This window comes from Diplotaxodon limnothrissa, linkage group LG6, assembly GCF_057381915.1.
Source record: "Diplotaxodon limnothrissa isolate DT_005_m linkage group LG6, D_limnothrissa_male_GT1.1, whole genome shotgun sequence".
In the NCBI taxonomy this organism is placed as follows: domain Eukaryota; kingdom Metazoa; phylum Chordata; class Actinopteri; order Cichliformes; family Cichlidae; genus Diplotaxodon; species Diplotaxodon limnothrissa.
The window spans coordinates 32,408,694-32,552,872 of record NC_140601.1 but is presented as its reverse complement, the minus strand read 5'-3'; the positions used below and the strand labels follow the sequence as shown (position 1 = coordinate 32,552,872).

Below are 144,179 nucleotides of genomic sequence, written 5' to 3'. Positions count from 1 at the left end.
AGATGGGATTATGTAGGCTTGTATAGGCTCAGAGAAGTATTTACAGTTCTTCATTGCCTGACGGAGCTGCCTGAGCAGCTCTCCAGTTATCTTTGGAGACATAGCCTTTTCTGAATGGCAAAGGAGATATGTTTGAAAGAAGTCAAGAAAAACATTAAAATAAAATAAAAATAAAAAATCTAAACATACATAGTTTAAAAAAAAGCAATCTCAAAATGCATCATAAGATAGGCTCTAGTTTCTTGTCAAAGCACAGATCAGTGTCCAAAAACACTGATACACCAGTACTCAATAGGTAATCAGATAGTCTGGTACAATTCCAAAACACAGATGTGGTTCTTTAGAGATTACCTGACTTTTCGGATGGCATGTTGAATTCAGATGACTGAAACTGAACAGACTGACGACAACCTACCAAACTATTCACGTGGAGCTCAAAGTCACAGGCCACACCTGGACCTTTATTCTGCTGCAGTATGCTGAATAAGCAACTGTTACTGAAGTCAGAGTTAAATATTAAAAGAATAAGCTGACTGGGTTGAGGTGGCATTTGTGTGACCCTTTGTACCACAATAATCACCTACAGCAGTGGATTCCCCCATCACTCTCCACAGTGAGTGTGAGGCTGTGGAAAAAGAATCCACAAACCGACCAATCAGGTAGCAGTATTGTACATCGATGAGGTCTCCTATTGGCTAGAAGCTCAGCGTGCGGTTGTTGTTTACAAGTTGACATGAAATGAATCAGCTGCATTCAGTATCTGAACCACTAGCTAGTTAATTTTCTCAATAAAATCCAATTATTGTATCTGAGTGTGTTTTTAAAAAGTAATAAAACAGACAAACGCAGAGTCTGTAGCCGACTTTTGTTTCCATTAAGGCATCACTTTTTTTCCTTGAAAAGGCCAAACAGAACACACAAATAACTAATTCATTCCGAGTATCGGCGATGGATTTACATGTGGGTGTGGTAACACACCGGTGGAATATTAGGAAAGTTGCTAGCTAATTATCCAGCTTTACAGCTGAAAGGAAGCGCTTTTCTCGCAGCTTTCGTGACAGACAATACTACAGGCGTGGGCGGACTGGTCGTTTTCCTCGTTTTGAAAACAGTCCACAGCCTTCTGTACTCGCGCTGAGTCGCCTTGAAACAAAACGCTAGCATTTCAATCCGCAGCTAGCGACCATAAAACGGTAAAGTAGCCCCCCGCATGCAGCCAGTGAAGTGCTGAATACACACCCGGTGGTTTCGCCTTGAAAATGCGACACTCAGATTTAAAATCGAAGCGCTCTTTTAACCAGCTCGGACCTTGTGTTAATTTACAAAACAGGAGGCTGCCATTTCGTTGTTGACGTTTGTGGTCACGTGACTGTAGCTTCTTCCAGTAGACGTAGCGGGATCCAGACTCGCCTCTTCCTCTGTGAATAATTCATGCGCTCTCTACTGCAAACACATAAACGAAATACCATTTCATTAATATTTAAGACTGTGTCCACGCAGTAGATCTCTGAGAGTGCGAAAAGAATCAAAGTGTGTAAAGTAAGTGAAAGGCTACATGTGAGAGAACTGAATCAAGCACACAAATATACACGATGATCAGCCTGCATCTAATATATCATTAGTTCAATTCCTTTGGTTTTAAGTCAAGTCAAGTCAAGTTTATTTATAGAGCACATTTAAAAACAACCAAGGCTGACCAAAGTGCTGTACAGTAAATACAGATAAAAATACAATAGAACACAATTTCGTAAAACACCTCGCTGATCAAATAAACAAATAAATTAAACCTTTCTAAAAGCCAATGAAAAGAGGTGAGTTTTAAGAGCAGTTTTAAAAGTTTCTAGGCTTTTGGAGAATCTGACGTGAGGAGGTAAACTGTTCTACAGTCTGGGTGCAGCCACAGCAAACGCCCTCTCTCCCTTTGTCTTTAATTTATACCTGGGAACATCTAAAAGCATCAGATCGGCTGACCTCAAAGATCTCCTGGGGCGATAAGTACTAAGGAGTTCTGACAGGTAAGAAGGTGCAGTGCCATTTAAGTTGTGGCTTCTAATAATTTGTATTTGTTTATTATTAGTTTTAAAGATTTCTATTTCTTTTATGGATTTAAATGATCGATCTTTATCATTTTTTATATCTTTGTACAAGAAAGTTGAAGAATGGAGTGTGCACAGGGTGGAGTGTTTGGAGATGAATCTCAGGGTGATTTGTGACAGAGAAGCAAGAGTGATGGTAGTGTTTTACAAGGACAGGACTAGAAATGAGTATATCCGAGGGACAGCTCAGGTTGAGTGGTTTGGAGACAAAGTTGTAATTATTTGGGTATGCTAAGGATGGATAGTGGACATACTGGACGAAGGATATTGAATATGGAGCTGACATGCAGGAGGAAAAGAGAGACCTCTGAGAAGATTCATGGATGTAGTGACAGAGAACAGAGATCCTAGGGATAGCGTGAGGTACTGTCACTAAGTAAGACAGATGCCGATGATCAGCTGCGGTGAGCCCTAAAAGAAGTAGCCAATACAAGAAAAAGAAGAAAAATAATTTTTACAGTCTTGTTTGTTACATTTTCTGTTGTCTTTTCACATGGAATAAAATTTTATTTATAAAATTTTGTTTGCTTAGATGTGGCTGGTTGTCTGATACATACTCCTGAATAGATTACTGATGGGTACAGAACCCTGAAAAAACATAAATAAAGAGTGGGTAAAACTCTCCCCTGAGATGTGTGCAAACCTGCTGACCAACTACAACATATGTTTTATTGTAAATGGACTGGTTCTTATATAGCGCTTTTCTACTCTGAGCACTCAAAGCGCTTTACATAACTTCACATTCACCCATTTAAACAAGCACTTTTTGCTTTGTTTTTCTATGTACCGTAAGTGCTTTCTAACTGTCACACAATATTGCTCTGCATCAGAGAGCAACATGCAGACTAGAGCAACCAACCTGACTAGGAGATGACCTCCTGAGCTACAGCCACCCCACAGCTACTGCTGTGCTTTTTCACAGAGTAATGTTTTGCTTGGGGATCAAATGTTTATTACACTCCATGACAAACCAATTTAAACTTTTGCGTATTGTGTTTTTTTTTCTGGATTATTTGATCATTTTACCTCTCTCCCGTAACACTTTAAAACCTAGTGTATCATATTTGATTTGCTCTCCTGATATTTAGACTGTAGTATTGATATTTTAACCTTTGCCTTTTGGGGAGTTTTTTTTGAAACTTTTGAAAAACTTAAATGATACAATTTTAAGAATGATTGAAATACTGTATATTATTTTGGTGCAATCTTTTCAACTTTTTACCCACATAGATGGAAACTTGAGGTTGATTGCACAGCCTTTAAACTTATAAAAAAAATATATTTTTAAAGAGTTAAGTGTCAGTTTCTGCTCTTTGTGATCATCATCTTTTAGTTTTAGCAGGAATTCATGTGGTTTTTGAGCCAGACAGTTTGCGTGATGCTCACGTGTTGAAACTAAAACTAATCAAAATGTGGGAAACTGTCTGAATGTGTGGAAGAGTGAGGGAATGGGTGGAAAAGTGATATGCACTTTACCTGGACACCATGTTAATGAAAGGAATAACACTGCAGTCTATTTAATCTAATCATTAGACATTTTGCAGCTATTTGGAGGTTTGTTTTGCTGGAATGAATTGAAAAAGTTAAAAAAATCTTATTTTGCAAATCTTAACAGAATTACTGTCCAGCTAAAAACTGCATCTGCAATTTAAACACATTTACTCTGGAAACTGACAAGGCATCCAAACATTATTGTACTTTATTCACAAATTTCAAGATATACACAAAATTTCACATGGATATTTGGAGAGTGCATACATGAAAAACAAAGTTAGGAGGTCAGAAGATACAATAAAACCACCCACCCATTAAAGAAACCAAATGACATAAATAGAAAAAAAATCTAGTTTGCAGAAATTTCTAAACATTAAACTCTTACCTGTTACCTAAGCCTTGTTACCTACCATTATTATTTTGATATTTATATTTTAGATTTTTATAAAAGTAATGAAAAAAGGGAAATTCTTCATTGATTGAAATTTGTTTTTCAATGTAACAGATTGTGTTCATTCGCTTGATGATCACTGTTGCATTTGACAGACATTCTATTCACAATCTTTTTAAGGTCATGTAACCCCACTGACGGTGAAGGTGTGGCTGAGTCTCCGGGCTATAAATAAGTTGCTGAAGGCAGCAGACAGGCAAAGGCGAACATCAAGCCAAGAAGAAAAGTCCATGGCGTGAGGGCTGGACTTGGACTTGGACTTGGACTCGGACTTGGACCTCCTAATAAGAAATTAGAAAGGCATTCACATGTTATTTGAATGACTAACAATGATCACTGAAAACACGAACTGCGACTGCAAATATTAGATTTTTACAGCTGACAGCACAGAGCAAAGATGAAAACTCAATTCAATTTTATTTATGTAGTGCCAAATCACAACAACAGTCCCCTCAAGGCACTTTATATTGTAAGGTAACTAGCACAAAGAGACTTGAACAGGCAGAAACTGTTGTCAGTCATGCCTGACTGCTCATCACTGTTTTTGTTACCTGTTAAAGTTCAGGTTTTCAGGTTATTTGCTGGGCTGGGGTCAGCTTTAGCATCACTCTGGTTCTTGGCTAGCTTAGCATTAGCATGCTAGCAAAGCGCCATGCTATTTTCCTTTTTTAAAAATAAATGTAATGTCCATATCCACACTGTTGACTGGACCACTGTTTTTGGCGAACTGAAATCAGCCGATTGATTGTAAGTGGAAACGTTAAGTGATATCAGACTTATGATTTCCAAGGAACTGAACCACTGGGAACTGATTCTCTACAAGGTTTGGTTCTCAGTTCCAGTCCCTATTAATAGCTCATATGGCTTCCAAGTTTTTCAAGTGTTATGCATTATTTTATTGTTTGGATTGTAAAAAAGGACTTCAAAGTGTCCTTCTATATGTTGTCTAAATACATTGTTAATTTCATTTTACCAAAAGGCATTTAAAGCATAGTCAAAGCTTTAAGAGCAGTATAAAATGCACTTACTTGTACATATGTCAGACTCTCTGAAGACGCCCATTTTGTCACTGGTTTTGACAGAGCTCAGCAGGCCAGTGCTCACATTCCCTTTAGCATACAGACAAAGTAACAGTGCTTACTTACACATATACCAGTGTACTTAGCATACTTAGAGTTTCACTGTTTTGTTATACTTCACAGAAACTGCTAGTTCAATGGGTTATTATGAAATGTGAATCTTTGTTGTACTGAAAGTTATGTTTCCCTTGATGTCACTTGGCTGACAAAAGAAATGCCCTTTCAATATTTTGGCTTGAATCAGAAAATAATGCCATGAGAGCAATTTCCGTAAGCCAGTTAAAGAACTTAATCGTTTTATTCTAATAAAAATGATCCAGTGGTGGCCTTGTGTGGAATTATTGGAATAGTAAACTCTTCACCTTTTAGGAGACCTGGGATAGTATAAATGCCTGTCATGTGATATAGTGTGTGAAAGCTGTGAAATTCTCCTCAGTTACCCCCTGGGACAAAGGAAGGGACAGAAAATGAGACTCCCAGTCTCAAATTACTTTTCATTATTCCAGGTTTGCGGAAGATTTTCAATACCCATTATTGTTCATTGTATCGATGTCCTGACAAAAAGCTTGGCCAGTCTAAAGCAGCTGAACCATTTACTGACATAGATGCTGTAACATTCACGCAAGACTAACATTAATATTGATAATACGAACAAGGGAACACTCGGGGACAAAGGCATATGACTCACACTGCCCCCTCATATAAATAATATATACATATATTATAAAATCATAACATAAATCAAATAATATTCGATTAAAAGTATGAAATAATAAACAAGAATGGAAAAAGTCTAATGTAACAGCCAGGCAACGGGAAATGAATTATATCAAAGGCATTGTTTTAAGTACTTGGTACCTGGGTGGTGCAGTAGTTCTAGATCAGTTCTAGGTGAGGAGTTCTTTGAGGCTATAGTGTGTGCAAATGTTTTGGACTGAATGGTGAAGAAATTGTATTATGTCTCTTAATCAAACAATAACTCAGGTTTGATATGTCAGATATTTACAATAAAATATGATTAAAAATTTACATTTGCAGTCTGAAGTTTGACTGTTTGAAGCACCCAATGTTATTTGGGCCAAAATATCTTCATTAAATTGTCAAAACAATAAACATGACCCGATAATTAGCTGGCCTGTTTGATAGTTGTCCATCAGCTAAATGTCTCTGTGGTCATAATAAAGCAGGGGAAAATGCTTTGGCTTTTCATTCTAAATCATCTCATGAAGCAGAAGATGCATGTGAGTTCCCAGAGTGTGGCTTAGCTTTCCAGGGGAACTCCTTCAAAACGTGATTGCAGGCAGTTCATAACAACCAGGAAATTTTCTGTTGCATTTGCATAAACTGTCATGTTCCGGCTAAGGATCGAGTAACTGCTGGTGTGACACCGAATTCCTTCACGATACACAAGTCGGGTATAAATCAAAAATAAATGCTAGAAGCACATTAGTCCACGACTGACATTTTCAATCTTGGAGAGTCTAACACACATTGACCCAAAGTATTTGAATTCAATTTTCAAAATAATAAAAATCCTCTGGTAGATCACACTTATAGCCTGTTTGAAAACATCAGCTAAAGTTCTCTGTTCATAATAAAATAATCATTATTGCAGTGGGAAAAAGTTTCAGCTTGTCTTTATTTCAAATCATCTGATGAAGCATGTTGAATTCCTAACATACCTTGCCAAAGACACCTGTAAAAGACAACTGTCTGACATTATAGCCTACCAGAGGCTGTAGTGTACTTTGTATTTCTTCAACAAACTTTAAATTGTTAACAATATTCACTCTACCTACTGATAGCTCAGTAGGTAGAGTGGTGGCCCCATGATCGGAAGGTCGGGGGTTCAACTCTACTGAACGGCTACCCTGAGGTACCCCTGAGCAAGGTACCGTCCCTACACACTGCTCCCCGGGCGCTGCATTGGTGGCTGCCCACTGCTTCACTGGGTGAATGGGTTAAATGCAGAGGAACTATTTCCCTATGGGGACTAACACATACACATTATTATTATTGAAATACTTGTATTAATACTGACATTATGACACCTTCTCACATCATCGTGTTGTTCCTTTTTTTGGTTGCCAAATATGGAAGTTTGATTACATTTTTTCTGCCTTACCAGATATCATGAAGTTGACTTGCTGACATGTTCCCCCAGATACAGACTGAGGAGATGTGGGCAAGATAGTAACTCTTGCCAGGTTCATTTGCAGTACGTCAGCGACCCTGTTTCGGAAGTCATACCTGGACATAAAGACACCAACATCCACTTTAACGTCATACAAACACTTGAGCTCTACAACAACAACTATTTAATACAGCACTGATAAAAGGGTTATACAGTGCACTATGTACAGAACAGTTTTATAGAACGTCTACGCAAATGGCCTCCAGCAAGCAATTAAAGTGTCTTGAGTGATTTAGGATTACATGAAAAGTATTCATCATGCAGTATGTTGTAATTACACTCACCGGCTGAATGTAGTCACATTGGGAAACGTCTGCGCTGCTGATGGGGATTCAGGGAGGATGTCGGCACAGGCTGTGATGTTTTCTCCATTCTTCAGCACTAAAGATCTGAAGACCACTAATAACACACACAAAACATAACGAACAATTAGACTTAACAAAGTAAACTCACCTCTTTGGAGATTTTGAAGTTTTGTATTTGCTGTTATCACTGATCACATATGGTGACTCATTTCACCTGTGCTGTCTCCAGAGAGGCGAATAATGCTGTCAGTATAGAACTGTCTCTGTGTCAGGCTAACCATGCCATGTCTTACAGATATCTCCCCCACCACGCAGCTCAGTGGGTTTTCTAAAGAACAGGTGGGTCTCTGCAAGTGGAAGCGAAAGAAAGAAGTGATTTGCACAAGTTAGAGGAAGAGGAAGTGAGAAGTTAGCAATATTCTCCGGTTATTGACCAATTGCATCACTGGTCCCATTAAGTAAAAGAAATGTTCATATTATGTCTTATACATATATTATATGCTTACATGTAAACATTTGAAGAAAAACATGTAGAGATTATTAGATGAGCACATGTCAATCATGTTAGCATTACAATTATTTAGGCAGGTTTAAGTTGATCATGATCCTTTGCAAAATCTTTTTCATATAAAGCCAATAATTTGGTCGTTGAGATTATTTACTTTTGATAATTAGTGCAGTTTTTAGCATCTTTATACTATTATATACATTCATATACCCTTACAAGCATAAAAATGTACTATTATATTTACACTTTAAACTGATCATCTTCAGGGCAGCCTTTGAATCTTAAATTCAGTGAAATTCCGAATTTTCAAACTGAGGAACTAAAGAAACTTGTAATTAGACTCAGACTGGCCCCTTATTACAATATGTGTCCCCAAACCGCCAGGAAACAGCAACCCTTCTGGACTTCCTTCAAGTAACTTATGGTCAAACTACCTGGCCAAACTCTTTTTTTCTTCCACTTTTTTTGCTTTCAATTTCTCATTTCTTAAGCGTGTTGTTTCTGTTTTATTTCGTTTTTGCGTCCTTTTTACGTAGATAAGATTAGGATCTCACCATCGATGTCATGTTGAAGGGATTGAATGTGTCTCCCACACTGTTGCACCCGGTGTCACTGGAGCCAACCCGATTAGTTGTGATGAACAAGGAAGCTGTTGATTTCTTCAGTTTGGGATAAAATACAGGTGTGAGAATGATGTCTTTTAACACATCTATCCCATTAAAGGCTTAAAGAGAGTTTCACACTGATGGGTGGCAGATGAACACTGAGTTTTGTGATGGTGGCCAATATAATTTTTTTGCATGCATGTAGATTATATAAAGCTGTACTTACATTATCCCCCGCAGATGACTTAAGGTTCACCTCCAGAGTAACATCGCTGCTACTCCCATCGAGGAACACCTGCTGTTGCTGGGATGAGGAAAACAAAGTGCTTACATTACAAAGAAGGAATCTCATAGTTCAATCGCAACTAAACACTTGCTTTGCTGAAGCATGAATGCCGTTAAAATGAACCGAGTATAGATTTGTGGATACTGCTGTCCACCTTTAAGTGTAAAGGTATTTCACTATGACATTTCATTTCACTTTTCTTTTGATTCTCAGTCTGTCTGAGTGAAACCACTCTATTTTGTTGCAGAACAACATTGATTACTCAAACTGCCTACTTCTCTTTAATCATATAGGCTGTTTAGAGATACTGCAATCTCTTCTCTCCATTAGTGTAGTGCAGAGCTCAGTATGGGGCCTCTGGAGGGCAGCTGCCAGAGACAGCTGTTCCCTTGGTGAGCTTTTAGTTTGGTGAAACCGCACGTACCATTAGCCAGCGGATAGATGCTAAGCTAATGCTCTCGTCCCCCTCTTCCTTTTGCTTCCTGTTGCAAGCTATCGTAGGCATAATGAATTCTGTCCAGTGCAGCAGAAATACACTGTCATGTTTTTGTGGCAGCTTGGCTCCAAATAAGTTAGCAATGATAAAGAAACAATTGTTCTGCTCTTAGGCTATCAGATATATTATACTACGACTCATTCACTCATCTCATTCAATTATAACTTCTTTTGTTTCTCTGTCAAACTGGTCTCAATACAGTATTTTACACACTGCTAGTAAGATTAGCAACCTTTTACAAGTGGGTAGCAGTTAAATACACCGCTTTAGATGTGGTGTATAAGATAAGAAAAGCTGCTGTCTTTCTAAAAGAAAGAACTCCACATGTTTTTACATTTCAGCCTTCTTTGTTTTTACAGAGAAACTGGCGAAAAAAGTTGAATCCTCTGTGGGAAATCATGCCTGTGATGTTAGCATCAGTGTGAGCTAAATATTAGAAATGTAAAACCTTTTGTTAAAATGTAAAATCCAAAAGAAGGGAGCTCATGAGATTAAAATAGCATATGCCTCACCTGATCTTGAAGCCATTAGTAATGCAAAGGAATGCAGTGTTAAATGAATGTAGTACACACTCCCTAACTTGTCTGATTAGATGGCAATCAAACTGGTTTTTTTTACATTTGTTGCAAGAGATAATTGCATGGCTTTGTTGTTGTTTTTTCCACTTCAGATATGTTCACTTGTTAAACACTTATTCATATACAGTAAGTCATTATCTTTTAAATAGAACCTTTTGTGTTAAGTTGGGGTCGGCTTCATCCTCTGTGGCCCCTCTGCTTTGGGGTGTTCCACAGGGATCTATTCTTGGGCCGTTATTGTTTTCATTGTACCTCTTGCCGCTTGGCGCGATTTTCCGAAAGCATAAAGTGCCATTCCATCTATACGCAGATGACTGCCAGCTCTACTTACCTTTTAGTCATTCTGATAGTCTCCCAACTGGACCTCTGCTTGACTGCCTTACTGATGTCAAAGCATGGATGGCAAACAACTTTTTAAATTTTAATGATCGGAAGACAGAAGCAATTTTATTTGGCCCAAATCGTTCTTCTCATACTCTGGATGTTGATCTTGCAGCTTTGACTTCCCAACTAAAGAGTTCGATCACAAATCTCGGAGTTAAAATTGATTCTGCACTCACCTTTGATGACCATGTAAACGGGGTGGTAAAATCAGCATTTTATCACCTCAGACGTTTATCAAAGGTTAAGCCCTTTCTTTCCAAGCGTGACTTGGAAAGCGTTATTCATGCCTTTATTACCTCACGTTTAGATTATTGTAATTCTCTTTTAACAGGGGTTGGGCAGGGCACTTTGTCACGCTTGCAATTAGTGCAAAATGCTGCGGCACGATTTTTAACTGGTAGAAGAAAATTTGATCACATCACTCTGATTTTGGCCTCTTTACACTGGCTTCCAATTGAATTCAGGCTCCGTTTTAAAGTCCTTTTATTGGCTTTTAAATCTCTAAATGGTCTGGCACCTGTTTATTTGTCTGATTTGTTGAAGCCCCACGTCCCCACTCGTTCCCTTCGGTCAGCTGAGCAGTTGCTGCTTTCGGTCCCAAAGTCACGGCTGAAACTTAGAGGAGACCGAGCGTTCTCTGTTGCCGCGCCGATGCTTTGGAATAACCTTCCTCTCCACATTAGACAGGCTGCATCAGTGCCCGTTTTTAAGTCTTTATTAAAAACCTATTTTTATTCCCTGGCTTTTAACTCTGTGGGTAACTGACATTTTTATTTTATTTTATTTTTTTTATTTTTATTTTTATTTTTTTATTTTTATTTTTTTATTGTTTTTTAACTTTATTGCTATGTCTGGTTTTATTACTATGTGCATATTAGTATTGTACAGCACTTTGGTCTACCAGGTGTGTTTTTAAAGTGCTATATAAATAAATAAATGATGATGATGATGATGATGATGATGATGATGATGATGATGATTATTGTTTTGTGAGGAACCATTTAGTCACAGAAAAATAGAAATTATTGAAATTAATAGACCAAACGAAAGAAAGAAAGTAGATGAGAAACATGAGATGAGCACCAAACACTTTATCTGTAATGATTCTTACCAGTCTAACTGTCCCAGTCACTGTACCATTAAAGACAGCCTTGGCAATAACCCATTCACCATCTGTGAGTCTATCAGCCAAGATGTTGGCACACCTAATTCTGTAAAAAAACAAAAAACAAAACACATAAACTAAGAGAAACACAATTAAGATAAGAAAATCGTATCATGTTCTGACATCTAGGAGGATCTTCAACAAAGTATTTTGCTGAGTAATTCTTTGTCATGGCACAAAACACCAGGAAGTTATGTCCGCAACTGACATTTTACACTGGTGTCCTCGAAAGACTGACACGTTTTTGTTTCTGTGCCAGAAGTCGGTCTCTCAACTTACATATCTGGTTATTCTGCATAAGGACTTGCAACTAACCAGACCTTTCACTTGTTGGAGTTGTCCCAAATGATAAATACTTCCTCTTTTTTGCAACAGATACCAAGTATTTAAAAATAAAAGATTAGCTAACAATTTTATTTCTAAAAAAAAAGACGATGTGGTAACCTGTGTATGACATTGCTTTCTTTTCTTCCCTTTTAATTTTGTGCTGCGTTATGTTCTTTCTTTCTCTCTGCTAAGAACACAAATAGTAAAGTACACATTCTCACCTTGCTCCACTGACATTGTGAACCACCAGCGACCTTCCCACTATGCTGTAGGGTCCAGTCATCGACATGTCAGGGTCCATGTATACAGCTTCAAAGTTGTTTTGATCATTAAGTGTGCCGAACTTCCCGCTGATGTCTCCCATCTCATACTGGTCCACAGTGCCAACTCCAGGAGGGGGGGATTGTGATACGTTCCAGGCTAGTGGGTTGAAGTGGCCCTGGATGTTTGCATTTGAACAGGGCTCTGCACTGCCTGGGTTGAGGGGCAACACGTGGACATGATAACCACTAGCTATGGAGTTCAGGCTCATTAAGGAAACATTTATAGTTGTGGGACCTTGTGGCACAGCCCGGGAGAAACCCACTTGTCCATCAGAAACTCCAGGGCCAAACCATGTACCTAAGCTAGCTTTGGGAACTTGCACCAATGTGACATTGGCACAGGCTATTCTTGGCCCGCCTCTTTCTGCTTGATGGATGACCACAGAGCGGCCAATAATGCCGGGCATGGGCACCCAGGAGGTGACATCAGTGAAGAAGTATTTTGCTGCCACTACCTCTAACGTGGTTCCAAGATCAAGGGTACTGTGTTTGCCGGCGAGGTCTCCAACCTCACAGGATAGGGGACCAGATGGGTTACAGTGGAGGGAATAGCTGGCATCAATGGTGATGTTGAAGGGGTTCCAGTGACCTCCAGTTGTGGTACAGCGGCCTTGATCATCATCCCTCTCTGAGCTGATTGGGTAGACGTGAACATGCCAGTTGTGGTTTTTGGTTGGTGTTGTAGGATTTCCGTATGCCAAATTCAGAAATATGGATACATCAGAGAGGGGGTTGTTCACCAGCTGTGTGAACCAGACCTCACCAACCACAGGGCTTGAAAATATGGCTCTGCCTACAATAACCTCGCCTGGATAGCTGATACTCATGCAAGCAAACCTCGAACCATTTGGTTGGTGAATGACGACTGAGCGACCTACAATGCTGTTCTTTCCAAACAGAGGGAGATTGAAGTCTGTGAATGTCATGTCCACCATATTTTTGCCTGCTATGCTCCCGTGCTTGGCACTGAGGTCACCCACCTCATACATGTCATGTGTTGACCCTGGGACTCTTGGGTAAGTTGGGCTACTTCTGTTCAAACTAAATGGATTCCAGTGGTCACCTATACTATCATTTGAACACCGGTTTGTTAATGACCTAACAGGAAACTCGTGGACATGGTAAAAGGCAACATTGCTCTGTAAATTGGTCAGATTGACACTCAACTCTGTGAGATCAAAAGGGGAAGCCTGACGAAAACTGAAGTATCCTTTGATCCCATTCATGTTCACATCAGCTCTAACCTGTTTCACTGGCACATTATAGATCTGAGCACAACTGAAACTTGACCCCACCCTAAGGAAAAGAAACCCATTTGTGGTTTGGAAGCTACTGAGGTCCAGACGGGATTTCTGGAGCTGCAAAGGGGTCCCGACCTTTACGGAACCCAGAGGAGTCAAAGATGCATTATTTAAGCTTTTAAGTAGAATATCACAGTTTGCAACAGTACTTGTAGCTCTATAGAGCGTGACATTAGTTTGCGAGGCATTAACTTGACCGATCGTCACAAGATCTGCAAGAACCCTGGAGCTGGCGTTATCCATGTTATAACGGATATAAACGTTACCCGCGATGGGCCCATAGAACCTGGCCTGACTAGTTACGAGGGTCTGACCTTGACTTACAACTGTGCATACTTTAGTTCCGTTACACGTTTGCAACGACAGTGAGAAGTCATCAAGGTTTTTTCTTTGCGCAAAGAGTTCGGACACATTGATGTTAGAATTTGAGGCAAGATCAGCAGTAAAAGTGAAGACGCTGGAGCCGATATTTTGTTCAGAACAGGGCTGAGCAAAGTGGCCATACATGACGGGAAACTCGCTGAGGGAAATGTTTACTGAACGACAGGATCCAGCCCCAGACACGTTGACAGTGGCCATCTGAGACATTGAGTTAAACTGCACCAGCCCAATGACTCCTCCCATGTTCAAAGGTGCCAGAAACTGAACACAGGAAATGGAATCTGAAAAAGAAGACAAGGAAAAGCTAATTGCCGCGGCATTACTACAGCTGTCAATGCACAAGCACTGAACAAAAAAACCCCAGCACAAACATCCTTAAAAGCTTAAAAAAGGATTAAAAAAGAAATCCCCTCAAGACATATTACAACCTTGACATGACCAAGAAGTTGAATATTTAATATACTAAGAAGTCAAGTTTCTAATCGGTCTTTTCTGAACTGTACACTGGGCCTCATCTGATTTCCAAAGTAGCAGAAGATTTTTCATCCACGTCTTACAGTAAAAAACCTTGAATAAAAACGAACACAAAATCAGCTGTTGACCATAAACATGTACCTGACCTTTACACCCCCACATTTTGTAATAATATAAAAACACCACACTTTATGTGCATTAGACAGAAATGATGAATATTCCACTTAAGGCCAGATTGTCTGACGAAGGTATGAAAAAACACAGATAACAATTGCTTAGTTGTGTGTGACCAGTCTATTTAAGAAAATATGAGCGCCACACAGGTGGCAGCACAGTAGTTTCTGAGAAAGTCAAAAAAATAGTTACATAATATGATAATGTGTTTATTAAAAAATATGGGTAGATAATTTTGTTGGGAATATAACATTTGTCTCATATGTAGAACAAATTTTATATTCCATTTGTAGAAACACTTTTAAAACATTTTTACCATATAGTAGAGAACTACTTGATAAGTTTGTATGCATAAGGTAGAAACACTGGTTCACATTTGAGTTTCTGTTCCCAATTATCTGTTACCACCAGCTTTCATTTCTTTATGTTATTCAGAGACTAAAATGGGGAAATTCTACTTTTACAATGTGTTGCCCTGGTATAAATACCTTCTAGTAGCCCTATTTTGATTTCCATTTCCATTCTAATTTAAAATGACACTATATTGATTCACAACAAAAGAAAATCACCCTCTTTATTTTCAAAGCTTCTATAGTCAAGTGAGTAGAAAATCTCCCATTATTTAGAGTGAAGTGGTAAAATCTAACATAACTGTCCTATAACTAGTTAGTTTTAAGGTGTAAGTGTTGACATACCAGAGCAACAACAGATTGGGGTCTTTTTGCAAACCCAAAACTAAATATTCATTAAATACCTTACACCATAAGTAGGTACTATTTTTCTCTGGATCACCATCCTGCTCTGACAATCATCTTGTAATAAGCCTGATTTTCTTTTGAAAATAAAGCAAGTGACAGATGGGAATATGGTTGACAAATCAAAAGGCAGCATGTTCAATGCAGTGTATGTAGACCTCTAATGGCAAATTTCTTAACTAGTTTCAAGCGGTCAGAGTTCAACTTTAACATCCCCTGTAAGAGATGCAGCATACTAAGCTTTGATCTTGAGCAGCTCAGATATCTACTGGATGACTGACTTCAAAATACATTAATCATTACAAACAGTTGCTGTTAAATGATAACTATTTGGCAACATGCTTCTAACACCTTTCTTTGAAAAACATTCATAAGAAGAAAATGAGCACATGTGAGTTAAAATAAACTAGGTTGCTCAATACATAAATCATTCATAATGTCCATTTGGCCTAACTGGATAAGAAGATTAAAAATTACTCACCAAGCAAAAGAAACAGCAGAGTAGCACTGAGAAGGGACATGTTGTCAGATGTGTCTAAAACACAGAATAAACAGAAAATATTGAAAGTGCAGGTTTGGGGGGGAAAAGTCACAGCAGAAAAAGTTCAGTTATGGCAAATTAATGGACAGACTCTTGGTATGTGTCTCTCTGCTTTCTAAGAGTCTTTCATGTGTGACTCAAAAGCATGCAGCCTTCCTTGCACTTCTGTTTATAAGCTGCAGTCTGTGCTCTCCCAGCCTCTGATTGGTCCTCATGTGGGGAACAGTGTCTCATTCACGTGGGTAGGGGAGGGATGTCTGGCAGGATGGTTAGAGGCGGCTCACTTGATGACGTTCATTTTACGGAAATGTACAGGCATTGAAAAGAACTTAATGGCCTTACTAATGTATTTTAAAATACAATAGTAAGCTCAAGAACATTTTTGAGACTTAAAATAATAATCTTTCATTGTGGACTGAGTTGAAAGTTTCTTAGTCACAGGATCTATTACACGTTGCTCTTTGTAGCATGCACCATAACATTTTTTAATGTCTCTACCTAAAATCATAAAAAATAAATGCAGCATGAAAGAAAACAAAAAAATGCAGCAGATTAAGCAGTTTTGATTTATTTTTTTAACTGTTTTTTTTTTTCATTGTGATCTGAATAACTTGAGCAACAACAAAGGAAGTTTAAAGTTCCCAATGTTAAACTCACAGAGGAACTTTGAAGTCTACTCTTACACAAGAGCCACAGCTCTTTGAACACGCTAATGCTTCTACATTTCTACTTTAAAATTCCCCTTTTGCACCCTATTTCTACCTCTTCCCTTTTTTCTACTTAAAAAGTATACGAAAACCAAAACTGCTACTCTGACAAAGTTCAAGGGAAAAACTGAATAGCAGAAAATAGCAACTTTATTTAAAAATAGCAGCTTAATGGCCCATCACCGTATACTGTTATACTACGTAACTCTTTAAATATGTATTTAAGGTCCTTTGAAGTGGTTTTGGTCAGTCACTTGGCTTGTTTAAATCACTGATTGCATTGGTTGTGTTCCTCTCTCTGCTCACACTGTACACACAGGCTAGTCATTTGCACATGGATTCGCATGCATACAGAGAGTAGGCAATCGTAGCTCAATATAGGCAACTGGAAGGGAAGCAGATACATTAAAGTCATGGTATTGTTAGTTGCAGTATACGCAGAGTAAGGTGAACTTCCCCACAGAAGTGTGGAAGAAGAAGGATAGTGGAATAACATATTAGAAGAACTTGAATGAATTAAAAAAAAAAAAAAAGAAATCTGTGTCTTTCCTCTCAGTTAGCTCCATTTACTTCTGTGTGAAGAAGTTGTCTTAACTGCAAAAGACCATGATGGACATGATTAAAACATATGCCACAAATAACTCCCCAGTTATGTGTAAAAGACAAGACGATCATTTTGAAGCAAGCAGAATCATAGTGTCATGGTTTGGTTTAGGTTTCCCACTCAAAACACTTCACATTCTTAAGACGTGCTACAAAACATGGATAAAGCTTAAAGAGCAAATAGGCTCACTTCTGTCACCGACTGATAGAAATAATCTTTTTAAAAAAAGACTTTTTGCTTCTAACAACTACTTTACATGAACGTTGCCTAATTTAATCTGTTCTAAACACCTTGTATTTGTACGCACACAGAGACGTTAATTTCCAAAGTAAACACACAGAAGATAACACTTCCAAGAAGAACTCAGATACCTCTAAAAACATGTTTTGTCACATAGATTTACAGGATCTGGCACTAATGTGAAAATGACTTTGCAATTACTCTGAGAGTTCATTGTTATGCTGCATATGACGGCATGAGGAAAAATGTCAACGACACAAAGCATGTCAAGCCTGTTCAGATGTTTTTAAAGCTATCATTGATTAAGCCAACAGTTAAGCAACTGCGCCTACATTATTCACACCTCATTCATAAATTACTCTAGGTGGATGATGATGGTTAACATGAATTTACTGTCACATATCAAACAATGCTTTATATTCGGCCACAGTGTTCATCCACGTCACGTGTTTTCTTGCATCAGATGTTGGAAAAAATCTTTTTCTAAGTCTGATCCGGTGTCCTAATGAATCAAAGTCACTTCAGATCATTTAGCTGGTGGTCATGAAATTACTGGAAGTAGCCATGAAAGTTAGAACCAGGGTACTTTGGTACAGTATTTTTCAAATTGTAAATTGAAACTGCAAAGTTCATAAGAAGTTTGCGCACGCAAAAAAGGAAGCACGGATTATATGTAGGAATGTTGTAAATTAAAATTTATAGGTTCTCCACATATAAAATCTCCAACTTGTACCATATATAGTTTTTAAAAAGCCTGTTATTGTAACAATAAACAATTTCAGCTAGAACTATAATTTTAAGCAGGCAAAAACATACAGGTCGAAAGACATTTATGTTGTGTTACATTCACACTTTGTCAGTTTATGGAAGGATGAGGTGCGCAGCAAAGCCTGTATGGTACCCTGATGTGAGAGCCCATGAGCTGTTTCGTGTACTGGAGGGCCTTTGAAGAGGTTCAGGTGTCTCTGGCTTGCTTTGGTCACTGATTGCAGCAAAGACTTGAATGACGACATGGCTGTGTATACACAGGTTTGTCACACTCACACACACATGAGTAAAATAAATAATGACTACTAAATATAGGGAAAACGGAAAGAGGGCAGTCATAGCAGTTACAGTAATAGCAGCACAGGATGGATGAGAGCGCGGTAAAGTTAGAAAAGCCAGAATAAAGAAGGATTTTCAATATCTCTCCTCTCACTTGACTGCAACAACTGTAGTTTTTTGTTGTTGTTTTAAATTATAAAGAACTTTTGAAGAGGATATGAAAAGCTCTGTTCTAGGATGCCCTCTGGACCCAGTGGAGGTGGTGAGCAGTGTTGGTCAAGTTACTTGAAAAAAGTAATCAGTAACTAATTACCAATTACTTCCCCAAAAAGTAATCCCGTTACTTTACTGATTACTTATTTTCAAAAGTAATTAATTACTTAGTTACTTTTTAAAAACACGATTTACAACCTGAAGAGGTGATAAAGCGATAGATCTTTCAGCCCAATTCTACTTTTTCTGCATAATCCATCATACAAAATGTAATCAAATGGAAAAGTCTCTTTTTTAAACTTGTTTTATTAGTTTTAACCTTTTAACTTTATGCATCAAGCAAAAATTTAATTATATGCAACATTCTCTGACTAGAAGAAATTAGTTTAACATTTAAACTTATTTTCTGCACATTCCAGCATATAATTTTTTTTTGTGTGTGTTTACACTCAGTCTTTCAAATAGATGCAAGTAAAACACAGCAGAAAATAAATAACATCAAAGACTAGCGGTCCTGTTGCTCTATTTTCACCTGTAAAGCAGGAGTAGGGTAGGCGGAGGTTTACCCTGGTGCAGGTGTGCCGCAGCGGTCAGTGGAAGAATCCACGAGATTCTCTGTGAATTTCCCATTACGTCGTAGCGCACTCGGTGCTTGCTTGGAAGTTTAGGGGTTTTTTCGCTGTAAAAAGAAGTTTTCTTCCCACGCACAATGGACGCTAATGTTTTTGTCACTTTTTATGGAATCAAACCCAAAATAAGGCCAGTACTTCCACGCTTTAAACGCTGCACGCTCACACTCTCTCCCGCACTCGATATATGATCCATTGTTGATCTGCACACAGCTGTTGTCACCAACGTCGCACTCACTTATGTCACTGTCATGAGACATTCTCGCAAAAAAAATAAAAAAAATCACGGTTTTAGTAATGCAGCGTTCCTACTGGAAAGTAACGGTAATCTAATTACCGTTTTTGCAACAGTAATCCCTTACTTTACTCGTTACCTGAAAAAAGTAATCAGATGTAACGCGTTACTGCCCATCTCTGGTGGTGAGTGACAGGAATGGTGGCTAAGCTGTCATCCCTGTTGGACAACATCTCCCACCCCATGCAGGAGACTGTGACAGCACTGAGCAGCTCCTTCAGTGGTTGCAGCACCCACGATGTGGGACGGAGAGATTTCGCAGGTCTTTCCTCCCCACTGCTGTCAGACTCCACAACAAAGACTTCAACTGATCAAACACACACATCCACACATGTGCAATAACACTAAGTGCAATACTCTTTTCTGGTATCGTTGTATTTTTACTCAGTTGTATGCAGCATTTGTATTCTATTTTTATCCTATTGTATATTTTATTCTATTTTATTCTACTGTATATAGTATTTTATTTTATTCTGTACAGTTGTGTACTGTATTTATTCTTATTATATTCTAATTTTGGTTTCATAACTTTTGCACTGTCCACTTCCTGCTGTGACAAAACAAATTCCCCACGTGTGGGACTAATAAAGGTTATCTTATCTTATGAAGATTTTTTAGTCCAGAAACAGTCCTTTGACTCTGCGTTAAAGATAAGATACTCACTGACATTTTGTTGTAAGGAATATTAATATTAAAACATCATTCCCCACTCAAAAACGCTCAAATTCTGACACAAAGAGAAATTAATAAAATGGATTATGCTGTTGGGGGAAATTAGATATTTTCTCTCGAGCCTTTTTGTGTCTAACCTGAATTTTCTGAAAACATGAACATTGCCCAGTTGTGTCCATCACATGCCAAAATAAATAAATCAACAAAAACTACTTTAACACCTTAGCAGGTGTTCAAATTACATCAATTCAACTTCAGATGAACTACAAAATATTACATTTATTTATATTAAATAAATATATATAATAATCATAAAATCAGATGTAGCATGTGAAAAAACTCCCCCCTGACACAGTAGCTTGTAGAACTACTTTAGAGAGCAACACGTTTAAGTAACATCCATGTTTTCTAATTGTTTCTTGCATGATTGTGGAGGAATTGTGGCTTCACGTGTCCCTTCTTCACCCTTCTATGCAACAACACTTGCTTCTCCAAGGCCATTCACACTTGAATGCTCCCAACCAGAAAAACCAAAAGTTCTGATTTCATAGATGTGGTCACATTTGCTGATCCTCAGTTAAACTGCTAAATAATAACACAGCGTAATAGGTAAAGTTTTCTAGTTCATTGGTGATGTATTTAACTAATTTTAAGACCTGCCAAAGACCTGATTATTTTTTAAATTATGTCCTGACAAATAAAATATTAGAAGACAAAGAGGCTGTAAATTATTTTTACGATGTCTGTAATGCAAGCTGAAAAACGTTTTGATATGCATAAGGATATTTTTTAGAGCACTACGGTCCCTCTAAAAACAAGCAGTCTAACCAGGGCTCATGTGAAGTGATGCAAATTTTAAAACATTCCCTTTACAATTAACAAAACGATTCTCTTATAATGGAGCCCATTGTTAACATGTTGGTAAGATGCCATCATATTCCAAACAATCTTCCAACTTCCCGTACGACGGGTACTCAAAGTCACTTTCAGTATCACTGTGGTTCTATGATGATTGATTGGTGTGCAGCACTGTATGACAATGACTGGCAACGAATGCCTTTAGATGAGTTAACAGATTTTTTTGGGGGTTATACAGTGTGCAGCCTCACATGACACTCAATGGCAAAGAACTGGATCATACTACGGGGTGGGGTACACTAGTCTATGGTAGGGCTGACAGCAGGGGTCCTGCAGGTTTTAGATATGTCCTTGATCCAACACCACTGATTTAAATGGCTAAATGACAAGGGACTCTCCACCATTTGACCTTAGAACTGAAGAAGCTTCTCGGATGAGAGGTGAAACGTCTTCAAGCAACTTAAAGAAGTCCAGATGCTTTTCTTTACAAGCTCCTTTGACTACGATGACCTGGATGACTGAGAACCTTCACAGACAAGATTAATTGAAAGCTTTTTATTTGTATCATTAATCCAGGGATTCTGAATGATTTAATAACAGTTACAGTAATCCACATTCTTATGCCATAACAAGAATTATAACTGAAATGTACTTTCTTAAAGCTTTTCTCCAAATATTTAAAAACTGAGCTAGTATTCAAATATCCAAAATGCATTTCCGCAAATCAAAGTAATCTGGAACTGATATTCCAAATTACTAACATTTGTACCCCCAAAACGTTGCATTTTTTCACCATGTCTTTTGAGAAACATTTTTGTCATGAGGTCCATTCTGTACTCTGAATGATGGCATGAAAGAGTGAAACTATATCATATGACTTATTGCTGTATGCACAAGAAAAATGTTTCTGCATTTGAGGAATTGAGAGTAATCTTTAAAGCTTAGATCATTTAAGGTGGAAATAAATATGGAAGTTTCTGAGCAGCAAACAGGTCTGACTGGAGGAGGATGATAGAATACGACATCTTAGTAGAGGTAGTCCATCGTAGAGGAAATAAAGGCTGGATCGTGCATCAGTTTTGCATGTTGCAGCAGCTTGCATGCTTAAAATTTGCTTAGATGCAGCAGATAATGTAAAATTAAATTCTGACATTTGGAAAATGCAGTTTTTGAACATACAAATTGGCACTTAGAACGTTATACTTAGCTCATAAGACTTTACACCAGCGAAACTACGCATGATTCTGATATTTTTTTCCTCTGTTAGTGCTGTTAAGATTTGATTTTTAATTATTTTTCCTCTTTGGGCTTTTTTAAACCTTTATTCTGTAGCAGTGAACAGTAGAAAGAGAAGAGAGACAGCATGAAAAGACATGCAGCGAAGGACAAGTCAGACTGGAACCTGTGCCTCATGCCAAAAGTTAATTGAAAAAAATCTTTTATTCATTCTAGTTATAAATTGCTGTCGTCCACAATTTCCACAATTTCATTCTACTATGTAAAATGACAAAAAAGATCTTTAATCCATTTAATCCTTTTTGCTTTTTGTCTAAAAAGAAATGGAGAGTGGCCTTTGTTGTTTGTATGTGCGTGTATGTGTGTGCATCTGTGCGTGTAGAATTGGGAGCAGTTGTTTTACATTGATTTTACCAGTAGATGGAGTCAGCGTAGCGTGAGTTATGCGTTTTTCTTTCTGCTGAGGTTACTGTTTGCTGAATAAGTTTTCATCCCATGCATCTATCCATCTATTAATCTATCTACTACGGGGTGGGGTACACTAGTCTATGGTAGGGCTGACAGCAGGGGTCCTGCAGGTTTTAGATATGTCCTTGATCCAACACCACTGATTTAAATGGCTAAATGACCAACTCCATGTCGAAGTTGAAGTTCTCCAGAGGCCTTGCAACGAACTAATCATTTGATTCCGGTGTGTTAACCCAGGGTGATGTCTAAAACCTGCAGGACACCGGCCCTCGAGGCCTGGAGTTTGTGACCCGTGGCTTACACAGAGAGACACACGTACAGCTAATTTAGAATCACCAGTTAAACTAACTCCAAGCATATCTTTGGACTTTGGGAGGAAGAAAACATGCGAACTCCGGCTGGCGGATACAAACTTAGGATAAACCCAAGTACACATCATCATCAACTATCATGATAATTTAAACAGCTCCACGCAGAGTGCCAAAGGCAAGCTTAACATTACAGAACAGTGCCGTTCAAGTATATCGTACAATAAAGAGCAAATAAGTTAACGCCCACATGTAACAGTATTCCCAAGAGACATATTTAATTTGTTAATGTAGTGTGCATGCAGCATGCGAATAATCTACAGACACTCACAGCATATTTAAAACGTCCAAAATCTATTTTAAAACTAATGTTTATGTGATTAAACCGTGAACCGTGAAACAGAGCTTTTATATTCACCTTCTGGTTGAATCAGGTCAAAATATAAATAATACACGTCAACAACAGCACGCCTGGATCACGTGCGCTCAGTCTCCTGCGAGGGATTTGCAAAAAAAATGCACCGCCTACTTCAGCACATTTCACTTCCTGCTATATTGTGAGCTGATGTCGTGTTTCCGCTTCAGCCGGCATATGATCTCCACAGCATGCGTGCTGCCTGCTCTACCCGCTGGGAGCGGGTCAACACCACCTTACTGCCTGAACGTCAGTGAAAGTTACCGGACATCTGCTCGTTTGAGCTGAAGCTGAACGAGTCGGAGACAGAGAAGGTCGGGGACAAGTGCACGCCTGCAGATCTACTGGCTGCTTCTAACGCGAGACCTCCTCATTGCAGGTATTCACATGTTTGGTGTATAATACATGTACCGTGGGTCTACACAGCTTTTCATTTATTCATTCGAACAGTGGAAAACATTCTAGCTTGGGAGCCCTTTTATTGACCTTTTATAATAGGGATTTATAACATTTTCATTTTCAGTGAGTTTTTAAAGTTGAAGGTCAAGTATACTATAGTAGTACCTTCTGCACCTGCACTCAGTGTCCTTTATCAGCTTTACTATTAGTGTTGCACCAGTGTAAAAACAGTGTTTAAATTACAACAACTAACTTATTCATTTATTAATAATTTATTGTTTGTATTCTTTTTAATGTTTGTTTTCTCCCCTTTTATTTATGCCTTTTATCACTTCATCATCCAACATCCAGCCAGCTTGCAGGTGATGCGACATAAAAGCTTTATAAACAAAGAAAGAAGCCATTGTCATCAGTTAATCCAGTCATGATCAGCTAATTTCGGTCAACAGAGCCAATGTCTGCCATATGTGGAGCATCCCCAATTTCAACATACAGTATGTGTTTTCAGAGATGGCTAATGCCTGTCTACACATGTCTAGCATTTAGCCGGTTTCTAATACTTAAAAAGTGTACAACAAAATCCTTGTAATCAGGATGTTTTCTTTTCATCTACAGAAAGTTTCAAATTGAGTCTGACATCTCCAAATCCAGAATGTGTAAGAACATTAAAAATGGCCTGTTGTGATGTTTGCTACATCCTTTTTTCTTTTTTAAATTTATAGCTTAAATCACATGAGTTATTAGCAAATTTTCATCAATCAAGACTTGTGGTTCAGAAGCAAATAAACCCTTTTTTTTTTTTTTTTTTTTTGCAAAACTGTTGAACTTTTGCTCTCTGGATGTAAGTGGAAACGACAAGCTTCAGTTTTATCTGGGAGTACCACTTTGCCCACAATAAAGCCTTTTTTGAAGTCTAACTGGGCAGCTCTTTCTCCTGCAGAAGCACCTCTGGTTAGTAAAAATCTTTTCATATCTGGTTTCTTTAAATAAACAGTGAATATCACTCACTGTAGGGGCAGTTCAAAATACCTACCCACAGCCAATAACACCCTATGTCACAATAACTGTGATATGGCAAGGCTTGTTTCGTGAAGGGCAGTTAAATGGTCAGCAGCTGACTTTATAGTCATTCCTCCTTTGTATTTCATTGCTTGCTGTCATTTCCCTAAATTTCCCCCATATTTCCCCCCCCCCCCCCCCCCCCTTTTTTTTTTTTTTTTTGGTTATGCTCAGAAGCCTGGAAGAAAGCTTCCTCCATCCCTCTCTCGCTTTCTTTGTGCCTTTATGTCACCCCATCTCATCAGCACCTCTGTGTATGAGATATTTCACAACCTGTAAAGGCTCTGTAAGGATATCCATTTCCATGCCAAAGTCTGGTTGTCCGAACCTAAAACGAACCCAGACAAATATGATAATTGACTCCAAAATGCCTGGACCCTGACATGCTTGATGTTGGGTTTTTGTTTTTTTTGTTTCTGTTTCTTCCCCTCTTTTATTTTGCTCAGCAGAGCTCTTTGAAAAGCTGTGAATGTTTGCCATATGGACGTGAAATCTAAAACGGTATTCCCCCCTTTCTCTGATTTACTCAGATCGAAGGGGCCCTACTTCAAAATCCTTCAGGGACTTTCTATAACTGAGCTATTTAACCCAGACCAGTGACTGCACGGGGGGAGCATATTCCATATTTATTTTTACTCCACCTCTGCACATCCTCTCTGATGCAAACTCAATTTTCTCTTGTGTTTTTTACTCCAAGTGTTTCGTAAGGTCCCCATGAATATTGCAGTTGCTGGAGACTCAAGGGAGGCGAGATGGTGAGGTTTCTGTCTCTTGGTTCTAATGTTAGTTGACTGAAGAAGAGGAATATTGCAGATTATTGGGCTTTGACAGAGTGGAGGGGGAAAATGACTAACATTTATCAGTTTATCCAGCTTTTGTTGCAGATAATTTATGATAAAGCTTTGCTTTCACACAACTCGGTCATGCTTTCCTGATATGGTTTTGAAGATTTCTGTTTTTCCTCCCAAATTTCCATCTACCAGCACATCTACCTTTATTATCACTATACTGTATGCCCTTCCTTGTACGGTGTCATTGGTGCAACATGCAGGTGATCTAACTGGATTTCCCCACCAATATGACTTTCAGTACTTTATGACTCACCCTCTGTCAAATGATTATTGGTAAAGTGATGTAAACCAGCTCGTGCTAGATAGTGGTGGAAAGCAAATTGGAGCTTGTTAACTAAACTTACATTGCATCTTAATTAAATTCCTATGATGTTTACCTGTATTCTGCACACACAGTTACATTTGCGTAGAACCTTTACGAGCCAAGCAGAAGGGAGTCTTTGGGTTCAACACAACTGCCGTCTTTCTGTCTGAGCTGATCTCTTGTTTGTCTCTTATGAATAGTTTTATAATAGCACAAGACATGACTGAGTTAATCTTCAGATGAATGCTCAGGCACAGGAAGTACAATGTCCATTGTGGTGGGGGACTGGACTGACAGCCTCATAGATTAAGTGACTTAATAACAGAGTGGCTGTGACTGGTTGAGTGGGTGCAGTCTGTAGGGACCGTTAATGAGGCGTGTCTATAGTAAGTCTGGATTGCTTGGTAATGTTTTGTGGAAACGGGAATAGAAAAACAAGGAGGCAGATATTAAGACTGAAGGTAATTGATGAATGTTTTTTTTTTTTGTTTTGTTTTTTTGTTTTTTTTTTATGTTAGGAGCTGCTTTAGTGACCACATGTTAGTGCACCTTTATTATTTCCTGGCCTTAATACGTCCTGCACACCTCAATGTTTTATGCAGTCTTTTTATTGCGCAGAACTGCACAAGAAAAACGTATACGTGTTTGTGAGCCCAAAGCTATTTAAAATGCGTACAGCCCAGTGAATTTGAACCTGTCCAGAGGACAGAGATGACTTCATCATTACCTCACCCTGCTCTGCTAGAGGACTTATCAAAAACATGTGGCTCCACTCTCCCTTCTCACTGCAAATTGATTGAGTCTTGGACTCGAGTGTTTTCCTTTTGTTGGGGAATGTGTGCGTTTGTGCACATGCTGGCTTAATTTTATCATCTTAGATTTACTTTTCTCTCTCTGTCATTCATTTGGCATGTTTCGGCAAGTTGCTCTGGGTTTGGTCAGACAGGATGGAGGCCCACAAGGTTGGAGAGGATGAAACGCCATGCTGTTTAAGCATGTGTATGTGTGTCTATTACACCCAATGAGACAAGATGGCAAATGTATTGCGGTGGCATTTTAATTTGGCTGTATTATTACCCAGGTGAACAATATAGCTTTGTAGACTTTAAATCTGAAATTTAAGGCTCATTGTTTGTTTTACAGAAAGCAATGCAAACCACCTAAAATATTTTAAGTTTTTATTATTGTTATCATTTGAGCTACAATGTTATCTGAATGGAAAATTGTTTTGAGTAGGACTGAGTGATATGATCAACCAGCCTCTCAGTCCAAAATCCAGGGATATTTAAAATCCAGTGATATTTAAAATAGATTTGTAATACAAATCTATTTTAATACAAAGAAGCAGCCGACCGGAACGATACCCGAACCTTATATCGCATTGTAAGAGATCTAACTGGGGCTCGTGGTGGCCGCTGTGTCCCAATCCGAGACAAAAATGGATGCGTCCTCCTTACTGCAGCTGAAAAGAGACCAACGCTGTGCCAAACACTTCTGCGATACTCTGAACCAACCCGAGCCACTCCACCTGTTCAAGGCCAAAAACCTTCCATGGGCCTTCTTCCTGTTGATATCGGACAAATCTGCGCCGCCGAAGTCAAGACATTGATTCTACTCCTCAAGAGTGGAAAGGCCGCTGGCCTGCACGAGATCCTCCCCGAAATGCTGAAGCATGGTGGACCCCAGTTGGAAGCTGCCCTTACAAGACTCCTAAACGCCTGCTGGTCAACATCGCATGTTGGACAAAAGGTGTCATCATCAAACTTCCAAAGAAAGGTGATTTGGATGACTGTAACAACTGGTGGGGCATCACGTTGCTGTCGGTACCCGGGAAAGTGCTTTGCCTCGTTCTTTTGAATCAGCTACGACGTGCAGTGGATGAACAATTGTGAGAAGAGCAGGCTGGCTTTCGGAGTGGCCGGTCGTGCGTCGAGCAAATCTTCACCCTCCGCATGATTGTTGAACAAACATGGTAAATGGCCTGCATTTGTATAGCGCTTTTACTCGGTCCCTAAGGACCCCAAAGCGCTTTACACTACATTCAGTCATTCACCCATTCACACACACATTCACACACTGGTGACGGCAAGCTACATTGTAGCCACAGCTGCCCTGGGGCGCACTGACAGAGGCGAGGCTGCCGGACACTGGCGCCACCGGGCCCTCTGACCACCACCAGCACCACCAACATTGGGATACCAAAGGAAGATTTCTATTAATTTCATTGACTTCGAGAAGGTTTTTGATGGCGTCCACCGGCCGACTCTATGGGCTATCCTACGCCACTATAGAGTCCCTCAGCAGTTTGTAGATGCCTTTCATGGTCTCTACTCCAACTCCTGCTGCTGCGTCCGGACGGATGACGGCTGCACAGATTTCTTCAAGATCAATACTGGCGTCCGACAAGGATGCGTGCTATCCCCTTTCCTCTTCCTGTTTGTAACTGACTTCATCATGCAATGATCAGTTGACCAAGCTGGCATCGGTGTCCCCTGGCACGAAGCACGTAATCTCACCGACTTGGACTTCTCGGATGACATTGCTCTGCTGGGCTTCACTCAGGAAGACCTCAAGAGTTGACTGCGCTTCCGCTTTGCCATATTTGACGTCTACCCCGTTATTGTCTGGCCAAGATCACCATTACATGGCTCCCATGCACTGGCAAGAAAAAGCAACCCCGACCAAAGATCAGATGGTGTCGAACGTTTATGAATGATCTGAGAACCGTTGACATTGCCTGGGACGAAGCCAAAGCAGTTGCCGCTGACCGACATCGATGGAGGTCATTAGCTGCCCGATGCGCCGCTCGGCGTAGGAGGAACTAAGTGCTAAGTAAGTGTAGTAGTAGTAGTAGTAGTAGTAGTAATGATAATAATGGATTATATTTATTTTAAATCAATAAGATGAGCTTAGATAACTTTGAAATGATTAGGCCATTAAATACACAACCTTTTAAACCTTTCAACTTGGGATATGTTTGTGTGTTGGGGGGACTTGTGGCTAGCTCAACTAGCGTGGGTAAGCTAGTTTAATTGCAAGGATATTTGTCAGATACAGGAATTTCCACCCTAGTGCTTTGTTCTAGACTATTTGCCATCAGTAATACAGGGCCAAGTTTCCATGGCAGCACATTTACTAGTCATGTAGATGAAAATGTCCCATTGATGTCTGTGTACAAATCTCCACATAGTTTCAATTGCCTGTGGTTCTTTTCAGCAGTTGAAGCTTATACGTTAAACATTTACTGGGTAACCACTTTAGAATACGCACCAATAAAGTAGCAAAGGAAGAAGACTTAATGAAAAAAAAATTACCATTTTTAAAAAAAAAAGAAAGGGGAAAAAAAAAAAAAAAAGGCCAGCTCTATAATGGAGCAAGAGATTAACATTATCCTCTTCCATTCTCGACTATTTGGCCTACTTTCCTTCAAGGGGTAACGTAAGCAAAATAGCTGCTTTTTAGCCAATGACATCAATTTATTATCCAAAAATAATTTGTGTGTAAAAAAAAAAAAAAAAAACAAAAAAAAACCTCGACAAACTACATTGTTGTTGCGCTCAATCTCCTGCCTCAGTCTTCCATATTTTTTTTATACGTCGATTCCCCTGACTCCGAGGTCTCAGACGGAGCCAAACAGTTCCTTGTTTTATGCCTTTGTGCATCCACTGACGTTGCTGTTTGATGAGATATGCATGTGGGCTGGGTGTTTAGATTACACATTTGTTTGGTTGCCAGAGGTCCCAGCGGGGTGGGGTTAGAATAACCTTATTATACACTTGTGGGCGGATGAATTACTGAAAGCATCTGACCCAGCGTGAAGTAGAAATGACTTCTATCCAGCTTTGGGGAGGTGTGTTTATTAATATGTGCATGTGTGTTGATATTTACAGCATTAGTTTCACTGTATAGTTTCTTTTGTGAGCGTGTGTGTGAGGACAGGCCCGACAGAGAGTCAACAATGGGTCTACTCACGCAGTTCGAAGGCGTTTCCATAGATATTAGAGCATAGGAACTATGGCAACGCGGCCAGACAATGACCACTGGTGAAGGAGACTTGGAGCCAAATGAACTTTCGGGGCAGACGATGGCTCCTATGAACCACCCCCTGGTGGTCGCTTTATTAAAAGTCTCTCTACACAGGTCAACAAGTTTCAGATCCCACTGGAAACTGCCAAGAACCAAAATTCAAGATGTTTATTGTCATGTACACCGCAAAACACAAATGGCTCTGCAGAGCAATGACATTCTTACTTTGCAGGTTCCCTTCAAACAACTAAAAAGAAAGTAAAGTAAAGTAAAACAGTGCTTTGTAGCACTTGTAGCTTATGTGTGGGTGTAATCAGAATTTAAAGTGCAAGTAGTTGCAACACTGTCACAGAACCACACTGCTGTTTTCACTGGGTTGAGTGTGTAGGGGGGCATTTTCCCATTACTGTGCATGAATATGGAGATTAGATGAGAAATCTTCCAGGTCACAGAATCTGCTCAATTAACAGAGTGTCATTTCGCATATTTCCTGACAAAGGGAAGAAAATGTCATCTGAATCCATTCCTCACAGCATGTACATGTCAGCCTAATTGGAGCCTAATCCTGTGTGTGCGTGTGTTTCCAGTCATGTGAGTAGCTTCTATGGATGCCTTCATGCCATCATTATGGGTGTTGATCCCCTTGCTGCCGGGGGATCTGGAAAGGATGCACTAGTGCCATTTCTGAGTATGACTAATAGCTGAAATTCTGTTTTCACACACTGTATGGAAATTCTGGGATCCAGCTAATAAACAATGTTTGTGTTTTTCCTGATGCAAAAGGTCCAACAATTATTAACCTAAACAAAAACCTCAGCATTGGCCTGACTGGTACATCCCCATAACTCCTGTTCAAACAGTACAAAAGCACACAGTTCAGGCCTGTATGCAACAATCAGATGATTTATTTATATAGCCAGTATAAATATATGTATACTGTGGCATTTGTTTCCCAGTTACCAGCTTGGTTGTTTCAAAGTCGGTTAGGTAATTTTTTGAAATTCTGGACCCGTTATGAACTTGTCACTTTGGCCACTGTATTTGAATGTGGTATTTTTGTGGGCCATTTGGGTTCTGACAGTTTTTTTTGGTTTTTTTTTATAATTTTTTTGTTTATTCTTGGATATCGTTTAACTTGTGACTTCAGTATTTTTTATAAAAAAGAAGTGAAAGTAAGTGTGTGAGAGAGTGAACTCCGGTTGGCCTTGTTTAGGAAACACACTTTATTGCCTCTGTGACCAAACAGCTACATTTACCACATCATCTGCTAGGCACGCCCTTGGCTTGGTTCCTCCTTGTTGAAACGCACAGGGGCACACCATGGTATTGTCACATCACACACTGTGACAAATCTCAGTAGGTGCGCTGAGCCTCGGCCAGCTGCTGAAACCTGGTGTTGGTGTGGGTATGTACTGTACTGTGCTCCTCTGTCCTATCGCTATGTGGGTCAGCTTGTTTACTCAACTCTTGTGCTCGACTAAAATGCAGCATCAGCACTGTCAAGTGTGACCTTGAGTTTGTTTTGGAAACTATTTGTTATCCTTAGTCATGCTTTAGTTTGCTATATTTGCCTGTGTGCTGTGGTAGGGTGTGACAAGATGCGACATGAATCTCAATGTCTTCTTACAAAACAGTGCTGACGTTTATATGGCACACAGTGAGAGTTGTTATTGTTTTGATTTTAATGACACTGAGAACCCCAGACAGTCAGCCATGTGGTTTTCTTGCACCTGTGCTTCCCAGGGATCACTCAGCAATCATTTGATGTTATTTTAAGCACATGTCACAGCTGGCCTTAATGAAATGTTGTATTTGAAGGTAACCGGTACCAGTAAATGGACTTGGACGGTGAGTGTTGGTGACAGAATCATAATGAAGCAAATCCACGCTGTAATTCTTATGCTGAATTACACATGGCCATGCCACCCTTGTATGCATGCTGCATGAATGTTGTAACGTGAATTCAAAAGAGGCCAAAGAAGGCAGACGGATATTTTAAACTGCAGTAAGTTTTCTGTTTGCTGGATCGATGATCGAGTTATGTAGACTTGTACTCCTGAGATCTGACAGTCATATAACTTGGTAGAGTCAGATGTGCAACAACCTTGATCACATTATAGTGGTATGAACTCCAGATAATGTTTCAAGAATCAAGTCAGAAACCACCCAAAAAACACCCAAATTACCTGTAATAAGATGTGATGCAGCGGTATCAGCAGCATGACACGGAGAGAAGCTAAACGAGGCAAAGGAGCGATGTTAGGAGGGGTTGAGTTACCGATGTTCAGGTTTCCCATTTTCTCCAACTTCTGTGCGTTTGACGCGTAACAGTGGGGCAGCATCGCACTATTGCAGAAGCTGTAGAAAGAGTTTCCTATATTCTAGCTATGCTGCCATGTAGCTACAGCCAAGGTGACTGCCACTTCTAAGGTGTGTAACATAGCAACAGCATTACGACATGTAACCACAACAGTTACATGTGTTATTAGTCACCAACGTGACAATGGGGTGGTCAACATAATTTCCAAAATGTTGCTTAGGATGTCTTTTCTTCTTCCAACTCAACTGCTAGCCAAGCCATATATAGTTGGCTCCGTGACATCAGATCCTTGTTGCTGCTTCCACCTTACTCAAATGTGCAGTTGTGTAATTTTACAACACAGCAATCTCCACAATTTAACTCAAAAGCAGCATCTACCTCCATATATTCCATTGTCTGCTTGGATTTGCGTGAACAATGGTTCCATAATGTAGTCGCTGATGACGTCACTATACCGAGCTCTATACTCAGATTTATTTATAGGGTAGGTTGGGCGTGCAGGAGTGACACCTGCTGCACCTGCTTGTTTGCTGTGAATTCTTTGCACAGTTGCCAGTTCTGTTCTCACATGAGTGCAGCTGAACCTCATACACACTTCTTGTTAGGATGCCGGCAGACTGTTTCCTTTTCTACCCGACTGTGTTGGACATCTGCGTGCTCACAGGTAAAGTGTCAAAAAAGTTCCCATGTGTCCAAAAGTGTCTTTGAAATTCCCTAAATGCAGAATGCATTGGAACAATGTGTACACGTCAGACAGCTATGAAAGGACTCACTGAAATTTAAGCAACAGCAAATTTTTGAGTGTTTAAACCTTGGTAAAGTGTCCGGGTGTAACTTGATGGTGGAAAAGAAGTTGAAGAGGGAAAAAAAACAATTTACATGTACAGAGGCATGTAGCTCATCACCTGCACTCTACCTTAAATCTGACAGTTTCCTGAAAGCGAATACTTGGTCAGCTCAGGCTATCATTAAAACAACTTTTAAGTTTGTCCTCAAGAGCTCCAGTACAAATACAGTATAATATTCCAGAGGGTTTTATGTGCGCTTTGACGTCATTACTAAAGCTGGGACCTTACCTCATTCTGAACTCCCACCTCAGTCTGGTATCGAGGTCAATGTTTCTGCAAGACAAATCGCAGTACTGTATGTGCAGGAGCAGTGCGTTTATTACACTGTGCTGTTGCTCTGCCTTAGCTTTGCTGGAGGGCTGCTGCATGTCATTAGTGATGCATTCTGTTCACTAGCCCCGACAGCACGTTTTTAGGGTAGTTTGTGTGTGCGCATGGCTTGTGTTTGTTTGCACATTACACTCTTTTACATGTTTGTGTATTTGAACAGCACATTGATGTGTATACACCTGGGTTCCCTTTAGATTTCATTGAATTTAAGTAAACTGCACATTTTTATGTTCCTGTTCTTGCTGATGGTGCTTCTTACTTTTTAGATGCTAATTTTACATCTTTCATTTTATAATTTGTCCATGGGTTTCTGAAATTGGTTAATACGAACTGAAAATTAAAAGCGCAAACAAATATATGTATCTGTGTTGCAGCACAGAATCTATCTGTTGTAGGTCTTACTGGCTGTGGGATTGTTTGCCCGTAGTCTCTCAGTCATTATAGAGGGAAACCTGCTGAGACGGAACAGAAATAAACAGGCTGTCGTAAGATAACAGATTGCACTCCATCACATCCAGTGTTTGCTATATCTTATGAGTTTAAGTTACTTAAGAAGCAATATTGCATAATATCCTGTGTATTCTGATTGCAACATTGCACTTTTATAAAGAAAAGATCCACCCTAAAGTCATTAAGCAAAGACTGAGGAAACGCTGCATTTGTATTTCAGTCTGTCAAGTCATGTCGATATGTCAGTTTAGATTTGTGAGTTATCTTGTTCTGTTTTTCTTAGCACAAATTTTATTTCTCATCACTAGCTAAGCCAGAATTATTGTGTTGCACCTTCAGTTTTAAGTATAAGTAAAGAAATTAGGATGACCAGGTACTGTTTAGATTGTATAAATGTCTTTCAGTAATAACATACACAATATTAATTTAAGTTTAATCAATGACACTGGTTCAGAAGATGCATAATGATGTTTTACAGGTGGCTTAATCATTATAAATTATTGTTATTTATTTTATCCATTATTTATCCAACATGAGCTACTTTACTTAATGGCTGCCTTATTATGAAGGGGTTTACACAGCTTGTAGCTCAGTTGGTAGATTTTTATGGCAGATGCCCTTTATTGTGCAACCCCAACGTATTTGTGTCTCCTCCCTGGACACAGGACATAGCTGGGAGAAGACACTATATTGTGTGGTATAGATAGTTGGACATTGTTTTATAGTATAACCTTTTTGTAAAGGGTTTGTTTGTTTTTTAAAGGTAATTTTCAGTTCAGCTTTTTACAGACATAAAGACAGACAGACCACATGAGAGGACGCATTTGGTGACAGTGGGAAAGACAAAGTCTCCTTTGACAGGAAGAAACTCTCACAGCACCAGGCTCAGGGACGGGTTGCTGGGGGGTGAGGGAAGGAAGATGGACTGTTAGAGAGCCAGAGATTAACAATAGCTAATGAATAAATGCAAAGTGGTGTATAAATAAACAGTGAGTGAAGAAGACATGCTCGGTGAGGTAGATCAGGGTGACCTGAACAAGTTTTATCAAAGTTGAGCCTAATCTAATCTGCTTTCCTGAATCCAAACTGGGAGCTGTTTCCATAAAAGGGGGGGCCTGAAAGCTGTAGGCTCTGCTTCCCATTCTACTTTGTTCTTGTGGTTCCTAGGAATATTTTTCAAAGTACTCTGTTGGGATGATGTGGTTTTAAATCCGGTTTAGGTTTAACAGGAAGCCAATAAAGAGAAAACAATATGGGGCAAATAGGCTCTTTTTCTAGTTCCCAGCAGTACTCTGAAGTAGTCCATATTAAACTTTGATTAAATCATAAAAATAATTTGAGTCTGTTTTTCCTTTAAGCGTTTTAAACAGATGACAAACAGTTATCAGTTCTCACTCTCAGACACTGTTTCCACTGAGGATGTATCTGTTGCAGTCTAGAGGAGATACCCTATCAGATGTATGTGGTGTTGTGTCACATGTTTGGACTCTTGTCACAGGATGAGAAGTATGGGAATGTTGTATTTCCTCTACCTCAGCAGAGGAAATCTCTGGCAGGGACCATCTTTTGTTCCGTCCTTTCAGGATGGCTACTGATATGTTTTGGGTGTGAGGTTAAACAAACGCAACACGGTCGTGTGATACCTGCAGACTGTCTCTGAGCCCTTGATGGGCCGGTAACACAGTATGGGTTTTCAAGAACAATTGCTTTTAACTTGCACGAGTGTCATTTGTCTTGTGCTCAAAGCAGTGTTGCTACACTTGTCAGTAGTTTGAATCTCAATCTGTTTTATTGTGCCTGAAAAGTGTGTTTCATGGCCTGTGGAACATCACAGTAAGGGGAAATCATGACAAATCGATCTGTGACACATCTGTGTGGGAGTGAGTTTAACTTTTCAAGTCCAAAACATTTCCATCATGGACATAATGAGAGCACCAATAATACAGTGAATGCCAAATACTTGCTGGAAATGAGTTTCGCAAGAATCTATGGGAGGGGGGGTTTAAAACTCTTTTAATGCAGTTTTAATGTCGTGTGTTTAAAAGGGAAAAACCCATCTCAAACAGTAAACATTTTGCTCAGTTTTTCAGCTGTTCTTTGTTACAATACAAACTTCCATGTTGGCTATTGTGCTTTTAGTGTCTAACTGGGCACTTGAAGTCATAAGCCTTTGAATATTTAGCAAAACAGCTTTATGTTTTATGTATAAATGTGCTTGTAAAATTCCAGATTGTTTGGATATATATGTGGTGACAGGAGAGATCAGTCTTGGTCATTTTAGTGTTGAGTTTTATTGGAAATCTTTTCATTGGCAGAGCTTGAAAATCTTGAAATGAAGTGTGTTAGAGTTAGAAACATCCATCTTACAACCACCTTCAAAATAAAATCAAAAGCACATCTGCACACAGGCTGTAAGTTGAAGCTCAGTTGAACTTATTAGGATAGTTAATGTTATAATGTCTTGGAAAAATGCATCAATCAGCTAACTCGTTCATTGATTTGGGGAGAAATAATCCAATTTTGATGGCGCCAATATGACGCAGATACCTTGACTTTGGGTATCTGCTGATAGAGAGGACTGATCTGGTGCCAGTGTTAAATTGATGAACTATATTCCTCATTCTGACAAAGCGGCTGAAGGTCATTCTTTTATTTTTAAGGGAACATCAGGCTTGAAATTACTTTCCTAACTCTAGAAAATAAATTTGTAACAAATGTATCCAAGAATATAAATTTACCAAAATGGTATTTATTGGCTAAAAATATACTAACAAATATTTGATACCAGTGACAACAGGCCAAAGATGAATTCAGTGGAAAAAATAATGAAAAAATTATTATCGTTATTCACCTCTTGTTAGTGTGAAGCAATTAAGTCTATATCAGATGATATAATGATATTAATTGAATTGACAACAGCACATCATGTCCCATTAAGTGCTTGCTGACGAGGCTTTAAATGGAATATTAGCGAGTGAGAGCGACTAAGAGCCGGCTCTGAAAGCATCATACGGATCGGGTTTTCATTTTGGGTCAGCCAACTTGCAATTTAGCTTAAATAAATAAAAATAAAGGGGAAAAGAATCATTCATACAAAGAAAAGCTGTTGATGTAACAAATATGAAGTATGTCCAAATTGCTGATCCTTTGCAACTTCCTCCATGCTGTCCTAGCTGGTGCACAGCTGCTGATACATGGTGCAGTAAAGACGTAATAGACCCGCCAACTTAAGACTGATATCTGTTCAAAGTGTCAGATCAGTGTTTAACCAGACTGGCGCTCCCATTAAGTACCGCTTAAATGCCCTTGAGCAAGACATCTCTGTGTTTCATTCGATTGCACATCAGCTTCAGCTGATGCACGGCTGAGCCTGACCTCTCGCCTAAACAAAGAGGAGAGTTTATCTTCTGGGATTAACAGTGTATCGCATTTTGGAGTTGTTATTGTTAATAAAATAAACTGTAACAAAAATGAGTGCTTATTGGGGTTGTATCCAGGATGGTGTTTGTCATGTACTTTGCCTGAACCCATCTTTCAACATGACTCTCTTCCTGTTAAAGCAGCTGTCTGATCTGTTCAGATGGGCTTTGTGAGTGTGGCTGACTGCCAACAACGAACACAAGATGAACCTGAGAGAGCAACAGAGGGCTCTGACACTGCATAAGAACAATGGACAATATTTAACAATATTAGTCTTGAAAGTTTATCTTATAAGTTCATGAACATGATAATATCATTGGTCAGTGAGTTTCTTATTGAATAAATGCTGTTGTGGAGTCTTAAAGTGATGAAAAAGATTTTTTTTTTTTTAACACTGCATAAGCCGTTATGGGTTTGTGGTGCTAGTGTTTGGAGCTGTTTTGTAGCCCACACAGGATTCATCTGATGCTTAATTAATGAAAACTGGTTTGCCTTGTGTTGACGGAGAACTGTTCCGTTTGGGTGGGGCGTGTTTATTGATGCGAGCATTCACATTGTTCATTTTGACTAGTCAAATTATAAAAAGCATAGGTGTAGTTTAGTATAATTTCACTCTAATATTTAGTTTTTATGTATATATTTATATTTTTGAGGTCATGAGTTAGGGTTGTATTAAACTGAAAGAAACCAAGGGGCAGCTGTGGCTCAGGAGGAAGAGCTAGTAGTTTACTAATCCTAATATTCCTCTAGTCCTCGTGTTAAAGCTTTCATGGGCAAGATACTGAACCTCTGAAAAACACTTTGGGAAGTTTGTGCCTGTTTGATTAAAAAGTGTATGAAATAAAAAGCAATATAAATGAATGTGGGTTGTATTGAAGAAGTGCTTTCAGTGTTCAGCATGAGTGGAAAGGCATTTTTACCTGTACACTTTCTAAGAGTGGACTAAAATATATCCTCAATCTTTTGACTAATGGAGAACATAATATCCAAAAGGAAATAAAACTCTGTTTTGGCATGTCTGATGTCATATTTAGATATTGCTACTTCTGAAACATTTAAAATGGGCTTAAGTGATTTTGAAATTTTGACTGTGGTCAACAGATTGAGGAAGAGTGGGTATCAAAAACAACTTGTACTCTATCATAGGGATACGCATGAAGTAGAATATACTAGAGGCAAGTTCTGTAGTGGGCTGCGGTAATAGAGTTTGGTGGATCGTAGAAATATTTTAGTAAATTCCTGAACTTCAAACTCATAACTCAGAGTGGGAATCAAGATAACGCCCCACAAATTGTTTGCACATCTGATGCTTACATCAGGTCTGACATTGTTGCAAAAAGAAGGTGGAGAAAACTGTTCAGTTCAGGGGTTGTGGTTGTTGTTGTTGTTGGTGGTGTGGGTTGTTTTTTTGTTTGTTTGTTTGTTTTTGTTTTCAGCTGAACAGATTGGAAATGAATGACTGGATGTGAAAAACGACTTTATTTTCTTCACTTTTAAATGTTAACACAGTAGTAGCACAGCTGTGGAAGAATTTATCCACACACGTCAGTAACGCACCATCTGACAAACTGCTGTTGGAACTCAAGGAGAACAATTAAGAGTGAAAGTTAAGCAAGCTAAATGTAATATGTCTCTTCTAATTTTATTTACCTTGATTTAATTTGAGAATACTAGAGGGTAATTCTGTGTACTGTAATTAAATCAGCTGTAGAAACTGAAGAAAAGGTAAAGGCTTGCGTACTTGTGGTCAGTTAACAAAGCTGCACGAGTTCATGTGTGTTTACTTGCATAAATGGGTTTATGTCTTACATCCGAATAACATTTTTAAAAACTGTCATCTGCTGCTGCATCCTACTGAACGGGCACAGTTCTGACAGCCTGCCTTATCAGCCATCTGTTCTGAAACTGATGGTGAAAATAAACAAATCTTAATGCATGCCAGTATTTCCTTTAGGTTGTCCTCAAAATTTGATAGTTTTTTGCTTTGTTGTGTGCCCTGATTTCTGGCTGTCTACTCCCAATGTGGATAAATCTGGTCGATAGCTGTAGAGGGAACACCTGTCCTCTTCTTCATGAGTCTGAATTTAAAGACTGTCAAAATTCCATTGGGGTTTTCACTCATCTCTCTAAGCCCTTTTGACAAAATCAGAGTAATGAGTTGTTGTGTAACTGCTGCAAAACTAACAAGTCTACAAGCAAAGTTCTCTCTCATCTTGTCTATTTTTATTTATTTTTTAAAAGAGGTCTCTATAGTAGCTGATGACATGGAGGTGCTATCACTCCATTAGAAGCTACCTAAAATTGGTTGAAAACTTCATTAGTAACCTCCCTTAATAAGGTTAAAGCAGCAAATGGTTAAAAAGTTGCACTTAATTTGTCTGGACTTTATGTAATAAGGCTAAAGGGGGTCATGCTGCATGGTTGGACAGTCACATCCTCCCAATCAGTAGGGCCACCACAGTGGTCAGCAAAAACAGTTATGTAACTGTCCCTGCATGTCACCCAAGGAAAAAGTGAGTAATATGTTAAGTGCAGCGCTGGGCATTGCTAATGACTTGAAGCAGTTCTTTCTGCTAGTTCCATTTCTCTAATGCCAATTATTATTTCTGCTGACGGTGTGAAAGTGTGGAAGCACAATAGCCATGGTTTAGCTAAATCATTGGCTTTGCTGTGCTACTAGAGTTGGGGTAGATGAATACCAAGGTCTGAATAAAGAACCCTGGAGTTCTGTCGGATCACTCAGCCAAAGAACTCTGTGGTCTGCGGACTTCTCTGCTTTTGTTTAAAAAGGAAGTTCACCATCGGAGCTGTAAAAGAGTACAGACCCTCTGTCAATGAGATTCATGCTTCTCACACTTCTCATGTCAGTCCACACCTGAGAAGTGGAGGAAAATTCCTTTCTCCACCTGCACTAACACAAAAACATTTCAACCAGGTGATTTCAATTCCTGTTCAGTCAGCCAACCCGGACAGAGGTGTTTCCATAACTACTGTAAAATCTGGTGCTTTTTTACATTTATACAGCCTCATGCAGTGCTCCAATAATGCATATTTCTAGAACCAGCTGACAATTCCAGTCATTGTGTCCACAGTTAGGTAATCTAGACAGCAGGAACTCCTCTTTTTCGTCTGTCTGATGGGTTTTAGCTGAACAGTAACAGAAATAATCCAAGCAGAGATCTCTAAGGACTGCCCTTTACCATTTTGATGTTTCTGGAGCCAAACATGGCCATATTTAGACTAGAGGATAGAGCTGTGTTTCACAACCTTTTGGATGCACAGCACATATATTTCACATTAGAAAAATCGTACGGCACACCAACAAACAAAAATATCACAAAAAGCATATTCATAATTTTTCCCCGTGCACCGGGTATTGTGGAATTGACTCTGTTTGTCCCCAGTATACCTTTTTTTTGCTTTATTCTGACCAGTATTCATGATAGGTTCTTCATCTGGGTTGGAATTTTCCAGGACCCAGATCAGATCGACTACTTTTTCTTTTCAAATATTTATCTTTTGCAATCACGCGTCGTCACGCATGTCTATTGCGTCATTTTTTCTTCGTCTTTTTTACTGGCAGTTGGCAACCCATTTAATGATAGCGGGTAGTTGCACTGCCCTCTAGTGGAAGAGGATGTAATTGTTCTGCCCGTTAAGATAAGATAAGATAAGATAGAACTTTATTAATCCCTCGGGTGGGTTCCTCTGGGAAATTCGACTCACGATGATCACTTGGAGTACTAATCAGGTGGAACCAGATAATCTTCGCACATTTCGATAGAGTACTAAGTTAGCAGTGCTTTATTATAAATATTACTTGTAAACTTAGCTGGCATATAACACGCAAACGTGGGTACCTGTAAAGTATTACAAAGTAACTAGAAAAAAAATGTTAGAATTTCATTCATCAAAGTTGAAGAAAGACTTCTTGGATGGCCTGTACCTCATAGAAGACCATACTATTGGGTAGATAATCCTGTAAAATAAAATATAAATATACTCCAAAACGTCTTGATGCATGATCAATCATCCAGGTATGGAAATTGAGGTATTCCTCAAGTTATTCTCAGGCCTACTTAAGTTACAGTTACTTGTTGATCTAAAAAAGCACCGACCAAGCCTAAATGTTCCCAATGTTTTCGCACTACCTTGTTCCATATTTGTTACACTTTTGTAATGTTTTTGATTCCCAGTAACCAATTGTCATTGGAATGGAATTCAGGCGCAGCACTTAGCAAAAACACATTTAACATGCTGTCAGTCTGCACTCGCGTTCTTCTACAGTGACCCATGCTCCCTGGTGTTGACACAGTTGGTGTTTATGCAGATGACATGGATGTCTATCAAAGGCAAACCGTGTCCCTCAGGCCTCCTGCTGCTTGGTGTAGCCGCTATTACAGTACAGAGGCACAGCCTAGTCTCTATGTTGGAAACTGCTGACCGCTGTGACCTAGAACACACACTGAGACCAGTGCAATTGCTCATACATGCACAATAATGAGTTCTAAATGAGCCACATCCAGTGATGGCCAGGGTACTACTGGGAAATGGTAGTAAAGGGATAATTAAAGTACACTCTTAAACGTTTGTAAAAGAAGAGGGGGGGGAACATTTACAATTTCCTTTGTAAGGAAGCTGGTTAGATACAAGGTCAGGGACGTCTCAGTATAAACCCCTAAAAGCATGGAAAGTAAAACAGTCACCACAGCCAGCCATGATATTTGACAGATAATTCAATTAAAAGTACTCTAAAGTTATCAACAGCACAAAAAACAGTGCAGAGGTCCAATTCAGTGACTTGAATTACTGAAGGTGCGGCCTTCTAGATAGCAATTTACACGTGTCAGGTGAAGCAGTCATGCCCCTAACTTTAAGCATCAACTGGATCCAAATTGGTGAATAATACAGAAAGGCACCTCTTCGTGGACTTGAGTAAATTCACTAGAGACCCAAATCAATTTTTGTAACAGACTATAAAAATATTACATTCATGCATGGAGTTGGGTATTTTAATCGAAAATTCTTTGGGGATCAATTGGTTTTTGAGGGCAGCCTCAAGTGGCCGTTTTCAGCTCCTAAGACTGCGTAATCTAGACTCTAGACTCGTCTTGTTCTTCGACCTAGTTTAACACATTGTGACCATTCCTGATGGAAGTCCATGAGACATTTCAGATTTTAGCTTAATTAAATGTCTTCTTTTTTGTTTGGATTTTTGGGAGTATGTTAAATTACTCAGATGGGATAATGAAAAGGCTTGAGGGGGAAAAGTAGACTTCATTACTTTTGTTGTGAGATGCCTCTCTACCTTTGATTTTAGGTTTGTTTCACTCATTCCTGGCTAATTTGCTGTATTTGTATTTCAGGATTACAGACTTCATAAGCGCACAATGCGTAAATGTTTAAACCAGTGGGTGCATCAGCCTCTGTGTCAGATGTCCTCACCACAGACTCGCAATGTGGCTCAGAGTTTTACTGAACTTGGAGGTAGAAAGTAAAAAAAAAAAAGTTTTTATTTTGTTTTTGTCCTAGTTGGCGAGACGTCATCACCTCGGCCAGTCCCCAGAGAGGTAAGAAATTTGACATCAGCACGCACCATTTAAGCTTCTGCACAAGCTTTCGCAACACCTGTTCACTGCATAAACACCACAGCGCTGCTTTGAGTATTATTTTACAGCAGAACAGAGGATGGTGAGTAAAGTCTTAAATGTAGTGTTGAGTGAAATGGAAAGTTCTTATTTTCTTCGGTCTGTAGTCCAGATGCCTCCACCCTCCTCTATGGTTTTATCAAGGACAAAGGGAGGTACATGGAGTGTAATACTGAAAGGTTTGTGGAGAGCCTTGACTTAGCTTCGGTCAGTGGTAAACTTGTGGCCAGAGTTTTTATGTGCTCAAAGTCATTCTGTAGAGAAAAAAGCACCAGACCTTTCCCTTCTGCAAAGTAGCTCAAATTTTAATCGCCTTTAATGTGTATTTAGGCTGTTAACACATAGTCTGCTTCCACTTTTGGTGACTGATATTTTTAAGCCTATTTGTCACTCTTGTTTTTCTGCTCCAGTGCAATTTTAAGTCAGTACCAGCTTTATAGTGGAGACCTTGTGTTTATTTTACTTCCATTAGGAGTTTTAAAATCTTACAACTAATAAGGATGATTGCATAGACTACAGTGCAAAAGCTTTTGCACTTTTTATGACGTGGCGCGATTTCTTTTAGTTTGTAACCAATATTAATGGATCTTTTATGAATTTTATTTCCCGACAAACACAGTTGGGTTTTTTTTTTTTTTTCTAAACATATACAACTGTCTACATACCTGGACACACAGTAGAAACTTTTCTGGTTTTGTGCAGATTTTCCAGTTCAAAACCTCAAGTATGATTCCTGGTTATAAATAAAGCTCGTGGTTGGTGGTTGCCGTTCTTCTGTTTTCAAATGATAGTCCTAATGTCCTAGAATTTTGTTATCTCGAATAAACTTCCACTGTCCACAGAAGCCCACAGAACCCTTTTCCACTGCAAAATGGGTTTTGGATGTTTGACCATCTTCAGAATTTGAAACTACAAAGCTTTTTTCCAAGTCTTCTGATGGAAGCATCGTGTGCCTGTCCCCTGTAGTTTGAGTTTGTGGGGGCCATATGGCAGTATTGCTTTTAGTTTGAAAGCCAATCCTAGAATTCATTCAATTCTAGGAATTTGACAGTAGTGGATCGGATATCAGTCTGATACTAGCCCAGAAAGCTGGATATTGGTGACATGATCCGATCTATTCATTTGAGTTCTTTATTCTGTATCTGTCATCACCCAAAGCTGACGTAATGTGGAGGAAACTAACAGCAGAGCAGCAGCACTTTGGAGGTATTTCTCCAAATCCTAAAGATATTATTGGATCAGAGCCAGTAAAAGCTGATTCCAGCCATCCATATGTAAGACAAAAATTTTTGTGTTTCTTGTTAATTATATTTAAAACAATTTCTTTTGGCTCAGCACTGCAACACTGTTGATCTGTAGTATGTTTGTGACTCATTGAATTTTAGGGAACTCCCATGAGTTTGATCTCCTAGCCACAGTCTGATTCTTTCCTATCTGATAAATGAAAGGATCTTTTTCTGTGTTTACAGCAGCGGTGTGCTTTGTGCTTTCTGTTTTGGGCCGTTGACGTACGAGCGACACAAGATCTCCCTCCTCTCACTCACTCCTCTTTCACTCTGTATGTCTTTACTTGATCTGTCTCTCGTTATGCACCTCGGTCTTATCTTACCCTGTCGCTCTCCCTCTTTCTCTGTCAGATATTTTTAAAGGATCTCTCTCAGACGTAGTTGCTCAGAGCTTGTAAGGTCAGAAGAAGTCAGCGTAGCTCTGATTGCTGGTGTGTCTCAAAGTGTTACATACCAAGTTGTCTGGTTCTTTAATTCCTGTATGAGAACATTTCAGGTCCCAGCAAATTTAACTGCAGACACAAAAGTACTTTAGAGTCTGTGCTTATCTCTGAGCACTGCTGGAGCACTCCTCTTTGATAATATTATCCACTATTATCCTTCTAATGTACATTTTCTTTTACGTTAGTTTTACCAAACCCATATTCAATCTCCAAGCAACATTTGAGCAGCTAAAATTTTGTTTTGCATTAAAATTTGTTAAAAAAAACAAACCCGAGTTGGGATAGCTCTTTTTTTTCATTCCAATAATTCTCTTGTACCAACTGATTTAGTATTGTTCTTGACAAGGATTCAGCTCCAGTGGGAATCCGTTGCTGACAGCTTTGTGATTTGGACATATTTGCCATTTAAAGTGCAAACTGCAGCTAAGCCATCTGGCTAAGCTTCTAATGCTCCATTTATAAATTATACCACAATAGAAAGTGGATTAACGTCTGTCGATGTAATCCTTTAATGAGTTTCGTAGTGCTTTCTGCGATTTTGTTTATCCTGCAGCAGGAATTCAGAAGTAATATACACTATTGAACTGTATTAAGCATCTTTGTAATTGCATTTTCTTGTAATAACGAATCTGTTAATCAAACAAGGCTGAAGTCCTTGGAATACTGGCATGTTCTAACGAGTAAATATGGCAAACGTGTGGCAAAATTACAAAATGTCACTGTTCTGTATGTTCTTGCTGCTGAGAAGACATAAGCGACAATCAGCTTGCCTTTGACGTATTTATCATCAGAGGTTTTTGGGGCCTCCCAGCTTTGAGGGGAAAAATGCAGCTTTTCCATTCTGCTAAGAGAGCAGTGATGTAATAAGGGATGATGAAGATAATTTAAAAAAAATAATAATTCAGCGATGTTACAGCACACCGCAGACGAGCTATGAGAGACACTAGCATCATTTAAATTCTTGCAAACGTTAATAGAGGCTGTTGTGAAATGGGTGCACAACAATGTGGTAAATAAACTTAAGGAAAATGATTTTAATTAATATTTCTTGTTCTTCATTTGACTTGTGTACAGCAACTTTAATGCCTTTTTTACATCTGTCCTGTCTCTTTGTAAACCAGTATAATATGACTGTTTCTATGAGTGGCTGAAAGTCATAGAAACAGTTGGCATCTCCTAATAGTCGAGGTCTTTGTAACAACAATGACAGAAGTATAAAACCCGAGCTGCCCAATGACAGTGAGAGTGTCAGCACAGAAAGGTTGATAAGCGAAATAGCTCAAAAAATGAAGCACAAGACCCGAGTATTTATAGGAGCAGTAATGCTAAGACTGAAAGTGTGCTGTAAATGGCACTCGTCTCCAGCAACATTTGATCTAAAAACATATTTTTGAAGATTGGCTCCCATTTCTTCCTTTAGATTTCCTTCAGTAAAGTGTGTGCGGTGTTCAGACCTGGCTGTGGTGCCTCACCCTGATCACAACGTGCACAGTGATATGCTAGTCCTAGGTGATGATGACATGCCAGTGCAGTGCTTTGCTTAGTTCTACGTTCTCTTGTTTTGGAAAGCCTTGGTTCACTGTCCAAGGATATTGTTATTACTCACTAAGGTTCAAGAAAGAATATACAGAGATATGGTTTAACAGCCTAACTTAGTTTTTGTATTCCAGTTACTTTGTGAATGAATTTTGTCGTTTTAGTTAATAAAAATTGATCCAAAAACTGGCAAGGCATATACACAGACAATTTTCATTTATATTATTAGAATTTACATTTAAATCCATCTACTTTTAGGGTAGAGTGCTGTAATCATATCTGATATTAAGTCAGCCTAACATTTCTGCAAACTATTGTAGACGTCAATATGAAAATGTATGTATTTTTTTTTTAAAATTTGGAGTAAACAACACTTGCTCTTATTTAAAAACCGTATAGTGATACATTTCCTTAAAGATGGACAAAGTTGACGACACACATCCATCCTACTTCTTCCATTATTTCGGACACTTTCCCAGTCAAAGACAAGTCCAAACACATGCTAAGCTGGGTTCAGTTTAGAGAAAACTCAGTGAATCTTCAGGATAAAGGAGGTTTGAATTATATGATTTTAACAATTCTCACTGCAGAGATGGCCAGCTGTTCTAAACCTGCAAGCATTCAACCCAAGATGGATTTTATAGATGGTGGAAATTAAAAACCCATGCAGTTCTTGAACTTTCAGGGAGAGTCTTTGTTGGAAATCACAAAAGGCTGGGCATATCTGACATGGATAATGATATAATGATGTTCAACCCAGCCCTACAGCATAGCGGGGCAGAGCTTACTACAATCCTCTTCCTTTGGTGGAACTGTGTATTGATTTTTAAGGTGCTTGAATAGGTTTTGAAGTTGAGTGAAAAGACATTGTTGTAGTAGGTAAGAGATGCATTTTTTTTTCCTCCCTGTGGTGGCTGCACTGTCTTTCGGCATGGACAGATTTGTGATGACCATGTTTAACAGTATTAATCAAAGTGGTCTTTCCAAGGACTTGACACGCTGATTTATGGCTCTGAGCTGTTTTAATTATAATCAGAATGGGTGTCTCCCTGATGAATAACAGCTGTCTCTTCTGTGACTCATAAGTCCTGACAGCAGCCAGAGGAGTTGGTTGTTTTACTTTGTGTTTGTGCCTGTGCCTGATTGTGCATGTGCTCTATTTGAATTGTTTCACAGCCAAATTTGATATGATTCGATAACCTCTGTTTCTGTTTTTTCTTTCTTTCTTTTTGGCTAGTTTTGCTCAGATGGAAGAACGGGGGTCTGGCCTGGTCTGGTCTGGCAGCTGTAAATGATCAGATTTATGGATGTCTGTTTGTGTGCCATGGTTTTGTGGTGCAGATCTCTGGTTTAGAGCCACATGATGGGTCTTGTAATCATCAGTCACATCCCAATGAAACGCAGGCTGGGAGTATGCGGCCACATCTTGACCGCATGCACAAATGCACATAGGAAATACAAATTGGCTGCCATCAATTTCTTCATTATTTTGCTCGTATAGATACAAAAGCAGATATTTCGCTAAGCATATAATGCATAGTCACAAACTGACACAAGTTCTGCTTTCAGCACTGGTGGCCTGTGGGGCTTTTGTAGTGCAACAAACAACCGCTTTGTGCTTTGCAAGGATGGGAAAGTAGGAGCGCACTGACGCGCACTTAAAAACACAAACACACATTCGTACACGAGCACGCTCGCACACTGTGGAAGTGTCAAAGGCAGGGTGCAGTTCTGTCGTGCACAATAGGCTGTTTCATTACAGCCCCCTCATGACACTAGAGCAGAAAATGGACTTGCAGTAAAGGGCAGATGAGGAGTCGGGAGTGTTACAGCTCAGCGCTCTGAGGTTGACATGACCTGACAGTGGTCAGGTCCATATCGGATAGATGGCTTCACTGACCTGACAGTCGATTGTAAATGGAAAAATGCATCATAAAATACTTTTTGTGTGTGTGTGTCTTGATTAATAGGTTCGATAAACAGATGCATGAGCACTCCTCTTGACCTTTCTTGACTGGTAGCTTCAATCTTTTGTAAAATCATGTCAATTCCAGTGCTTCTAAATTGGGGGCTCTCAATGTTTTGAAGCCTGTATAGCCACCAGTGTGTTTCAATAGTAAATAGTTTTTTAATCATTAGTTTAGTGGCTGTTGCTTTTCTACTTGTACAGCTGTATTTGTCAGTGTAATTGAGGGTCATTCTGCTGTGATTTCTAGAACAGAAGTAATATAAGAGAATGCTCCCTTGGTCTGCTTCTGTGGTGCTTTTGTGTACCATGAAGCGTGGGTGGATGAAATGTATAGTACTGCATGTGGTCTTTGTTATGCTGCTGGACTTAGAAGATCTAGTACCAGGGGTTTCTATTTCTTTGCCCTAGTTCTGTTTTTGAAGTGGATTTGGTAAACAGTGAGATACTTTACGTCTCTCTCATCTGAAACTTTTTGTTGTATTCTTTGCACTGAACAAAGAGCAAATCACCAAGCTGACTCTTAAATGTTAGAATTTTTTGTTTTTACAGGGTACAAAAGTAGAGAATTACATTACTACAACTGGCCATAAAAGTACATCTTCCAAAGATTGTGTTTTTGTTTGTTTTTTTTACAAGCCGGTCTATCCAATAGGCTCAAATTTAGAGGGTAGTGATAGCCACAATTACATTGTCCACAACAGAGCCATACTCTTAAGTCATCATCAGTGTTGGTCAAGTTACTTGAAAAAAGTAATCAGTAACTAATTACTGATCATACATAAAACATCTGAAAGTGTTCAATCCAGTTTGTTTTTTTGTTTTTTGTTTGTTTGTTTTGTTTTTTTTCCAATAGCTCATCCGAAATTAATTTACAATGTGGGACAGATTTTAAAATAAAATAAAATAAGAGGTTGTTTTTATTGAATATTTTTGTTACTGAATCTGGCAGCTGGCAGTGGAAATGTGCCGTGGAGTGGGTGTTGTAAGTAACAATGTTTGGCAGTGATTTGTGTTTGTCTGAATCTCTCCCTTCGTGTCGCCGTTTAAGTCAGACTTGAAGGCTGGGCCTCTCAGTCCTTTCAGTTATGGCTGAGATCTGCTTCATGTCAAAACTGCTCCCTCTGGACCGCACTGGGAGATGGAATTAAATTGTAATATTTTCCAGCATAATTACATTTTGTGGGTGTTTTTGCTATAGCTCACATTTTTTTGACAACATGTTAAAGTAATTTAACATGTTGCGTAATTTCTTCGCATGGTAGTAGTATGTGTTTAACCGAGCTGGTCTGTTAACAGCATAGCTTTAGTGCTATTCTAAGAAGTCGATTAAACTGAGGGTCACGCTGTGGAGTTCAAGCCCCCGTCAAAATATATCTTTTGACCGTAATATGCACCTCCTGACCTTGTGCCAGACGCGGACTCATTAGTGAGTCACCATGTGTCACATGATGTTGCAGTCAACCCAGGAAACTAAACGGAGCCCCCCTCCCCCACATAGACCAAGAGTCTCCACACCTCATTCAGGGGGAGAAGGTCGTCTCAGGACACGGTTCATCTGAGTCTGTGAACAAACAAGGAAAAAAATACATCTGGGTGATTAATAAAGCCTGGGGCCTATTTGTCAGGTTTAATTACAACCGTTATAAGACAAAAGTAATATTTTACTAATGAATAATTTATTAAAGGGTGCCGACCGTATATGGCTAAATGAGAAGAAACTTCATTGGCTTCTTAGGAGATTATTTTATGTTACGCGATTATGCTGCTGACACTTGTATCAGCCCTTTCTATGCTTCATTTTCTTGCCTGTGAAAACAGTCATAAACACACATTATTTTCCACTGTAGATGGCAGCTTTCTGCATTAATTACCCGAGTCGTTTCACAACACACGCCTCATATTTTGCTACGGCAAACACAATAAATCCCTGTAATAGTCACTGCTTTGCTTTTTCTCAGCCATGCTTTATTTCTAATGTTGGACACAAGCCAGTAGACCACTGCAGACTCTGCAGGTGAATCCTTGCACTTCCTTTGGGTATTTCAAGGGATTTAAGCTTGCGTCAGCACTTGCGTTGCTTTGGTATCCTCTTGGGTTTGCAGGGAGTAGAATGGGTTCATTTACTCAAGTTAAATTCTGGGGAGAGAGGTTCACTTCTTTTTCCTTCTCTCTTTTTCTAGGCGTTTAATCTGATTTATATCCATACTTTGCATTCTTTTCAAATGAGTACATTCTTATTACATTCAAAGAATTTCTTTGTGATGCTTTAGTTATGCCAGTAGTTTGCACAGCCCTTGGCCAAAACTGTGTTGTTTTCGATGAGGAAATGCTGCATGCTAGTCACATGTAGCAGTGGAAAGAACTGCTGATCATATCCAAGAATCATTTATTGTGGCTCAAGATGGAACAAATGGCAAATATGGCATTCCAGTGCAATGTCAGCAGTGTTCTCAAATGCAAAATAGTGGTCCAGATTAGAGAGGATGAAAAATCCTGAGAGTAAAAGCTTAAGAATACTGGCGGTGGACCTTTTTGATTTTGATGTTGGCAGGAAAAAATGGTGCCTATTTACTTCGATACCATCAGCAGGTTTGTGACAAAATTGTTAGTAGGAGGAGAGTACTGTCTGTTTCCTCTTTCTCTGCTTATCAAACAGTTGCTGTTAATGAGCTTCACATGTACTGTGACAAAGTGAGCTATACTTTGTTTCTCCCTTTTCCTTTAAATGTAGATGGAGCCCTTAAAATGTGTCTCATCTATGCTCAGTCAGTGAGGACATTCATGTAAACGCGCATAGCTGTCTGGTGGTCGAGTCTGCAGTTCTGAGCTGAGGAATATTATGTGCTAAATCAAGATTAATGGAGTGATACTGACAGCCAAGCAATGTAGCGTAGGTCAGTTTATATGCACAGATGACAGGTGTGCAAACACAGATACACACCAGCCTAGATTTACACCTTTATTGCCATGTTAGAGCCGTTCATGCTCCCGCTGTGTTGTTTATTTTGGTGCGGGTATGTCCAGTGAGAAGGTTGTGGTGATGGATGTGTGGCTTATTGTGAGAAACATGTAGTTTTAACAAATACATGTATGAGGCGTTCATTGCAGAGAAATGAATGCTGAAGATGTTTCTGCCACATGAACCAGTTTAAACACACTACTCCTTAAAAATAGTTTCCAGTGTGGGGATTCACTGCTTTCAGCCACGAGCGATTGATCCGCTCGTCCGAGGCAGTTTGACAAACGTAAAACCACACTCACCGCACAGACCAGCAGAGCAAGCAGGGAATCCCTGCCACAGAGACTGACAGCTGCATATACAGTAGCTTGCTGGGGCTGTTTCTCCCATAAATCCCATACTCTCTGCTCGAATAATTGATTTCAAATTGATTTATAGGCTCAACTGGCTCATTTGCTTCTTGTGCTGGTATGGACTTGTATTTTTGTTTCCTATAATTATTGCCTCCTTGGTTTGCCAGCAATAAGGCCAATGTTTTACCCTCCAAATGGAAGCATTTTCCACAGAAGCACCAATTAAATATTCATTTGGATTTGTTTGTTTCTCTGACAAACCATAAATTAGACACCCCAACAATTTCCTATACATGATGGAAGTTGGAATGTTACACGAGGCCCATTTTAGCATTGCTGTGCAGTCCTTAGAATACGTCTCATGCATGATGCTTTTCCACATCTTAATAATGAAAATCTTGAAAGGGGACCGATTATGCGTTTCCTGATTTTATGTCATATGATCACTTTTAACCATTTAAGTGCAAATAATCCCCATGACCCCAAAACTCAGGTTTTAGACTGCCTTAAGTGCACTTTATGATGTGACTGAGCAGCTTTCACAAATATGGCCAACGTGGCTCGCCAACCGGCCAGTCAAACTTTCTGAGGAGTAACCATTTAAGAGGAAGTTAAATGGATACTATTATACTTCTATTAACTCATTGCTGTAGGCGCGTGACGTCAAACTCTTCTAAAACCATATCATATCCTAAAGTGCACATCCTTAGAAATGTATCTACACGTTGCAGTCATTGCCACCTGCGCAGGTATTAATGTTTTGCAATGGAATCTTCAACTTGTATAGTCTACTTTGTCGACTCTGTATGGATTAACCATAGAAGTACAACTGAAACAATAAAGTGAGGAGATAAATGTTTTTGATAAAGAACAGTTCAGTGTTTTGAACTGTCAATCATGCAAAGCTAAAATAATTGCGATGAAAAGGAGCATAATGGTTCCGTTTTAAAGATCTGTTGTGTGCAGTACACGGGAATGCAAGTGCTCAGTGCAACAGGTTCTTCACAGTCACGGAAGTCAGGATAGTGTGAAGGTTAAGATGAGTCCTCATTTGCATGGATAACTCTGCCAGGGTGAAGTCAGAACATGAGCGGTGCGGGCGCAGTACTTGTTGTTGTTGTTGTTGTTGTTGTTAACATCTCTCTCTGTCTGTGTTCGTCATCATTAAATATTAAGGCTTTTACTTGCTATCCAACTATTCATTTAAAAGCCAAGGACCGATTTGGCGCACATCATTGTATTTCTAAACTAAAAAGCCATTTCTAAATGGCAGCTCCTCCCTCCTTTCTTTATATGATCAAACGCTCCTCCAAACTCTTTTGTGTCAAAGGAGATTCCTCACATGAGGAGGCAGTTGAGCTGCTATCAAGTGCTGAATGTCATCAGGAGGATTAATGATTAATGAGGAGGGAGGGACTGTGTAGTGCAGGAAGGGGGAAGATTTGGCAACACTGGAAGTATAGGAGAGTCATTTGTGAATTAAAAAATAAATACAAATTGGTGTTTTAATAAGTTTCAAGGAAGTTAAATGGGGACTGGGAGGAGGAAAAATAGAAGGAGCGAGCTTAATTTATTGCACAACCATCTAAAGTATCCGTCTTATGCATTACTCACTTTGTTATCAAGTTCCAGTCTATACAAATGTTTGAAAGAAGGAATGGCTAAAAAAAACACCTTTTGGAGGTCTTGGACCTTTTTCACAAAAGATCTCTGAAGCACCCCTGGGGGCGAATGACCCTGTCATCTCACCCCTCCCCCCCTTCCATATTCAACCCCTCCGTCACTATCAGCCTCCTGCTGAATTCACAGAGCCCCCTTCTTTCTTCATGCTGGCCAGTCCTCTGCAGCTCCTGCAGCAGATGCGTCGTATTTTCTGCCAGATGTACCAGAGTGCGTCCTGCTTAAGTAGGGAAGAAGGAGCAACTCCAGGAAGGGGGGGAAAGATGCTGTAGGAGGAGCGTGAAAGAAAGCGGGCAGACGACGCAAAATTTTACACTGCATTCGGCTTCAATGGGAGAGGCGTGTTAGAGAGAGGGAGAGCAGTAGCGGCAGCATACTCGCTGTAGCGCAGGTGGATCGCAGCTGTCTGAAGAGAAAGATTTGGCGGCAGCAGGTTTGTACTGAAGATTCTCCACAACTGTAGTTTTTTATTCCGTGTTTTGTGCACATCTTTGTATTTTCTGTGACTGAATGGATGCTGTGTTCCCCTTCGTATCACTGCTGTCCCTTCATGTTTCTGCTCTGCAGTTCTGTCATTCCCTAGAGCTGACCGCAGCAAAGGAAAGTGTGCGCATCAGTGGTAAACTCATGTTTTTGTTTCATTTTTTTCTTTTTAAGGCATGCACTGTCCTTCTTGGTATCTTGTTCACAAAAGTTCATTACACATTAGGAAGTTTACGAGGGATTCAGAGACTTGTCTGGCATGCTAAATGAAATAGCAGAGGCCCGATTCCCTCCTTTCAAACTGGGAGTTCTTTTACTGCGGAGAAGAATAGAGCTGGGAGCTTTGAATGCACCCGAGATGGCTTTCTGTGTGCTTAAGAGAGGTGCCGCCCTCTCAAGTGTCAGCATGCTTATGGGAAGGTGGTAGGGGGTAGGTTCATGTGCTTGTAGTTTGTAGAGGGGGCTGGGATTTTTGCATCTGGGCTGTATTGATAAGGCGTGAGTTATTACCTTGGTCTCTTACATAATATGAAATTTTAGTTTAAGGTTAAGGATTAAAAAAGTTGCTTTATTTTCTTGTGGTTCCTTTTTCCCTTGAGGGGAAGGAGTGATACAGTCAAGTGCTCTCGTGAATCTCTTTTCATAGATATCTGTTTACTGTCGACTGAACGGCGATAAGGAGCCATTAGGAGCAGCTTGTTTCTATTTCGGACTGTTTTTCCGGGTATTCCTATGAAAGGCCCCCTTTCATGGTTGGATAAATGACTGACTGACTGGGAAAACCGGTGGTTTTGTTGCGCTTTGCTCACTTTCTTTTTTTGTCTTTTTTTTTTTTTTGTCTTCCCTGAAATTTCTGCTTACATTTGCTTCACTTCATTAGATTTATATAGCTTTAGGCATTTTCCATGATCAAGGCATTGCCTTTTATGCCTCGAGGTTATGGATCATTTCTACTTGTTTTCTCTTTCTTCTCAAGAACTGAATCACAGAAATCTGTACACCATTTCAGATCAACAGTCTCTGATTTCAACACAACAGATTTTTTTTTTAATTTTTTGCTCAAATGCTCTGCAGCTTATCCAAGAGCTCTCACGCTGTTTGTGAAGGAAATTTGGGGCCAAGTTGAGTCATGTTTGTGCTGCAGTTCTTTTTGAGCTATGCTAAGATCTCAAGCTACCCATCAGTGCAACAAAGTGTATGCAAATTTAAACGTAGATGTGCATAGGTTACAAAGCTTAGAACTGACCTGCGTTTTTTCTGACTTGCTGTCACATTTGTCTTTCAGTGCTGAAGTAATAAAGTCTCTGATTCACATCAGGAACACACCTGCCTCTGTAGTGTTACTGCATACAGCCACTGAGCTCACAGACTGTACGTTTCTTCACTAATCTCTTCCTGTTGTCTTCAGTGTGGTGAGCAAATAGTCCTCACAGGTTTGTCTTTGTTGGCTGCCTCACCTTTATCGTCCAGGCTGAACGAAAAAATACTGTAATCCACACTAGGTGCAGTAGTGCGCACTGCACACAACCTCAACAGACTGTTTGTTTTTGAAAATCATACATTTGGGGTTTCAAATGCTCTAATGCTTGATAATGGCCAAGCATGTCAAATCTTGCTTCTGTCTTGGATAAAAAAAAATTTTAAATTATTGAAATTGGTATTCATCCTCTCATTGAGCCTTAAACCAACATCAAAATATTTTCAAACTTTGACTTAAAATCTGGTGAGTTCTTGACGAGGAGGCTGAATGTGCACATACAAAGCACTGCTAGCTGCAGCTTTATATGCTGTTACTGTTGCTTTGTGGAGGTTTAACAGGAGCAGAAAAATGTTCTGCTTTGAGATTCAGTTCTGCTGCAGAGGAGATTATTAGGTGTGTACACATTGTACTTGCTGCCATGGCGATGGCCTTGGTGCTCCAATGAATCCTGAAATGTCCAATCAGATATTTGTGCAGAGTTCGTCTGCAGAAAAAGCAATAAAAAAGGACCCTTGCTGCAGGCTTTGTTTGGTCTCCTCTGAGGTTTCTCATTGTTTCAGAAATGACTTTGTGTGCTGGGCCCTTGAAGAAAATGTTGGTGCTTCAGGCCAAATGATTTGCGGTCCTTCTGGCCTTGATTTCCTCTCCCGAGGCATTTTTTTTTTAAACAAATATATATATATTTTTTTTGTATTCACATGAACTTGACACCACATGCCTGCTCTCAGGTCAAGGTTTTGAGATATAACTTACATCTGACTTATTGTGCTTTGACCATGTAGTTCAACAACGTCCCAGAAAACTATCCAAGAAAATTTATCTCCCAATGCTGAGGCTGAGGGGGTGAACACGTACTGTTAGCGAGTATTTTTCTGGTCTCTCAATCAACCTCAGCGACCTCACTGGCTCTATTCCTTATGCTCTCTGTAGTGTGTGCGTGTGCATGTGCGTGTTAGGTAAATAGCTTGGGTATTATTCCCACAATTATGTCATACAACATGGTTTCCAGCTGTCTATGTCAGCTGAACTTAATTTTGCCTTCAAGAAATTCATCCTCAACCACAGTCCATGTGTTTGTGTTGTTTTTTGTTGGGGGTGATTTTGTGCATGTGTGCCCGGTCTGTGTTTTGTTCATTTTTATTTATTTATTTATTTATTTTTAAATCTTTGCCTTAACTGTTTATATGAAAGTACACACTGAAGGTCTGTGGAGTGTCACCTGTTGGCTTGCTCCATAAAGAAAATCAGATTGTGAGTAATGAAAGCGCTGAAGCTTTTTGGTCTTTTTGGAGATCATGATTAGGGTCTGATTGAATACTGCGTTCCAGCTCTAAATTAAGTGTTTTGGGCTGGGTCCCATAGACGGGCAAACACAGCTGAAAAAATGGCTGCACACATTTCAGCTTGAATGCAGGTGCTCATGTAGTTTTAAAGCAAAATCATCTTTGAACCAGAAAAGTAAATGTGAAATTATTATTTTTTGTTTACAGTGGAGAGCATTTAGGCAGCACTGAGGTCTTTCAAGCATTACATTTACATAAACAAGGCTTCCAAATCCTCAATTTCCCCCCAGGCTTGAATTTTGATCTGTTGGATTTTGTTTTCATGGGACTGACATTTTAGTCATTTCTCTCACATCTTCATTCATGTTGCAAGCTTGTTACTCAATCAGATTGCAATAAACGCTCCCAAAGAGAAAGATTGATGCCGTGTGGTTTGCTGGTTTGCTGCTGCTGTTATTGTTGGAGTCATGCATGAAAGACGTCCACAGCAGAAAACTGCAGCACTCCAGCCTCTGAGTAATCCCTTGGATAATGACGTCAGTTAAGTACCATAAATTGGTTGATCTTTGCCCAGCAGTGGCTGGACCCCACTAACCCAGGCTCCCATTTTACCCTGGCCACAGTGAGCTGAGTCTTGTGGGGTGAAACCAATAACGATTTAGGTTCTCCCAACACTTTTTTTTTTTTTTTTTTTTTTTTTTACAGATTGTGCTAGTGAGGTCAAAGTTCATGGGAAGGGTTTCTGAAATTGTCTTCACCAAGCAGCTGCATCCCTTGGCAGGTTAATATTAGATCTCATAGTTAAGGAGTCATGTGTTACAGGGAACTGGAACTTCTGTAGTTCAGTACTTTATAGTTGAGCCTTTGTTGAATCCTTACGACTTTTAAAAGTTTAATGAGCTACATTATTGTGTTTATATGTTCTGGGTAGTATTTATGTTAGCCAAAGAAATGCGAGGACAGAATGCAAAGCTGTAGCTCTCATGTGCCCGGGTTATACTTTCAGTTCTGAGTCAACCTGTAGAATATCTATTTCACAAACTGACCTATTGAGGACTGGCATCTTATTACAGTACCACACTCAAATTCAGTGAGCTCTTTAGAATGACCCCCTTTTTTCAAATGTTTGTAAAAGCAGACTGCATCCCTGTTGCCACAGGTAAATTTGCTCTTCCTCATTTGACTGAACCTCCCACCTGTTTGTGCTTTGATTTCAACCACATTCACTCTGTGCTTGGTGCCAAAGTACCTCACAGATGTACAAAGCAGAGTGCTCCTTGTGTTTCCCTGCACAGCTTGTGTGGCCTAACACTGTATGTTGTCTTTGTCTTGTGAACCTGATCCCAAGTGCAAGTATTGCAGCACCATCCACAGCCGTCTGGACCCACTTAAGCACTGGACAACACAGAAGTTTAGAGGCTATTGAAAGAACATGGAAGAGCATAAAATACATTAAATACTGGAAGACACTGACCTTTTCATCTTTTGGAGATGCTGTGCATCACAACATTTTTCCTTTTTGTGCTCCGTTACCACTTTTGACGTCAGTTGGCTAATTTTGGCTTGTGTCATTAACCTTAAGATATCCCTACTTTTTAAAAAAAAAAAAAATTTTTATGAACGCTACTACCCTTTTGACCTGACATGCCTGATGATTGGTGTTAGTAATGCTGATCTTTAATAAAACAGGAGGCTACCACTTGGTTTAAAACCAAAGCCTTTTTTTCTTCTTCTTTTTTTCCTGTGGAAAAAGTCAACTGGTTGAAAGGAACTTCATTAACTTTTTATAGTAATGTTTTATGCCTTACTGACTATCACCATAATTGTTTACAAATGCCAGGTAATAAGTACTCATTTTCCAATACAGAATCCCACCCAGAATAAAATCTCTTTACAAATTTGTCTTTGAAGCTCTGAGAACAAAGTGTGAATTTCACAGGAAAGGAAAGAGTGCTTTTTGACAGGTAGTTGGCTTTCTACATGTGGTGTTTGTCCTAGGATTTACAGCTGAGTGTAATGTGATGTGTGGCAGGTTGAGGAATTAGAAAAGATGGAGTGGAGCCCAAGAAGAATGATTTATAGATAAAATGGTAGCAAACAACCAGCACAAATTCATGAATAAATTTGCATCATATCCTAAGGATATGATGCACAGGACCCACTGGACCAATAACTTGGACAGGACTCCAAAGCTCCCCACCATAAAACTGGTGGACTAATTGTTGAATACTGGTTGTTTTTACTCTGAGCATTCAAGGCGCTTTACATAACTTGCCTCATTCACACCCATTCAAACAAGCACTTTTTCTACTTGGGGTTAGTATCTCGCCCAAGGATGCAGACTGAAGCAGCCAGGGATCAAACCGCCAACCTTCCAATTAGCAGATGAACTGCTCTGCCACACACCTCACTAGAGTAGGGGACTGAAGACTTGCACATTAAGTTAATTGGTCATTCTAATGGTGCATACAAAATTAAGCTGGGAGTCAGAATTTGAGTTTCCAGTCGGAATTTTCAAATGAAATGCCTCTTCAACATGGGAAGTCAGAGCAACGTTGATGTGTGTGTGCGTGCATGCGCGTTGTCTGTGTTAGATCTGCAACAGATTGGCAGCCTGTCCAAGGTGTACCCCGTCTCTTGTCACATGACAACTGAGTTAGACTTTAGCCTAGCCACGGCGCTAATTTGGATAGGCAGAAGAAAAATAATGGATGGATGAGTTCTCTGTCCTGGTAGATTGGCTCAGGACTCCCAGGTTCCTTATTAAATCCTTTTTCACTCTTTTCTTTCTGACCCTTTTTCCAACTTCTCTGCTTCTTAACTACAGTCTAGAAGTCATTTATAAAGTCAGGATGGGGTTTCTCCTGTCCAAAAGTGGATATATGAGTAGAGCACAGAGGGTAGAGACTAAAGTTTGATGTCCCACGCCTCCCATCAAGGGGATTGCGTCAGAGTGGAGCTAAAGAGCTCCGTGCTAGAACCAGCTGTGGGTTGATGTTTGGCTATAACCAAACTTGGTACACAGTCTCTGCCTTGGTAACGAACATCTGGTTCCAGCACTTTTTAACAGTGCGTGCACCAAAGTAAAATAAGTGATAGTTCAATGATGTTGGTGTACTGACACTACACTTGTTTCCCGTCCTTAGTGAATCCTGTCAGTCTTACCTCAGCTGTTAGTTTCTTTCCTCTTATTCATTTAGTTTGTTGTAAATTAAGATTGGGAGATTACTGTGTTATACTGTCATTGTGCTTATTCATACTCACTTCACCCAAATTATTAGAGGCTCTGCTTCTACGCTTTGTCAGTTCATGTGGGTTGTGGCCCAGGAGCTAGTGTCTGCTGTCAACCAATTGCAAGGTTAGTGGTTTGGTTTTCTGGGAAGGTGCTAAACCTCAATACATCCATGTGAGTAAGTGAATGTTAGGGTAAAAATCCTTAGGCATATATAATGGCATGTCTTGTAGTAAGAAAGTTGAGTAGAAAAGCACTATGTTTGCCATGTTTTAAAGTTTGCATATGTCGATATTTTTCAAACCAAAAGAAGTCCACTTGTTTCGGGGATATCAGAAAAAGGTTCAAGTGTTTGTGTAGTTATTTGAAACAAATGCAACACTTTTATACATGCTAAACAATAAGGAATCGGCAGTCCTCTTAAAAGTGAAAACATTGAGGCATAAAGGTCCAACATTACAAGCCTGGGGGAGTTTTGTGGGTCCACACCCCAAAGACTACTAGATTTGAAGACTTAAAGTTAGAGAAGTTGGAGAACACATCCCAGATTCCTTGTGCGTGAGAGAGGATGGAGTCCTGAGAGGGAAAGGGGGGAAGAAACCAAATGTGCATGTGTGATTTTCCTGAATTTATGAAAGTATCAATTACATGGGTCAAGGGTTACAAACTTGGAGATGAAACAAGTAGAAGTGCAGATTAAGAAGTGGGGTGGGAAGTTGAACAAGTTAGATGGGCAGGAAAAAAAAGGCCATTTTGGCACGCATAGAGGGAGAAATTAGTGAGTGAGTTGGGAGCGTGGGTAGGTGGGAGGAGATGTTATGAATCTCCCCTTCTATTGTCATTTCCTCTGCAGCTGGTCCCGGGTTGAGAGGGAAAGAAAAATATAACTGAAATCTAAACAGCGGTCCTGCCAGTGGGCTGGGTGTTCCCTGCTGCCGACACATCTGTAATAAAACACATTGTCTGATTTCGTAATGCTGTGTTAATAAAGGTGTAGAACAGGTCTGACAAGCTAAAGATGCACACATGTAACACAAAATCTGAATAATGAATAATCCGTTGTGCAAGGGAGAATAAATCCTTTTTAATAGATTAAAACCTTCCGATTTGAGTTCTTGTGGGAAATGAAATTGATAGTCTAGAGTTTCTTTATTTTGTGGAGTTGTTTCATGTATGTACTCACAATTTTTGTGCTTCTCACTGTTTTAAGTAAGTCTCAAGATTTAGTCTGGGAAGACAATTTGCTCAGATTTATTGCTCAGCCCCAGCCCTTGAAAGAGACCTCCATAGCCCCTTGTCTTCTCTCAGGTCAGGTCTGTGCAGCTCAGCCTGACAGTCTATGGTCGTGGCCCCTTTAAAATATAGCCATTAGGGATTTTATTATCGGTCATTTAGCCTGTGGTGGTCTTTCACAGAAACGGTTCTATACAAATCATAGTTGACTGTCTGTAACAAAGGGATCACAGAGCTGAATGAATGGATCAATTTAAACATGGCATTTGTTGAGAAACGGCTAAATGGCTATGATAACAAATCCTTTCAGTTCTGATTTTATTTGTTTGGTCGAACTTTTTACACATTGCTTGGCCTATTTTTGTTTTTTTGTGCTGGTGTGAAAAATTAAAAACAAGCAGGATTTATATCTCTTCCTCTACAGCTATCCTTTAATTCTTCATACAACAGTTTCTGTCATGTTTTGTGATTACAAGTGTGCTTATCACCATAAAACTTTGAGAAGACACCAACAATAAATGCGTGCCTTTATTTCACTTTGACTTTTTAAAGACTCTCAAAAGAGTCGTCTATTTTGTGCACCAATGTTTGAGGCAGAGGAATGTAGCTGCCAGAAGCTGTTGATCACTGGGAGACACATAGAGGTGCTCTCTGCAATATTCCTGTAAGCCAAATGTTGAGCCAACCATTTTAGCACAGTAACATAATTTCGGGATGCTTATATAAGTAGGACTGCTGCTTGTGCTGCACTAAAAAGTTCTAACACTGAGCAATACACCAGGGCATTTAATATCCCCTTCACCGTTTTGATGCAGTACTTTGTTTATGTTTGTAGGGCATTCGTAAAATGCCACACAAACTCACATTTGCAGCTTTTTTTGTTCGACACTGTATACTTTTAGCTCACGGATTTGTCGTTTACAACATCCCAGACTGGTTTCTTTCAAAGCTTCTTAGTGCTTCAAAGGATACTACTTGGCTCGGCCTCACAAAGCTCGTCATCAGTGCCGCTAAACTAGCTCGTTCAGAGTCCGCCGCTTCCCTCTCACGCTCCATGGAGTTTGGCAGGTAAAATGGCCAGAGTTATGGAAGTCATTAAAATTCCTTGGGAACATGTGGACCCTTGTTTATTTTTCCGTCCAGGCGGGAGGGTGGAGGGCTGCCAAGATGCTGCACTGTCTATCTCTCAACAAGAAAGTGTGTGAGAGAAGAATGACCTGGTGGAAGATGAAGGAGATGAAAGAGGGGTTAAAGAAGAAGAAGAAGAGGAGGAGGAGGAGGACACACAGGTGGTGGGACTGAGGGGAAGGATGGAGAGCAAAAGTTATCTAAAGAGAGAAATGCAGGCGGGACAGTGAGAGAGAGAGAGAGAGAGAGAGAGAGAGAGAGACAGCCTGTACTGGACGCCAAAGAAAAAGTTTAACAAATGAACGCCGAGGTTTCAGTGAGCCGAACAGGATGAGGATTAGAGACGGATGGATTCGCACACAGGCTGCAGGCAGAAAAGCTGAGACAAAGAGGGATGTAGAAATCAAAGTAAAGTTAGAATCTACCAAACAGACACACAGGGGAAAAAATGTGTTTTTCTGTCTCCACTATATATGAATTACGTGTACGACCTTGATAAATCCTTTCATTGAGTGTGTGTGTTATCAGGGTGGGAGGACAACTTGATGAGTAAATATGTACATCAGCACATTATCCACTCTGCTAATTCTTTTACAACCCAAACTAAACTGTTAATGCTCACAAAACTCAGCTCAGTGTAGGAATAACAGGAATAACCAGACGTTGCTCCCTTTTAATGAACCCAAAGTATCATGGGATCAAATGGGAAGCATCATACCTCAAATTACTGTAACTTTTACTATTTGTGTCAATCAAATGTGGTCCAGCTGCGCCCACAAGGCTTTTTTTTTTCATCCATCCATCCATCCATCCATCCATCTTCATCCGCTTTATCCGAGGCCGGGTCGCGGGGGCAGCAGCCTAAGCAAAGATGCCCAGACCTCCCTCTCCCCAGCCACCTGCTCCAGCTTATCTGGGGGAACACAAAGGTGTTCCCAGGCCAGCCGAGAGATATAATCTCTCCAGCGTGTCCTGGGTCTGCCCCGGGGCCTCCTCCCGGTGGGACATGCCCGGAACACCTCACCCAGGAGGCGCCCAGGGGGCATCCTTGTCAGATGCCCGAACCACCTCAGCTGGCTCCTCTCGATGTGGAGGAGCAGCGGCTCTACTCTGAGCCCCTCCCGGATGGCCGAACTTCTCACCCTATCTCTAAGGGAGAGGCCAGCCACCCTTCGGAGGAAATCCATTTCTGCCGCTTGTATCCACGATCTCGTTCTTTCGGTCACTACCCACAGCTCGTGGCCATAGGTGAGGGTAGGGACGTAGATTGACCGGTAAATTGAGAGCTTCGCTTTTACACTCAGCTCCCTCTTCACCACGACGGACCGGTGCAGCGTCTGCATTACTGCAGCCGCAGCACCAATCAGTCTGTCGATCTTCAGCTCCCTTCTCCCATCACTCGTGAACAAGACCCCAAGATACTTGAACTCCTCCACTTGGGGCAGGATCTCGTCCCCGACCCGGAGTGGGGACTCCACCCTTTTCCGGCTGAGAACCATGGCCTCAGATTTGGAGGTGCTGATCCTAATTCCCGCTGCTTCACACTCGGCTGCAAACCGTTCCAGTGCGAGCTGGAGGCCTTCACCCGATGAAGCCAACAGAAACACATCATCCGCGAAAAGCAGAGATGATATTCTGAGGCCACTGAAGTCCTGTCCATAAAAATTATGAACAGAATCGGTGACAAAGGGCAGCCCTAGCGGAGCCCATCACCCACCGGGAACGAGTCCGACTTATTGCCGGCAATGCGAACCAAGCTCCTGCAACGGTTGTACAGGGATCGAATGGCCCGCAGCAATTCCTTCCTTTTTTTTTTTTTTTTTTTTTTTTAAATAAAAGTATTCTTATTTATGTTTTAGCTTACCTTCTGTTGTTTATCTATATGTATGTATCTATACCAGGGGTGGGCAATCTCAGTCCACGAGGGCCGGTGTCCCTGCAGGTTTTAGATCTCACCTTGGGTCAACACACCTGAATCACATGATTAGTTCGTTATCAGGCCTCTGGAGAACTTCAGGACATGTTGAGGAGCTAATTTAGCCATTTAAATCAGCTGTGTTGGTTCGAGGACACATCTAAAACCTACAGGGACACCAGCCCTCGTGGACTGAGATTGCCCACCCCTGATCTATACATATACACAGAAATGGTTATAAAAGCTTGTCGAAAGCAGATGACCAGACCATCAGATCATTTCTCCCTTCAAATCCTAGACTTGTCATTCCACACCATTGTCTTCTGTTAAAGCCATAAAACATTGTGGGTTGTTAATAAGAGACCTCTGATGGTGTCTCCTTTTCTGTGACCGGCGAGTTTCTCTGTGTGCAATACCCGGTCAGACTTATATCGCCCACTTACCAGTCATAAATCTTCTCTGCCTTCATTTTAAATGTGGAAAAATCCTTTCATGCTCGTGTTTAAACACCAGATCCGGGAGGGACCTGCTGTGCTGGTGGGTGTTTTCTGTGATTGGTTAAGCAGAGAGGAAAGATTGAAAGGGATCTTGGTGCAAAGTGTTGCTCAAGGGTAACTGGCATTGCGTTGAGATTAAAAGAGAGACGACCCGTCTGTATGTTCCATCAGACACCTTGTAAATGGAGTCAAGTCACTGCCGCATTAGCAATACTTGTCTTTTTCTGGTCCGGAGGTGCTACTTAGATTACTGTCTGGTGTTACAGTGGTTGATTGTTGGGGATATTCCTGTATCCAGTTGTTAATAAACGGTGATGATGTTTAAGGAGTTTGAGGGACACCACATGGGAAGAAGGGTATCTGCTAGTCTCAGGGGATAAAGAAAAAGAAGGGAGTTGTGGAATTTTTCAGTGCATAGCTGTGGTAATACCCTGTGCAGCTGAAAAATGTATCAGTGATTTTTATCACTGCCAATACTCCCCTGATCACAGGCCAGGAGACTGAGAGTGCAGCAGCAGGCAGTCAGTGAGGTCACTCTCCATCTCCAGTTGTCTTTTTTTCCCCACCTAACGCAGGAAAGAAAGTGTCTACCTTCCTGCATTTGTTCATTTTTAACTGGAACTGACACAGCAATGTGGACCCTGGGGGTGATCCATGCATTTACCTGCCTCACCGACAAATTGGTGGCTAATTAAGTCGTAACATGAGAACCTGTACCCCCTTTTTACTTAAATCTCCTTTTCCAGAAAGCACTGGCCTTTGACATAGATCCAGGTCTGGAATTACATGTCTGTAATGCCAGTTTAAATTATTATGTGGCATGTCTGTAAAGCTGACATCACATCTAGACATTGGTTCAGCTGCACTCCGATATAGTAAAGACATGAATTAGATTAAAGTTGACTCCTTTACAATTTACCGAGGTTGCACTGAGCATGGGGATCATTCAGAAAATGTAAATAAATGTAATGATTTGTGGATAAATAATTATCCATACGTGACGATGCTTTAATCATCAGGTATTTCATGAATTCATTCATGTTGAAGTAATGATCTTAGTTATATTTTAATATTGTTTTTTTTTTTTTTTAAGTCAGTGTCTCTGTGAAGCCTGAGACTTCAAGCTGGGACTTGAACCACTAACCAGTGAGTAACCTTGTCAAGCCATGTCAAGGCTATTCCATTGGGATTTCATTTAGCTATGAAGGGTAGCTATTTGAAACTGGTATTTATGCCTTTCCCAGTGTTTTGAGCTTTTACTATTCTGTAATGCTGTTCACATATGGTTGCTGGTACTTACAGCCTTTCATAAAATTATTTTGTCAAACAAAGTGACTCTTAAAATATTGGTCAGAGTTCTTTCGGGGCAACATCTAATATCTCTTAGGGAAACTGTTAAGTCTAATTGTTGAATGTTGCCATTGTGTTTCTTAAATTTGTACAGTCTTAGTTCAAGCAGTAGGATCAAAGCCAGAAACTGTGGCGCAAATTTCCAAGACAAGTGAGCTGAGCCGACTGAAGTTGATGCTGATGCACAGTGACACCCTGTAGTTCCTGGTAACCATTAGCCCGCAGCAGTTTTTCGTGAATTAATGTCTCAGTAGTCTTTATCCTAGTAGGGAAATAATCAGACATTTAAGTCTCAAGGTTGAAAAGATAATCCCTCATGTTTTACTACCTGAGGAGACTGCGGAGCGCACACATTCCCAGATCTCTGATGTTGAACTTCTACAACTGTGCCATCAGCAGCGTTCTGACGTATGGATTTCTAGTGTGGTTCCCCAGCTGCACCAAGGCCGATCAGCAAGCACTCCAGCGGGTGGTGAAAGAAGCTGGCAGAATTATTGGAACAAGTCTGCCAGAGATCAGTAATAGCTTCCCCACTCGCTGTCTGAGGAGGGTGCACAGTATCCTGCGGGACCAACATCACCCTGCGCGCCACCTTTTCCATCTGCTGCCCTCAGGGAGAAGGTACAGGTCTATACAGGCCAGAACATCCAGACTGGCCAACAGCCTGTATCCACAGGCTGTGAGGCTCCTGAACTCTCTGCCCCCCCTCTCACGGACAATAACCATATCCAACTTCTTAATAGCAATGAACTGGTCTGCATTGGTGCATCATATCTTTATTCTCTTCCCCCTCCTGCCCCCCCCCTCTTTCTTAAATAGATAACTATCATATCTGATATCATATCTCACAGTACAATAATATTGAATGGGTTGCATTGTTGTATTTTGTCATGTTTCTCAGGTCTTTGTCTGAATTTCTACGAACATTATTGCCAAGGATTGTCCTATTGCATTGGAGTCACACTGGGTTAAATATGTACACTTGGGTTTTAAGGGGTATTTATTATTTTCTTCTTCTTTTGGGTTGTATGGAAGCCCCAAACGCAATTTCATTGTTCTTGACAATGACAATAAATAAATAAATACTAAATACTAAATACTTTATGATCCACCATCAGTTGTGTAATCCTTCCACCGCCTGCTTTTCTCTTGTTCTGCCATGCACACATCTACAGCGGCTTTAAGATGGCTGTCATTAGGTCCAATGGAATGCTCCCTATCTTTGTCAAGTTGACACTGACACGTGTGGTAGTGTTGCAGGCATGCTGCGAGTTGACAGCATCTAAAAATCCTTATTTCAAGATGTGAAGCAGCCAAAAAAAAAGAGGGAGAATTAAAAACACACACACACACTCTTACTATACTAGAAGTATTTTGCCTTCTTGTTGAAATTTCCATCAAAGCTTCCAACTACTACAGCATTGAACTAGTAAGAAGGTCTTAAGTTCAGTTCCACCATCAGGCCGGGTTTTTCTGTGTGGAGTTTGCTTGTTCTCCCCGTGTTTGCATGGGTTCTCTCTGGGTACTCTGGCTTCCTCCCACAGTCCACAGTGACCTGTCTATCTGACCTGTCCTCTCGCTCTAAGACAGCTGGGATGGACCCTCAATTGGATAAGTGGAAGAGAATGGTTGGATATCCCTTATTTCACAGACAAATATCTGTAATATCACCCATAAATGGAGATCTTTATCTTATACCAGGCATTGCTGCAACCCTTCAGTTCATCTAGCATCTGAAACAAGCCATTTTTTGATTGCTTGAGCTGCCTTAGAAAGTTTGAACAGTGTGTGTGTGTTGTTCTTCTGTACTCAAACAGACCTGTGCATCTGGGACAGAGAGACAGCTCATTTTACTTGGTGGTGCTCCATATAGCCCACTTTGATCCCGAGTGCAACAGTTTTAAAGTAACCTTTCTGTCAGTGTAAACACATTTAACTAATCGTGTCATCGCTGAGATATTTTGCTGTTGGAAAAAGTGCAATTTTTCAACAGCATGTCTCTTTTTTTTGCATAACAAAGAATCGCTGCTGTTGTATATGAAAGAAGAGTGTTGGTAGGACTCTAAAGTTAAAAATCCAAAATCTATGCCCTCTGTGACATTCATCATGTTAGTCCAGTGGGCCGGATTGGAGTCTCTGCTGGGCCAATTTTAGCCCCCGGGCCTTATGTTTGACACTCCTCATCTAGAATGACCATATTGGGTATATCTGGTTTATCTGTCTATTCTCTTCAACTTATCAGGGTTGTGGGGGGCTGGAGCCTATCCCAACTACCACAGAGCAAAAGGCAGAATAGACGCTGGATGGGTCTTCAGTTTGTCGCAGGGCTCTATATATATCTGTGTAGAGTTCAGAGTAGTCTGAAGCTTACGCTTTATGCTAAAATCTATTACATGTGTGATGGCTTTATTGTGTGAAACTTATGAGCTTCCACCATTATAATACAACGCATTTAATGTTCTGGGCCATTTTAACAGTTCGTGGAACCACAAGGTTTGCATTTGGCAAAGCGGCCACTGCAGTAGAAGCTTAAGTGCTGGGGTTCCTTCAGACCGAACAGTATTTCCCATTACACCCCCTTCACAAAAAAAATCTTCTAAATCAAAAACATTCACCCACCACTATACGTGAAAAGTGAAAGAGAAATTACTTGTGGAAACTGTGAGAGAACTTGTAGGTTTCCCAAATGTACTTGAAATGGTTTGTTTGAAGTGTGTGTGTGTGTGTGCGCGTGGCTCGGGCAAATTGGAGTTTCACAGAAAGTTTATTTCAGCCCTCGCTCTGTTCACGCTTGCTCCAAAGTTTTCCTTCCTGATTGCATCACTAGGTCTCGGTCTCCGTGGTGACTGTGAGTCATGTAGGACACTGGTTGTCCGGAACAATTGGATCCTAAAACAATATAAGGCTTTTCTTTCAGCATCCTTTATGCTCATTCTGACGGGAAAGGATGGTAGCTCGTGTGTGAACTGGTATATAATTGGAAGCGTGAAGGGCGTGTGAGGAAACAGCTGGACCTACTTGTGCAAACACAGAGTAACGCTCATCCACATCCATAAAGCTGAAAATGACTGAGATCGTTACATGTGAGCTCATGTGTTTCTGCAGAAAAAAGTCCCTTGAAATTTCACCAAGTTAAATGAAGAATGTAGCTAAAATTGGATTAATATCCACTTTTTGAAATACAGTTCGTTAACCCTCTCGAGGCAGGCGTTGCCGATTTGCAACAATTAAAAACTAACAACCTGATTACCCCACATACATATTTTATGAGGTTTTTTTACTCAGAAGTACCACTGCAGGACTTGGTTGTGCATTAGCAACAAAAAGTTTAATTTGAGCCTGAGAGGGTTAAGTTACTGCCTTGTTTGCTGTGGTGATGTCTTTCTGCCACATTTTTATGACCTAAAAGTATGTTTGTGCAAATGAAAACATCATATGAAGCTGCTTGGGACATCATGTGATAGTGGGGCTGGAAAGGTTGCAGTGTTCTCTCTATAGCCAGAAACCATCTGCTGCTTGGTTTTAAGCAAAGTCTAATTTCATAGTGCGTATTAATCACAATATTAAAGTCCTTGGTGTGTCATGGAAATCGTCCTCCTCCTTGCTCTTATTTATTTTTTCTAGGAATTACTTTTTCATTAAAAAAAAATAAATAAATAGTTTGGAACGTCACAAGTTGTACACTGTTTGCTGTTTGTGCAGATAAGAACATGAACAACAGCAAGAAATAGAATACACAGTTTGAGATAAGTGAACATTGTTGGAATGATGGTGACTGTGAGGAAGAGAGGGCATCTTTGAGGCCCAAGCTGTGGACTATTTTTCTTCCGCCTTGGTGGTCTAATTATGCGGACTCCCTATAGACCAGTGAAGCCCTTTGCTATGATTGAGTTGCAGGATAGGCGCTGATAATGGTCATTTTCATGTATGTTTGAAGTTGTCTCAGTGAAGCTTGTATGAATGAAGGCTGTGCTACAGTACGAGCCTGAAATCTTTCATTTTGGAGAATTTCCTACGATCAGCGACATAGCTGCAGTGAAACGAAGTATGCTCAGTGGTCAGAGCAATTAAGATGCGCACAATTGCACATGAATGCGTGCACTAGAACGAGACGCCCGCACACACAAACCATGCCACACTTGGTCTCAGCAGAAAGTTATGACTTCTGGCCGTGTGTCGCTGTCCCTCCGCAGGACCCCACATCCTGACAGGAAGTTTGTCCTTCCTTCACACTCATGCACGCACACACAAACTGTATGTGTGATACCAAGACGGGGAAAGAGGGCAACACACTGAATCACTGCAGGCTACTCATATGGGCAACCGGAAAGTGGCAGCGATAAGGGAACGGAGATAAAAGGATGAATAGATTTAATTACACACCACAAAAGTGGGAAATTACAGATTGAGTAAAGATAATGGCTTCTTAGAATTTCAAACCCACATGAACTCAAGTTGATTTTAGCGAAACTGTACAAACCAGAAATACTTTTTTCTATTTTAAACTTGTTTTGTTTGTAATCTGCTTTCACAACTTTTCTTTTTTGACCAAATCCAAGTGGAACTGATATTGTAATATTGTACAGGATAGCTAGCAGGTTATTCCCAAGTCCAGCAAAACAGTCACTGCTGGAATACCATTAAAGATCATGATTTTTTTTTTTTTTAAAAGAAGTGCCCGTTTCTTTAGTTGCTTTTTAGCACACACACACACACATTTTTTCTTGTGACAGCTACTCCAAATGAAAAAACTAAAACCCCTAAAAGACCTTTTAATCCTCTACAAAGATAAACTTGTTTTATCTTCTTCCATGTTTTTGGGCTCCATTGCATTTACTCTCAGTAGATTTTGTTGACAACACTAGGAAAGGATCCCAGGGGCCCGTGCAGCAAGATGCCCGACCGTCTGGATGTCATCAGCACCCTTTGCTCCTGCTTTACTTTTCATGATGGATGCTTTGTATGACTTTGTGTCACAACCCCTGAGGCTCGAGCCTGACAGGCCCGGAAACACTGAGGGACTCATGAACAAATAGACACCCCAGAGGCTCTCTCTTTTTCCTCTGACAACATGTTATTGAATCGTTTGATATGATAAAACGGTTCACAAAACGGTGACAGCGGCTCACACTGAGAAGAGCTGCTTGTTTGCTTTCCTGCAGCTGGTTTCATGTGATACTTTAGTCTCTAGAGTGAGACCTTATCTTTATGTTTATCTTCTATATAGAATACCCTAGGCACGTACAGGTTTGGTGAAATGTCACCCTTAACCTCCTAACCTTTTATCAGAGTCAAATGTTCTGTGATGGCAGGATGGACTTTGCAAAACATGGGAAAATGCCAAAAGTGGTCAAACTTTTTCTTTTGTCTTTTTTTTCTTTTTCTTTTCCAACCAGCAAAACATCTACATGTAAGGATTCTTTTAATCTGCGGATGTGGGTGTTTTCAACCTTGACTGACCTTGGAAGTTGCTAAGCCTCAATAAGTGGCCTTGACTTGAACACAAAGCTGCGTGTCTATTGTTGGTGTGTTCTCTTTCGTTTTTCTGGAGTTAAATGAAAATGCCTTTTGGGAGGCTGGTTGATGTGCGGTCTCTGTGTGCTCTGTCTTCGACCTGTGTGGTAGGATAGCATAAGAGGCTTGTGGGATACTGGTGGGACGAGGCTGTTTCACAATTCCTCAGCCTTTTTGTGAAACTTTCCAAATGACTTAACAAGAGAATCTGGTTTTAGATGTGGAGCTCTTAAGTTCTGAGAGTAGATTTAGCATTATGAGAATATGGTAAATATAATTTAAGAGCTTTTATGTATATATTCGGTGCAGATGCTCCTATGAATGACACTTGGGATCTAGAAAGTAAAGCATATGTGACTGGATGTTTCATCTCACTTTCTATCTTACTTTTACTTCTGTTTTTGCTTCTCAGTCTTGGTTTCTCCCTTTTTCTTTCTGTTGGGGTGGGGTCACCACATGCACCGACTGTTTGTTTGAAGTTGCCATAGAAACCCGTGCGAGTGTGCGCCTGTTTGTGTGCTCATGCTCGACTGCATGTGTGTTTGTGCTGGTGAGATGGGCCTGCAGTTCTGCTCCGTGCATAATGACCTCATCCAGACACAGACTCTGACATATCGAATCTGTCTGCTTCCTTGGATTGTGTAATGGATAGTCCCCCCAGAAATGCGCGCACACACGCACAGCAGCTCTGTGGTCGACGCCCACTCAGTGTTTTGCCCCGTTGCTTGACCACAGAGGAGTCATGTGGCTCTCAGCGACAATGTCGCAACTCCCTTTGACAACAGGAACAGTGCATAATTGCTTGATAATTCAATGCTGCATCAGTACATAATGAGCTTTATTTGAATAGACTTCAGTATCACATCTCTTTAGAAAAGGAGAAAGTTCACGAACTCGCAATGAACTCCCGAACTCTACTTCTTCTGATATATAATTGTACATGCTGAATATTAGTGTTTTAAACTGTTTCTACTCCCACCTTATCACACGGGGTCAAGCTCCTGACGTTCCACAGCTGCTCGTCTCTGACGGTGTGAAAATATGGAACCCAGCCCCAGTGTTGATGTGCATTTATTATAGCTGGGAGTTAAGTCACTGGTAAGAAATCTTTTTCCGTGTGGAAAAGAATGCTCCTCTCTGTGAGCGGAAAAACTCTGCTTCATTTCACAAAGATTTCTGGAAGATGTATTTTCCCCTGAAGCATAAACATACGCGCTTATTAAAGGCCTACTTACCGATTTGCCATGTGACTGTGGCCTTCCATGAAAATCCTGTATTCACTGTTAAAAAGAGCTCATTCAGTAGCACTGCCGGGGTGCATTCTCTATGTCATGGATATTTGCTTTTATGTTGCATGCTTAGTTTTTCATCAATTTTTGACTTTCGCCGTTCCTGTTTCTAATAAAGCACGCAAAAATAAATCAGCCACAGTTTGACACACACGATCACGAGTAAGATTTAAAATGTTCAGCTTTTCATATGGGGGGAAAAATAGCTCGAGTTCTTCTCTGACAAGCCTGTGAAAGATTGCCAGGGAATATACCTCGTATGCATCAACTGTCCATGCAGCACAGAAATCCCCCCCAAACTTGCTTTTTGCTTGGTGGATAAAATCCCTGCTTGTTTCCATATGTTTATTCAAGCAAAGTGTGTTTAGTCACCTGGTGCAGACTAGGGATGGGTATCGTTTAGGTTTTATCCGATACCAGTACCAAACCGGTACTTTTGAAACTGTGCCGGTGCTTAAACGGTGCTCGAACTGGTGCTTAAAGAATGGAGAACACAAAATTGGTCCAAAAACCTCTCATGTTCAGCTGTTTTATTGTAAAAAGATAACAACGTTAGCTTTTTCTGCAGCTATAGGGGATATATGGCATCACTCTTTGGCTGGAAGCAGTGCTTAATCAATGGAAAAAACAAACTTTGTCTAAAAACCTCTCATGTTTAGCTGTTTTATTGTAAAAAGATAACAACGTTAGCTTTTTCTGCAGCTATGGGGCATATATGGCATCACTCTTTGGCTGGAAGCAGTGCTTAATCAATGGAAAAAACAAACTTTGTCTAAAAACCTCTCATGTTCAGCTGTTTTATTGTAAAAAGATAACAACGTTAGCTTTTTCTGCAGCTATGGGGCATATATGGCATCACTCTTTGGCTGGAAGCAGTGCTTAATCAATGGAAAAAACAAACTTTGTCTAAAAACCTCTCATGTTCAGCTGTTTTATTGTAAAAAGATAACAACGTTAGCTTTTTCTGCAGCTATGGGGCATATATGGCATCACTCTTTGGCTGGAAGCAGTGCTTAATCAATGGAAAAAACAAACTTTGTCTAAAAACCTCTCATGTTTAGCTGTTTTCCACTTTTTCTTTGGTCATTTTAGCCTTTTTGGCCAGGGTGAAGGGAGTATCTGCCATCAAACAAAAAGACAGCTGCATGTACAGTAACTACGACAGTGTTTGCTAGTTCACCTTACGTGCATTAATGTAATAACGTGGTTAGCCTACTCAACGTAAATTACACACGAACAACATTAAGCTACTCACGCAGAGAAGAACGGCTGCTGCTGCTGCCATCATCATCCTCATCATTTCTGCTACACTGGCAGGGCTAGGGGCCAGGACTCTCCTCTTCGGGTTCTTGGGGGATGTTGCTAACTCTGGGTCCGATAACAGGCAACCCACGCACAGATGTGCTCGGTGTGAGGTCTCGCAGCAAGCTATCAAATACGGCGCATTTCTCGGCTTTTAAAAACATGCTATTCGTCGCCAGGTGTTTCATCAGATTCGAGGTGTTACCTCCTTTGCACAGTATCGGCTTAAAGCACTTGTTGCAGGCTGCTGAGTTTGCATCTTTTGCTGTGAAGAAAACCCGACTTTGACCGCTTCGCTTTGGGCATTTTTAATCTGTAGCTCTGTTCTAAAAGAACGTACGTACCTGGGCCCACCTACTATCCTCGGAAACGTAAAATGATTGGCTGGAATCCAAAATGTATGACATCTCAGGAAAAAAAAAAAGCACCGAAGTAAAACACCAAAATGTGCGCTGCATTTCGGTCTGGTTACTACCGTTTATGTCAGAACTGGTGCCATAATGGCACCGGATACTGGTACCCATCCAGACAAAGGTTCAGTCTGGTGTGAAGTGATTGACTTAGAAAAGATTTGCATTGAAATGAACTGCTTAATTTAATGGCTAGAGCACATTGGTCCACTTTATTATAAAACACATTCAATTGATTTATCTTTATCATGGTCTTATGTAATGACTGCTGCCACTGTTACTGTGATAGCGAAACATTCCTGCTCAGTGCTCCGCTCTGTTTCCCCTAAGACTGCCACTTCAAAAAAAGCTTCATTATCCGACTGAAATCCAGGACACGAGTATATTCTTGTCTTCTGCAAGGAAATCTATGTAAGCTACTGCAGTGCGGAAAAAAATCTATTCGGCTGCTGTAAATATTAAAGGGGTGAAAGAGGATACAAGATGTTTTTTACATCCAAGTTTTGGTTTTATTGCTGTTTTCCATTTTTAAATAATAGGATATTTTATAGAAAGCATCAGTTTTTTTTTCCATGATACTGAAGCTATTTTCATGCTTTTGACCTAATCCTGCAGGCTTTTATGTGAGAACTTGAATATGTGATGTAGTCGCACTGACCATTAAACACACTGTATCTGCCAGTTCTGTAGAACCAAGTCTGTGTTATAGCAGATTATTGGAATGTGTACGCGACAAGGTGGTGCAAAGGTTAGGGATGTTGCCTCATAGGAAAAAGCCGTGTTGCCTCGTTTATATTATGAGTGTCGTCCCAAATTATTGGGGAAATCTGCAACATAGCATACTACGGATATGTGGAGGAGCCAAACAATGTATCCCCGTATGAGCTTAACCGTGTGCTTCATCAGAGACTGGACAGTCACCCCCTAACCCTGAATTAGATAAGTTCCTCCAACACTGTCTGAACAATTGTATGTCCAAACAGCTTTATGAATAGTATAACTAAGCCTGTTTACAGCTTTGGTTTTAGAACTGTTTGTCAGACCCAAATTTCTGAACCTGAGTTTTTTTGTCTTCCATTACCAATTTTTGTAACCTTACAAAACTAGAAATGCAACATTCACACACATGTAGTAGTTGACTGTGAGCATAACCCAAGTGTAAGGTTACAAAATGGAACGCTTGCTTATAAGGTATATTGGATTTGTCAGCTGTGTTCAGTGAGTTGGGGAAAAAGGGCCACATGAGAAATTTTAACATGTAGTACGAAAAAGCAGCTGCATCCTTGAGTTAATCATTTAAATGAAATGTGAACCCTGTTCATAAGTGGCCATAGTGCGCTGATGGAGCTGAACCTGTGTACCGAGACTCGGTGAGTGCTGTGATTTGAATCCTAAGCAGGGGCCATTTATTTAAAAAAGGAAAAAAACAAAACAAAACAAAAAACTTTCTAAAGTGAATTTTGTTTTGAAGGCAGCAGAATCGGACAGTCCAAACAGTTTTGCCAGTCCCACTCAATCAGGCATTGATGCCAGCGAAAGCTTTGAGAAAATGTCAAGTAATTCACACCAAAACTAATTCAGTGCACAGCTTGTGTTGTGTAGCCATGGAGCAATTCAGAGCGCTCTGCTGTTTAGCCTGTGCCCAACTATAAAGGCAGTGTCTGGCGGTGAGGACATACGGTAACGGTTAGCAGCTGAGACGCCCGGCCTTGGATTGTGATTGTTTGTGTGGGTGAAGCAACAGGGGCCCGTTAAAGTGTGTCTGTAACTCTGTCATTACCAGCTATAATTACAGGGTGATTAGCAGTCGTGTGTGTGTGTGTCTGTGTGTGTCTTGTGTTATGGATTACCTTAATTTGGCATGTGATCTGTTTTTCAGAGGAATCGTACAACAGGATCCAGATTGGGATTCATTTATTTAATGAAATAAACTTTCTTTTACACAGGAACCAGTAAAATTTGTGACTGGTTGCAACACTATTAGGATGATGCTCATCAAATGCATTATGCACCATGCATCTTATTTTTATTGTATTTCTTGTTTTGTAAATATAAGACTGTGTAGATGAAAGAGAAAAATGAAAAGCGGACCAGTGTCCTGAAAGAAGCAGCAGAAATATGATTCAACAGTTCTGATCACAACAAGAAGAATTAATGACGTTAATATAGATGAAAATATTGAAAGTCAAAATAGAAAATGTAGTCATCTCTGAAATGACATTGAAAGCAGGATTGAGTGATTTGTGCTCCGAGTCCTAGCCTTGAATTAATGTGATGGGCTTTGTATCCAGGGAGCTATTTTACTGCTACTTGTATGAGCATAAACTAAGTGAGTGGAGAGAAGAATGAAGCTTGAAGCTTTGAATGTCTTTGTCTACTTCCGTGTGACATGCACCACTGCTTTCTGTGCCAAAGGTAAAAGTAGGTGAGCTTCTTTTACCGTTTTCATTCAGAGGAACTGTCTTGTGGGATGTAATACTACAAAGCACCTTTGTGTCCCTTTAAAAGTTTGTTTAAGGAGCAGGATGTTGACTTCGACGTTTTAGTTCACTGACAGTCTTTGAATAGTCATGCTACTGTGTTTGAAATAAATAAATACAGTAACTGATAAAGTGTCTGCTGAAATTCAGAAAAAAGTACCAGAAACACAACTATTAATCTATGAATTCAATTTCATTTTATTGGTCCCCCAAAAAAGTGGATTGCTCTAAAGTAGGGATTTTAACCTTGTGTTACATGGTGGGCCACATGCAGCCCCCTTTGATCCTGAGTGGGCTAGACCGGTGAAACTCCCCTTTCTGTCAGCATGAAGAGGTTTAACTAAGATCTCTTTAAAATAAGAAAAAGATGAAATTTCAGAAGTATATGTTGGTTTTTCTACATGAAGTTCTGCTGTTACAAATGAAAGAAGTGTGTCAGCATGATTTAAACTAAGAATTTAAAGACGGTTTCTGTTAATTCACAGAAAAACGCTCATTTCTATAGTAGATTGTGGGGAAAAACAGGAATTGTCGTGCTACTTAATTACTGTGCTACAGGTGGGACATCCATGAAGTGGGTAAGCTGTTTATCAGGAGGAAAAGCTGTAAGATTTAAAATAAAATCAAAAGTCCAAAATATATGCCGCCCTCCTAATTTTCCAGGCTGATTATCACCCCACGCCCTTATGTCTAAATAATTCACAGATTTTACATGATACATAGAAGTCAACATCCTACATTGACATAATTTCCCTAGGGATTAATAAAGTATTCTGGTTCTGATTCTGAGTTTGAGTGCGGTACTGCAGTTGGATGCCACTGTTGAAAGATCTCAGTTTGTAGAATTTATTCCAAGAAATTTTACAAGGAAGTGTTATTATTGAAAATTGGAGACCTTGAATTCCGCAACCTGAGGTGACAAAGTGGGGAAATGAATGCTGAGGCAACCGGTGTGTAAAAGTCGCCAACGCTGTGCTGACTCAATCACTGCAGAGTTTCAAACCTACTCTCGCATTAACATCAGCATAAAAACTGTGGGCCGAGAGCCTCATGTCATAAACTTTTATGGCTTAACGGCTCCTGTAATGCGTATGCAGGTCAGTACTTTTATCCATATAGTGTACGTGGAAGCTCATACTACATTCCATCCATTCATTCTCTTCCACTTATTCTTATCAGCGTCATGGGAACCTGGAGCCCATCCTAGCTACCATAGGGCCAGACTACACCCTGGACAAGGAGGTGACTATATTAATATTTTTTTTTTCTCCTGCAGTGTGGATTCGAGGTGTGCATGGCATTTTGTTGTCAACAAGGAAGGGAAGATTTTCATGTGTGTGGATTTGAGGTAATCTGATATTCTGTGACTGTTAAGAGTGACGACAGTACACGGGAATGATTATTACAAGCGTAGAAACCCCAGAAATATTAAAGAGAGATAAAGACTGCATGCAAAGATATTACAATGCAGCTGGGAACTTATCACCTGTGCTTGTCACAGGTGTTACCAACATTGTTAAACACTGTAAATCTCGGCTAAATTCAAACTCAAAAGTAGTTAAAGACTCTTTTAGATTTCAATGCAGATGCCAGAAATGCTGAGACATAGAAATATGATGCGGCGTTGTTTACCAAGGTTAACTGAAGTATTTCCAGTGAAACAAGAGTCACTTTAAATTTAAACATGAGCTTTGGTTAGAAATAAGGACAGCTGAGCATTATAAAGTAAAGGAGGAAATTACCTCCTTGTTCACAGTAGCTAAAGTGGCCATAACAACGTTTTTGTTTTTACGGTCAATTCATTGTGCAAGTCGCTGATATGATCTTTTTCAGTTAAAGTCAAATGTTTTGCAGATGACTCACGCAGTTCATCTTGACTGATCGCCTGTGAGCCGAGATGTTATCTTATCTGTGTGTTTAAATTTCCTCCAAACACTGAAGCTCCTAAGCACTCGTGCTGTTCTGCCGTCGACCTGAAATAGCACATTTGACAGAGGGTGATGCCTGGGCGGTGACTTCCCATTGTTGCTTCTAGGCCACGTTTTATCTCTGTCAATGGAGGAAACAAACTCCTTAAAATACACACACAGGCCCGCTGCTTCCTTGCTCACCCTCTCTGCCTCCACAGAAGTTTATTGTCTCTACCTGAACCTTGAGGGAGAAGCAGGCTTCCCTGTTCACGCTCGAGTAGGTTCATGCATTGGTCTGTGTGCGTGTATTTCTTCTCTGTGCTAAATAACACAGCTGCTCAGACAGGCACAGCTTTGTTACCAGCGAGGGCTCCAGGAAGTGAATCTGAATGTGTCTCTTTATTTTAAACATTAGCTCTGCTCTTAATGCCTATTTACCCTTCAAACAGGGATTAGTGACTACTTATTATGACTCCTATACAAGTGTAAAACTAGACTAGAGTCGCGTAAACATGCGTGTGAGCGATAACTTTATGGGATTGTGTGTGTGTGTTTGGACACTGGTGACATAGTTTTGTCAAAAGTCTGTGATTCCGGTTTTAATTGGTTGTGGTTGCTTTGAATAAGTGAAGACGTGAGATTAATGACCGGAATTTGCAGTTTGTGTCATCCTGCTGTTTGGACTTGTTTGTCAAAATGTTTCCCTTCAAGAGGAGTATCTGATGTTGCATAGGAGCTGGCAACTGTGAAGCAGTTTTGATGTTGTCCTGTGAATTTATACTTCCTTTAAGGAATAAACTTGAACTTCCTGACATGTGGGCAAATGGCATTTGAAGTAAGGTCAGAGGTTTTTCCTTATAACCATTAACTGTCTTATTATGTTAAGAAATCCACATCCATCCTTTTCCCTTTGAGGAGTCTCCACATTAGTCTGTTTCTATTTTATTGTGTGTGCGTGTGGTGTCCTTTTTTTTCCTTTTCCCCTGGTCATGAGTTCAAATGTTTATATATTCCCTGGTAGTTAACATCAGTGAAAGTGCCCTATTGCTCCTCTCCTCTTACTGCTCGCCGTTTGGTGGGAAATGCTGACAGAACGCTGATAGCAGGGCTTTGGCTGTAAATGGATACCAGCAAGCATTCAGCCCAGCAAACTGTCGGGCCCTCTCCTCTGTTGTGCTCCGTTTTTGTCCACGGCTTATCGCAGGATTCAAGGAGTGGATGACTTCAACAAAAAATGTAGGATTACTTGAGTACTGTAGTGTGCAAAGGACTCATTAATCTTTAAAGTTAATAACAGTTGTGTGGAGTGTGTTAGAGCACTAAGCGTTCTTTTAGATGTATAGGATTAGTGCAGCTTTGTTTGTCATGTCTCACATGACTGAACCAGGGGAAATAACAGTAATTTTGGTGTCCACACAGCCATAATTAGCTGTTGTTCAGAGACTAGCCTGCTCTCATCACCCAGTGAGATATGTTGTTGATTGGGCAGCATCTTGAGACGGTCCCACCTGGATGGTGCTCTCATTTGTACTCAGTGAAATGGCAAAACAAAAGCTGTTTTCACACATGCACTGCAGCCCTGAACTTTGTTACCGGGTGGAACTGCATGTAAGAACACAAACGTCCAAACTGTATAAAACTGTCTTTAAGATGCCAGTTCCATGGTACAAAGTCTGTGTGATATCCAGACTCTCCTTTAGAGCATTATCCAGGCAGCACCATGATCTAAATAAGAGATTTCTAAAAGTGAGTCTCCTCCTCACGTGAGCAAAAGCAACTTGAAATTTCCCAACCCGGCTCTCCCAAAAATGTCCAGAGATCCATTCAGACCTTTGACACGCCTTTCTGTAATTTACTGTAAATTCAGAAATCTGGCTAGACTTGGTGCGCAAATCTGAACTGTATGGATACAAATGATTAGATACCCATGCACGCCTGTCTGCTAATGACCAAGAAAGCATCGACAGACTGACTACCCAGCATTCTGTCTGAATGACAGAAAGCTGATAACAGATTGTTGGAGTCAGTAGTCACGTCTGAAAAGTTTATCTTATGGTTTTGTAGTTAATCTTTAATAGTTTTATATTGTGTTAAAACTCTTTCAGATACTCTGTTTTACTATTAAAATAACTTAAACTGCTCAAAACGTAAGCGTGTCTCTATCTGTACTACACTGTTATCTTTATACAGTTAACTGTTTGGGGTTTTGTGTGAAAGTGGCTTTATTCAACAATGTGCACAGAGCTTTTTTTCACAGAGTCAGCTGTCTGCGTGCGTCCGTGTGTGTGGAGTTTGTAAAAGTGCTGAGTGATGCACCGACTTCCAGAAGGAGGGGTTGAGAGGGATCGGTCTCCTTTCTGTGCCAGTCTATACTTGGCATATTTACCGCACTGCAGAAGAGAATGCTGTCTAGACACAGGTCTTGGTAGTGTGAATATAACTAATATTTTACCAACTGGAGCTGTTAGTATAGAGTAACACCATACAGGATAGAGTGCAAGGAAATCAATTGATTGTAGTGTGATCCTTCATAAGTTATTATGATCTTTAGTTGATCTTTAAGTGGTTTCTTCAGATGTGATTTGCGAAAAGCAGGTTTTTTGTCCGTTGCATATTCTTCTAGCGAAAGTGCTGCAGTGTGGCAAAAATCTTGCTTGTATAGAATTATGCATATAACAGATTATAAATGGATAATACACTTGTATTAAAGGATTTACAGCTGTGTACAGAGATGCCCAAGCTGATTTTGCTGCACTATTGTTGCAGTGTTACTTTCTCTTGACTCGGATTGCTATATAGGTGTTTATTACTCTTAAGCACTTTCTTTTAGATGAGCTGTGAAGGATTATCCTCAATCTCAAATAAAAGGTCCCCTCCAGCTGCTGCATACCAATAAAGGTATTTTCTGTAAGCATTCTTCATGTTTTCTCACAGATCAGCATTGCAAAAATGTCCCCAGAGTGCATTGTTGTTCTTCTTTCTGTAGAAGACAGTTTGTTCGGGAAAAGAAATTGTTAGTCGTGTGATGGCTGCTTGTTTGTTGGTGTAGGCCAAAGGAGAGCAGACAGGTAATCCTCGCTGAAAGGTAATCTCTATATGGATTTGTTAAACTTCGTCACTGAGACAATGTTTGTTCACATATGAAGGTAGATTTGAGAGTGAGAATGAGAGAGGAAAAAACAAAAAAATAACCTTTGTAGAGGTGTAGAGTTGGATCACGTTAACAATCCATTAAAATTTGGCTTGCATCCACCAAGATCCAGAGTCATCTTAATCATTTGTTGACCGAAATTTGACAAAAGGCCTTGAGAAAACCCTCTGGTGTGTATTGTTAACAAATGCTAAATGTATAAAGATTTAAAATATAATTTCCCATTTGACCTCTGACCTTTCCTTCAAGGGCACTGGATTGACCTGAAAAGTCAAAGTGATGATAATGCTATATAAAGGTATTTAAAAAAACATGTTAGTCACTGCTATTGTTTGAATTGACAATACAGACATATAAGCCACTTTTCCATAAGTACCAACTCGGATTGATTGGTTTTCTATTATCATCCAGTACTACCTAATGTGTGAAGTTGTTGTTATAGCAACACGTCCAGCGACGTAATTAATATGCGACATGAACGTTATAACAAAGGGTTTTTGTTTTGTTTTTTTCCCCTAGCCATTTCTGTCATTGCCGGGTTTTTAAAAAAAAAAAAAAAAAAAAAAAAGAAAGAAAAAAGAAAGTTGTTTGTTTTCGTTTATGTTGCTAGGCAGTTCCTGTTGCCTAGCCACCGCAACAGTAGCGGCTACAGTTGTGATGTTCGAAGGAAATGCATAAAATCTTAATTTTATGTTTGACTTTTATCTGAGTAAATTGTATTTTTTCATCTGCATGTGATGTATCTGGGACAGCCAACACCACAGCCATGAGCTTAGTCCTTTTAGCCACCAACGATGCTAACTTTAGCTAATAAACAAGCTCGTGTGACTCGTCTCATTTTATTTTGAAGGTACAACTATGACAGAATTTACATTTACATACACTTTATATACTCAGTGGAAGAATTTAACTCTGGTGTCTCAAATATTCCATGTCAGTTAAAATCATATCGTTTGTACCTGTAAGTGTCTCGCAGACAAATAATAATTGATGCGACCACCGTCTGAAAGCTTTAGTTACTGCATATTTAAGCTTTTATGTTTCAGATAAAATGCAAGGCAAACTGATGTAGCAAATATTCTTTAATTGGATGACAAATTGTACAATATAATTTTCTTAAAATGTTAAAAATAACAGATCATTAAAGAGGCTGATCTTTTTGGGTCAAATAGGAAAGGGATGATACAGAAACATGACAGCCTTATAAAATACTTACTCTTTATGAATGTATAACTTGTATTGAATGACAAGAAAAGGATTTGTCTTCTTCTAATGGAAAAGGGGCTGTGGGGAATGAAACATGGGGATTCCTTCATAAAATGTCTTCTCGTTAAAACTGTCCATAAAATTCAACTTTCTTTTGTAAATGTTGTCAATACAAACAAATGATACTGATATATGGGTATTCTAAATATCACAATATAGTTTGCATTCAAATATCATGTCACATTTGACCTCTGACGCTCTCATTCAAGTTGACCCCAAAATGCATTATATCTTTAAAGAAAACTCCTCCTTGCTTTCGCAGTGTTGCTTGCATAACATGTACTTATTAGGATTTTTGTTTAAATCCTATTTTCCCATGGACCTTATGGTCTGGTACAATCAATGCGCCGGATGTTGCTCACAGGCCATACCATGCCCAGGTCTGACCTATCTCATACTCTCCACTGTTGTTGAAAAGATGGAATGAACGATAAGCTGTTGACTCCATTTATGCTTGTGCTGGTGCAATTAGTGTTCATTATTATGTGGTGTTTTCCCACTGTTTTATATGCAGTGCCAGCCAATGGAAACAAAACACTGGGACTTGTTTCCCTCATGGATCCCCACTTTTTTGTGGTCAGGTTCTTTCTTTTTTTTTTTTCTTTCTTTTTTTTTTATTCTTCCTCTTTTTCTTTTTTCTGAAGAAAAAGAAAAAAACTTATTTTTCTACTTCTTTGTTCATTCCTTTGTGACCTAAAGTAGTCGGAAATACGCAGGAAGAATCAAGGGTCCTGAACAGGCCAATCACAATTGTTGCGGGCTACGTCAGCACGGTGTGTACTTGCATTTCTAGGGTGGTGCAAATCAAGTTACGGTGTAGGATTTCAGACAGGTGTGCGACTATGACGTACGTATGATGGTAGATTTCCCGGTAAAGGGTAATTCCCCAGTGAAAATAACAAATAGCACATGTCACCTTTGGTTTTAAATTCAACAATAACTTGAGATGCTTGGAATGTATTACAGTCTTACACACAAGTATTATTAACTTGTATACATTTAGCACATTAAAATTCTTGCCTGGGTTCTTTATTAAGCACATTTATTTGTTGTGCGACCTGAACAAGCATCACATTTTCACCACTTTGTGTTGTAGGCAAAAATTGAGCTTTAAAATGAAGTCGGATGTAAACTCAGGAGGAAATTCTGATGTCACAAAATAATGCAGGGCTTTGATAAAGTTATCTTGTGGCAATTTTCCAGCTGTGAGATATCAAATGGGTGTGGCTTGGCGTCTGTTGCAGCAGTGTTATCACCGTTACTCTTGCAGGAACCTAAACAAAAACTCCATATCATCTAAGCCATCAGGCGATCACAACAAATGTGTACTATAGCCCTTTGTTATCTAGGGCTCTCATGAAGGAAATTTCATGACATTTTGCGTAATGTGTGAGTTTTGTTATGATAGTGACACACTTTTGCAGGACTCAACTGGTACTTGACGTGCCATTACTGTACCTTGCAACTTGTGCTGCTTTGTTGAAAGTTGAATGAAAATGGTTATGATGCTTAACAAATTAATGTTATCATTCGTTTATATTAATTGGCTAACAACATGTTAAGTGTAGTGACTTGTAGATTAAGACTGTCTCAGTGTTTCCACGTGTAATCCCTGAATGATGATGTGAAGATCAGGGCTCTGTGGGGGCCATGCCATCTGTTGCAGGTCTTGTTCTTATCTTGAGGATGTCCTTATGACCCTGTTGTGTGCTTTGGGTCACTGTTGTACTTCTGAATGACAACTTCCTGAAAGTGTTGTTGAAAGATCACAGTCTAAATACCTAAAGTGCCTAGAAATAGTTTCTTTATATTATTCATATTTTAGGATTTTAGCTTCAAATGCATGTCTTCATTTAACTATACCTGATGCTGAGTCTCTCAGCTTATCTGCATCATCACTATGTACATTCTTACAAGGTTAAATCCAGAGTGTGTGTAAAGCATCCATATGTAAATTTGCATTTGATGTGAAGCGTTGATCTTTTAAAAGCAAACATTAGAATGAATGACCTGGCTGACAAGTTGTTGACATCTTGGTTGCCTGGATTGTTTGTTTGTCTTCTGCATGGATGGCTTGTGAATTGGACTGTATTCAACTATTGCAAGGGGAAATGTGTGCCATGTGTTTCTCTGGTGGTTAAGTCATCTGTGGCTTAGCTTATTCCCCACTGGGGGGTTGAGTTTGTGGTCTGTGTTTTGCAGTTGTAGAGACTTAGTCTATTTCCTGCTTTGATTGCTCAACAGGTACAGAGCCGGAAGATGCTCCTTCAGCTGGAGACTGTGCTAATGTTCCCACTGTATAGCCTGTTAACGTGTACCGAAAGGCAACAGTCGCCTGTTTTCTTTTCCCTTTAAGACACTTCTGTTTATCATTCTGCTAATCACTTTTCGTCCAAATGCTTAGCAGTTGTTTTAAGGCCAGATTTTATATTTTGTTCAAGTTCATAATCTGTATTGGTTTGCCATTTTGTTAATTGTACCTTTTGTGGCCAACCATCATATCAGTGTCTTCAATGGACAATACAGGCAACCCTGACAGTCTGATAGCGACCAAACAAATCACAAAAATGTTAGTTTTTTTCAGTTTTAGGGTTTTTTTTGGGTGGACCACCATATACCTCTTTGTGACCAGTTTCATGTAACGACAGCAGTTAACTTTCAGCAACCACCCACCAACTCATTCAGTCTCCAACTGGTCTCTAGGCTTGTGTGATTGGAGTCTGTTAAAGAGTCTGCAAGATGTCTGACAGTGTTAATATGAGAATAATGTAGGGAAGAGTTGATGAATTCGTAAAAAGTGTATGGGTGTATTGTGAACTTCCTTTTGCATTCTTAGTGCACACAGCACCCACTTTTTAAAACTCAAAACACACTATCTGATGTAGTGTACAACCTTTCACAGCGTCCTAACCTGATTTTCGTCACATTGTTTGGAGTTCATGCATGAAAAACAGCTTTGGTGATAAAGAGAGACGGAAAACCAGAGGACACATTTTTCATATTCCTCACCAGCATAGAGTGAAGAAAGAGAAAATGCTTTGAGTGCTTTTGAGCAAGTTTAGGGAGTGTAGAAATACAAGATGTCGTCATGGCTTCAAAAATGGCTTTAGAGATACAATGAACAGCAACAAGTATGAGAAAAATGTATAGGCGAAGTGAGTAGGGCCACAGACTTGCAGAGAGCTGTCATGTGACAGATGTATTGACAGACGGGTGACTGAATTATGGCATTAAATGATACTTTTTAACAATGTTCTTTTGTAAGGCTGTTGGTATTTGATTTTATCAGAGAGCCAGATAGCATTGATTCAATGGGGCAGAAGTGACAGTGAAAGCCGAGCAGTTTCTGCTGCAGCAGGTTGTGCGGCTGCAGTTATGCTGCTTCCAGCCAAACTAATAAACACTGACCTTTAGTACAGTCGCCCAGCGAGGGGGGAAGGACAGCAGTGGGTGTGAATGAGAGACATAAAAAGAAAGCGAGCGAGAGCGGCTAGTGGAATGTGAGGGATGTGAATGGATCAAAGAAAAAAAGAGAGGAAGAAAAAGGCTAGACTAGATGGAGAGAGAGAGAGGGAGAGAGAAGGCAGTGGAGGAGGGGAGGTGTGATTAGTGTGTGAGCCTGAGCTCTGATTGGTCAAAAAGCCTGTATGTATGCCTTTGCCTGATTGTGTGTGTGTGTGTGTGTGTGTGTGTGTGTGTGTGTGTGTGTGTGTGTGTGTTTTAGCCAGTGGGCGGGGGATTAAGCTTGCATCACGTGGTCGCTTTAGCTTCTTTTCCACACAAACACACGCCCCCATTCACTGAGGGCACGCACATACACAGATCCTCTCACATACACACTCACAGCTGTTGATACTTCTCTATCTGATGAACGCTGGAGCAGCCAAGACGGGGAGACTGTAAGAATCTGGGAGAATCTGCTGTCTGCTGGCAGCTTCACCGAGGAGCATTTATATGGAAAATCTGCAGGGACGCGTGGACAGACTGGTTTTCTGATCGCCGCCTGGTTATTCGTATCCCGCTCTTTCTCTCTCGTCTCTCCCGGCTTCTTTCTGGGACTCACTGGTGGAATTTGTGCACGGGCACCAAGCAGCAGTGAAAAACAGAGACATGTGTTTTGCCTCAGCTGCCTACTACTACTCCCCATTCTCTCCCATTCACTGACCACGTAGGAAATAAACACAAGGTTGGTTGTGCTTGCATTATATTTGTGTGTCGGCTGCTTGTGTCAGTACACCTGTTTGCATATTTTGTATGTATTCCCTCTGTTGTATGGACGGATGTTTTTGTTTCATTCATCCGACTTGGGATCTGTTTTCTGCTCCCACTAGAACCCGGGGCATGACTCCAAAGGTTACTATCCAAAAAAACGATTGGCAATTTTAGGGGAATTCCATGTCAGTGTGGCTGCCAGGGCGCTCAGGCATATAGACCTCTGCACTGTAAACACGTCTGGCAATAATAGTGCACTGAGTGTGAGCACCAGAGAAGATTAGCTCTGTGAAGGAAGATAGCAGGGAGTGTTTTAGAATCCTTACAGATGAAGTATAGAGAGAAACATATTAGACTGAATATATTTGCAAGTTAAAATGCATTCACAGTCACTAGTCGTTGCTCTAAATCAAGATTTCATAAGAAACCATCAGCTTAAACTGATAGCCAGGCATTACTAGGGTTGCCAACCGTCCCTTAAAATACGGAATCGTCCCGTATTTCGTCTCGGATGACAGTACACCTAAAGCTGGGCAGACACTGCGATTTTTTTCAGTCACGTTATTCAGCTCCTGCTCAAACTGCACGATTGACTCGCAGGGGTTAGAAGTTGGTAGGTCACGATGCAGGTCTCACACTATACCGCCCGATGCTCTGATGCGACCTGAGTGCTCACACTGTGCCTCCATAACATGAAGGTTATAACAGAAAATCTCTCTCTCTCTGTCTTTCACTCACACAGACACACCACTACCATCAACTTTGCTAAATTGCTAATGAAAAACATTGATCAGGCAGCTGTGATTGAGCAGCAGTGTAAATCCAACTGTTTTCACGGTTGTTGTGGTCGTGATAATTTTGTGATGCCACATCGAAAAGGCTCTGATGAGCTTTCCAAAGTTCTACAAGTTGTGCCTCCATCGCTTGTGTCCAGATCACACGCTGCACAGCCGTGCTGCGCCGTCTTTTTCACCAACGTTTACGTTTGCGCGTGAGCAGTGTGAGCGCCTGTGGTGACACCCTCACGAGCGATTGATGATCGGGAGCTGGTCGTGAGGTGTTAATCACTTCTCGTTACCCCACGTATACTACACGACGCACGATGAAGGCCAAAATCGGTCCGATCACTCAAAAATCGGCTCAAAATGGGCCAAAAATCGCACAGTGTGAGCCCAGCATTAGAGCAGCAATGTTTGTTCCCCTCAGAGAAAGGGAAGAATGGAAAAAGGAAAACACCTGGCTGGAAAACGTTAATATGGGCATGTGCAGTGAATATCAGCGCTATGTGGCCAGAAGTGTGATAATATAATTTATTTTGTGTAATAAACAACTGCAAGGATAGATGATTACAACAAATAGATGACTAATACATAAAAGTAATACATAGATGAATAATGATGATGAGTTATGATGCGTAATCATGGGAACAAGCGGGTTTACAAACAGGAGCAGCTGATTAGCATTAGAAAAGCTGAAATAATACCTCAACTGAAGCCAATTGTACTAAATGCACTAAATGTGCACTGTTACAAGAATATTTTTCTTTCTATTGTTTTCTATTATTTTAAGTTAAGCAGGACAGAGTTCTTTTAAAGAAAGATTTACTTATATTCTCAAAAGTTAAGCATGACAGGCTTCTGTTTAAGAAGGAGACCTGTTTTACTGTGTTAATGTTGTCATTTTGAGCTAAAAATAAATGGCTAAATGATCATTTGTTTCACATGTGTTCATATCACAAAGAATAGAATATGCATCTACTTAAATCAACTTCAAGTCAAATGGTTAAAAAAATAATTTCACACACAAAAAAAGAGCTAGAAAATTCACCACACTGGGAAGGGTGAAGACAACTGGGTCGCCCGGCCCTGGCCACGAGGTGTCCCTTATTTATTTTTCAGGGAGTTGGCAACCCTAGGCATTACCCTGTGTCATGGGTAACGCTTGCTGCTGGCACAGTGATGGATTCAAGAGGAGCTTTCCTCATCTCATAGCAAAGCCGCTGGAGGATCATGTAAGCTGCTGAGCTTTTGGCTCAAACATTGTCCTTCAGTTTCACTGCTAGAGCTCTCACGCAGGCGTGTTTGGACAGGGAACGCACCTACTTGTCTCTGTGTGTTTGGGTGTGTGCATTAGCAAAGTTTACGCTACAGGTCACTGTGTGCGTGTGTGTTCGCGCTGCTTTTTGCAGCACTCGGGGATATAATTAGCGGCGCACAGATTCTTTCCTGGTATTGTTGTTATTAGGGTTGTAACACAGCCCAAAAGGCAGTTTGTCTATTTTTAGAGGTGGCAGAGATGTAGGCAGGCTTGCTTTTGAAGTCCATCTGCCCCAGCACGATAAAGACAGTAGCTGCATGCATGTGTGTGAGTGGAGAGCCCGGGCAGTGTCACTCGGCATTTTAGGGAGTTTTTGTGACTACATATGTTTACTCATGGCTTCTTGCTTTACTCCTGCCTTTCTAGCAAGTTTGCGTATTGTATACGACGAAACATCAGAGTGAGATGGATAAAAGTGAAACAGAGCAGAGTTAAAGGACTGGAGAGAGGTCTGTGTAGGCTTCTAGATTAGCCAGCTGTCATCAGATGAAGATGGAGAGTTATGCCTTGTCTCAGGCACTTGCTCTCCATTTCCAAATGTCAGAAGTATTAGTGTGTAATGGATGAGTCCTCTGTCTTAGAGATAAACATCGAGTTCCACTAATGGAGGCTGTCCACAGAACCAATTCAAATACAAGGAAGTGGTCAGTTGAACTGCAGCGAAAAGTCACAAACATGTACGCATCCTTAATTGTCCTTTTTTCTCGTCTATCTCTTCTCTGCAGCAAATATTTTCATACTACACATAAATAAGATTTTACATTAGGATGTAACGAACTGTACAGAGTTGCTTTGATGTATTTTGGCCGAATAAGATATTTCAAGTCATTCTTTTAGCACTTTAAGTTACTTTCTGTCATTTTATACATGAAATAACTTATTAAATACAGTTGTATTGTACAGTTGGTTTTTATGCCTGACCTCTTATTCTTACCTGATAGTTAAGGCCAAGCTCAATTTTAACTCGCTGCATTTGTTATCTAACTAACTAAAGTCACATTGAGCATTCTGTGGTTCGTAGCAGTGATTCGTGGCACTGTTTTATAAATGGGAACTTTTTCATGGACAGCTTACCCTCAGATGAAAACATGTTGTCTGTTGGTGCTTCTAAACGTGCAGATGGGAGGAAAAGGAGGAAAAAGAGGAAGGGTCACTAAAGGTCTTGAGGTTGTGCTGACCTCGGGTGCTGCAGTCACAGTCTAGTGCACATCAGTAAACACAGCCCACCTCATTTATCAGCCATAGAATTGTGAAGTTTACATCGACTGCAATAATAGCGTTATCACGCAATGCCACACTTTAATGGCCATTGCCTTTGTAAATTCCAGTCTTTCACTGAACAAAGCTCAGTATAAACTGGCATCTTCAGTGGGCTGCATTCAAAAAGTGTAAGCATCTGTCATCGAGCATGAAATTAAGATTATAAATGTTGCTGGTGTAATGTGAGGATCGGGTTTCATTCTTACTCAGATTAATTGTGCATTCTCTCAAATGCGCACACACACACACACACACACACACAACCACCCCCACTGCTCCAAAAACGTCGATTCCTCTGGATCTGAACAGACTGAGATGATTCGAGATGAGGACAATGATCTATTGACAGAGACTGGGGGAGGTGGGGGTGGGGGTGGTGGAAGTTCATGCTGGGGACTGCTGAAGTTGTGACAGAGCAGGGATGGGGTGGTGTATTCAGGCATGTGAGTGTGAGTGGGGGGTTGGGGGAGTCGTTTTATTTTGGTGAAACTACAGCTGTTGCATTCAGCCATGCAGAGATTCCAGTCAGCAAACTTTATGCGTGAGCTTCTACTGTCAATCACACCGTCCTTAAATGCATTTCTTATTTACACATCTGTCAAGTTTCTCCCACATGGTATTCCTCAGAATACCTGCAGTCGAAGATATAGGAAAAGCTGTGGATATAAAGCACGAAACAGGACAGCACAGCAAATGCATCTTTATACAAGTCTTTATATCAAAGTCCTGCTCTCAAAACCTTTTGTCTTGGGCTTTTGTTGATCAGGCCTGTGTAAAGTTGTTCAGCAAGCAAAACAGTGCGGGCAGGAGGATGAATTCAATATCATGTTACATAACTCTGTGCTGCCCAGCTGCCTTCAGTTAAAGAGGATTTTACTTTTTGGGAGGCTTTTATTTGTTTTTATAGTATAAATCAGAGCTATGGCAGGGAGATCAGGCAGACAAAGAGTGGTTTCCTGAGTCCTGGATTCTTAGAGGTAAAGACATATAGGAAATACTGATGTTTAATGGATATTTGAGTAAACACACAAATGGAGTGTTTTTTATTTCAGCCTCGGGGTTCAGGCTTCTTCCTGAAGAGAGAGAGAAAAACCATAAATCAGTCACACGCCAATGTGAGTGATGAGTAAGGAAAATATTGGTTAATTTGACATCCATGTGTGAGGAGTTCGTTAAACTTTGTTTTGTGTGTGACTCTTGTCTAATCTCAACCACAGTTTTAATTGGCGTTTGACCTGAATGAGTGGCTTAGTGGCATGTGTCAATCTAAATCACCGCTCAAACCCTGCTGTTTCTTATAGTGTTAAGCTAAGATGACAACGCTGAATTGAAATACAGGAGGACTCTGTGCTGGCACAGGAACCTATACATTTTAATTCTGGTGCTGTCAGATGACTACTGCATTTAAAAAAAAAAAAAGAAAAAAAAACTTCGGATCTATTTCCTTGAACTTTTTTTTTTGCTGTCATTCCTCTGTTGTCCAAGCCAAGACACCATCTGGTAGCCATCCCATAAGCTCCGCCTCTTCATGATACACCAGCATCTTACTATTTGGCACTGTAACTGCAGCTGCGTATGCTAACAAGGGCTCCTGGAAGATGCAGTGTTTATTTATGTTAAATCTCTGCTTGCATTTTGTTTTTTAATCTTTTGTATTAGTATTTTTGTTTTGACTTTATTGGCTTTTGACTCTTGGCCTGAAAGCAAAGCGCTGAAGTCATTTTCTATTGTTGCATTTACCAATTCCTGCATCCTGCAAAATGCTTGTCATGCCAGTTGACCTGAGAATGAACAGTGGGAGTAAACCACCTCAGCAGTCAAGGTCTTGGATGTCAAAACAAAATTCCTCCCGCCCCCATTTGTATGCTTTGTTAGTTGATCTGTCAGTGTGACCTAACCAAGACCTACATGTAGTCGTGACTCAGCAAGCGAATGACATGAACTGCAGGATAGAACTTTTATTTCCATCAAACCGAAGAGTAGCACCTCTATGGTATAGAGATAACAGGGACTTCCTTTTCCTGTTTATGATACACCTCCGTGTGTTTTCATCTGATAAAAGAGAGGTGGTAGGCATGCCATTTTCTTACTCATCATTGGTCTCGTTTATGCTACGTGCCTTTAGCTAATTTTAAACATGACTGTTTGTTGGCATTCAACTAACTTTCATTGAAAAATATTCATGTTTAAGAGCGACAAAAGTATAAATCCTGTGATCGATACATGGCACATTTCAGCTTTTGCATTTTTCCTTACAGGCTAATCTGACTTAGATCTTGATGCCCTTTTTATTTGCATGCTACACCTTTTCCTGGTATATTACCACCCTTCATTTTACGTGCATAAAAACCACAAACACCCTGAACAAATATTCTTTTAATTTAAATGTTAAACTCTCCTTGCTTGCCTTTTTTTAAAAAAATTGCTTCATATGTGTCATGTAACATGTCAACCTTTCTGCTTTTCAGGTGACAGTCAGAGTGGCAGCTGTAGAGCAAGCAAGTGAGGTGAAACAGGCATGAGTGCGGACAGCCATCAGGGGGTGGTGACCACCCCTCCTCCGCCTGGTGGAGGTACTAAGGAGCGCTACTTCGACCGTGTCGACGTGAATGATCCGGAGTACATCAGGGCCAGGAACATGTCTCCCGACCTCCGACAGGACTTCAACGTTTTGGAGCAGAAGAAACGTGTCACACAGATACTACAGAGCCCCGTAAGTTAAGAGAAAAACACATCATTTTGTTTCTTTTTAAACACGTAAATGTCAATGTTAGTGACCCCTTGGTGCAAATTTAGAGACTGAGCAAACAATTTTTAACACGTTGAGGTTTTAAAGACATCACTAGTGTACATTTGCCTACTGGGGGATACTGCCTAAAGGGGAGCAACCTCTAGATGGATAGACAGAGCTTATTAATCCCACTCCGAGGAAGTGTATATGTTAAAACACAAAAGATATGTCACAGAGTTTTTTTGTATGTACAAAAAGTGCAGTGTGACTAATAATAGATACACTGAATATTTTCTTTTATTAGGTATTTATCTTATATAGGGTATTGTAGTGTGCAGCCTCCACTGTCTCATACAGGTGATAGGTGGTGTTGTCCGTGAAGGTTATTAGCTCGGGTAACATCCTTGTCTCACAAATAACCTCTGTGGAGTCGAGGAAACAGGCCTTATTCACCAGTTTATTGAGTCGTTTCTGGTCCTGCTTCATGTTGCCACCTACTTGGCAGACAACTAGATAAAAGACTGCAGAAGCCATAGCTGTGTCGTAAAGGACCTGCACACCCCAGAAGACCTCAGCCTGCACAGAAGATGGAGCCAACATTGGCCCTTCTTGTACAGAGCTTGAGTGTTTTCCAAGCAGTTCAACTGTATCAACCAACACCTTAAGTGGCTGAATCCTCCTTTTACACAGTGCAGGGCAAATGTGGTAAGCAGCCCATTGACGGATATTTTTGAAACGGATAATACATTTCGGGTTGCTAACTTGCTGATGGGCCTGATTATGGAGCATCATGGTTACAAACAATGTTTGTAGTCGAGGAAGCTTTAAGCTGCAGGATTGGAGAATCTACCGACTGGCAAAAAAGCCTATCTTTGTGGGATTTATATGCCCTGCTCATATCTGCATTGTTCTTTATATTCCACGTTTTCAGATTTCTTGAATGCATTGGCTATTAGTCTCCAACTATAAACATGAAAGTAGATGTCAGCCTATTCATATTTCTGTGCCCCCTGATAAATGAGCTGTCTGTTTTACCTGTTTGGTGCTTGCTGGAACTTCCTCTTGCCTCCCACAACTGTGAACAAGATAAACAGATGTATTAAATGTCTAATACTTTGCCAAAAAAGAGTAATGTTTTTTTTCCTCCAATTTAATGGAGAACTTGTTTAAGCAAAGCAAAGGTTTCACCTCACTGACTAAATGTTTGTGTAATCGGTTCCCTTTTTTCTCCTTTGTGTCAGTTATTATTCCCTAATCAAGGGGTTTCAAAATAAGTTACAGCAGTGAATGCATCACATGTGCTTGTGCGTTCATGCTTCCCTTGGTATTATGACACCGACTAAAGAATCACAGCAGTCAGCAGCTGGCTTTGCTCAAGCTTTAATATAACCACAAGCTGCCACACCCTCTTTCAAACTTACCGTTGAATCTCTTCAAGTGCCCTCCCACTAAGAGCACTCATGTTAGGTCAGGTTTTTTAAAGTAAACAACTCCTTGACAAAAATCTTAGCAAAGACAACTAATGTTATCCGATTTCCTTTCCTTGGAGGTCTGAATTCTTAAGAGTTACTGTTTTATGGTGCAGTTAGATGTTTGAGCCTCCTGGCAATCGCACACTCGATTTTTATTTTTATTTTATTATTTAAAATAATCGTTCATTGTTCTGGAAAGGTAAAGCACCGTGATATCTTATCTGTGCTGCATTTTATTGTTGGCGCCAACTTCAAAATGTAGGGTGAAGATTGTGCAACACAAGGAAACATTCAAAAAGTTCAGAATCACAGAAAGAAGTCGTCTTTTTTTAGCTCTATTTTGCACGCATATATTATTTTGTGGATTTTTGAGCATAAAATTTGTTTGCAAAAATATCCCAACCGTCCTTATTGAGAAAACGCAAGTTCTTGTAAAGACAACACACTGTTGTCCTATCTTGCTATTTGTATTGTGCCCTTTGAACAGCTGCATCACTCTGTGTGGAGATTTTACAACAGGGCCTTTCAGCCTGCACACTGGCGTTATTTACTTTGCGATATTGACTCAAGGCTGGTCTTTAGCTGAAATGTTTCACACTGTTTACGAGGGGACGCAGGTGCAAGGTGTGTACATGTGTCAGTATGCATTTGTACTTGGGATTACTTTAAAGTAACAAATACACTTATTAAAGAGTATGCACAGCAGCAGGCTGTGACAAATCAGCAGGCACAGACAAATGATAAGGCTGGGGACAGGATAAAGTTAGACGTTACACATGCAATGAATGATGCAGATGCAAAACAACCTTCTAGAGAAGGAGAGTGATTGTGTACAATCCAGGAAGTGTCTATGTGCGTGATCAACTCTGGGTAGTAACAGCTTGGTGGTTTGACCCGTACTTTTTCTTTTTTTTTAAACTTTAAATTTGATCTACATTCTGCACATGCTCAGAGTGGTTTTCTTGGCGTGCCGTATTTTGTGCCAGATGTCTGGAAGGGCAGTATCGCTGCTCCTGATCCAGGTTTCCACTTGATCCTCTGCTGGTATCATGTGTGTGTCAGAGAGAGAGCGGGAGTACCGCAAGTAAGCTGTAGGAGAGAAAATGACTGTCTACTTAAAACAGGGCCCTTAAATGCAGACAGTTTGCTGCAGGGCGTTCTTGATCCAGAGCCGAATGGCTCAGGCCTTTTTGTGCTATGTCTCTAACTTCACTGCTGATACAGACGCACTGATTTAGATTACTGAATTAATGGCAGAGGAGGTCGGTGAGAGAGCTGCCTGACATTATAACACCAGTGCAAGCAAAACGAAACTTTCCAAACTAAAGGAATCTACCACGTTGACATGTATTTTCAACATGTCTATAAATGCTTAATTATAATTTTCAGCTATTTTTCTCATGTGGACATTTTTACACCAAATACTTTTTAGTATCAATCTTGAAAAGACATATTTTTTCCACTTGTAATAATTTTTATTATTTAACATCTGAACATCGCAGGTTACCCTTCACTATTATTTGCAACTGCATCTAACTGTGTGTGTATGTACTTGTAGCTTTGCCTGTGTGCTACAGTGGTATGTCTGTATGGTATTCCTGCTTTATGCGGTTTTGAATTTGAGCCAAATAGCTTTCAGTCAGCAGTGACAGGTGGTTCCCTTTGGCTTATATAGTGTTTGCAGCCCGTACACGAAGACAGTTAGTCTCAGTGCTTCTTTATTCATATTCAGCCGTAACAACAATAAGAAGTGTGTGTGTGTGGCACCAGCTGGACACAGGCTTATCTCCATTTCTGTCTTCCTTCTTTCTCAGTTTGCACTTTTTCATTCAACTACAGCAACCAGCTGTATATACTTTTTTTTCTTTCCTCATTTCTCTCTCCATTTTTCTTTCTCTATTTGTTTTCATTCCAGTGTTATGGGTCTAGTGGCGGCTCCAGATTACATGTTTGTATTGCTCCAATGGCAGGTTGTATTTAAAGCTGGACGAATATAGACTAGGCAGGTCTGAATCAACTCAGCTGACTTGATCCACTTGCCTCATTCATTCAGCTGTGTTTACATTTAAAGTCTAAAGTCAAACCTTGAGCTGTTCAACATATCCAGCTATCTACTGTAGAGCTACAACTGTGATTTTTGCTTGTGTGCAACAATGATGGGCATACCAGCAGTGTGACAAAACGGAGATGGCTGAAAAATAATGACTCGTCCTGTTGATGTGATGACGTTATATTTAAAGCACTTAAAGAGAGACACGGCCAGGTTTCGCCAGTAGCCTTAAGATAAACAGTAGAACATGTTTTTCCGCTATAGAACTTCTTGTTATTGTGTGTGTCAATCGTCTGAAGAGGGAATTGAAAAGGAAGATCTTTCTACTTTCTACTGTTTTTTGATGATTTTTGATGAGTGTTTTCTGTGACATGCAATGATTAGAATTTTGTCGAGGTGGCCTTTGAGCCTTGGGGTGGTTTTTCTGTTATGTATGTTTGCAAGGAGGATTTTGGCTGCAAATCCACGCTTCATTTTGTCATGGCAGTAAAGCCTCTGTGTTTCCCTCTAACTGCTGAGAACTAGGTTGACGTGACTTGATTTGCCACTGTTGGTCCAAAAGGTTAAAATGCCATCAGAATGAGATTAAATCAGACCAAATTGAATTGGAGTTGTGCCTTCACACGCTGCTTCCGTTTTCATCGTCATTGCCCGTCTTGTTTTCTCTTGTGTTAATACCCCCCCCCCCCCCCCCCCTTCATCTTCCCCCCACTTCTCCACTTCTCTCCATCTTGTGGCACAGACTGTTCATCACCTGCAGAAATGATTTACTGATGCCAAGCGGTAAATTTACTCAGCCGTATTTGCACTTGTCCTGTGGTTTGCAGAGGAAGTGCAATCCCCCTGCATGCACTTTCCAGAAAACACAAGTGGATAATTTATGGTGCTTTAGGTTCTGCTGAGAACCCCCTCGTGTGAAGCAAATGTCATGCCTGCTCTCATTTACGTTTTTTTTCCCCTTTTCTTGTTGTAGTCCTGAAGGTCTCATTTGATAGAACATTAGTGGCTGAACTCACTCCAGAGACTCTTTTAAAAACCACCGCCTTTCCTCTCAGAGCCAGATCTTGGCGGCTGTGTTTCAGTTTGGCATTTCACAGGATCTTTTAGGTCTTGAACTTCCAGCCGTGAAGCAGCGCCCTCAGGATAACAGAGCAACACGCTGAAGTGTTACATCCACTTTGTGTAACCTCAAAAAGAGAGAAAAAAATCCACTGGGTATAATCAAGTTTCTCCATATGGCAGCTTAAATCAATATATATATTTTTTCATTTAGAATCAGAGATAGAAATGCTCTAGTCAACATCCAAATTACCATGAAATAGCTGCATGATACTATTTAAAACTAGAGATGCACCACTAATAGTGACCTTATGACGCTAAATAAAAGTCGACATATATTAAAAGATTCCACTTCTATAGTTATATTCTTCAGCTAGAGTAGCTCTGCATGATTCAACTCTTAGTCCATCCCCTGTCTAAAACGAACTGTTTTGGCTCCATTCTCTTTAAGGGCACCTTCTTTTTAACCCAGCTGGCTTCTGATTGGCTGCCCCTTGTAAACATAGGATTGGACTGCTGTGTTCAGAGCCAGAGACTATGCAAAACCTGTTTGCTCTAAATGCTCGGTTCCAAACTGAAGACCGAGCTTTGGTTTTCAAATAAATTTGTGAAAATATGGTTGTATGGCCCTTTAAATAAAGTTTCTTGGAATAAAGTTGGTCTAGAACACAGGTGTCGTACTCCAGGCCTCGAGGGCCGGTGTCCTGCAGGTTTTAGATGTGTCCTTGATCCAACACAGCTGATTAAAATGGCTAAATGACCTCCCCAACATGTCTTGAAGTTCTCCAGAGGCCTGGTAATGAACTAATCATTTAATTCAGGTGTGTTGACCCAGGGTAATATCTAAAACCTGCAGGATACCGGCCCTCGAGGCCTGGAGTTCGACACCCCTGGTCTAGAACGTCTTTATGTGAACATTACTGCAAGGGGTTCGATATTGTGTGGCGTTGTACTTTCAGGTGAGTGATGATGTGCTCCAGGATATGTTCTGAGATGGCAGTTTATGTATTATGAAAGAAGCTGGATTGGGTGCAAAAATTGTTATCAGCAGATCTTTTTAATGCACAAAAAGACACTCAAACACTATTGATGGTTGTTTTCATACATCGATAAACCACCTTGTTAGATTGCAGTCACTAGAATGCATTTCCTCTTCCCAATGTTTATTTCGCTGTCTGTAAAGTGTATCATCCTAGAAGACAGTAAGGGGTTTATGTCGAGTACGTGAGAGAGATGTTGCTGCCGTTGCTGTTGGGGACAAATTCTACTGGTGCAGGCTCAGAGGTTAGATGAGGAGGAATCAATAGCATTGGTGAGCTTGCAGGCAGGCAGCTGTATGCTTTGTAACACTGTCACGTTGGTGGCTTGAAGGAAAAGCATTGTGCTGACATAACTGTAGAGGCTATGTCTGAAATTACAGGCCTCACCTGGCCTGTGCTTTTCTTTTCTTTTTCTTTTTTTTAGATAGATGCAGTTTATTACCAGCAACCCTGAAATTGCAGGTCATTGTGTTCCTTCAGTTTGGCTGTAATGCAAGGCTTTTTATTTTTTCAAGGTGAACGTAAACCTAACCTGTGACGGTAAATGATCCCAAGATAGTTTGTAGAAGACACTACATTACTTGAAACTTAATGTTCATCTTTTAAAGTTTAAAGCAGTAACCTGTTTCGTATTGCACTCAGTTAAACTGTGTTGCAATGACTCATAGAAAACTGTAATTTTACATGAAGACATGAGGTGTGTGTGTGTGTGTGTGTGTGTGTGTGTGTGTGTGTGTGTGTGTGTGTGTGTGTGTGTGTGTGTGTGTGTGTGTGTGTGTGTGCGCGTGTGAGGTAATGGTGAAACTATCGGGAGCAACACAGATTTCTTTGATGAGCACAAGCACAGACGTGCAAGGTCGACTTTGCTCCAACACTCTCATTAAAAAGTCCCGTCTGTCTTTTCCACAGGATGACATCAACGGTTTAAACGTCACCTGCATCTGCAACACCAGTTTTAACAGAAACGGTGGAATAGCACCAAAAATATCTTTCTCTACTGGTCTAATCACACAAGACCACACAAGAACATGGTTCAGTCAATCAGCTCAAATATGTGCATGAAAAAGCTCGATATCAGCCAACTGTAATATAAAATAAATGCTAAATTAACATAACATAGACTGGATTCTAAAGATCTGAAACTCCATTTGTGTTTTCTTACAGATACTCAGTTTGATTTTTCGTTTTTTTTTTTTTTTTTTTAATATTCACCACCCTCAGGCTTTTACCCTTCCACTGAGAAACTGGCCGAGCTCCAGCCCTCATGTCGACTTAACATTCTCAGCAGCGCTGCAGTTCAATTTTGAAAGATTGGCTGTTGGCATTTTGGAGCAGCCATGAAAACACCTCCTCATTTCTCTGATTGGATCGTTTTGTTTTGTTTTTCCTCCAGTAAGTGGAGAGACTTGATTAGCCTGGTTGTCTGTTGGTGAGTTTGGTTCACCAAACTCACCTGACACCCATCCCCCACATGTCAAGGTTGTCAAGGTGGAAACTGTATTTAAACGATGAGCAGGTAGAGCACTGTGGCTAAAAGGGAAACTTGACATGTGACGGTCATTTAGTTGTTGTGGAGATGTGGAGGTTTTGCTGAATATTAATGATACGATCCACTTTTTGGTCCCTGGATTATTCTGTGGGAACCTAATCCCTGCTGTCATAATCTTCTTGGGAATGGCGAAACATAAATTGTAGAGCAGATGCCTGTGTGTGCGCGCGCGTGTGTGTGTGTTGCTATGCCCATGTGTTTTCTGCCACTTGATTGGCACAAATGTTTGCCATTTGAATCCATGTACTGAACAGGTAATTGTGCTTGTGTTGTAAATCTAAAGCAACACAAGAACCATGACTGAACCATGTTCTTTTGGGATGACATTTTTCTTTTAACAATGAATAGCGTGTGGTTCTGTGGTTTCTTTGTGGTTCCAGTAAGCTCTATGAAGCTATTCAGCTTGTTATTTTGTTTTCTGGGTCTGCAACTCTCTCACATCTCTCTTGTTTCATCTTGCTCATTGCCTTGGTCTACATTGCTGAACATGGTGGCGCATTCAGCTACTGAAGAGTCACACGGAAACTGGTTGACAAATTAAAGGAAAAACCAAAGTCCTTAACTCCTACAGTGTGTTGATCTAGCAGCTCTGTCATGAGAGGCATTTTGCTGGAATGTTTTGTGTCTGCCAGTCCCTGTAGAGAAAAATCATGTTCCTGGAAATCATTGCAGTGTTGGAATGATCAACTTTACTCTTTGAAAGAACTGTATCCTGTTAGAAGTGGTCTCAAGGGACATGGATGGATTTGATGATCAAGAAATGATGCCAATCGTATTCTCTGCCTTTAAGCTGTGTTCGCAGTGAAATGTTGACCAGGGATCAGAGAACGTGAATTATATTCTGTAACTTTAAGTGACTACAGGAGAAATGACCCAAAGTGGGCTGGAGATGAGATAAACTTTACTCAACTTCCAGGCAAGCGATGGAAGCAACTATCAATGAGAGCGCAGGAAACAGCTGATTAATAAATGACCTGGTAATAAATATGTTAGTGTTACCTAGGCAACTGGAGACAAGTGACTGCAAAATGGAATGAGTGAATTCCAAGGTGGAAGAATATTTATAGTCAATAGAGTTAAACGCTGTAGCTTTTTTGATTGCACTTGATACTACTTTCCCTTTCATTTGTTATGCATCTTGTATCCCTCAGCACTTAATGAGAAAAGGTCAGAAATGCAGTATACTGGACTTATTATCAGCGTAGTGTCCAGGCCCACAACTCTGGTGGGTATGTGCTAAGTGTTTAAATAGCTAAATGTTAGCCACTTCTAAGGAACGGTAGAATGTCAATGTCAAAGGTTTAACTGTACCAAATGATGGGATTTCTGCTCATGTTATGTCATCAGTTTCACAAGAACAACTAGTGACAAGCTCGCAGTTTGAGATTAGAGAGAACTTTTAGGCACAGACTGAACTTTGTAGTTGAGTCGGGAACACGGATTCTGCCGCAGTGATACGTTTCTGAGTCACGGCTCTAATTTACTGTAGGTTTAGTACAGTGACTTTAATGTCAGTCTGATTGCACAACAGTCTCCGAAACACTGACACCCAGAACAACAGCAACTTAAAACAAAGAAGACCCACCACTGTCAGACATCCGCAGCAGACCAGTTGCTCCAGCAACCTCACCACCAGGGATGGAGGAATGTCTGGCTGTAGTTCAGAACCAGCAGTGTCCTGACGCAGGGGGTTGATCCACATTTAACGACAAAACATTCGCATAACACTAATGGACTCATCCCAGTGTGGTGACTGAAGGGCAAAAGAGGAAGTTAAGTGTCAGTGATGTTTTTGTGCACTAATGCAGCTCCACTGGGAGTGTGTGGACTGTTGCATAAGTACTGAAATAAAGGTATCAATATTGGATGTTTTCCTACTGGAGGCTTCATTGCTCGGAAAAAGGGTTTGTGGATTCATTCAGCTTTCTTGCGGTGCTCTTTTCTTTCCAGAGGTTTCCATCACTGGTGTTAAGTTTCAATCAGGACTTTAAAGAGGCTTCATAGTGTTTTTGTTATTGTCAGTGATGATGGCAAGTTCAATTGGAGACAAAACTAAAGATTTTAATGATTTACCTGATAGACGGAAATGTAAAGGTGTATGAGATGAATAGATGATGAAAACAACTAATTGATCTGGACAGATGTGTTTAGAAGAGACTCTGTGTTAAATGGCACATAAACACTAAGAAGGAATAGAAGTCAGTAAAGATGTGTCAAACACTTCTGATCTTTTGGTTTTAAAATAAGTTACACAAGTTATTTAAACCTTAAGTCATACATGCTAACAGTATCTGTGATTTGATAATCACTTAGCTTTAGCTTGATGGTATATCAGTAACAACTTACCTTTTATTTGCAATTACCTACCTACAACACCTCATTGATGAGGCTATTTGGATGACCAAGGTCTGCTAGGAAAAGGTAGAAACAAAAGTTGAAACCAAAACAAACGATAACACAAAATAAACTCTTGCTGATCAAATCAAATATCTCAAACTCAGACTGTCGGACTTTACCTGTCGTCGGCATGTGCTGTATAAGAACATCACATGTGTGATTAAATGCCGAAACCCGCACGTACTGGTTACAGCTTTAGTAAAGTCAGCTGGTAGAGAGGTGAGAAAGCCCCCGGGGGAGGTTAAAACCTTACAAAGGTTATCTGGAGATACAGATGGGTTTATTACTTCATTTGCTGTTATCTATACAGCCTAGCTGAATATTACCTGCAGTTTTAAACACCATCATATTTCAAACGCTAACATCTACAATAGGATTTATGACTCGACTTGATTTATGAGCACTGTGAGAAAGATGCTTTACCCAGTACTCTGTATTATGTCACTCAATCAGCTGTGCGTTTATGGGGTCTGCATAAGAGCTTGTTAGCATATACTGTATCGTGTCTGTGGACTCAGCAGATGACTGGACAAGAGGATTAGCTACAAACTAACTCTCTCCCAGTTACACAAAGCACAAGCAGCGAGCTAACCAGACGAGCAACCTTTCCGGAGCTTGTTGTGTATCTAGCCAATCTGGGCCCAGCTTCGTAGAGCGCTCTTAGGATGATTCAGATCGACACCCAAATAGGATGTCTAATCTGTGATTAGCACGTCTCCCACGATCTTCCTGTCTTTACTCGCATTCTTCCTGTCTCTTTGAATGTTTCCACATCTTTTTGCTCTTTTATCTCTCTGTCACTACTAATCTACTCCTTTCTCCTCCCTCCTATCTTCATCTGTCTCGCCATAGTCTTAGTTTTCTTTGTGATATTGCCTCACTTTGAGATTAATACACCTGGATGTCCAGTTTCAGTGAAATGTTTTCATTTTGTGTGTGTGTGTGGGTGTGTGTGTCTCCCAGTTAAGCTGCATAACACCTGATTAAAGCCCCCTGTGTTGAACGTAAAGGCTCATTTTTATATATGGAATAAAAATGTTTGTTTTTGGGTTTTTTTTAAACGAGGCTTGATAATGTGCTAAAAGTCACAATGTGAAGATTAACCGGTAAATCCTTTTTACTGTTGCTTTTCTTAATTTGAGGGTTAGATTTGTAGTTCTTGACACATTACGTTCTCAGTTGGCTCGTGTCCCCTCTCAACCTTTTGTCTTTCCCTATCTTTCTCAGGCTTTCAAGGAGGAATTGGAGAGCCTGATCCAAGAGCAGCAACGGAAGGGGAACAACCCCACTGGCCTGCTGGCCCTCAGGCAGATCGCAGACTTCTTTATGGCCAGCACAGTTGCCGGTTTCAACACTTCCCCCCTCAGTAAGTGGTCACTGTGCTCGTTACCCCAGACAACCAGACACTAACACATGCCATCCGCGCCCTGGGTGCAATAACTTTGAACTGCACTGAAAAACAAAAGCACAGCCTCAATATTGGAATATAGGAGATCTATACACAAACATGAGCTTTGTGTGCTTAAGGGCATAAATACTCTTAGACATCCCAGCCCCAGACTCCGGAAAAGCCGTGCATATTTCCATGGGTTTTGATCCTTTGCAATTTCTGTCCAAGAGTCCCATATGTGAAGTCAAAGCCTTGGAATGCACAACTAATGCTAAATTAGACGTCAGAAACTGTGTAGCCTTTTGGTTTAGCTAATTTTTTAAATATTGTAATTAAAGACAACAAAAGGCATTAAAGGACTGAGTGCTGCTCGCATCACCCCACTGTGTAAATTAGGATTCTCATGTAGAGTCAGATACACCATTAGATACAAATCCAGATGCTAGCTACAGATGTCTGGTCCTGAATGGTTGTCACTGATATTAATACCACCTGATCCGCAATCTGCATTTTTAACATTCCTGCTCCCCCTCCTCTCATCGTCCATGATCATTTAGGCCTGGGGATGGTCACTCCCATCAACGACTTGTACGGAGTGGAATCCACCACGATGGTGAAAGGCGAGAAGCTGACACGTTGTAAACTGGCCAGCCTCTACAGACTGGTGGACCTGTTCAGCTGGGCACACTTCGCCAACTCCTACATCACAGTAAGACACTACTCCAAAAGCACAGATGTACTGGAAATTCCCTATTATCTATCTAGTTCATAAATTTTACCGTCTCCTGTATTATTTCCGGGTACAAACATTGAGGGTCTGTTTGCAGAGAAAGCTTTTATTGTCATTTCAAGGGTGTTTCAGTCTAACAGTAATTGTCTCGAGGTTACAAAAACATCTTTAATATCACAACTTAAATACCTGGCTTGTCATTCACAACAAAGATTATTGTAACCTTTGACTTTCTACAGAAAACTGATACTACAGTTCAAAAACTGTCCACACAGACTTTCAGAATGTCCTCTACTATTCTATGCCTTTGTTTAAATGCTATATATTGCACTATTCTTTTTTTTATTTAAGTGCCGTGCAAAATTCCCAAGAAAGTCTAGTAGTGATGACTTTACAATGCCTCAATGCATTTTGCAATAATTTCTTTGTGACCACATCAGCTGATGGCTCAGCTGATACACTTCTACACATACAAATGGCTGTCTCATATAAGGCACGCTATCTGAGCCACTTTAGACTCCCCATAGTGGTTGGACCACGGCAAACCACTCTGCAGTCCACTTCCACCCAAGTTCCTCCATTTCATGCTGTATCTGACTCCCTGTTGCCCACAGAAATGTACAGGGAGGTTGCTGGCAAGCATGTTTTAATTGCAGATCTGACTGTTTAGTCCATATTTCAACTCTTTCTTAATGCTTTGTTATTCTAATGCAGTCCCAACTTGGGTCTGGTTAATTTTTTTTCTAACTAAAAGTAACCTTTAGTCCTCAATCTGTGTTTTCTCCTAGGGCCGAGTCAGTAAAGAACAAGACCACATCCTGATCATCCCCAGAGGACTCTCATTTGCTGAGGCATCTGCTTCAAACCTGGTAAGAAACACGAGCCACTGTGGTCTCATCCAAAGACAGTTTTTTAACTACAAGCTCTGCCTGTTAATTTAATTTCTTGCTACAAATGAAATGCATCGTAAATGTCTGCGTCAGCATCCTTCTCTGTGTAACTGTGCCAGCATTACATTGGACTGTAATGGCTTTGCATTTGCTTTACTCAACTAGCGCTCTCCCATTACCAGATGAACTTTTTTCCAGTGCTTTTTGGTCTTCTCTGTGCACGAGATCCCACCGTCTCTCTCTGACTGTCCCTTTTGTGTACGTGTTTATCATGTTCTGTGTCACCGGCACCTCTCATGTTGACATTAGCCACTCTGTTTCTCTGTCAGCAAACACTGTAGGTGGTTCAGTCTGTCCGTCTCCCCAGTTTCAGCTGTGCTCGACATACCACGGCGCTAAATGTGCAATAATGTGTTTAAGAGTTCATTGGCAACCTCGTTACCTCCCTCTGTACGTTTCAGCTCCCTCTAATTCACTTTCTATTTCGGTTTGTCTCCGTTTTGTTTTTCTCTTTCTGTTGCTCTTGTCTCATCAACATGTCTCATCCTGATTGTCGGACTTCTGTTTATTTCTGCTTTTTCCATTTGACAATTTAAAAAACAGAACCAGGGTTCGCCTCTGTGTAGTAGCTTTGTTGTACTCTCCTACTTTGTCTTCGACACCTGCGCAAACAGATAAAATCCGGGATAATATGCTGCAGGTGTGCTTCTGCAGCCAGATTGTGAAATCTGTCAGCACCTCGCTGACAAGCTGATTTCACTTTTTGACCTGCGAGAGTGGTTAGAAGGTAGTGATATAAATCTCTGCGCCTAACTTGCTACTTCCTGATAGTAAAGCCTCGTGGGTGGCTGAGTGGTTTGAACATGTCCTTGTTGAACTCAGTCATTTTTGAGTCTGTTTTTAATTTAATAGGGGTTTGTTTGTCTTTTTTGCTTTAGTTCAGCACAGACACTGTAAACTTGCCCTGAAAATCTGCTTTATTTCCTTAAAAGGGAATAAAGTGCCAAATTGCTGATAATAATTTCAGACAATAAATTCTCTTTGCAGTACAGACACAAAACAAGCGTACCTACCTGAAACCGCCAGAACAGACTCTCTTCACTAGGGTAACTTTGCTGCCTCAAAAACCTGTTGCTGCAATAGTTAACTAGTTAGACATGGACGTTGACATGTCTTTGATTAGCACACAGAAATAATAGTTCAGTACTGCAACAAAATAATCAGGATAAAACTTGATATTTATTTATTTACCAATAGCAGTAATGCCAGCAGTATTTGGTTCATATTTATTTTGGTTCATTGGTTCCCATCTTCAAGAAAGGGGACCAGAGGGTGTGTTCCAACTACAGGGGGATCACACTCCTCAGCCTCCCTGGGAAAGTCTATGCCAAGGTGCTGGAAAGGAGAGTTCGTCCGTTAGTCGAACCTCGGATACAGGAGGAACAATGCGGTTTTCGTCCTGGTCGCGGAACACTGGACCAGCTCTTCATCCTCTCCAGGATACTTGAGGGTGCATGGGAGTTTGCCCAACCAGTCTACATGTGTTTTGTGGACTTGGAGAAGGCATTCGACCGTGTCCCTCGGGGTGTCCTGTGGGAGGTGTTGCAGGAATATGGGGTGTCTGGCCCATTGCTACGGGCCATTCGATCCCTATACAACCGTTGCAAGAGCTTGGTTCGCATTGCCGGCAATAAGTCGGACTCGTTCCCGGTGGGTGATGGGCTCCGCCAGGGCTGCCCTTTGTCTCCGGTTCTGTTCATAATTTTTATGGACAGGATTTCTAGGCGCAGCCAAGTGGCGGAGGGCTTTCGCTTTGGTGGCCTCAGAATCTCATCTCTGATTTTTGCAGATGATGTGGTTCTGTTGGCTTCATCGGGTGAAGGCCTCCAGCTCGCATTGGAACGGTTCGCAGCCGAGTGTGAAGCAGCGGGAATGAGGATCAGCACCTCCAAATCTGAGGCCATGGTTCTCAGCCGGAAAAGGGTGGAGTGCCCACTCCGGGTCGGGGATGAGTTCCTGCCCCAAGTGGAGGAGTTCAAGTATCTCGGGGTCTTGTTCGCGAGTGATGGGAGAAGGGAGCCGGAGATCGACAGACGGATTGGGGCTGCAGCTGCAGTAATGCGGACGCTGCACCGGTCCGTCGTGGTGAAGAGGGAGCTGAGTGTAAAAGCGAAGCTCTCAATTTACCGGTCGATCTACGTCCCTACCCTCACCTATGGCCACGAGCTGTGGGTAGTGACCGAAAGAACGAGATCGTGGATACAAGCGGCAGAAATGAGCTTCCTCCGAAGGGTGGCTGGCCTCTCCCTTAGAGATAGGGTGAGAAGTTCGGCCCAGAGTAGAGCAGCTGCTGCTCCACATCGAAAGGAGCCAGCTGAGGTGGTTCGGGCATCTGACAAGGATGCCCCCTGGGCGCCTCCTGGGTGAGGTGTTCCAGGCATGTCCCACCGGGAGGAGGCCCCGGGGCAGACCCAGGACACGCTGGAGAGATTATATCTCTCGGCTGGCCTGGGAACGCCTTGGTATTCCCCCGGATAAGCTGGAGGAGGTGGCTGGGGAGAGGGAGGTCTGGGCCTCTTTGCTTAGGCTGCTGCCCCCGCGACCCGGCCTCGGACAAAGCGGATGAAAATGGATGGATGGATGGATGGTTCATGCCATATATTCATTGTCAAATGTCAGCTCAAGGCTGATAAGTCCAATCAGGCTTCTTGGTTGTTCATCCTCCCAAGTATACTTTTCTGTTATTCTATTAGCAAAAAGAAAACTTTTACCTTTGACAATGTTGTGTTAGTCTTAGTTTTAGCTCTGTTGCTGCACAAAGTAACAGATGATGCTCTTACCTTCTGTCTCTGGCTCAAATCATTGTAAAGTGTAATTAATCATGTCCATGATTGCAAACTCAATCAAACTTACTCGCCATAACTTTTACTAGAAGCCACAGAATCCTTAAAAGCAGTATATGGCAAACTTATTCAGCTGTGAGTATTTTTAGTTTGTTTGTCTGGACCACATCCATCTATCCTGTGGTCGGGCAGTAAAGTTGACCACAGCACTGCATACGCTGAAAGACAGAACAAATTCGTGTAACCTGGCACTTCCAGATTTTCCTTAGTGTTTGTGTTTTGATGCCAGTCCGGCACTGCTTTGTTTATATCCATCTGTTTAATCTCTCTCTCCACTTTCAGCCGGCTTTGTCTTAGTAAGCTCAATAGTTACATGATTAAGTTCAAGAGTTTAGGAAGGCAAAGAAATTGATTAGGAGGAAGTCATCCAGAATAAAGCGTGTCAAAGGTTGTGTTGGGGTCAGCTGTGGTGCAGTTGGCTTTGGTTAGTTTGCATCTGTCTCTCCCTGTCAGTATTACTCTTTGAGCTTTGAGGTGATTCTGAGGTCAGTTTGAGTTTGGAGTTGAAAAGAAAAAATGTTTGGTCCATCTGGTTGTTTTAGTTTAGTCTGAAGTCACAGCAAAGTTTCCCATTTCATGTCTCTAAACTTCTCATTGAAATTACTGTTGACTACACATCAGAGTCAAAAGGTGAGAGAATTACTCTCTTTACTCTTTGATTTGCTTGAATCAGGCAACCTTGAACCCTTGAAGGAATTCAGAGATTTCCTTTTCAGTTTCAACTGCCTGCTTCTGGCCCCACTCTCCTTATCAGCTTCTAATCCCCTCCCTACCATGCAGCTGCATCACATTTCAGATTCTTTGACACGTCCTTTGACTTATTTTTAAGATTAGAGGTGCTACACCGGCCATAAGGGCCTCTCAGTTTGAAGGGCTGAAGTTTGAAGGGCGTGACGGGGGTGATCCAATAATGGACCGGCCATGTGACATAACGGTGTTCGATCACACGGCAGCTGGCTATGGCTGTCAGGAGAGGGTGTGTGGAGACATAGATGGGGTTAGTTACTCACGCTTAGCTAGTGCCATTCACTTTCCTCTGCTGGAAAGATCAATAAATTCATCTGCCCAAACACCCATATGCCTTTTAAAAGTCTGAACACCACTCAGAATGCGTCTGAGGATTTTCAGCCTCATTTGACCCAAAGATCGGAAACAATCTGTGGACTCTCTTCAGGAAAGAGACGTATTAACCAGTCGAGCTGGTAACTGCTCAGGCGCTGTATTGGCCCCGTGCCAACACAATATGGTTAATTTTCAACAATATTTTTAGTCGTATGCAGTTTTCTGAGGTTAAATGTCTTACTGAATTTCCTTGTTTTACTAAAGAATGAATAAGTAGTAACCAGATCTAAAAAGGATGTAAAAGGAAATACACTCTAAACTATCCAAGTAGTTATAAACCTCAAACCAAGTAAAACAAGATTATTTATTCAGAAGTTTGAGTAGTGGCAAGTTTCCCATGGTAACACTTTGGTCTTACTTTTAAAAAATCTGTTATATTCTCAGTGATCAATACTCGAGTGTCAAGTTTTCTGCGAGGTGAAAACTTAAAGCCACACCTCCAGTAGGTTTGTGCAGTTTTTGTTATTGAATCGTTTTTTATTCCTAAAATAAAAATGATCTGTTGCTACCAAAGCTAATGAGTAGAGGCACAGCTCTGAAGAAGCCCTGGATGGGAAGGGTGGGTTTTTAGTTTGAGTAATATGATGATGAGAGATTAAAAACAGAGTTTGAAGGGGTTTAAAAAAAAAAATGTAATTCCTTTAATTTTGGAAGGAAATAGTTTCCTGCTCCACGCACACTTTAAGTACCAAACCCCACACTTTTGAGCTGGCTCAGTTTGAACTGGGTTTGTTTCATGAGCCTCTGACTGGATGATGGATGCCGTGTTCCTGGTGTGATAACACACTCTTGGACCTTGTTGGGGGGGGTCAGAAATGTGAGCAGGCTGCTTCTGGCTTGTATCACAGAACAACATGTGCTTAGTGATGCCAATTGTGCACAAGGTCTGCAGGCAAAGTTGTGTTTTCGGTTTGTTATTAGGTTTTACTGTGAGGACTGACATCTGCACTTGCTCTTCCTCCAGGTTTTATATCACAGTCTCTGTGTCCAGTTATCAGTCTCTCTCCCCCCCCCCCCCCCCCCCCCCCCCGGTATTGTACTCTCTGTCCCTCCAGGTCCTCTATATATCTTTTGACTCGAATGCTTTTCTCTCCGGTCATGTAATCGAATAACTGTTAACTGCTTGGTAATGAAGTTGTCACAGTGAGTCCACTCCGTTCCACTATTATGTTTCCTGGTAAAGCGTAAATTCATTTCCCAGAGATGAGCATACAGAAAGGAGGAATTGTTGTAATTAGAGCTGGGCGATATGAGATTTTTTCATATCACGATATGTTTTTTTCCATTTCAGGCGATAACGATATCTATCACGATATAAGCCAAATAACTATATTTGTAAGATTTAAATGTGCCGTTGCTCACAAGTAAAATGTGAAATAATCAGCAGCTTGTTTTTATTTAAATATTTATTTCCCATAATAAGTTCAACAGGGTAGATGTACTTAAGGAACATGAGACTTTTTCAGATAGATAAAGGCAAATATTGCAAACTACACAAAAGGCAGCCGCTAAAGCGTTTAAGTTTCAAAATAGAACAAACGAAACAGACTACTAAATTGTCAATTCCACTTAGAAACAAAATATTAATTCTAAAAATAAATCTTAGTTTGTTTTACAGAAGAACAGACAAAACTGACTAACTTTTGTCAATATCAAATAAACTGAGAACTAAAAGGAAATTCTCAATCTCTCCTTGTTGTATAGCTGAGCTTTTCAAACAGTTTTAACAGTTACTTTAGTCTGACAAAAGCCGAATGACGAATTAGCGCTTCCAGTCAGAGACTGAGGCTACGTCCACACGTACACGGGTATTTTTGAAAACGGAGATTTTCCGTTTTCGTTTTAAAAAATAATCCCGTCCACACATAAAGGCAGAAATGAAGGAAAACGCTGCTATGAACATGCCAAAGCAGCAGGTGGCGCTAGATTCCTAACCGTGCAGAAATGTTGGCCAATCAGAAGTCTAGAAGCCTCGGTGGGAAAAAGTAAACAAAGCTGGGGCATAGAAGCAGAACAGAGTCGTGTGTGTGGACGGACAGTAACTGTGTGTATATGTAAGCATTTAAACACTGCAGAGAGTACAATTAACAGTAACAGTATTGTAGAAGTTAATTTCACCGAAACAATAACGTGGCGCACAGTGTGACGCATGCACCAGTTTATTGTATTTCCAGACTTGCTTTCGGCACAATTTACAGTGCACGCTACTCTGTTTTTTGTCAGACTTGAAATAGCCGAAATACCTTCACACTACGGAACTTCTATGGCTCTTCCGTTCGACAATCTCTCCGGCGTTGGAACCATCATCTGTTTTCTCTTCGGTCACGCTCGGTTGATTTTTCTAGTCGGCACACTCATTTCCTCCATTACCCGCTGGCTGCTTCCCAAACAAACACACGTGCGGCTTGGCACTTGTGCTGTACGTAACAAGTCACGCGACGTGACGCTGCGGCTGTGATTGGTTCGGCTCTGCGCTACTTAATTTGGATTGGCTGACTTTTTTTTTTTTTTTTTTTTTTAAGAGGACAAGAGCAGCGAGGTCTATCGCGATAGCTTAATTTCTCTATCGAGTAAAAGTTATATCGCGATACATATCGTTATCGTTCTATCGCCCAGCTCTAGTTGTAATGTGATTTCTGTGCCATCATACTCACAGATGTTGGCTTATCTTTAGGCCTGCTTGGTTAACACTGCAGGGTTATAACCTGCTTGTGAGCTAGTTTTGTATCGGCATATTTGATTTCACTGATGTTGTGATGGTTTACAGTACATCGTCTCTCTGTGGCCTCTAAAGCCCTGCCGTACTCTTGCCGCTTATTGCTTGGGTTAAAGTGTTTTTAACCACTCAAAGCAGATATCCTCAAAGCACCCTATCCTTGCCTCCCCAGGTGAAAGTCAACATCATCGGGGATGTGATCGACCAGGGCTCCACCAACCTGAGGATCGACCCCGCAGGTTTCAGCCCCCATGCTGCCATCTACTCCATGCGTCCAGACATCCGCTGCATCATACACGTGCACACTCCTGCCACAGCAGCTGTAAGTTCACATTACCACACGTTATATTATACCCAACCTTGCAAACCTCTCTGTGATGATTTTCCCTGCAGATTGGTGCTTGATGCTTATTTTTTTTAAGAGGGGTGCGATTTCAATTTGAGAAGAGGTATTTCAGGCTGGATGAATTTGAATAGTGAAGTGATATCCCGTAAAATTACCTTGACACCTCGACCAAAAGGGAATATCTTTAAACGACTCGACAGCGCAGAAATGAAAGTTTTCAACAACAAAGAGGCTCATCACCGCAGTCATCAGAGAGCGCCAGAGTTTCCAAGCTTTCTTCCCACAGGAGCACCAACGAGAAACATCTGCTGCCGAACGTTAAAGAATAATGCAGCTATACAGCTGTAATCCACCGGTCAACGTTTCTCATTGCTGGCATGTCTCTGCTGTCTCCTTCTCACCTTTCTCCTGCTTCAGGTGTCATCTATGAAGTGTGGTATCCTGCCCATTTCCCAAGAGGCGCTGATCTTGGGTGATATTGCCTACTACAACTACCAGGGCAGTCTGGATGAGCAGGATGAGCGCATAGAGCTACAGAAGGCCCTGGGGCCAACAACAAAGGTAGGCGAAGCGAGGAGACTAAACATTGTGCAACATCTTCCATCACTTTTGCATAATTGGTTTGCGATTTGAAGAATCCACACGGTAAATAAAAAGTGCAAACAATAAACTTAGCTTTGTGCAGATGTATTAAAAAGCTTTCTACCAGTATCTCTAGCTTCAGACTGGAGTGTGTATGTCCCAGAGGTTTGCTGATAAAAAAGAGCCAAAATGTGTCTTTGAGTCGCGTTTCTGCAGTCTTTCAGACAACAGACCAAAACTTTTAGAGGCTTGGAGCAATTTAGGCCCATATGTTGGGGTAGTTCAAAATAATCAAGCCTGTTTTAGATCTCATCCCTTTAACCTAAGACAGGAAAACGATTGAAATATCAGGGTGTTTATTTCGAACAAGGAGCAATAGTAGGGCAGTCAGGCACCCTTATTTTGGGTTTTCTATTTGCCTTCCATGTGTATGTCTTGCTTTCTGGCGTCTTTAAAAAAAAAAATAAAAAATCACCGGTTGATGGAATTTAAACTGGAAAACATTCTGGGAATTCAAGGGAGTTTCCGCTGCTTGTCTGTTGCCAGGTTCTGATGTCATCGCCCAGTGGCCAAGCCCTTGTTGATACATAAAATCATAATGATTTCAACCTTCAAACTCTTGAAGCTCTTCTGTCCCCTGGGCCAACATTTTTTAAGAACTAGAGAAAACAGAGCTTCTGGATACAAATCAGCATGAGCACGCACATTCTCCATCAGTACTTCCATTGACTTAGTTACTTGCTGAATAAATAAAATAAACACCATCTAACGGTCTCATTTAATACAAGTTAGAGAAATGGACCTGTAGTGCCTCTCTGTGATCGGACTCTTCTGATGCTTACAATGACTTTTTCTGTGTGCGCGTTCCAGGTTTTGGTGCTGAGGAATCACGGCGTGGTTGCTCTCGGGGAGACCATCGAAGAGGCCTTTCACTACATCTACAGCGCTCAGTATGCCTGTGAAATCCAGGTACACATTGCAGAGCCAAGTGCTGCTGGTACCCAGTACATTCCTGCCCGACACACACACACGCTCACACTCACACTCTCTCTCTTCGGCTTCCAAACACACGCATTAGTCCAGGAGGGCGGTAGCTTTCCTGCTAAATCTAATCTCCACAGCTGCTTTCACATTTCTCCCTCTCTATTTTAAGAACACTCTAACTCATAATCTCTCCCCATGTGGAAAATGTTGGCCAAACACAGCTTTATAATAAGGCTATTAGGAGTCTGATGAAGGGAGTAACAATCTGATGTGTTATTGTTGACGCTGGTCCAAAGCAGCATTAAGAGAAGGATGGTGTTCTCCGTGTTTTGTTTTTAATTAGTAAAGCTGAACAGAAGGTGATACATAAGATTTCAAGGGGTGAGAATTGGGCAGCATGAATGAATGTTTATTGACTGCATGTTCATTTTGAGGTTATCTTAAGTGTATATTCATATTTCATGTAATGTGTCGGTCTGCGTAATCTTTTCCGATAAGATGGCGATAAGCCCGGAGAGCGGTGGCGTGTTTGTCAGGGATTGTGGATTAGCTCAACTTAGCTGCAGCAGTATTTGAAATGGAACATAAGAAATAATATTTTTTTTTTAAATCTCAGTGGTCATTCAGACACTTCTCACTGCCGTGTATTTATAAGGGTTTGGATCTGTTTGTTGTGCACCTGTTAACATATTGCCAGACGTCCTCTTTAAGTGACCTTTGGTGTCCAGCAGTGGATTCTTTGGGTCCTGTGGGCTGCAGGATGGTGGCTCTTTTACTGGTGTGTGTTGTAGTGCACTGCTGGTGGAGGTTATTAGTGAGTGTCATTGACTTTGGGGTGTGTGCTTGGTTTGCAGCATCGATTAGGTGGATGCTGCATGTCAAAATAACATCCACGTGAATTACCCAGAATATCAAACTGTAACAAGCTGATAAACACTGCCCACTTTGCTCGGTGGTAGTTTGGTTGGTGCAGCTGACTGCTGTGCAGCTGTTTCCATTTTGAAGGGGCAGTTGTAGCAATAAGTGAAAATACAGCTGTGTTGGATTTCTGTTGTCTTGCTTTTTGTTCTTGCGTGTCTTCCTGTTCATTGGTGAATATGGTGGATTTTAGAGATGAACGGCTGTGCCCCCCCGCTCCACTGTAACAGCAAACCAAATCTCCTGATTGACTCTCCCTGGTCAAGCAAAAGAAAACATTAATCCATCCCGCAAAGCCCAGCCCAGCTTAATTTCTTGAAATAAATCCCCTCAGGCATGTTTGCATGTCATCTACTGTAAATTCAATGCCGTGGTAGCCAGAGGGGTCTCTCATTTTGGTTTTGCTAAATGACACTTTTAGTCTGCAGGGGAAATGGTCAGGAAATTTGTTCCTGCTTATGCTCCTTTTAGATAGATGATCCAATGCCGCACATGTATTATGAGAAGGAGGGGGGTGTTGTTTATTTTTGTGTTGCGTAAGCCACCAGCCACCAGTAGAAGCTCACGTCTGTCTCCCTCTGTCCTCAGGTTAATGCCATTTCTTGTGCTGGAGGTGTGGACAACCTTATAGTGCTGGACCAGGAGAAGTACAAATCACGAGTGTTCGCCGTCGCCTCGGCGGGTGCTATCAACATGGCTGGGCAATACAAGTGGAAAATCGGTGAGCTGGAGTTTGAGTCTCTGATGAGGATGCTGGATAATCTGGTAAGTGTATAAAGAAAAACCTAAACATCAAAAGTGAAAGTTTTGTCAGTTTACCACACAAACCCCCCCGAAAAAGACACAAAAAAGACCTAAATAAACACTTGCATAGTTTTAAAAAAGATATATATGACACAAAAAATGCATAATAATCATAAAATAAATCATTTTAATCTTTACTTGTTGTGGCTTTGTGAAATCAGGAGTGTAATCATTTGTTTTAGCAAAGTAACCCATCTTGGTTTCACTTAACATGAGTAAGATCCCTGCTTCAAAACCAGGAGTAGACACAAATCCCTGGTATCCAAGGGTATCCAGTGTGAAAGCACTCAGTTACTGATTTATAAAACGATAATAACAGGCCTATATGGATTTCATAAAAGTGTCACATCTGGTGTTTAACCACTATGGCACACATTTGGTCTGAGGTTCGTTTTAGTTCACCTTTCTGTTTGTTTCAGTCTTATTTCTCTTGCACTAATGATGGAGAACTATTCAGCTACTAGCAGTGGTGGCTAGTGTGGGTGAACAATACTGGAAAAGGGCGCCACCTACAGTAAACTAAACTTTTAACTTGCAATGCAAAGAAGCAGTGCTGATTCCAAAGCTCATCTTTGGAAAGAACAGCAAATGAAACTTAAAGGAAATGGAGGAGCGTTTTGTTAGTACAGTGATAACTTTAAAAATCTGGAGTGGTTCAGTCCCTGGAGATTTGCTGAATGTTCTTCCTTGTCTCAGATTCTCATGCCTTTTGTCCTCCTTGCATCTCTATCCGCGTGTGCTTCGCTCGCCTGCTTCACCCGACACTTTTCACCTTTCTCCATGCTTCCCTCCCACCTTTCTCTCCTCTTTTCCCCCTCTGCTTTCTCAATGAATCACTGCCTCCCAGACTGTTGCAACTTTGAATAGTTCATCTTTGTCTCCCTTGCTTTCCTACTCTCCCCCTTTACACACTTCATAAACGGCATTTGTGTCAGATAAATTCTTGGATTCAGGACAGGACCAAGGCACATTTGTAACAAAAAGGGAGAAAGTGGGAGAAAAATCGAGTAGTTATACTGTGTCTCGGCAAGCTGCCAGCTGTGAATATTTAGAAATGTCTGAATATAAAGCAGCATTTTGCAGGAGGAGATCACGCCAGCTCAGTTAGGTTGAAATGTCAGTATCGACTGAGATGTGGGGGCTGAGATGAAAAGGAAAGGGGGAAAGACAAAAGAACGGAACCTCGCTGTCAAGCCTGGTGTGGAAAACTGTCTGAAAACCAGCTGGACTAAAAGAGTGCACTGAGGGACGAGCGATGGGAATGTGAGAGAAAAAGATGGTTGGGAATAAAGTGGAGAGAGAGAGAGAGAGGAAAGGAAGAGGATGGAGGGAAAAGGGTGAGAGAAAAAGGGGGTCAGACAGGAAATGACTATCTAACGCTGTCCTCTGTGTTGCCAGAAAGCCTGCAGTCAAAGCACAGTCTTTCTTTTCCATGTGACTAACTATGAAACTGGCAGGCCAACCAGCATTACAGGAATCAATGCTTATTTCTGTCGTTCATGTACTAAAAACGAAACCGATTGAATGTTTATTATTTATAATGTCAGCTGTGAAATCAATGTCATGATACAAAACTTATTCTGGAGCAGTAGTCATGGATGATGTGGGGAGACTACTGTGACATATGACAAGGCCTATGTAAATGTATGGATCAGCACAAACCAGATAAAAGAAAGCAAACCCTACATGTGATCCTCTGCGACGCCTTTTAGGGCTACAGGACAGGCTATGCATACCGGCACCCCATCATCCGGGAGAAGCCGAGGCACAAGAGCGACGTCGAGATCCCCGCCACGGTTACAGCGTTCATGTTCGAAGAGGACGCGGATAGTGGTGCAACACGGCTGCCCTTCAAGTTTCTCCAGCAGCGGCAGCAGAGGGAGAAGACACGCTGGCTCAATTCACCCAACAGCTACACCAAGGTCAGCGTAGAAGGTGGAGAGGAGCGCTACAACAGCCGGACAACCACGGTGAGCAGTGTGGCTGGGAAAGTTAGTGTGTACATACCCACAGCTACTGTGGACTGCTGTGTTTTGGCTGGACTTGCATCCCAGTGCTAAGAACAAATGGTACTAGATCACCATCTAGTGGCTAAATTGTGAACTACAGGGGTTCAGCTGCATCATCATTATTATTTTTAATATTATTAATATTATTATTATTATATTTTTTGAAACAAAGTTTTCACTGGTCTTCTGTTAACAGTGGATGAAGGCAGATGACCCAGGAACCCCAATTCGTATCGAGGATCCCAATCAGTTTGTCCCTCTCAACACAGATCCCACTGAAGTGCTGGCGAAGAGGAACAAAGTAAGTAAAACTACCATTTTTAGCAGACGCTTGATGCTTTCAACGTGACGAAAATCTAAAGATGGAGTGACAGAAATTGTAGGATACACTTTACTATTTTGTGCTGGGTTCTGTTTAAAAGTGTGAGGATATTAACACTTAATTAATAATTAAATAAATCTCTATCATAGCTTCATATGTTTAAGGAGGGCATAACAGCCACAATGCTACTTTGAAGTATCAGGTTTTTTTGTTTTACTATTCTGAAAGCCAAATATGAGCATATCTACACCAGGGGGTAGCTAACTAGAGCCATGCTAAATAGTAATAGTATTAATTTTACTATAAAGGTAATAATGTTTCAATAAAGATTATCTAGAAATCACCAAACAAAGCAGAAAACAGTCGAAATCAATCATTCAGATTAACAGAGGTGAGGATTTACAGCAGCCAGTCCCCTAAATTTAACATTTATAGTATCAAAGTAGATTAGTTATAAAAATAATTTTAAAGAGTCGCCTACTGTACAGTTGTTGTCAAGAGTGTCTCTTTCTACCATACTTTTATGTGTATAGTCTGGTCCCCATGTAATCATACTACTGTATAATTTGTAGTCAGTGCTTGTGAAGACGGCTACATTTGAACTGTCACTGCACTGGTTTTAGAGCATCTTACAAAATCAGTACAAATCTAGGCACTGAAACATCTGACTGTATCACGCATGTTGTCCTGATTCCTGACAGAATGTTTGTGTTCACTTGTTTGGGTTATTAGAGTAAGTCACCGTGTGTTTCGTCCCGTTACAGATCAGAGAGCAGAACCGGCTTGATGTGATGTCATCAGGGCCGCGGTCTCAGCACCTCGCAGGCATCCCTGTCGATGAACCGCGAAAGGTGAGAATTTCCTCTTTCTCGCCTCTAAACCTCGTGTTCTGTGGAAACCGTCGTTTTTAGAGAGCAGAGCTTCAAAGAAGAAAGTATCTGGTGGTAAACTGTAGATGTGTAACATCTAATATCTGTTTTAACAAGACAGGTTTTCACAAAAAATGCATAAAGTTTAAGCAGTTAGATGCTGTGACTTAACAATAAATACTTTTAATTCCTCTTAAAGGGCACACCGGGGTACATGACAAACAGTTTTTGCAGGATATTCTTCAATTAACAGAAAGTCCTTACAGATATTTGAAGAAAATCCAGAATAGCTGGTGTTGATAATGCTATAAAAACAGTTGAGGTTTGCAGGACATCTTTATCTAACTTTAAGGAGAAACTTATAGGTGGGCTTAGTTGTTCTGGCTGATTAGAGATTTGCTTTTTTGTGATTATGATAGAGCTTTTCTGCATATTACAGGAGTTTCCTAATCTTAATGACTTAGTGAGAACATTAGAGGAGGAGGACTCTCCAAAACTATTAAAAAAAAAAACTTTATCCAAAATTGTTCAGACTGCCAGTTTAAGCCACTTTAATGACATCTCTTGAACACTAGGGGGAGACAAGTAAACACATTTATAACGGATGAAATGAAGCTCTTGACAGTTGCACTTTACTAGCAAGGATAGAATTGAATGTATAAATTAATGGAACAAGTGAAGTAAAAATGTCTCAACTAGAAGTTGTGGTGCTGATGGTTTCGTGGTTTAATGTTTTGTCTTGAAGGATCTGGTGCAGATAAACGTTCTGGTAAATACCAACGTACGTTTTCCTGTCTGTGGTTGTTTTTAGTTTTTTACTTTTTTTTTTTGTTCGTTTTATGATTTTTAACACTTCATCACTCGTTCTGATCAAAAACCACTGCATGTGTTGTAGTAGAGTTTTGCTTTAAAATTGACAACTGTTTTCAATGTATTACTTGTTTGCTTTAAACGAAACTGCACTTATTCGTGAGAGTTGTTGAAGTGTGATGATTTGTTGGAGCACGAGTCTTTTTCTGACATTTTTAGGCAGAAAGCTTAGAGATTTAAGCTCAAGTGCGTTGTGTGTGTGTGCACGAGTGTGAGTAATAAACACATCTTGCGTGGAGTTGATTAGATGTGGACTCTGTGATGTGGTTTTATCTTTACACGAGCTGCCTTAGTCATCCTCTAATGAATGATTGTCATCCTCAGACACAGTGGGTGTTTGTGCCATTTTTAAAAAACGTATTTTTCTTTTAAGTCGGTCAGTGCAGTCATGACTAAAGAGGCGGTGTTGTTTTCTCTGTGTGTGTGTGTGTGTGTGTGCATGTTTTTTTTTGGTACGTGTACCTTTGGTGTGTGCTTGTGTGTTAGTACATGGTTTGTTTTTTAAATTTCAGAGTGTGTGCCAGTGCCTCCTGATTATTTCTCTCTGTGTACGTGTGTCCCATCCTCACCCCTCTGCCTGTCTCCTCCCCAGCCATACGTGCCCACAGAGGAAGAGCAGATGGCTCCCCTGCCTCCCAACCCTTTCAGTGAGTTGTCAGAGAAGGCACTGGAAGAGTATCGCAAGAACGTGGAGAGAAGGCAACTGGGCCTCAGCGGTACGGCACATACGCTCACGAATACACTTCTGTTAACAACCATCAAAGCTCACGCACACATGGCGAGATGAACTCGAACCCAGAGTTTTCTTTCCTGCTGCCAGCTGCAGACGACCTTACCAATCGGTGAAGGTTCATTAAACAACAAAATATTGAGCCGGGGCTTGAAACAAATTGGATCAATAATCAATATGCAAGATACAATTTGAGCGCGCACATCGGGAGATTAGTTTGAGCCAGCAAGAGGAATTGTCATCTGCTTAGCTGGGTGCTGGCGTCAGTTTACTCCGGTGCAGGAAACTGGTCCTTTTCTTTTAATTTATCACTTTATATCATGGTTTTGATACATTTATTTAAAGTAAATCTTCTTCTTTTTTTTAAATGCTGGTCTATTAACCATCACAATCATCTTTAATAACCCTGAAGGAAAAACTAAGACCTCAAGAAATCTTGAATATGAATTTATCCGGTTCCGCTTGTATCTCTTGAGAGCTGAGTGAAATCAGTTTGTGTTGCCCCTGGATTAAAAGCTCATCGGCACCTAAAACTACTGTTGGTGTTTGAGTCATTAAAGGGGTTTTTTGCACGTTTTAAAAGACTTTAAACTGTGGAAAAAATAAGACACTAAGAGCCAGATATTCAAAAGTCCTTAAAATAAACAGCTGGAGCAGATTTCAACTTGAGCTTAAAACTAATCAGGATTTCTTAAAATTGGTTCTGCAATTACAAAGCCGTCCCCTTGGAGACTGATTAGTAAACAGCTCAACTTTCCTTTGTGCCCTCTCAGCAGTCTGGTGGTAACAAAAGATTTAAATGATCTCGGTCAACGCGTGCACAGACGCACATCTATATACCTATACGTCTATATCTATATGCAAGGTCTATGGCTGCTTTAAACTGTGTTAACCTTGTCAACACACACACAAATACACACACAAGTCAAGGCTAATCATATTAGCCTTCTGTCCTATTATCTTTCAGAGAGGCAGAGGAAAAATCAATAGCGAATCAATATCTGGGGGGCCTTCTGTCACACTGGAGCACAGTGAATGTGTATTTGTGTGTTGTGTATATTTGGGTAAGGCCATGTGTATGGATGGCTGCAAATGTTCTTCTGTGCATATGAAACATGGTGCGACTGTATGTGTGTAAGGGGCCAGTGTGACTAAGATGGCAGAGCGAACAGACAGCAGGTCTTCACACCCGCCACATGATCAGAGCCCGTTGCTATGACACTTTTGCCCCCATAGCCCCATGAATCCCCGGTGACCAATCTGGAGACAAGCTGGAGACCGTCTGGAAAGGCCTGATACATGCTCGGCCCGGACACGCACACACACGTTTATAGGCTTAGCCTGCGATTAGTTGTGACATGCAGATTGTATATATTGATCATTTTTTAAAAAACAGATTGATTATAATGCGCATTATATAAGAGAACTGATCAAATTGAGCTATATGTGACATAGATATGTATGAACACATGTACAGATGCGTATTATGTGCTATATGTTTCACATGAGGTGACAAAGCTCATGCAAATGACTACACACACTGAGATCATCTCATCTGAGGCTCGCACGCATTTTTATCTGTGTATATACAGAACACCGAGTACTATCACTGCACAGATCAGGCTGTTATGCAAACACGTCCTATACGCTGTGCTTGTAGGAGTTGTGAATGATTGTGACGACTGCCAGCTCGATGTGTAAGCCCGAACGTACTAATGAATGTGTTAAAGTGATCAGGGAACGTCTTTCATTCAGACTAATTGGTGTTTAAAATAAAATTAAGCTACTGTAGCTAAGCTGCGTGGCAACACTATGTGCTCCTTATGGTTGGATAGAATTGTTTAAGAATCTAAAGTTCAAAGGGGACTCATTATGCTTGTTTCTTTATCTATTTTAAATAAGAATATAAACTTTTCTCATAATCTCCTTATTCTATATAAGAGTGACTGAGATTTCTTTTCTTTCTTGCCCTAAACTAAATTTTTCTGTATTTAAATGTCTCACAATACAAATACTTCAGTCTATGTAAATGAGACATCTCATAAAGAAAGTTTAAACTTTGGTGGTCTAGTTGTCTGTGTTAAGGTTTAGCAAAATGTTACAGTGTGTGCTCAGCCACCCACGCCCGGGGGCGGGTGGATTGATGGCACTCTGATAGCTGGGTGATCAGCAGACAAGGATTTTGTAAATTTTGTTGGAAAACAGCTGTGCATGGCCTGATTCTAACATGTGTGTGTGTTACCACTAATCTGTCAACCTCCCCACCCCACTCCCTCCGGACCCTTCATCCCAATTCCCTCCAACCTCTCATCCCACTCACCCCTGCTGTCTTCCCTCTACTTCCACCCCCTACACCCTGCCACAATCCTCTCATCCAACCCTCACAACCTCCCCCCACCTGGCCCCGTCCCTACCCTCCCTGCAGATGGCGAGCACGAGCTAACCTCTGACGATGGCTCCACTCTCTCTCAGTCTCTGTCTGTCACCCAGTCCCCGCAAAGCACTTCAGCTAAAGAAGGTATCACTCACTCACAGACTGAATTGTTTTTCAGAATGAGCTTCACTGTCTTGCTTTTTGACTTTAATGTCCGACGTGTGTTTGTGGACGAGCATGAGAGCGTAAATTTAACTGCAATAGACTAAATGCTTATTATACAGTGCCTGAACTAGCTCATGCTGTACTAACTAGTCTTTCATGTTAAAACGTGGTCATCTAATTCAATGAAACTGCAACAGTTTCACTACATTTAATACCTCTCTGGCTTTTTTTTTTTTTTTTTTTGGACAATTCAAATTTATATTGGGTTATGAAAATGTAGCATTGCCTGAAAGGTATGAATTCATATTTTATACACTTATTATTTTGCCATTGAGGGTCCAAAGGTTTGTTTGTTTTTTAGAGCAATGGGAGAAGCAATTTTTAAAGACTTGAAGTCTTGTAAACTTATCAAGCATTCAGGGATTTCTGTGATTTTGCAATTGGTTGCCAGAGAGTAGCTGCTTCAAGAAATGGCATCAATTTGTGGTTATATCAGCCCAGCACTTTTCTCTCATTTTATTGCTAAGATAAACGAACTCCCTCCTGATGAAAACTCATACTTCCATTTTCTGCTAGTTATCTGGGTCTGCTACGGTGTGAGTAGTGATGCCCAGACCCCCCTCTCACCAGACAGTCTTGGGGGGGTAAGCTGTCTACCATGTCCTGCCCAGAGGTCTCCTCCTTGTTGAACATGCCTGAAACACCTTGCCTAGAAGGCGTCCTGATCAGATGCCTGAGTCGCCTTTCCTTTTGATGTAGAGGAGCAGCATCTCTCCTCTGAGCTGCTCACCCCTATCTCTAATAGAGAGCCCAGACATTCAAAGAAGGCTCATTTTGCCAACAGTTAAATATTCGTTTGGTCACTACCTACAGCTTGTGGCCATAGATGAGAGTAGGAACATGGATCAGCCAATAAATTGAGAGCTTTGCCGTCATGCTCTGCATCACTTCCTAATGAAAGATACAAGACGGTATTGATTTTCTTATTTGGCTCATTCAGTGTTTTTATCTAAACTTGAGGTTTTGTCGCAGTCTTACACGCATCATTATAAAGACTTATCAAGAGTGAATGTTCATTTGGTGTTAACATCACAGATCTGAGGGATTGGTAATGGGAAGTTTCACATCACTGGGTTTCTTGCCTGTTGCCGCCCTTTGAATGTATTTCGTCTGTTAACACGCAAGATTGACATTTGAAGCCATTTGGTGTGCCGCCAAGAAATGGCAGGATCATAGAGGTCTCTCTACAAGTTGTAAATAATGGCACTATGGGATTGGCTTCCTGTCCACTTCCTTCCAGGGCAAACACGCAAAACCACACAATAACAATTAACCAATAACGGCGCATTCACTCAGGGGACCTATATTTTCTGACACTGTCACCATGAGGTCAGCCGTGGTGTACAGCAAGCCTTTTAGTCCAACCATCTGGTTTTTATGCAATGATGAAAATAACCTGAGAGGACACGTTTGGTGCGTAATATGAAACCAGCGCCCTGGATTGGTTAACCTGCATTTGCAGCACAGAGAACGGAGATGTGACGCTTCCCGGCATGTTACGTGAACACCGATTAAGGCAGTGTGTGCAGTGTGCTGTTCAAAGCTCCCATTTTGTTGGGTTGAAAGGAGGGCAGACTCTCTGGGCTATCAGGTCACTGGGGTTTTTACGCAGGGATATTACGAAATATGTAGAGCACGGGGACACTGTGTGATTAGTACATCCGACAACAGAGCCTGGCATTTGGCACAAGAGGACACAATGAGACACAATAAGAGATGAGACATATTCAGTGTGAGGAAAATATATTGATTTAATCAGTCATTCCTCCAATATGATAACATGAACATGCACCTCAGTGATGCTCCACCAGTAATAGTTATGAGTTTGTTCTTGGTGGACATCCACAAGCTGAAGATTCCTATTGGTGGAAAACGACTAGAAAAGAGCCAGTTTTAATGAACTCTGTTTAACTACCAGATAATAGCTTGTATGCCAAAATGCTAAACATGATCATGATGTAAAAAGCCAAAGAATATTTTATTTGAAAAGAGAATGCCTTGCAGCTCATAGATTTACCCTACATGTATCCCTTCCAAAGAACACTTAAATCCAGGGAGCTCTTCTTTGTCGTGGGAGAATTTATCACATCTTGCAGATGTTGTGCCCGATGTTTTCACCTCTAACTTGTGTCTGGCTAATTTCCCTTCCCGCAGAGAACCACACAGGACTGATGAACGGTAAAAACGACCACGGGGACGTGGACGAGGAGCTGTCAAAGCGCGTGAGCCAGCTGACCACCAGCGTCGAGAGCGTGGAGATCACCGTGCGCTCCGGGGAGAAAATCGAAGAGGCCCTGTCCCCCGAGAGCTCGCCCTCCAAGTCGCCCAACACCAAGAAGAAGAAGAAGTTCCGCACCCCATCCTTCCTGAAGAAAAACAAAAAGAAAGAGAAGACGGAGGCTTGAGAGCGAGCAGGCAGCAGGGGGCGAGGCAGACGGGGAGATCATCTGCATAGAAGAATGAGGGGCAAGCAAACCCCCGTTTTCTGTTTTAATAATGTCTGTTTTTATTTTGTTTTAAATGTCCTTTTATGTTTTTAATTTTATTTGTTTTTTAACAAAAGGTTTTATGTGCAAAAGGCAGAGGAAACGAATTAACAAAAATCTGTTTGTAATAAAAAAAGAGACGTTTTCTCCTTCTGCAAAAAGACAAGAAAGCTTAGGGGTTTGGGGCGGGCAAGTGAGGCCACAGATTAAAACTGCAACAGATGTGGGGTGGCTAGGGCTGGTAGTGGGGTGTCTGCACACCTGACCTCCTGTGCAGGGCTTTAACGGGGCTCCTTGAAAGTGTCATTGAAGGCCGGTTTAGATCCTGAGTTTTTGGCTACTCCTGTGATTATTCCCGGGTTGAAAAATGGAACGTGAAACCACGTTGTTTTTTTTCTTGCTTCAAATAATTGGAATGCAGCCCGAGTGTTGTAAAACTGCACACGTTTAAAAGAAACGCTTTTTTTCCTCCCCTTCTAAGACCTTCCAGCCCTTTTACCTCCTCCTTCTTCTTCTTTTTTTTTTTTTTTATATCCCGGTCACCTGACTCTGCATACGGAACAGCGAGACCACATAAAATTTCAAGTCACACTGGAAAACTGGTCTCAGAGGGAAAAAGAAAACAGCCACAGGGTTTGTGTTGATTTATTTACTGTGAGAGAGGATCTCTCACGCTCTTCAGGCTACTGTAGGCACAGGCTTCTGACAAAAACCTTCTTTTCAGCTTGTTGTGGTTGAACTACAGATGAGTTTTAAGAGTAGAGACAGTGAGGCTGACAGTCTATCACAACTGTTATCTGAGAGAGAATATTTATGTAGCATTTTTTTTTCATCTTGTCCTTTTCATCTCAGTGTTTGTTGGTTTTTTGCCAAATTAATGGGAGGAAAAAACAATCTCATCTTAAGCAAGCATCTCTATTTCTAGTTTGTCATCTCATTTTTACTGAACACAAATTTGGTATTAGTTGACTGTTTTGTACTCATTTCTAAGCTTCTACAGAGAATACAGATGTTATGCATGATTTCTCTTTTTTTCCTGTTTTATTTTTTTTGCAGCAACTGAATTTATTTGGCTGTCTTCTGTAGTGATGCCTGATTTTTTTTTTTTTTTTTTTTTTTTTCAAATTATATTCTAACCTTCAGAGTACACAAAGTTACTATATAACACAGATATATGAAAACTGGATATGTTGGCTATAGATTTTTTTTCTCGTTAGCTATATATTTTTTATTTCATGGTGCAGCACTTTTTGTGGTATATAACACATTTTAGTTGCAAGTGGTTTCACCAGTGAGGAGGATCGTGAAGTAATTTGGTAAAAGTCGTGCAAGTAGAAAGCGAGGCATGGTGTCGGGGAGCGGTCAGGACCCAGAAAGTGAGTTGAATGAAGACGGACAGAATAATCTTTCATTGGTGTCACACGTGAGAAAATATTACTGTGCTCAAGCAGCGTTTCTGCTAAACGCAGTCCCCAGCTGCGATGGGAAGCATGGGTCATGGAGAGTAGAGCGGTGACGTCTTTTTGTTTGGTGTGTTTGTGCGTGCGTGCGTGTGTTTTTAAGCCATATTGTAATTTTTTTCCTCCATTATTTTAATAAGACAAGGGTTGTGATTCTTATCTGCCTGCTCAGGCGTCATAGACCCTAATAAGAACTCTGTTAAATCACCCCAGTGACTGCATCGACACCCCTCAGGCACCTCAAAACTTTATTATTTTATTTTATATTTTTGCAGTGGCTACACTCACAGCAGCTACGCCTCCTTGCTTAATTTGCTGTTTTATTTCCTCCAAGAACTGGAACATCATTAGGAGGTCATAGGACATTTTATTTTTTTATGATTCCTTTCCGGGCCCGATCATTATTTCAGCTTCTAAAGCCTCCCCTCCTGTAATTTCTCTTCTAAACACGATCCTGTTGTAACTGGCGGATGACCCACAGTTGAACTCAGCAAAGCCAAAGTGTGATGGGTTGCTGCATATCCTCCCCCCTGCAGTTTAACCAGATGTACCAATATCCCAGCTAGCAATGTGAAGTATTGGATTTGGAGGGAGTGCGGGAGGGTTTAGGGGCACATCTTTAGCCGTGTTAAACGATAGCTTTTGGCTCCGGGCGAAGAACTGAAGTCACACAACTGAAAGATGGAGAAAGAGAGGAAATGGAAGTGCTTATCTGTGTGTAGTAGACAGGAGCAGGGGAAAAGGACAACCTGATACTAACACACCATATTTTCACCACTCAGATGTTGTTTTTTTGGTTTTCTTTGATACATCGCTCCTCCAGGAAATCTTTTTTCATCCTCCATTTGTATCGCAGTACGCTTTTTTTTTCTTTCTTTTTTTTTTTTTTTAAGTTTGCAGAACGCATTAGGTGGTGTTTTTTTTTATTTTTATTATTAACCCCTTTTTTTCTTTTTTAGCAAAATTGCTTCCAGATGAACTGAATTTGCATCACATCCTTTTTATTTTCTCATCTGTTTTTGACTGTTTGCACCTTGCTTTGCTAATGTCTCACCCTCTTTTTTTTCTTTTTTTTTTTCTGTTCAACACAAAAAAACAAACCAAAAAAAAGTAAACAAACAAAAAGAACGAGTTTTGCTTTGGCATGCCAGAATGAGCCAAGCTACTTTGTGACCTGTGAAAATCCTATATAAATGGTTATCTAATGGAGTTGCTTTTAGATGTATTGCTAATCTGTGTAAATTCACAAATAAAACTGTATTTTAAGAACCCGATGCTCATTTTTTTCATGTTTGTGCTTCACAGTCCATATCATTCTTCAGCTTTAGTTTGACATAATCCATACACAATCATTTTACTTTAACATTTCCATGAACGGAGTAGTTTTATAAGCTTAATGCTGCATTTTCATGAGGTTTCAGTATTGTAGAACAGCCTCATGGAAGAGAAAGACCTGTGCTGACATACAGGACGCTTTGTTGAGTGAGCATGGGTGGGGTGGTGGTGGGTGGGGGGACTCTGGTGCCTTTATCTTTAATCAAGGAGTGAATTAATATGAATGTATACGTATGTGTGTTTATAGTTAAAACTGAAAAATATGGCACTGATTAAATGTGAAAATCATCAACAGACCCAAGAACTCTGGAAGGACAGAAGTCATGATGAGAGTAAACATATGCATTGAGTCATGATCCCATGGCTATATAAAGCAGCACTTTGTAAGGTTTGTGTATAAGGAAATCTTTCCGTGACAAGTTATTGTTGTGCTATGAATAATCCTTGTCATTATTTTCACACGTGAAGTCTTATTACAGCGGATTTTTAAGGCCGTTGTTCCCAACCTAAGGGCGAGGTGATCTGTAAGTCACATGAGTGACGACAAGTCATTTTATTTGAACTGTTGTAATATTTTCCTCAAACTGGTCAATAACCATAACTATGCATCCTTATAAATGCATCACACTGTCCAAATGCTTTTCCCTATAAAGACGTTATTTGATGACCCGCTCTGTGGCCTTAATGAGTTTTGACCTTTTAGAATAAAAATGTTGTCTTTAGTCTGCCATTAAAATAGTTTCCAGATTTTTCCAAAGGTAGCAGCAAAGGCAGAGACCACCCTCACTAACTTCTGATGCAAACCCAATCACCAGAAACTGCTTAGTTCAGAAAAGGATTTGAAGGGCTTACTCCTAGCAGGCTTTCAAGGGGTAAAGAGTTAAAAATAGCTTTATTATTCCAAACACTCCTTCCCTTTGAAATAAAAAAAATGAAGTACCTACAATTCAAGTCAATACTGGTCGAGGCTTTAGTGCAGCCCTAGCCCTTCTCAATGTAAAAAACTGTAGTAATCACAACCCTACCACACAAATCCAGTAGTAGTAGTATACTCTGAGTCTGAATAATAAAGCCATTTTAAACCTGGATTCTGACTCATAGCCAGCAGTGGGCGAGTGCTTGCAGAAAGAAATCCACTTGCATAGAAGAAGATGCAAGTAGACTTCTCACTTAATATCTCAGTAACTCTCCCCTTTTATTGTCTGTTATTTAATAAAGTATAGTGTTCATATTGTAAACTGCTTTTAGAATAAAATAAACAATGAAATAGGGTCTAATTTGGTGAAGGCCTACACTGTGATTAACAAGCCCTCAGACCCTCAGTAAGATTGGTCATGATGTGTAGGAGTGGGTGATGTAATGTGGCTACAGCCATCCTTTATATACAGGCTATAGCCTTTTTTTACATGTGACCTCAGTTTGGGAGATTTACTAGAGTTTTTCTTTCATATGTATCACGCAGCATGAGATAATTTGTATCAGCTGCATTATCACTTCTGGGCATGCTCAGTTTAGGTGACAGAGTTGCCCAAGTAGTGTGTGTGTGGGAGGGAGGCACAGGGCACGTTTCCAAACAAATTCCCTTCCCTATTCTAATAATTGTGCAGTTTTAGATTTGAACTGGCATGTTTAAAAAAAGAAAATGATTTAATGTCTGATCCTGCTGTTTGTAACTTGTGTGTCGTCATACACATCTTTAGATATTATCTACAACAGTTCAGAGCTGCTCTAAATTTTTTGGCACTGGCTTATGATTGGGAGTAATATATGACATCATGGATATATCTCCATAGTGTAGTGGTTTGGACTAACAAAGTCAAAGGTTGCTGGTTCAGTTCCACTCAGAGACACTAATTCGCATCTGATGCTGTTGCAAAAATCTCACCCTTGTCCTATATCCTATAAACTGACTTAAACGTCTTTAAATGTGTTCCTCTTCATGAAGTTAAAAAGGTTGGGAACCACAGCTTTAAAACATGTTCTGTGTTGTATCACTTCCAGTGTATGTATCTTTATGAGTTTTTCTTTTGTTTAGGATGATTTGTTTTGTCTTGCAAAACCTCATTTTACTGTCTGAAAGTTTTCCTGACACTTAAAGCCCAACTGGACCGTACCACGGCAAAAAGCCGTCTCGCGTCGGAGCTAATCAGTCACTGCACGGCATGGACTGTCAAAACCAATTTGAAGGTGTGTGCACATGAGCAGCCACTGTGCCTTGATTGCATTTATATTTCAAGATGCAAACCAAAATATGCAAAACTAGCATCACAATAGTGTGTGCTAACTTCCCCGAAGGATGTCTCTCGCAGATTTTTTAGAGTCTGCACATCTTTACGTAGACTTGGCAGCACTTTTTCCTCTTCACCCCCAAAATGTCCTTACTGCTTTTTTTTAAATGTCTTATTTACATTTACTTTCCTGCAACCTCAGATGTTTTCCCCAAATTGAGGGAAATGTATAATTTTGATGCTAAGCTGCTATAGATTGTCCACCCTGGGCTGCCCCTCACTTATTATGATGTCTACAACTATTCTGCTTTTCAGCACTTTGCTGGGTTTATATCAGCAACGTGAACTTCTCTGGGGAAAACATTACTTAAAAAAATATACACTTGTGATCAGTGCTGGTTTACAGTTGTATGTTTGAGCCAGGTCGTTCAGTTTGGCACTTTAATGAATGTTTGAATGTTTCAAAAGAAAATCAGTTTAATGTGAATTTAGTGATGGAGAACTTTGAATGAAAATTGTTGTGTTATTCCAAGCAGGCTAACTCCAAAACTAAGACTCATCGTGAACTGAATCTTTGCATCCAGAGAAACCCGACAAAAGACACCAGTACGGGAGTGAGTTTGGTGTATGACGAGAGTGAGACGAGGGAAACCGGATGAGCCGTAATTTCTTTTATCTCACGTCTTCTGTCTGTTATCCTTTATATTTTACATGTTGCTGGCTTCCATAGAGAGCATTTAAAACCAGTGTAACCCTGTCTTGGCGTCAGTGAATGTGAAACCAGTATACAGCACTTTATCTGGCAACGTTCCTGTTGTGAACAATAAATCTGTACGAGCGATCCCGTGACACTGCGTGTTTTTGTGTGTCTCGTGGTGAAGATGACACCATCTAGTTGCTCCAGAGTGAGGTAATTGTTTGTTCTTTACTTCTACTGAAAACCAGTGTGAGTGATAAAACCATTGAAATTTTTTCCAGAAAAATAGTCATGCATCTAATTTAACTCGTGACGCTAAGTAGAACATGTATGCCTTTTCCCTGTAATGGAGAATATATTCTCTGAATTTCATTGAATATTGACTTTTCTTTCAACACAACATTATAAATGGTGTTTGTTAAGAAAATGGGGTAAAACTGATTACAGTGATGTAGAAAATTGACTATGATGTGTTATTCTAGGAGACTCTGCGCCGGCACAGCGTGAGCTCAGAGGAGAGGAGGTGTTTAACGGTTTATTTTTTCTTAAAGGAATTTCCACTGACACGGCTGAGTTTAAAGCCAAAATGAAAACAATCTATAAATATGACTCCTCTAATAAATCAAATAAAGGCCCTATCAACAACTTACTCAAATAACAGGAAAGGACAGGGGAACATAAACATAAACACCCTGCAACAAACAAAGGAAAAGGACTGAACAAGTCTGATCCAGGCTCTTTTTTTAGTTTGTCATCTGAATGAGAAGAGCCTCGTTCCCTCTGCCTCACTTCCCACTGCTGTAGTTTCAATAATTAAATGTTTTAATTCAATTTCAAATAATCAGTTATCCTTTTAAATTTGTAAACCAGCACACACTCATACATTATACACAGACCCATCCTGCTACATCATGTTCAACACTGTTAAAGAGGTGAAGAGGGCTTCCCCTCTCCTCTCCACACTGCATCCTGCTGTGAGTGTCAAAACAATGAGACTACTTGCGTCCAGATGGATGCTCTGCTAGGGGAGTGTGGTAACCATGATAGGCCTTTTTTTGGGAGCACAGCCCATCCCATATGCACTGACAAACACACATGCACACACAAGCACCCACCCCACCACAATATACCTAGCTAGACACCCTACCACTCTAAGCTTCACAGTGACGACAGACTGCAGTAGTACCCAGATGCCACTGGGATGAATTAGTGACTGATAAACAACATAAGGGGTCAGTTAGGGCTGAGTGCAAATGCACACCCCTTGGGACCACCCACCCACACAGAGCCACACAGCTTTTGCAAACTGGTGTTAGATTTTCTCATGCAAGATACCTCTTGTATGCAACAAATTGTGACGATTTTAACTTTCTGACAAACCATTAAAAAAATCACAATTTCTTATTTTGCAGTTTTTTCTTAATACGAATGCTCCATATGTGCATTAAATGACTGTCTTTAGCAGGGTGGCCCAAATTGGAATTAAATGACACGTTTTTTTGGAAACACAGTAAGAAGAAAAGACCAATTTCTCACTCTTCGGTATAATGATTTCATTATATTTACTTGTAGTTATCATAGATGACTAGTTGGTCTTGCTGAATTCTTCCTCATCTTCTTGGAGGATACATAATGAAATCTGGTTCTTTTTTAGTATGTAAGCAGGTAAAGTCTGTTCTCTCACATTAAATGTCATTGTTATAGTTTTATATCCATAATTATGACTCTACTTGAGTGAAGGTGAGACAAATGTTGTCACGTTTGTGATACTTTGCATGCATCCTCCAAGGAGAGGTCTTGAAAACAGTACAATAACAACAGCAGGTGCGGCCGTCCCCATCCTAGTCTTCAAGTAAATCTGGCCCAATTCCAGTCTAGCCCCCACCCCCCTCTTTTTTTGCTTGTGGAGGCCACACGAGAATGCTGAGAACTTCACATGAAATGCAGACCATTTAACCTTAACTGCAAGTGTGTTATAAAGTCCTCTAACACTAGGTCTTTGCCAGTAAAGCCTCACTAATCACAGTTTGTAAGGGTGTAGTAACTGTTTCATGTTGAAACCTCTTGTCCTTCCAGATACGAGGTTTGCGTGTCAAACAGTTTTGCTTTGGAAATAAACACTGTGTAATGGCTTTCAGGAACTTGAAAGAACAAGAAAGAAACAAAGAAACAAGTAGAATATCTCATGAAACACTTTCTGTTTTGTCAGTGACTGGAATTGGAACTTCCTCCTTCTGTTCATGTAAGTAGAAAGAGGCCATCCCAAAACTTATTATTAAATTTATACCCTAAGCCAGAGCTTCCCAAAGTGTGGGGGGTCATTGCAGGGGGGCCCGGTATGAAAAGGGAAAAACTGCTAGCACGGGGCTCCCGCACAAACGCAAAGCAGGAGATGAAGCATAGCTGAATATGTTTCCAAACCAACTTCATTCTAAGCCAAAGACTCGAAAATATGGTGAAGCATATCTTCCCTTTGGCTTCACCTGCACAAGTGCCGAGGTAGGTCTCCCTGACAGAATTGGTTTTCCCTGCGTCGTGAGCAGCGCTGGGCTCTCCAAATCACGGACAAACAGTATCCCCCATTCTTGATTTTTAGTTCAGTTCAGTTAATTTTTTATTTCAAACATTTCAAACATGTGCCTTCACAATCATTACAAAATATCATTCCATTATTTGTTTGAAAAGGAGTAGGCAGAAGTATATACTATATACTTATTTGTCCCTACCCCCTCAAGTTTAACACTTCTTGTAATGACTAACTACTCCTGACATGTTGGAGATGTTAGCTCTTTATACAGTAAAGTTACAGCGGGATACAAATAACATCAGGCTGATCCTGCCACAATTTGTTCCCCCTGTCTAAATCACAGACAAACAGTATCCCACAGCAGTTTATGTTTTTAAACCCATTTTGCACAGAGAGGCGTTTTTCTTGTAAAACAAAGGGGCCCTAGCAAAAAAAGTTTGGGAACCAATGCCCTAAGCCTTAACTCAAAGACCCGTCGTTAACACCAAGTGTGTGCACAGCCTCTCAGTGAGTGGGATTGTTAGGGGACATATATTCCACGCCCAGACGTACATCTTGGCTGTTTGCTGGGATCACAAAATTTATCTCACTCAGATGCAAGGGATCCATAGCATACTCACAGATATAAAAAGTACAACACTCGCTCTAAATTATAGCTTGCAGTTGCTAAACTTAACTCAACTCAAATGACAATACTCCAGGAAATCACTACAAATGTTTGAGATATAGTCTGGGACACAACCTCCACCCAAAACCACAAATTGGTGTGTTTACATTTGGTCTTCTTGAACAAACAAGATATAATGTGTTCATAGTGAGATAAAGAAAGCCGGTAGGCTGAGTTTGTTTTCCTCTCTTTCCAGACTTTTTTCCCCCCCAAGATAAGCTAAGAAGCTACTGGCTACACTTTCATATTGATGAATGTGGTGGTGGTGACAACATTACCATCAATCTCTGTGTAGAAATTTAACAAAAAAAGCCCCCAAACTGAAACAGTTTCTGTTCAGTTCTGCTCAGTTTCTATGAATACTTGTATCATTGAGGTGCAGAGAGGGACTCAGCTATCAGCACTCTGGGTGACGACTGAGTGAAGAGCTTCAGAACAGAGCCAGAGTTTTGGCACTGCAGTCACAGTCACAGCTTTGAGTCACCCACACGTCACAGTTACGTTCTATTCCTGATAACATTTCTCTCTTTCATTACTTTAAATGAAAGCTCCAACTATCACAAATCCCACAACTAAAGTAACGCGTCCTTTTTTGTGGCATTAAATTGTGTGCCGGAAACAAAGTTTTGTGCTATGAAAGGGAAAGTCCAACAAATAAATATGCAATAAGCCCGGCTGCAAAAATAAGTGTGTCCACACCTTTCAGTCATGAAGATGATGCTGTACATCTTTATTAAATCCTGTAGCTTTTTGAAGTGAAAGAAGAATTTGCTGTGGAGCAGAGCTTTAAGAAATCTGGCCCGTGGAAACCACAAATCTCTTTCATGTATCTTTGTAATATAGAATATTGAAACATCTGTCAAAATGCTAGAATTAATCAATTAATGGGATTCAGAAAGATTGGGAGTGTCTTAGATTAGGGTCTGTATGTTACAGCATGTAGCGGTGACTTTAATAAATACAAATAGAGAGCATTATCTGGCAAACAGGAAAAAATAATGATGAAAACTACATTTATGGCGTTGACAGAGTTAGAGTCTAACTAGAGTCAGACGGGTCAGATCTGAAAGTAATGCTCTGTGTTCTCCTGCACGCCTTTTAGGTCAGCTGTAAAATTCATCCCAGGTTTAAGTGATGGAATAGTTTGTAATGAAGCATCTCTAACTCTGATGTTAACCCTGTGAAAAGTGGTGGAATTCAAAATTTACCAAAGAGTAAGTGAGGGGGTGAGATCGCTTCAAAGTTAGAGGGAGAGAGAGGCAATTATCGCACAAGAAAGGCTGAAAAGGAAAGAGAAGCACATGCAGGGCTCGAGATGTTCGTAAATTCAGTCTGGCATTTGATCGCTTTAGCGCAGTTTTATCTTAATAATGTATGCAAACTTGTGGTGAAATCGCCTTAGAAACAAATAACTCAAAAGTGTGTGTGCAAGTTTGTGCGCATGAAACCGATACTACTAAAGCAAATGGCCCAACATCTCTGATTAAGATGCCTGTGACCTTTAATGAACTCCTTCTGCAAGCACAGATTCACTGTGATGGCCTCTTATCGACAGAAGTAATAAAATCTATTTTTCTCTACTGAACTGAGGTAGCTAACTAATCAGAGCTCCAGCAAAAGCACCCAGTGAGCATCTACTAGATATCTCAATGAATTATACTGTAATTATATTGCGCCTGTGTTATTTAGCTTTTGGATTGAGTGCGTCCTCTAATGGTCCCTCTATAAAACTGACTTCCATCAGTGAGTAGGTTAAAATTGCAAATCAGTGTGTGTGTGTGTGTGTGAAGTCACCGTTATTGATCAGGTTCTCTGTCAAACTCTTGAAGATGTATTATGTTCATTTTGCGCTATGAAGCAGTAAGGATCTCACTTATTGCCCCCTAATCTTCAATTCAGTGGAGCCTTTGGAGGGAGATTATAAATGTTGTTTGTGGAAACCAAGAAAAGGAACTCTGCTGAGGAGTATTATCTTGGTGTTTTATTATTGCTCATCCAACAGGAAACCCAGTGCCATTTTTATTATCAACATCCAAGAGTACAACGACATAATGTCGAGTCCTTGACAATGGCTTGATAGTTAGACACGCAGGCTCCTGTGGTGGTTGATATGCTAATGATCTGAATTACTTGAACTGGCTATGATAGTAAGGTTCTCCTTCCAGAATGAGCAACAAAGCAATAAAGATGAATGACAAAATCTAGGAGAAAGTGTTGTGGACCAGAACACGTCCCCAGAAGCTTCAATGCACCTTACACCCTCCCACAGACGTTCAGCTGGGCTCATGTATAGTAACTGTGATGGCCATAGCATATGAATCACATTATTTTAATATTCAAACCATTCGCTGATCCTTTGCGCCATAATGGATGGAAGAACTCATCTTGGAAGTGACCACTGCCGTGTGAATAGAAGTGTTTCAGCAGATTGCTGCTCACTCACAACAATATTGTATTGATTCACAGCAACCCTTCTCTCATGCTTGCGCCTGGATCCCTTCACTGTAGGGGTCAAAAGTTCACATTTTTCCTTTAACTTGTCATTTGTCCATTTCAGACTCATTAGCTGTCAAATGCTCTCATTTTTTACACTAGCTGGTGATCAGTTGTGCTGAGGACACGGGGCTCAAAGGTTGTATAGCTTTTTATCTATAAATGAGAAGCTGATTGGACTGATGCGAGCCAATTAGATTACTATTTTTGGCTGAATCCTAGCAATGCTAAGAGAGACAATCTTCCTGAAACGTAATAAAGAACAGGACTAAAATCTATAGTTTTAAAATCTATGACTTTTTTGCCCCCAGATGAATAAATTCAAGAGCTTGGTCATACATATGTTACAAATACAATTTTAAAATCAATTATGAATTTCAGTGAAAGCCAACGAAGGGAGGAAAGAATAAGGGTGATGTGGGACCATTAGATAGTTATTGTTAACAGCCTATCTGCTAAAGAAAAATTTAATAAAAGGGTAAGTGGATACTCTCTTATATGCTCCTCCCATTTTGCCCCTACTGCAAATCTAATCCTCCATCGATGATCAATAGCATCTTTTTCCTCTTTGTTTGTTAAAGGTTTAAAGGAATAGTAACATGGGCTGGACTTCTGATCAGTATGTTTTAAAAGTCAACTTTTATTCAGTGCCAAAAACGAACATTATGTGTTACTTTAAAGAGCATATAGTGTTTCTATTAATTTGACCATGTGCTGACCTCTGAGTACATTGATCAGCGGCAGTGCTATGCACTCAGCTATCTGTTAATATTGCGATAAACATCGATGTACTTTTACAAATGGGATGAGAGGAGGGAATGTTTGTGCATCCTCAGCAAAAAATGAAAGGAAGGCGTAGGGCTACTCATTTTGATCTATACTCCCTTGTCAACTACATACACCCATTACATAACATCCTTATCACAAGAAACCAGGGACACGGGAAGGAAGAGAAATGTGCTGATCTCGACTTGGCTCGGTACAGTGTTGCCTCGCCATATAAGTTAAGATGAGGAGATCGAAAATGTCCCAAACTTAACTGGGCTGCACTGCTGGGTTGGACAGAAGTGGGAAAAGGTCCAATCATACTGACAGTCTGACAGTCAAACTGACCCTGAGGGGGCGCTGGACTGGAGTAAATGCTGCTTAACTGGGCTGGACAGGACTACTGCCCTGGGAATGAAAAGCTTACTGTTAGTTTATTGAATTATTACTTATTTATTTTAAAGCTACCTGTTAATTGTATTATCCATACCTGTATCTTTTTAACCAGCTATGTTAATATTCTTAATACACTTAATATTCTAATTCATTTGACTCTTTTTTCACTATGTGACTGTTTGTCTGTGAAAAGCACTTAATAACTACATTTTACTTACTTATTACACCAAGAGGGACAGCCTTTCAATGATGCTATGATCACAGCTACAATGTTTAAGATTCTCTTTAAATCACACGATCAGCATCTTTTAAAAATGCCTTTTTATTTGATGACTCAAGATTTTTTTTTGTATAATTATGCACTTTCTCCCACAATAAGTAACTGCCAAATCTAGAAAATTGTTTCTAAATAAAAGGAAAGATTTTTTTAACATGTTTTTTTATTACATGTTCTCTAAAATCTAAAGCATTTTCCAAAGTAGCACTTTAAAGAAATAGTGCAGAAGCTGTTAAGAGCTTCTTAAAGCTGGCTCTCTGTGGGGTGTACGAATAAATTCTTTACAAATCCTACCATGTGAATTCATGGATTTTTTTTCACATTCTGTCTCTCACAGTTGAAGTGTACCTCTGGTGCAAATTACTGACCTCTGTCATCATTTTAAGTGGGGGAACTTGCACAATCGGTGGCTGACTAAATACTTTTTTGCCCCACTGTATGTTTGAAACATAAACAACAAATTATGTGTAAACAGCACAAATGATTGTTAATAATCGTTCCAAGAAATTAGTGTAAGAAAGTACATTTTAAACCTAGATTTAAACATATTCCAGATGTAGTTTGATAATATGTTTTGGACATAAAGTCTCCTTAAACTAGAAGTTTCTGAGCTTCTGATGTAACTTCAAGGAAAGTTTTCCCTGCAAGAACTTTGAGGAATATCTTCTAATGATCTGTGTGGACTAAGATTTACTAGATTTTACTTTTACATTCTGTTTCAACCCTTTCTCTCCTTTCATACCCAGATATTCTAGAAATTAGACTGCTCCTCCTAGATAATTTGAACATGTGCAGCATACATGTTGTTCGTCGACAGGGATATATCACCTCTGTGCTAAACAACAGGGTTAAAAGGCATCCTGGAAAGACAGTGATATACATGTTTCTGACAATGCCTTAATGGAGACACTGCATCATTTTCTTTTTTTCCTCCTTTTTCTCCCATCTTTCCTTTCTTCTTTCTCTATGTGCTACAGCCCAGTCGAGAGAAAGGTCTGGGGGAGGAGAACAAGAGTGCTCTACAAAAGGGATGCATCTTCCATGCAGAGGGTCAATATGGTGCAACCAGGCTACTGTGAGTTGTGTCTTGTGGCCTGATCCTCCTCCTTTGTGTCAGCTATCTTCACAATGGAGCACTAATGGGAGGCTTGGATTTCCCTAAGTGACACTGATTAATGGCTGAGAAAGCAGGCACAGATCCTTCTCCCCCTTATCAGTATGAGCCCATACTTATCTAGCCTTGAAGTATGAAGTGAAGTAAATCTGGAGGAATGTTTTGGGTTTTTAGAAGCTGAGTAAAAAAAAAAAAAACAAACCAAAGAAGAGGAAACTAGCTGTAAAAGGTTATAAAACTGTCACTGTTAAGTTTTTAGTGATCCTGAGAGCAAACATCTGCACATTTACACACGTAACAGTGATAAAGCAGCATTAGCATTCGTTTGACGTTCAGCTTCTGGCCACCTGGTGAATGTTGTTTCAGTAGTTGTTCACATTTTAGGACAGTTAGGTATAGTTTTGCATTCAGCTCCTGAGGATAATATCTGCAATCTGTCACCTACAATTTCTGCAAAATGCTTCATCTTTTTTCACCGGCTTGTTTCTAACTATGGTTGGCCAGGTTTCTAAACTTTATCAGGAATCAGAGCTGTCTGCTGGCCTTCAGCAGGTTGATGACAGGAATCAGAGCGATCTAAACCAATAAAGTCTTGGACTATAAAGCAGAAACAATGGGCTGAACAATGGTGAAACCCTCCATAGAGATGAGGAGCACTCAACTCAAGTGATGTGACTTTGTAAGTCAAAAGACACACCTGACATTACACCGAGTCATCCAACCGATCGGTGCAGCTTATCTTTACATTTCAGGGCTGAAGAACGGCTCATTTGTCTCACTGGAACTTTGTGAAAGGAGCTTTGTAAGAGTAAAAAAGCTTGTTCGTGTTATTCATCTCAGTGAATATCAATGGTGGCATTACTGAGAAACAGAAACTGTGATGGTTTCATAATGCTATTCATTTCCAGCACTTGAGATGTGTGTACACACAGACACGATATCATCCCCCTGGGAGCCGCCAATCGTTTTGTCTGGCCTGGATCCCTCTATTGTGTCTCTCTCTACACTCACGCACTCGTACCCTCTCCCACCCCCTTGGTCCCAAAACCTGATATTAAAAAAGGATTACCGAAAAACAACATGGGCAATTTCCTGCCGTCCTGAGAACTATCCCCCTGTTGAGAAGACTCAACTCTCCTCCCTCCTGCCTCCTACCTCCCCTCTCTATCTCTATGTGTCTGTAGCTTGCCAGCAGAGATTTGGAGGGGTGACAACAACAGTAGTGGGGGATGACGAGGTGAGTTTAGTGGAGAGGTACAAGTCTATTTCTTTCTATCTGCCTCACTCATCCCATCCGTAGTCTGCCAGCAGAGATTTGGAGGGCAACAACAGCAACAGTGGGTGATATCGAAGGGAGGAGGGACAGAAGTGTGACTCCCCAGCGAACCACTCTCTGCCAAGAAGGAAGAAGGGAAAAAAAAGGAGGGTGAGGATGAAGGGCAGAGGGGAGGAAATGGTGTTGCAGACAGAGGGAAGATATGAGAGGTGGAGAGAGGTGAAAGACTGCAGACAGAGGAGACTGTGAATCAAGATAAACCTTCTGTCCAGTTGTATCTTCACGCTAGAACGGAGTTTGAAGTTTTGCTTGAAATAGGGGAAGGGCATAAAAGTCTGGCTCTTAAAAATTAAAAACGCAATATCGTACTTGGTACATTTGCATATAAATCACTCTAAAGGTCAGCTGCTGTAAAAAAAGAACTGTTTGTGATTTCTGTATTTATTGTGTCAATTTTAATATTTGTATGTCTCACAATATGATTTCCTTGTGAGTAGCCGCTTTCATATTTTATCACATAAGTTTAAATTTTGAATTAAACACCAATAGTCTAATTCTTAATTTATGTGTACATATAGATTTACAATTTAAAATCTATTTTTATTGATTCTTTTTTCACGTGGGAAGACTTTACGCTAAAATAAAAAGCCACCATACGATAAAAGGTTAATCACCATCATCCAGATGTTAGATTAATATGTGCGACGTTCATTGTCTATTGTATTGAATAGAAAAAGAAATTATGGTAATCACATTTGCTGGCAGAATTTTCCCAATTTCACGCTTCCCACAAGGGAAATTATTTTCATTTGCCGATGAGACTAGAACCTCTCCACACAAAAACCACTGTGTTTGATGTGGGCTCATGCGCAAGCTTTCAACTCACATCTGACCTATCGTCCGCTCTGTTCACTCCGAGCGGTTTATGACACACATTAAACTCAGCGTGGAGCACAGTCACAGGTCACTTTAGATGTTGACCCTCATACCAACACCCTCGTCACTGCTGTGACCTAAAAGTGGAGTCAGAGTCTGCATGTTTACTTTTACATTGTTTTAACCAGACTTTAAGATGTGTAATTGCTGGTATATCATGCTGTTGTGCAGTGCTTACAATGCACTACAGTTATTGCAACTGTTCATCGTCACATCACTTAACTGCAAAAAAAAACAATTAGTCTGATTTACATTCACGAAGCAACAAACACACATGTAGCTGCTGCAGCTGGTTACAGAACACTACTCCTCTACTGTTGGTGTTGTGTTGCTGTAAGTTGTCAAAAAGTAAAAAGCGTGAGGGAAAAAATGTTTCTGTCATGTTTTCCTCTCTGCGCACTGCTACTCGGGTCACACTGGCCTCCATTCACTGGCTACTAACGAGGGCTCTGCGACTTCTCGCTGTCAGGCTACACTCGGCGACTCTACACACACTACACGACTATAACGTAAAACCTTGTCTCGTGCATTTCTTGTCCTTTGTCCCATTATACACACAATGTCTTCATGCGTACAGACTGAAAAACAATCCACCCTTTATCTCTCTCACTCTGCAATGCGCACATTCATGTGCACAAATGCATACCGAATCGACACAAACTGGATAGCACATACTCAGAAATCTGGTTAAGTATGCATAAATGTTTAATCTAAAAGGGCACGTCTTACTCTTGTCTCAGTAGCTGATTTAAAGGACTATCAGAAAGGCATGCATGCACTTAGGCATACTCTAGTATTTTTATACTTTTGAGGATAATTGTTAACATACTGTATCCTAAACCTCAATGCCTGTTCTAACCCTAATCTAAAAATCATTCTAATCTGAAACTAAGAACTAAGTCTAAACTCTCAAACATCCCTTTTAAATATGGCTTAAAATATCTTAAACCACACACTCACAGGCAGACATTTACACAACATGGTTCATCCTTTGACCAATAAACAATTTCTTGACTTGCCAACAATCTTATCTCCCTCCCTTCTTCTTCCATTAACACTCACATATCTACTATACTTTGTGTACAGTGTATGGGACAGCTGCCATAGCCCCTGCATACACCCCACTATCCATTATAATGCACACATTGTGGTGAAATCCCCCTGGATCAGGAGTGGGCTGACAAGCGCCACTCTGTGCCTGAGGTCTCTCCAGTTAAGCCATTGTAAGCCTTTCAGTATCACAATATAGGCTCCCCTTTAACAAGGCAGGATATGGGTCATTGGGTCAAAGGGACTAAGTGCTGTGTATTACATAGGAATTATGAATTTGCCTCCCACTCCTCGTTCCTATCTACCACAGATAATCACCTGCAGATTATCTCTCACCGAATCCTGCCCTTAATCAAACCCCTCTTAGGGAAAGTAGGCAATATATGTTGACATGTTTTTGTGTAGCCT

At 40.5% G+C, this 144,179-nt stretch overlaps 3 protein-coding genes across 16 annotated transcripts in view; 1 reads left to right on the top strand and 2 right to left on the bottom strand.

Moving 5' to 3' along the window:
* xpnpep1 (X-prolyl aminopeptidase (aminopeptidase P) 1, soluble) overlaps window positions 1–1,298 on the bottom strand; it is a 12,463-nt gene extending 11,165 nt beyond the window's left edge. The window contains exons 1-2 of one of the 2 annotated variants that reach the window (XM_085356185.1): window positions 1,240–1,298; window positions 1–110 (exon numbers count right to left, since the gene is read on the bottom strand). The exon at window positions 1–110 is cut by the window's left edge and continues 15 nt beyond it. In XM_085356185.1, coding sequence (XP_085212311.1) covers window positions 1–102 — 102 coding nt within the window. In that variant the 5' untranslated portion in view covers window positions 103–110; window positions 1,240–1,298. Of the gene's footprint in view, window positions 111–351; window positions 551–1,239 lie in introns of those variants that run through there. The other variant, XM_085356186.1, reaches the window with a different exon arrangement.
* Window positions 1,299–4,206: 2,908 nt separating this feature from the next.
* On the bottom strand, window positions 4,207–15,897 carry cusr (Copper-only SOD repeat protein). Its single transcript, XM_085356183.1, has 10 exons — window positions 15,858–15,897; window positions 12,190–14,254; window positions 11,588–11,687; window positions 8,959–9,036; window positions 8,682–8,786; window positions 7,834–7,966; window positions 7,599–7,713; window positions 7,246–7,370; window positions 5,070–5,150; window positions 4,207–4,322 (listed from the first exon to the last, which is right to left on the bottom strand). The coding sequence occupies exons 1-10, from the start codon at window positions 15,895–15,897 to the stop codon at window positions 4,207–4,209; spliced, it is 2,958 nt and encodes a 985-aa protein (XP_085212309.1).
* Window positions 15,898–23,812: 7,915 nt separating this feature from the next.
* On the top strand, window positions 23,813–127,624 carry add3a (adducin 3 (gamma) a). 13 transcript variants are annotated; one of them, XM_085355029.1, is made up of 17 exons: window positions 23,813–23,988; window positions 43,149–43,186; window positions 93,451–93,695; window positions 104,508–104,646; window positions 105,228–105,379; window positions 106,189–106,269; window positions 113,204–113,353; window positions 113,795–113,938; window positions 114,830–114,928; window positions 116,450–116,626; window positions 118,378–118,635; window positions 118,871–118,975; window positions 119,761–119,847; window positions 120,611–120,646; window positions 121,328–121,451; window positions 123,891–123,983; window positions 126,219–127,624. In XM_085355029.1, the coding sequence occupies exons 3-17, from the start codon at window positions 93,501–93,503 to the stop codon at window positions 126,467–126,469; spliced, it is 2,091 nt and encodes a 696-aa protein (XP_085211155.1). In that variant the 5' UTR covers window positions 23,813–23,988; window positions 43,149–43,186; window positions 93,451–93,500; the 3' UTR covers window positions 126,470–127,624. The 13 variants fall into 13 exon arrangements, with proteins under 13 accessions (XP_085211155.1, XP_085211161.1, XP_085211156.1 ...); XM_085355032.1 differs by lacking the exons at window positions 23,813–23,988; window positions 43,149–43,186 and adding exons at window positions 53,311–53,923; window positions 92,035–92,097; XM_085355031.1 differs by lacking the exons at window positions 23,813–23,988; window positions 43,149–43,186 and adding exons at window positions 87,183–87,599; window positions 92,035–92,097.
* The last annotated feature ends 16,555 nt before the right edge of the window (window positions 127,625–144,179 follow it).

Bases quoted from the DNA above. Each gene is read 5' to 3' on its own strand.
- cusr (XM_085356183.1), bottom strand. From the start codon at position 15,897: ATGTCCCTTCTCAGTGCTACTCTGCTGTTTCTTTTGCTTG. The intron at 9,037-11,587 runs GTAAGAATCATT...TCCTCATCCCAG, and splicing joins TGACTGGGACAGTTAGACTG to CAACAGCAGGTGTTCCTCGA. The intron at 7,714-7,833 runs GTGAAATGAGTC...GTGTGTTATTAG, and splicing joins CCTCTCTGGAGACAGCACAG to TGGTCTTCAGATCTTTAGTG.
- add3a (XM_085355035.1), top strand. From the start codon at position 93,501: ATGAGTGCGGACAGCCATCAGGGGGTGGTGACCACCCCTCCTCCGCCT. The intron at 93,696-104,507 runs GTAAGTTAAGAG...TATCTTTCTCAG, and splicing joins CACAGATACTACAGAGCCCC to GCTTTCAAGGAGGAATTGGA. The intron at 123,984-126,218 runs GTATCACTCACT...CCCTTCCCGCAG, and splicing joins AAGCACTTCAGCTAAAGAAG to AGAACCACACAGGACTGATG.